The sequence below is a fragment of the Mytilus trossulus genome, chromosome 2 (assembly GCF_036588685.1).
Source record: "Mytilus trossulus isolate FHL-02 chromosome 2, PNRI_Mtr1.1.1.hap1, whole genome shotgun sequence".
Classification (NCBI taxonomy): domain Eukaryota; kingdom Metazoa; phylum Mollusca; class Bivalvia; order Mytilida; family Mytilidae; genus Mytilus; species Mytilus trossulus.
Window position 1 is genome coordinate 48242508 of NC_086374.1, and position 144179 is coordinate 48386686.

Consider the following 144179-nt stretch of genomic DNA (forward strand, 5'->3'; position numbering starts at 1 on the left):
TTTTACCCTTTAAACCAAGAAAAATTTAATACATTTGGATGGATAAAACCTGAGAAAATCGAAAATATGACAAGAATTCAAAAACATGACCAGCAGACATCCTTAATTGCTATATGGGATGTTATCTGAATAAGGAGATAGGCTCAAGATTAGTGGCTAGAATAAATGGAAACAAAACATGAACAATGAAACATAAGTTTAGACAAAGAAATCCGAAAATTGATAGAAATGATTTAAAAAAGTGTAAAATCAAAGTAATATTAATTTCATCAAAGAATGGTAGCATATATCATGTGGATTCTTTTTCATTGATATGAATGGCACCCATTTGTCATTTACATAGTTAACAAGTACATAAATCAGAGATAAACTTCATAATGTTTTTTTTTTTTATCAAATGAACTGAAATATGTTTATAAAGCAAACAAATATAGACAAAAACCTTTCAACATAAACCTTTCTCTACACCACCTTGAATGTCACTCGACAGAAAAAAAAGCACGTTTGCGGACTGCGAGTCGGCTAAATGACTTACGATATCATAGGAATACATCATTACTCGAAAAATAAAATTGATATTATACATTTATTGTGATTCACAGGAATATAAATTTGCATTGTTGTTACACATTAAATCAGCACCCAACACTAATATAAAAAAATTACTAATATCTATTTCTTGTTTAGAACCACGGTTTAGAACTTAATTGCAACAGACAGTTCCTTAGGCGGCAGAAAATAAGAATGATGACTCGGTACAAAGGAAAATACATACCGGAAATAAACTCCTCATAGACACCAGGATTGAAATTTGATATTTGCGCCTTATATTTACGCCAGACACGCGTTTCGTCTACGAAAAATTCATCAGTGATGCTCAAAAAATGTTTAAAAGGCCAAAAACAAAGTTGAAAAGTATTGAGGAAATACAACTAATACCGGCGTCACACATCAGCGTATAGCTCCGGTGTGTTAAAAATCATTTACGCTGCCAATATGCTCTAAGCGTGTGTTGGGTGTACTACTAGAAGCGTACCTAAGGCTAAGCGTTTATCCGGCGTTCAAGAAACGTATGTTGGCGTAACGTTGTATGCTTTTTATGCTGCATAAAAAAAAATTCCTCGGGTTGTAGCGTTCATCAAGCGCATTTACTTTCCTTCAGAGGCTAGAGGTATAGGGGGAGGGTTGATATCTCATAAACATGTTTATCCCCTTCGCAATTTTGCGCCTGTCCCAAGTCAGGAGCCTCTGGCCTTTGTTAGTCTTATATGATTTTTAATTTTATCTTGTGTATAATTCGGAGCTTATTATGACGTCCATTATCACTGTATTAGTATACATATTTTTTAAGGGTCCAGCTTAAGGACGCCTACGGGTGCGGGAGTTTTTCTCAATATTGAAGACCATCGTTGGCCTTTGTCTGTTGTCTGTTCTATGGTCGGGTTGTTGTCGCTTTGACACATTCATCATTTCCTTTCTTAATTTTACCTTTGTATTTCGACGTTCTTCAAACTTATGCAACGCGGTTTGAACGATTGCTTTAGCGTTCTTATGGCGTGCAACTAACGAATACCGACTTTGTCAGTTTTCTCTGTAAGTTTGGTGCACGCCGGTCTATCCACCAATGTGTGACGCCGGCATAAGGTAATCTATTCCTGAGGTAGAACAGCCTTAGTATTCCAAAGAAAACGCATGGAATTTAACCAGCTGCATTGCAACACATGACAGATTCATAGATGTTACAGATTTTGAACAGACAAAAAAATAAGGCTGATTGATAACTTGGCGTAAATAATAAATTCATGCGAATTCGAGCGGCCAATCAGTCCATATAACGCTAATTTGAAGTGACACACCCTTTTAATGAAATGCAGGGAAAAAAGTGCTCTTTCTATAAGGATACTGTTGCACCGTATTGTAATTTTTTCGTCACAAGTACAGCTAATTTTTTTCAATGTGAAAATATAAACTCAAGGTAGGAAGACTATTGTCGTGGCTAAATATCTCTTAACTGACACGATTTAAATTGTCCAACCCATTAACAGACTGTATTCCTCTAATATTCATTAATATGTGGTATAACTCAACTTATATAACAATTATGAAATATTTATCAACGACAATTGATTTTTAAGAACCAAAGTACTACTGTGTGTCCTTTAAATCATATCTAAAAATGGTTTTTGGCCTTTTATCTAAAATATTGCTATGCGTACAAGCATATAAACCACATACTTGCTCGACGCCTTTTCGTTTTACTTAAAATTGCGCAGGCTATGCATTTTTTTTAATGGTGGAAAATGTTCTATGATAGATATCATTTTGTCAGACACTTTTCTTTTTTTGATGTGATTCTCATAATATGCCAAAAAATGTGGATATTTAACAGATTTTGACATTAAATTGTGAGTTTTACTTTAACAGACGCATAGCCAACCCGATTAACAGACCCACCGCCGATATAGCCGCATACTCAATATGGATTAACCGACCTATCTCTCGGTTAGCCGAGTGTCGGCCGTGGGTTAACGTATATATTAATAACTTTAAATATTTCATTAGGAAGTAAAAAGGTCAAGTTCGAATATTTAAGAAATACACGACAATAAGAAAACTAGGTAAATTCGAGGAATAAGATGAATGCAGTGTTGCTATAATTCCATTTCAGGTAATGAAACAGTAATGAGAAGAAATGTTCCATAGAAGTCACGTGCATGTTGTAACCAGACACACTGACAGGAACACGTTAACTATTATCATTTCTCTGCCATTGACGGCAATGTGAGAATAATACCGGTATCGTTTTTCTTCATAAAATGTCATTACATATGATTTTTCAAGATTGATCGTTCATTTATTTAAAATGCATCTGTTTGGGGAAAACTGATTTCTCATATATGTGATTTACCTGAGCATCTTCTACGAGGCGCCGAATGGGACTCTTGTGGTTTTGTACTCGAAATTAAATTTTATAATCCACCATTTTCTACATTTGAAAATGTCTGTACCAAGTCAGGAATATGACAGTTCTTGTCCATTCGTTTTTGATGCGTTTTGTTTTTGGATTTTGCCATGTGCTTATGGACTTTCCAAATTGATTTTCCTCTGAGTTCAGTATTTTTGTGATTTTACTTTTTATACGGACAAAAGTGACTTTTGTTCAACAAAAATGAGTTCAGTTTAACAAAAATGAGTTCAGTTAAACAAAATTGGTAGCATACTACAAATTTAAAATTTTATCATACAAAATTATCTTTCAGTGGACAAAAGTCACTTTTGACATGACAAAATTCATTTTTGTTACACAGACTTGACTTTTACTAATTTGAAAATTGGGCGACAAAAGTCAATTTTGTACGCAAATTAGTTCACAGAATCCAAACTAAACTAATTTGCATACAAAATCGACTTTTGAGACCCAAAATTGACTGTTGTGAAACGAAATTGACTTTTGTGAGACAAAATTGAGACAAAATTCTTGTCTCCCAAAATTCAATTTTGTCAATTTTGTTTCACAAAAGTCAATTTTGTTTCAAAAAGTAAATTTTGTTTCAAAAAGTAAATTTGTCTCACAAAAGTAAATTTTTTCTCACAAAATTGAATCCTGTCTCACACAATTGACTTTTGTGTTTTAACTTCCATATCAGGTAACACAAGTCAATTTTGTATGCAAATAAGTTTATATTTGCATACCTTTTTTTGACAAAATTGACTTTTGTCATGACAAAGATGAATTTTGTCTACAAAAATGAGTTTTGTCATCACAAAATCGAAGTTCTCATAAAACAAGTTTGTATCACATAGTTTTGTAAGACAAAAATGATTTTGTTATGACAGAATTGAATTTTGTACAAAACCACAAGAGTCCCATTCGGAGCCCCGTATCTTCTGCTCTTAATTCAAAGTGTTTATGTTGGTAATTTACCCAGAGGCCCCATGACCACAGCTTAGTTGTCAACTTTCATTGTTAGAATAGTTGTTGTTTACTTTAAGAGGAATATGCTAGAAGATCAGTCTTACACGATAGGGAAGGTTGCAATAAGATTATTATAACCCCACTATTAATAATCTTCTTAGCCAGATAAGTTAGAAATTTATGTGAAATGGATTATTTTGCTGTACTTATATGTATATGAACACTAATGATGTATAGTTTTTTTGTGATACATAATTGATCCTATATTTATATTTCAGATTGAATGGCATCCAATATTTTTGTTTGTATTCCATGTGCTATTGATCATATAGATATCCAAGCAAGTGTGTGGTGTAGAGAATGTCAAGAAACACTATGTGACAGTTGTAACAAACAACACAAACGAGTAAATGTTTGTAAAAACCATTATACCATTGCTGTAGATCTCCTTCCTTCCAACGAGGTTTTGAAGTCGCTATCTAGCAATCAGTGCCCTGAGCACACGAATTCCAGTGCAGTTTTGTACTGCCTTGACCATGACGAACCTTGTTGCTCCAAATGCTTGGTTCAAAATGCAAAGCATATAATTTTTAAAATGAATCTATCCAAGAAGCCTCGAAAAATGTAAAACATTCAACTATTCTATCATGTTTATCAAATGACATTGAGGATATGCATACTACATTATCACAATTAAATTCTTCAACTGAATTGAATTTACAAAACATCGACTTAACTTTCTAAATTTACAAGTATGAAGGAAAATATAATAACAAAGCTAGACGAATGCGAAAACAAACTTGTCAAAGAATTAAAGCTGCAACAAAAAGAAGTCGTGGCTAAAGTTATGCATCAAAACGAGAGGGCAAATAAAGTTATGAATGCTATTGAAAATTTTTCCATTGAATTAGAATTTGCAGAGAGTCACGGGTCAAACGAACAGATTCTTTTACATGCATTTAAAGTACAGAAAACTATAAAGTCATGTTCTTACGATTTAGAACAAGTTGCATTAACGTCAAATGTGTATAATCTCGAGATTAAAGGATTTCAAAATGATCTAGCCGAATTGGTCGAACCACCCGTTTGCATTAGTATTTCACAAGTATCCTCCACAACCGTCCACAAGGCTAGAAATCTTCTGCAGGCAAAGTTCGTTTCCGTGGCGTCCGTGCAACCAATTTTGAGCAAGTTTACCTTAATCGAGTCCTTGTAGTTGAACAAAGTTCATCAAAGAGATATCGGAGTAGTTCTCTCTGAAGATGAACACATCATTTTGTACAGCGATTCATCAACCAGCATTCTTAAATGCAGTGCCACTTTGGAACGAATTGCAAGCTGTAGAATGAAAAGGTTTTGTAAATATAGTTTCTATACTTCCAGGTACATATACTGCGATTGTCAGTCTATCAGGCAGAAAGAGAATTTATTTCGTAAATTTGAGAACGATGCACAAACAAGAAAAATCCATATCTCTTCCAGACGTAATTGGTGGGATGCATGCAATTGCAGATAATATTCTTACAGGGAGTACAAGTCAGTTGTGTCTACTAAACCATAATGGTCAGATTCTCTTTACATTTGATGCAACAAACGCAACTAAATGGAATGCAATTAGATATGTTAGACTTTGTGAAAATGACACTATTCTGTATTCAGATTCTAAGGCAGTGTATATATATTCTTTAGATCAGCAGAACAAATGTCTATACACTTGCACAGATACGTTAGATAGTGGAATAGAAGACATTGAAATTGACACAGAAGGAAACATATACCTACTTTTACCAGGAAAGTCCGAAGTAATAACAATGTCTTCTACTGAACCAGAACAAACATTACTTGGAAAAAAGAACGGCCTGTCATACCCGAAAGCAATGTGTTTCAACAAAACATATAATACGTTGCTTGTGGTAAACAGTTCAGGACTCCACCGTTCATTCTTTAAAACAGAATTCATCTAAAATGCTATAAGTATGTGGTTCTCTGAACAATTTTACTCGTTGTAGAGGGTTCTTTTAAAATACAGCACAAACAACACTTTCCAAAAGACCAAAAAGTGAAAAATTATTATTCAACAAAACGCATTTGACCAACAGGTCGAACAACTTATGTTCTTAAACCCTGCTAACTGATATTGGCGATTGCCAAATAAATTTACCACAAGATGTAACAAAGTGGATCTTTATGTTAATTTAAGACGAAATAGATAACAATATACTTGCGGCAAGAAATAGGGGATTTGTTAACATGTTAAAAACACATCGATTTTGGCAAAAACAGTTAACACCAAATGCAAATTGCTGATTACAGTCAACAGTTTAAATTTATCTCAGATAACAGTTTACAACACCTTACAAAGGGCCAAAACAGGTTAACAAAAATGTATTGCCGCTCTTTAATATTAAAATATGTTATTTGAATAAAAACGCATCAAATAATAAATTTGAAAATATGAAAACTTTATAGAAATGTGTTTTTAAAAAAATTGTGAGACTGTTAACAAAAGCAATTTATTCATCCAATACAAAAATTTGAAATGATGCGAGCAAAATAGCATATCTTAATTTTGTCTAATTTTGACCAGCTGAAATCAGCTCGACTTAATTTTCAAATAAATATTTTAAATATTTTATAGAATCTCCCCCTTTTTGAATACAATAACTTTTTTTAAATCTTAAAAAAGTTTTTAATATTTTGTTATACCACAAAAACATGAAAAAAGTATGAGTTAATTCTGTTTTAACCATTTTAATTGCTTAACTTACCAATCTTGTTAAAATAAGTTCTCATCACTTGCTAATCGATTTTTTATATGTCGCTCACATGGCGACATATAAAAAATCGAGGAGCAAGTGATGACAACTTTATTTAATAAGATTGTTAAATTACTAAACTTAATCTTACAAAACATGCTAAATTTGAAGATCTGTCAAATGGATTTATATTTACACATGTAATATTAGAATTATTATTGGGAAACAACTTTATATCAAGAATAAATCACCTAATATGCCTAAAATCCAGAGTTCACTTATTGCCTAAAATTATGTTCGGCAATAGGATGAATAATCATCATCAGATTTCAGGAAATAAGCTTAATGCCTGAAAATTTCAGGCAATAACTTAATGCCTAGGCGTTAGCTTATTGCCTAGGATTTAAGCTTAATGCCTTATTTCACTTATTGCCGCTAACATCTTCATCTCATTTAGATCTTGTATTGTCATATATCATTTATACCACGGTGGGTATGGTTGTCCTGCGAGAGAACGTACTGTGCTGGTGATTCGGTCCTGACGGGTGCTGGTGATCAATGAAAAAATGTAAACAAAGACGAAAATGATGATTTTTGACGTTTTCACTCATAAAAAATGGAAGAAAACAGTTGAGATTTTTCAATTTCGTTTCTTATGGGTTCATATGTAAACCATTAAAAAAATGACCCTCTAAACTGTTTCAGTAAGCGTAACACAAAAATGCTCATTTTCAGAAAATCTCGAACTGAAAAAATAAAACAAAAATGATCATAGAGTCCGCTTTCTATACCGCAATCCACACGACAAAACAATTTTGTAAAAAAACATTGCAATTTATTAAAATTTAGCATTTTCTCAATTTATTCATGTCCTGATACTGTGCTGGTGGGTCCTGTCATTGTGCTGGTGGGTCCTGATATGGTGCTGGTGATTTTGGATAAGAAGTTGGTCATATTTGAAACAAATGTTACAAAATCAATAAAATTAGCCAGATAATTGTTGCCAACAGGATCTATGACTCCTATTTTAGCTCTTGTGCATCCATTTGGCTGTTTAATGTGTTTTCAAATGATCTGAACTTGTATTTAAGAATTGAATGCTTCTTTTTGTAAATTTATTGGGTGGTAAAAGCGTTGACCGAAGTACATTTTGTATGAAGCGCGGAACCAGTTTCGTTATCTGATCTGAATTTTCTGAAATCTGCAAGGTAGATAGACATTTTGATTTTTGTTTACTCGGTAATGAACCATTGTGTTGATCCCATGCTAAACATAACAAAAATCTCTGTACAAAGGTCTGTGAATTTTCTACAAAAATAGTGATTTTATTTTCACTAAATTCTCTTTTTCTACTAAATACAATAATGAACTATAAATAATAATGCTTTGCAAGAAGATTCCCCTTGATATATGTACAAAATTATATCTCTATTATTCATTGTCTGTGCTGTTTTGATACTATTGCAGTTTGCGTATTTCGGAATTGACAGGACACAGGAGGGGTCATAAACCGTACACGAAAAGATAAAATATTGATATAAGTACTTAATTTGCATCTTTGAACCCCTAGAGCCTGGAGTGTCTAAAAATTGTCGATTACAGACAACCGAGTACGCATTTTACATTTCAGGCGTGTTATCGTTGATTGTTAAAGTCCTGAAAACGGATAGATGGAAACAAAAATGTTTGATATAAATGGCTTTAGATTCAGTTTTTTTTTAAATATAAATTAAGGCTACATTTTAATATAATAATTCTATTATTCACAATACAAAAAAATGCAGAAAAAAAATGAATGAAGTGAAATATCTAAGTAAGGAGTCATTACTACAGAGATGGTGTGTTTGACACACATAACTTAAAAGCTTAGTGTTATTACCAATATTAAAATAAAAGTGTAATTTAGTTGGGTATTTTTTCCATTTACTCATTTTCAATTACAATCAAGGCACATTTTATTTTTATTCATGAAAAATATTTATATATAGAAAAGAAGGACACATTGTTCACTTCCTTCCCGGTAATTCTTTATCAAAAATATTTATTTTGAAATGAAAAAAGCTAAGAAATCTTAATTTTATTAGTGTTCTCTAGGTTATCTCGTCTTCATTCTCTGACATATTCTAGCCTGCCCTTTCATAAAATAGTGATTTTTTTTAGTGTTCTATCGAACTTTCGAAAAAAAAAATCACCTGATAACCGTTTAGACAAAAACAAATTGTTGGAAAAATCTTACAGCAAGTGATTCTTAATAGCTATAAGATACATTATTCTTTTACAATACAACTTTTAAATCTTACGGGAAACTATTCCAAGCTTTCACTGTAACCTCGTTCAAACTTATCCCCATCCCTCCCCCCACCCCAAAAAAAAAAAAAAAACCCCACCAAACAAACAAACCCGCAATACTATTGTCATTCTTATAGTCAGCACTCAATTGTTCACCAACAAATGTGTTTTAAGCTGCTAAAGACATGATTCAAACGCTCAGAAAGTCCTTTGTTCTATTTTTTTGCTCTCGATTTTTATGCAAAACCTTTTACATTTTTATTTTATGGGTTATTGTTGAAGGTCGTACGATGACGTATGGTTGTTAACACTATTTCTTTTGGTTTCTTATGGAAATTTGTCCATTGACAACAAACATACCACACCATCTACTTTATATAAGTATTGTATAAATTACAACGTATTTTGGTGATCTTGCAAAATGATCGTAATCCCGAAAATCGTAAACATATTTTCTTATCTTAAAAGGGGGCAAGAAGGGTTCCATTTACAGCCCAATAAATAAGATAACAGTTAGTTTAATTTTTTTTTTTTAAATTTTATTTTTTCTCTCATAATAACAGTAAACAGATTCACAACAATGTCAATTTCAAGAAAGCAGACAACAGCTAATAAGTCAATAACAGTACAGGTTCAATGATCTTGAATATATGCCACTTTTAACTAAAATATAAAAGCACAGAACCAGGACATAGGAGCACAGAACCAGGACCGTTTTTCTTATCACCTGCACAGCGTCAGGACAATTCCGTTTAACGAACTTGCACGACGTTTGCAATATAACATTGTTGTAATATACTTTGCATGGTACTTGTGACACATCAGAGAAAAATTAAGCAACAAAACAGTCGTTTTATTGCCGTTCTGATACAATGTAAACAAACCCACCAGCACAGAATCAGGACCCACCAGCACCCGCCAGGACCAAATCACCAGCACAGTACGTTCTCTCGCAGGACAACCATACCCACCGTGTATACAGTACTTCTTTACCATGGAAGGATGAACATTTATTTATGTCAATGTTGTAGATATTGTTTGTTTTGAAGGTGAACATCGCCATTGCCACATTTAATAGTATGTGTGTACCTCAGATTGTAAGCACGTATTTATTATATTTTATTATATATCTGATTAAAATTGAAAATATATAAAAGCTAATGAAAAACACTAAGAATATCTTAATTGCAAGAAGCTTGAATCTCTGTCAGTGCGATTGAACAGATGAGCTGGAACAAACGATACACTCGCACCCGCAAAGTGGAAAGGGATAAATATAAGTTGCAAAACTTGTTTCCCAATCCACTATAAATAAATATGTTTAAACTAAACTAATGTACTCGTTTGCGGCTCATCAAAATCGTCAAACGCAATAAACAAGAGGCAAACCTGATGAATAAAATCGCCAGTTTGCGGATTTATACTTTGATAATATAAAAACATAGGATATGAGTATCCTTCCATGACACAACATTACATGCACAGAAAAAACACATAAAAAAACAAAGGAACAGCACTTGCAATGCTGTTCTTTATCTCGCAAAGTCACAGGTAGATCATTAATACAACCAAATAAAAAACATAAAACTCCTCTCACTACAAGATGAAAACGACCCCTATTACTTGAAGCCTTTTCTGAAGATAATCTTTGTGTTGCTGATATTTTTTCCATACGTTTAACCTAGTTCCTACAGGTTTCTAAAAAATACAAAGATGCAAAAAATCAAATTTAAGGGGAAATCATTTTAATAATGGCTTGTACATAAAGCAGGGTGGATAGGTCACTTCGTTTTTTTGCAGTTTACACAATATCAGCAAAAATTGCAAAGAGTTACAAAAAGGTTTATTTCATCAAAGTGATGACTCATTAAGTTTTGATATTTGCAGGGTTTACAGACCTGGTTCTGCTGGTAATTTTTGCATTACGTTTTTTAACCAAGATCCTAGTTTTCATGAAAACACGAACTATTAAAATGTAAAACTGGAAAATATTTCAGAGGTTAGAACTCCAATACAAGTTTTTTCAATTTTCAAAGAGGCTGCATCTAGTCCTGCTGATAATTTTTATATTTACAGTTTTAACTTGGCCCCTAAAGTTTTTTAAGCAACGACAAAGATTGACAGAAAGTTTAACATCTCATACTATTTTCTATTTTTAGACCTGAGACCTGAATGAAAATCTCAACCTTATATATAGTTGACCAACTTCGCTAGCCAAGGGTTATGATCCACTTCCCTTCCTGTGGATAGGAGGTATGTGGATTGTAACCCTTGGCTAGCAAATGATAGTTGACATACTACTACAAATAAAGCAGACAACTTTTAGTTTCAATTTATCAGTGAGCAATTTCAGAGAAGATTTTTAAGAACAGTCTTAATTTAGTCCTGGTATCTTTGATGAGTTAATTTACAGACAACTGACAATGGTGCTAAAAGCTCACAGGGCTCTTGTGTCAGGTGAGCTAAAAATTGGGGAAAAATATCATTATAACACAATAACTTTTATGAGCAGTTGACTGACATTTGGGCAAATATATTTTGTTTTTTGTATATCTGGTATTGCTATCATTTTTGCTATTAAAGTTTCTATATTATCTTTTTAAGCTTTCAATTAAGGGGGCTCGCGGGTCTAACTCAACTTTTTTTTTTTAATATAGGATTTTGCTTCTTTTTTTTTTCTATGATTAAATCTTATTCCTTAAAATTTGGGGTCACTGTTCATTTAAGCTCACAATCTGCCTCCGAAAGAAGCATCCATTTTTGTTAATGTCCGTTTTTTTCTGTTGAACTAATATTGAATAAAATAATAATGAGAAATATTGGTAATATCGAAATAAAAAAAAGAACTAAATAACAGAAATCGCTTAAATTTTACAATTATTTAGTTTATGTACAGCTTGTTTGAAAACAATAATAAAAAATATAGGTCACCAATGACTTAAAAAAAGATATTTCAATTTAAACGTCAAAAAATGAAATCCAAAGGGATTCATCTGCCAGTACTCCATCATCGAGGCTAGCGGGCTGCCAAGCTGACCAAACTGGCCCTGAAAGCAGCCGTTGTGAAGAAGTAAAATCCAAAATAGTCAACAAACCAAAAACAACTCACCAAAACCAAGATGGCGGCCTCCATTCGGCGTCCTTTGCTACCCGTTCCTGACCCACGGCACAAAATATTTAAATGCTCACCAATCGTCTTCGGGCACCGAGCCGACCGTGCGAGGGCTGAAAAGCCAGTCAAGGTCGTTAAACACTTCCATATATATATAATACATTGATTTCCGACCGTGCGAGGGCTGAAAAGCCAGTCAAGGTCGTTAAACACTTCCATATATATAATACATTGGGAAAGAAGGAAACATTGTTTTTTTAATATTCAACCATGGAAGACTTACTTTTTGTGAAATATAGGGATTACTATCCATAGTTTTGTAATGTCACTTTTGTATTTAATTCTTTTTTAAATATTGTATCTCACTTTCTTATGAACCAAGAAATTGTGTGATTGGAATAGGCAGTCATCTTCCAATGATTAATCAAAAGTGCTGGATAGCACCTCGGGGAAGTTTGCATCTGAAGATGTGTATTATTTCAAATGTGTTATGGAGGTCACATTTATTATTTCAAATGTGTTATGGAGGTCACATGTATTATTTCAAATGTGTTATGGAGGTCACATGTTTATTTCAAATATCCCAGCTTTGATGTCTTTAAACTAAACCATTGTCTCTTCAGCAATTTTCAAAAATTACTTTTTTCATAAGTTTAATTGACATCAAGAATTTTGATATTTTCCATCGCTACATTGTTCCTTAAAAGAGGAACGAAAGATACCAGAGGGACAGTCAAACTAATAAATCGACTAGAAAATAAACTGACAATGCCTGGCTAAAAATGAAAACTGAGACAAACAGACAAACAATAGAACACATGACACAACATAGAAAACTAAAGAATAAGCAACATGAACCCCTTAAACTGTAGATCTGAAAAAAATCAAATACACAGAAAGCGCTGTCAATTTCTTTATGTTCCCATGCCATGTGAAGGACCTGTGATTTTAGTTAAAAAATATTAATTTAGGTCCTTCATAATTGTTTTTAGTACCGGTTAATTGTTTAACCTGTTCTTTTTCTTGATTGTTAAATTTGTTTCATATCAGGATCTTTTTATAGCTTACTTTATGGTTTGAGTTTTCCAATTGTTCCCCATACACTGACCTAATCACAAACTAATACATGTAAAGTAAGTCAATAGACCATGACTGAGGAGGCAGGGCCATATAATCTCCATGGAAAGGAGATGTGCCAATGCTTATACAACTGCATACCAAATATGATTGACCTACCACTTGTGGTTCACCATATAAAACTGGATATAATCACAAACTAATACATTGTTGACGCCATGCCCAGAAACAGCATACCTTGGTATTGCTTTTTCACTCTGTCAAGGCGAGACTAAAATTGTAAAGGAGAATGGAAAAAGTGACACTAACAAATTTAAATTCAAACTAGACCTGTGTTTTGTGGTAATAGCATTGTGAATAAGTTACATACAGTTTGGTTCAGGCAAACTTAGCCTGAACCAAATTGTATGAATTGAAACTAAAGTAAGATCATAACCGAAATCAATTTAGGATCTACTAACACACGTACAAGTAAGGGACGTATATACTTACAGAAAAACAAGGGTTAAATGTAATACGGTTGGGGCATACAAATAGCAGGGTAATCTGATTATCACTTGTCAAATATCTGACGGCTAATGGTAGAAACATAATTATGTTGCATACCTAATTCTTTCAATAAGCTCAGGCTTTTACTTGTTTTATAATAAACATTTGTAAATATTGTACTTAGTAAATAAAAGCGTGGTAAAATGTTCATTCATGAAATATTTATGAATGGCCTTCTCTCATAGATTTCTTTTGATTTTCTTTTCAGCGCATGATAGATCCAAAAAGTAGATTTTGTATTACTCATTTCAAAACGAAGTTAAATTCATCTGAATTGTCGTTGAGCATTAATTTCTTTTCTATTCAGTCTGTAATCAACTGAAAGTAACTCAAAATTTCAAAAGCATCTTACTAGAATTAGTATTCAAACACTAGTACTATATTATCCCGGAGCAAATTTAATTTGCGATAGTCTGTCTCACCGGAAATTGAGGCAAACGCCTAAGGAAAGTATAGCAATAGCAAGCTATAGCAATCTTCCCCAAATAACTCTAGCCAACAAAAGTTATTGGCTTTCAAACAATAATCAACTCAATTCCCACTACTGAAAACTATGTCCAGTAAAAAAAACTATTTTACTTCACCACTCCATCTCAACAAAAGTTCATGTGCTTATAAAAGGTGGTCACATTGGATTCACTCTATATGGAAATAAACAGGTCAAAATATTTTTGAACAATATTAAAATATCTTTTATTTGAAATATCTATTTCTGAAGTTTTTTTCGTTTAATTTTTTTGCTGACTCTAAACTCATCAATCTTCCTCTTTTTAGCTTCTCTTTTGCCTAAATTTTTCTTGAGTTTTCTTCTAGCAGCAACCTCTGGGTGTGTGACAGCCTGGAAAACAAGATTTATATATTAAGCATGTTAAGTTAAGTATATACTTTATTTTTTTTAATTTTTGTATATATAACAGATAAAAAAAATTCTAGTTTTCGATGAGACTTCAGCTTACTCACATTTAAAATTTAAAATAAGAGGAATACAGTTGTTTTTTGTGCTTTGAGACAATCTTGAGTCGAGCCTTTATCAACTGATTTTTACATTTTGTTCTTTTATTGCGCTCTTTCACCACTTTCCCAGATTAAGGGAAAGATTGAGTGTTCCCAAACATAATAAACAAGTCACAGTCTGTATGTGCTTCAGCTTGTCAGGGGTCTGCAATATAGTGGTTATCAATGGGTGTTGTCTAGTACATTTATGTTCTGGATATTGTTTTGTAGATAAATCAGGCTGCTTGTTCTTTTGTTTGAATCATTTTACATTTGGTCATTTTCAAAAGTATTTGATACTTTACTATTGGGTATGGTTTTATATATACCCCAATCCTTATTGCCTTAAAATCCAAATTACTGTGAATTAATCATTATTTGTTGGATACCAATTTTCATTAATTTCATGGGTATAGGTGAACCACAGTATGGCTTGATTAGGGTTCCAACCCAAAACTCATGCACTCATGTTTACATATCATATATATGTTTATTTTCAATTAAAATACATAAACAATACTGTAAATAAACTTATTATAGATATCAGGATTGAAATTTTGTATTTATGCCAGAAGCATGCTTCCTCTACAAATGACTCATCAGTGATGCTAGAATGAAAAACAAATCTTGTTTGATTGATTGATTGTCGCTGTGTTATTACACCACTTTTAAAAGCACATTTGGGATATTTCGTGGTGACTAGTTATTATTGGTGGAGGAAGCCAAAATGTCAGAAGAAAACCACAGACCTTCGATAGGAAAACTAACAATCCTAGTCAAGTGCACCCACACAAGCAGGGTTCCAACTCACAACCTCAGTGTTGACTGACTAGTGATTACAGTATTGAGTAGTAACTTCTAAAACCACTTGGCCATTGAGGCTCCTGTTTGCCAAATGAACCCAACACCGTCACTTAAATTAATTTGGCTTGTTTAATTTACAGAAAATTTTGAAAAAATATTTACTTTGACCCTTTGACAAAAATACGAAAATTTCAAAAAATTTGAACCACACACTTTGTGTTAAAAATGCCATTGGATATATAGCAGTTTGACTTACAACAATTTTCATCATTGAGAAGCTTAATATTTTCTTAAAAATATATTGTAATTACAACTTTCGTCTGATTTTTCAGAGTTATCTCCCTGTAGTTTTACGTACCACCTTAAGTTTGGGATATACAATACTTACTGTAACAGCTTGTTTCCTCTTTCTTGTTTCCTTGATTATAGATCTTTTCTTCATTACTTCAGCGTATACTGTTGTAAATTTATCTATGCCAACTATTTGTTTTATAATATCCATCACTTCTATGGCAAGTTTCTTTAGTTCTGGGTCTATAAATACACAAGAATTGACAGTCATATTTATCACTTGGACAGAACTGTAAAGTTTTCTACTCTAATCCATATTGTCGCATGTACAAATAATTGTTTTTTTTAAGTTTGTATAACAAGTAAGTAGGAACAACACACAGATTTCTTCAAAATAAAATATAATAAGTATAAAACTCAGATAATAAAACAAATTTACATGCAAAAAACTCCTTAAATCTAACAGGGATTATCTGAGTTGGATCACCCTACATTGAGTTTTTTGTTCTGTAACATTTTGGAAGAGATGTCAAACAAACAATAAAACTTAGAAATATAATGTGGAATAACGACAAACTTTCAAAATTTATGTAAAAAATATCCACAAAATGTCCATGGATCTGGTATGGTTGATCTATGCTCAGACTCGAACCTTAAGTGTATGAAGTCACAATTTGTTCCCTTACACTAGGATGACTTTTCATTTATAAAAACAAGGCAATTTTGTGAGTTAACAATACCTTCTTATAAACTTATATAAACAAATTGTTGCCACAGATGCCTTAGAAACAGAACATATAAATCTTGCCTCTGCATTTATTTGAACTAAAATGTGAATTTTGATAGATAATTTCTTGCAGCAATTTTTTAATTTTGCAATACATGTACTTTTTTTAATTAAACATTTTTGTCATTTGTTAAATGATGGCATAACAAAAATTCAGGCATATTTCCTCAATTTGCTATATAACATTATGACTTCAGAATTAACCCTCACTAGCTCAGTTATGCTTTTGAAAAGTCATCAAGTCATCTTAGAAGATAAAAACTTCACGTACCAGTGTTAGGCGAGCTATCCACAGTCTCTCTCTGTATGGAAGGTAGAAATATATGAAGAACAGAACCAAGCATATCAGCGCCCATGTCTATACTTATTGCTGCTAGCCATTTAAATACACTATTTCTCTGAAATCATATGATTAATAATGTTGATTAATTTTACTAAGTTAATCTGATAATATCCAAGAAAATATGCACCTCTCTAAAAATTCAAATGTTTTTATATGTGTCAGATGGTAAGAAAATATTTCATCTATATACTTTTGGATTCATTTAATTTCATGGGTATCGATTTTTGTGGATTGAGGAAAACTTGCATATTTGTGGATATTTGATTTTGTGGTTTTGTAAATCTGTGCACACAAAGCCATAGAAAATTAGTAATTTGTTGAACATTCAAATTTGTGGTTCACTTGTACCCACGAAAATTGGTATTCAACGAATAATAATGAATCCACAGTAACATAATTAAGCCTCATGACATAGAGTTATCTAAAAATACATTTAAAAAACTCAGTTAAAAACAAGGATAAGTCTAGCATGTCTAACCTTATTACAAACTTTCAGAGAATTTACAGGACCGATTTAAAAAAAAAGAAACCATTTTGAAAAAAAACAAGGAGGCAAAATATAAACACATGTACTGATCAAATATTGAAAAAATCTGTTTAATATCTTTCAAATACACAAAATTCAAAGTTTTATTTATAAAGGGAGATAATTTACCTTGAAAGTTGTTGTTGTGTTACTGACTACTTCATGATTAGCTTCTCTAACCATTTTCCTTACAAGCCATGGTATTGACAATCTTTGTTCATTATCTTCTGGTAAATGTTTTGTCACTTTTGTAATAAACACCATGTTTTTGATAACTTGATCTGAAAGTTCTGGATTCAAATAATGAGACTGAAGCTGTGAAACAAAATCTCCACTCAAATACTCCAGCTATATAAAATAAAGTGAATTTATATAAGTTAGATGGCCTGTCTGTATGACTGCGATATCCTTTCTTCAAGAAACTAGAGGCTCCTGTGAATCTTGCAATAGTACCCCTTCTCTCAAGAAGGAGGCTTACAAGAAACTTGAAAAAGTGTACTTCTTTCTTTAAGACAAGAGGCTTTCAGGAATCTTGCAAAAGTTCCCCTTCTTTCAAGATGGAGGCTTCCAAGAAACTGGCAAAAGTCTTTATGACTAGAGGCTTCCAGGAACCTTGCAAAAATTCCCCATCTTTCAAGATGAAGGCTTCGAAGAAACTGGCAAGGTCTTTAAGACTAGAGACTTCCAGGAACCTTGCAAAAGTTCTGCTTCTTTCAAGATTGAGGCTTCAAGAAACTGGCATGCAAAAGTGCCCCTTTCTTTAAGAAACAAGAGGCTTTTGGGAACCTTGCAAAAGTTCTGCTTCTTTCAAGATTGAGGCTTCAAGAAACTGGCATGCAAAAGTGCCCCTTTCTTTAAGAAACAAGAGGCTTTTGGGAACCTTGCAAAATTACCCGCTCCTTCAAGAAACAAGAGGCTTCCAGGAAAATTGCAAAAAAATGTACACCCCCCCCCTTCCTTCAAGAAATTAGAGGCTTCCAGCAACTTTGCAAAAGTACCCTTTCCTTTAAGACTATAAGCTTCCAAGAAACTTGCAAAAGTATCCCTCCAATTAAGACTAGCTGCTTCCAGAAACTTTGCAAACACATCCATCACTTAGAAAAATGGAGGTTTTCAGGAACCTTTTGAAAATATTCTTTCCTTCAAGAAACTCAAGGTTTTCTGGAACCTAGCAATTATATTCCCTCATTGCTAAGGGCTATTCCAGAAAAAAATGTATGGGGGGGTTGGAAGGCAGTTTTTGTCAGCACCCGCCACCCAGACAATTGTAATTGAGAATTATAGTGCATTATGGTGTGAAAAGTTGCTCTGATCCCATCACCCATGTATTATTAATATAATGTGCCTTCCAACCCCCCCATACATTTTTTTCTGGAATAGCCCTAAAGAAATTACAAAAGTATTTTTTCAGATAAAATCAAAATTACTGTTATATCATTTAATGATACTTGTTCATAATGCAAACGTTGAAATATCTCCTGTTCAAGATTTAAAAATGGAACAATTTTGCTTAGGAGTTTAGAAGGAGATGGAATCACATTAATTTATTAAATAAGGAAATGTGGTATGATTGCCACCAAGACAACTTTTTAATATCACATATTTTTTTTTCTCTGAACAAACAAGGTTTCTTTTAATTCTTAAGACATGTAACATTAATGATTTGAATCTAGACGTTGCCTCTTCAAGAAATGTTCTATATTACCTTTTTCATTGTGTCAATTTGTAAATACTCTGGTTTCTTTGTATTTTTCTTAAGAATATCTTCAGGATTCCATGCAGCAAAGAGAAGTCCAAACAGTTGTGCTGATGTAGTTCTAATCCAGTTGTGTGGATATGTTAACAAAGCTTTAACATTACCTGTAAAATAACAGATAAAGTTAAACTCTATCTAAGACTTGATTACATTTTTGGTGTTTTAACGCCACTTTTAAGCACTGCACGTAGGCTATTTCATGGCAGCCAGTTTTTATTGGTGGAGGAAGCTGGAGTTCCTGGAGAAAACCACTGACAATCCTAGTCAATTAAGACAAAAGTCAAGGGACTCACACAAGCAGGGTTCCAACTAACAACCTCAGTGTTGACTGGCTAGTAATTACAGTAGTGACTACTTAGACCATTCAGGGACCCTGGCCCCCTCTATCTAAGACAATTCAATTCTAAACAAGAATGTGTCCAAAGTGCACGGATGTCCCACTTGCACTATCATTTTCCATGTTCAATGGACCATGAAATTAGATAAAAAATATAATTAGGCATTAAAATTAGAAAGATAATATCATAGGGAACATGTGTACTAAGTTTCAAGTTGATTGGACTTCAACTTCATCAAAAACTACCTTGACCAAAAACTTTAACCTGAAACATGCACTTTCATTTTCTATGTTCAGTGGACCGTGAAATTGGGGTCAGAAGTTTAATTTGGCTTAAAAATTAGAACGATCATATCATAAGGAACATGTGTACTGAGTTTCAAGTTGATTGGACTTCAACTTCATCAAAAACTACCTTGACCAAAAACTTTAACCTGAATCGGGACAGACAGACGAACTAACAGACGGACGGATGGAAGGACGGACGGACGAACGAACAGACAGACGAACGGACGCACAGACCAGAAAACATAATGCCCCTCTACTATCGTAGGTGGGGCATAATAACCTTATTCCAATGATGTACCACTGTCTCTTAAGACAGCCTTGATAACTAAAAGTATAGTCTGTTTCATACTTTTCCCAGGCCAACAATGTCTGGTAAATTTTTAAATGTCTGATATATAATAATGACTGTTTTGGAAGCCATGGTCACAACACAGAATGTAATCAAAGGTCATATATAATTAGGTTGTGCATCATGTTAATCTCTTTATTTTTAGCACTTTGTTAGTAGAAAAAAAATGATGGATTTTAAATAGAAAACTTGAATTTTGTTTGTAAAATTTGGACGTAAAATTTGGACTAAAGGAAAATGACTGAAATGGAAAGTATATTTCTATCATTTGAAGCATTCTTTGTATCATGTAATCTTATCCATATATAGAAAAGGGATTGGCAAAACAGCATTTTTACATAGTTTAGAGTCATTTTCCTAATGCTTGTAGATTAAAGGTTTGGTTAGCTTGCTTTGTTTGTTTGTATACAAGTTTCCTCAATAATTGTAGCATTTGAACAAGCTGTCAGTAACTGAGTATTCTCACATCTGAATTAATTTCTTGTTGTTGTGAGGGATGTATAAATTTACTATTAAATCCAGTCTGTTTTTGTTAGATATTTTTTCTGCTTTGTTTTGATCTGATGAGTTTAGCCATTTTCAACTATTTTTTTTATAGTTTGTTTCTTGGGTTAAGGGGAGGGTTTGGTCCAAACAAACATGTTTAACACCACCAAATTCAGTCAGGAGCCTGTGGTAGTCGTTGATTCATGTCTGTCACAGGGGTAGATCCAGCCATTTTAAAAAGGGGGGTTTACTACCCAGGACAAGGGAGGGGAGGAGTTCCAATTTATACATGTCCCCATTCAAATGCATTGATCGTTTAAAAAAAGGGGGGTTCCAAACCCCCCCTCTAGATCCGCACCTGTGTCATATTTATTTTGGGTAAATTGTTATGTTATAAATTAGGTGGTGAGTTTTCCCAATTGGATTGTTTCATATTTCTCTCATGTTGAGGCCTTATATCCCGTTTGTTTTTTCTCATTGTTGAAAGCCGTACAGTTTCCTATAATTGCTTACATCTACTTTCTTTTAACTTTTGCGGATAGGTGTCTTATTAGCAATCATACTACATCTCCTTGTTTTTACAAAATTCAAATTCATAACTACTTTAAAACAAAAACAAAAAAAATGTATTTATCACAAAATGAGTTTAACATTTATAATTTCTCTAGTTCAAATGCTGACAACTGATATTTTGTAAAATGACATATTATTTCATTAATCCTGATGATTAATATAATACAACTATTCAAAGCCATTTTTGTTTAACAAGAATATTCAATACTGTCCTTGGCCTTTGGCCTCCATCAATATTGAACATTTTATCTGTTGAACTCATACTGATGTTCTTATAGAAGTTCCAACCTACAATTTAATCATAGGTGAATATTAGATTTCCTGCAAACCGTTTTATTATCAAGGTTCTAAAATTTATAAAATAACAATCATACCCCATATAATATTCATCTGTCCAGTAAACTGCTGATCTCTAATCACATTACATTCCTGGCATATTTTAGTCAGAAGATTGAGAAGACTAAATATTAAGTGGTCCAATTCTTCACTTTCCTAAAACAAAATAACAGTAAAACACTTCTTATTAAAGGAGGCTCTACTATTTTCATTTTGGAATGAAAAGTGTAATCAAAAGTGAAAGCTGGCTAGACATTAAAATAGGTAACAAACTCAAGAACTGTATTACAAAAATTACTGCGATTTTGAAGAATGGATAAAAATGTGAGTTGAATTATTGCGATTTCGAAAAAAAAAAAAAATTTTATGTTTGGTTTCATTCCATTTAGTGGTTCTCTAAAAGAAGACAATTGTATGTATTTCCCTTAGGGTCCTATGTTAAACTATATCCCCCCTAACTGGTAGCCATCTTGCATGTCACAATGGTACTGGTCACCATGGTAATACTCACTTCAAAAGAATCTTCGTCACCATATTTCTCTAACTCTTTCTGAATAAGTGGGAAAACAGTAGACAATCTGCTGGTAAATTTAGTAGTCTCTACTTCTACAAATAATCCACAAGTCTGAGCTCCTAGTGTTTGTAAGGTTACCTATATAAAATAAAACATAGGAAAATATATGCTGTTGCACCTTACAAGACCTCCAAGTTTCAGTACAACTCTCACTATATTAGACCTTAACATTACAGTACACCACTGACTAAATTAAACCTTCAAATTTCAGAACACCTCTCAAAACATTTGACCTTCAAATATCAGTACACCTCTCAATACATTTGACCTCCAAATACCAGTACACCTCTCAATACATTTGACCTCCAAATACCAGTACACCTCTCAATACATTTGACCTTCAAATATCAGTACACCTCTCAATACATTTGACCTCCAAATACCAGTACACCTCTCAATACATTTGACCTCCAAATACCAGTACACCTCTCAAAACATTTGACCTTCAAATATCAGTACACCTCTCAATACATTTGACCTCCAAATACCAGTACACCTCTCAATACATTTGACCTCCAAATACCAGTACACCTCTCAATACATTTGACCTCCAAATACCAGTACACCTCTCAATACATTTGACCTCCAAATATCAGTACACCTCTCACTTTATTTTATTCTCTTACCTGTATAAAATAATAATCCACAAAAAAAAACCCAACTGAAAAACAATTTAAATAATGGTACATTGTTAGCACACAAAACAAAAATAAGCATAATCGAGGTACAGTATATTTGCAGTGAACAGTAGTTTGTTGATTCTTCTGGTAAAGGCTACTACATTTTTGTACTTTTTAAACACCAAGAAACAGATTTCAATTTTGCTGTTGAAATGTTTTGATCCCTAGGTTAATGGTTAATATAAAAATAGATCTGTGAACAACTAAATCAGGATTTTTCTGAAGATGGCATATCTAAATATCTCTTAAATTTATGTTTGACTCATAAATACAAACATACCTTTTCCTCAGACAGCCATTTTGCACAAATAAGAAACAAATCATTTCTTGTTGTGTCATCAACCTGAAATAGCAATAAAATAAAATACAATTATCTACATCTTTGTATGAAATACATAGTAGTGGATGGTACCTTCATGACAAAAAAGTGTAAAAAAAAATATTGCCAAATGACGTTAACATTAATTTTTAATGCATGACGAGAAAATGTGCACTTTCCATAGACGATAAAAAAAAAGAAGATTTTGACGAATCACGTTAAATTATTTCCAAAAATAACGGTAACGCTAATTATAAAGACATCTGACCAATCACTATAAGGATATTTTGATGATCGCTGTAAAGTTTTAATTAATTTGAAGCTAATGGAAGCTGACAATGACCGTTTGACGCCTGACAATAAAGGGCATTACTACCTTCCTAGAGAACATATGACCTCAAGTTGTTTGACAAGCATATGATTTGTCAAATGTTAATAGTGGTTTCTCAATGTTTTATCCCAAAAGTCATTGAATTGGAACCATTAAAAGAAGCTATAACTTAAAAACTAGTTTTTATAGTAATTTTAGAATAGGTTGAAATTTATGTATTAAAGAGGAGACAACTCTAACACTAAGACTGGACACAAAAGAGCTCATAAATAAGCTATTGTGAATCACAAAATCTCTTAAAAGTTTACTTATTTAACCAAATAAACAAGAGAACTATTCCTTATATAACTAGTCTAAAATAAAACTAAATGAAAGAAAGTTAGACATCACACAAAAAACATCAATAGTTTTAAAAATTAAATCCAAACACTCTGGAAGGACAACAATTTTTTTCTAATAATAGAAGTGGACATGTTTTCATGGGGCTATACTGGTCAGCAACAAGCTTCTGTCAATAACCAATTCCAATCACCTAGAATTTCATATTATAACAAATGCAAAAATCACACATACTGCTGTTGTTTTCAGACAATTTTTTTTTTCAATTTGAAACTGATGAATATTTATTAATAGAAGTTAAAGATTAAGAATAATAAATTCTTTATTGACACAGGTATAAATAACGGTTTTATGTTTTGAATAAGATAATAAAACATAAAGTATATCCCTACCTTTTGCAGTAATGACTTGATGGCCAGAGCTGTCAATTTCTTACATTTTGGTGAGTTATCATTTACCAAAGCAGCTGCCATAGGTATGAAAAACAATCCAGAATATCTTACCAACATAACCTGAAAAGGAAATACTGGTCTTACACTTAAAAGTACATAGAGGTTTTACTATGAGCAATTTTTTTTAATTGTATGGTTACGCCAAGGATTCAATACTATACTGAGTAAATAAAGTTTAGCAATAAATGATTTTGAATTTAAAAACTTTCAAAAATTTGAATCTTAATAATCAGTTTTTGCTGAGTGATAATTGCACCTTGGTTTATTTCCTTTGTACAATGATTTCTTTTTGGTTATGTTTAGAAGAATAGTGTTTTTTTTTCAATATAAAAGATAAACCTAAACTATTTTACTCAGAATAATATTTATGTTATGTTAAGGTTTAAGTCATACCCGTAGCCAGGGGGGTTCATGACGAACCCCCGTTGAAAAAAAATAAGTACTGTTAAAGTCAATGTTCTGTTCCACCCCCCCCCCCCTGGAAATTCCTGGCTACAGGCCTGTAGGTGAACCACAAATTTAAGTGTTCAATAGAATACAAATGGTTGAGGAATCAACAAATATTTCCTTAATCCATGAAAATTTCTACCCGCACATTTAAAGTAACAGTTATCATGGTTATTACAGAAAACAAGAGAAATTTTTTATAATGACAATTGATTGTTTCATATGGTAATTTCAAAATATTTGTTTTTAGCTTTTAAAGATTGGTTTGTGACTATGTTTTCTTGTTTTTTGCACAAAATTGCAATCTTTTACGATTGAATCTACAAATAGTGCAGTAAAGTACCTGTGGAAATGTAGTAAATATAGTAGCCAACATTTCTAAAGCTGATTCCCTGCCCGTGTCTATACTGTATGACAGCTGTGTCACAAAGTATTCTAAATGACTAGTTATGGCTGCTCCTTGAGGGTAGTCCATAAGATACTGAGATACTATCTGAAATTTTATAGATGGTATTTATTAAAACATTTGTGTCTTCATTTCTTTACAAATATATCTGCAGCTCATAAATAACATCTATGCCTTTATTATGTAGCTTCAAGACTATTTTTTTTCCATTCTGATACACAAACTGTAATACTTATAACCATTAAATGTATGTTATAGTTCTAGTAGTATTTTTTTCAAAAAAATTTAATGAAGCTTATTTCATAGTTTGAAAGCTGAAGACAAAGAATTCATCCACACTTTTATATTATAACTTTGAGACTATTATTTTTGTTCTGTTGCACAAATTTTACAGCTAAATATCTTATTTAGCATATCAGTCTATTCTAAGAAAAAATAAAAAGTATAATGAATCATAGCATGAAAATACAAGACAAAGAGTTCACAGAATATTATGAGGAAAATTGTATCAACCAAAACTTTTTTTTTTTTAAATAAACATAACACATACTTGACGACATTCTCTTCTTATATGTGCTGAGTCAGCAGTTATAGACATCTCTCTAATTTTCTGCACAATCAATTCTATTTGTTCTGTATGCAGTTTTCTAGACAAAATAGCCTGAAACAGGTAAAGAATTTGAATGATAATCATGTTAAATTGTTAAATGTCAATATTTTACATAGATATTACATCCATGGTTTTGTTGCTAAATTACATAAAACATATAGTCTGGAAACACTTGTTTTAATTAATACTTAAATATCTGAAAATGTCCATACTATTACTTTGGTTTCTATAATACTACCAACAATTTTCATCTACAATCATCTTTATAAATACTGGTTGATAAGATTGTTCTTAATTTCAACTAAATTACTTGCAAAAATGGATATTGTTTAAAAAGACACTAAAAGAATTGTCAAAAGTTCTTCAATCAAGTACTACATGTACATGACTATCTCATAATTTCTGATAAAAAGTGATGTTGAAATCTCACATGGACTTTAAGGCGTTGAGTTAGAAAATATGTAAAATTTCACAAAAAAAACTTGTTTACCTTAAATAAACTAAATGCTGTACTTTGTCTATTGTGATCATACAAGTCTTCTTCACAGAAAGTCAGTAAAATTTGTAGTTGGTTTTGATCAATGTCGTAGTACTGGACATCTCTGACCAAAACTGTCACGGTCTGGAATATAAAATTTATTTTTATATAACTAAATGATACTTACATTAAAGCAAACAATCAGATAACGTCAAATGCTTATGAAAAGGAATTCTTATCTCTAAAACTCCTTTTTTTCAATAAGTTTTTGTGATGATCCATTCTGAATTTGTAACTCCCCAAATATGTCAACTAGTATCTATGACCATAAACACATCAAAATTGTGACATAATGCATTTCTGAGCAAACATTTATCTAAAATAAATTTTTCCTTTCAATTGAGAATTTTAAAAAGAACTTCATATAATTCAGTACCTTAAACAGTAGAAAAACAAGTTCAAGATTATCTCCCTTTGCAGCTCCAACGGATGCATAATTTTGCAACAAAACAAACATTCCCTGTGCAATCTTCTTGACGCTTGTCTTCATTGATGGCAGTGGGAATTTGAGTAACCATCCCAAGCACCTTAAACATAAAATGTTAACCTGGAATAGAAGAATAACAAAGTTATAAACTAACTATTAAAGTTCCTTTAGAAACCACATAGCAAAATACGTACATTTGTTTTTCTTCCTCAATCCTCTTGAAATATGTGAATTACTGAACTACACTTAAATAACAAATATTTGAAACAGTGTAGTAAAAGGTGGGGGTAATTCTGTTTGTCACATATGTTTATTAAGGCCGTTTTTATTAAATAAGTTGGTTTACGGATCCGCCGACCCGAATTTTCGCTAATTCAAATAAAAATAAACACATATTTGTCCTTAAAAATTATTTCCGCCGACCTCATATTTATCGATTTACTAAGAAAATTTTAAACGGAATTTTTGTGTTTACGTTTCGTATTCTGTTTCCTATTACTGCACTAAAAAATCGTAAACCAGTGCACCGGAAACGTGACTGGTTAGCTTTCCCTGACACCCAAAAGCGAAAACAAGTCGCCTTGTTCTTGACGATACCAGTCGCATCCGTCATCGGACATTTTCAATTTTTAACAAGTTGATGAAACATCATTTTTTATTGATAATTTAAGAAATTAAGACATAAACGGTTCATTATCTTAAGAAAAGAGGCTGAAGCATTGTATTTGCAGTGTGTAGCAGTTTATTTGATAAAAAATACAACTCATCACCTCGAACATTTTTGCAAGTTCCGGTGCTTGTCACTCGAAAACATACATCAACCTAAATTTCGACGGCAAAATAAGTTTGTTACTTCATTTAAACGTGATAAAAGTTGCCTCTAGTAAATGTTTAATCCATTTATTGCATTAAAAACGTCATGTTCCTTTCCAAATAACTTGTCAAACATCGTTTATTTTTGTAAATTTTCTTGCATTCGTCCGCCATTTACCGATTTCTAAACTACGGATCTGAACCGGACCAGCTAACACCGAAATCCGTACTTTCACAATAATTATTATGGACGCACGGACGAAACAGCTGACAGACGAATATTGACCACAAAGGGAAAAATTATGTATGTCACATGCATTAAGAGACTTTTAGTTACATCTAATTGATTGGTGTCTATAATTCCCTATATTTTTTTATGGATTGAATTTGTTTCAAACTTGATTAAAGTTGCTTAACTCTGAGACTATCACACTAGCTAATATCAATATATTATGGACCAGGTTAATAACTTATATATTTTTTGATGAGAAACACTGAATTTCATACTTAAGATAGTTTTGAATTAAATTGTAATTGATATATTATAATTTCTTTACATTTTTCAAAATAAAAAAAAAACCCAATTTAGTGCTAGATATTAAATATTTAGTTGGAAGTTTCTCACAAGAATCTAAGTAAACTTTTAATTTGAAATGTTACTTTAATTGCATACTCAGATATGAATTGAACAATATAAAAAGAACATTATTTACATATGACCCTTTATACTATAGTAAAATCCAAACATTGTAGGGCACCACACGAATGAGCACTTCTCTTTCAAATCTCACCACTTCTCCCTATCAGTTTCAAAAAGAGAAGTCACTTCTCCCTATAATTCTGAAGAAGTGTGAGCCCTACAGATATCCGTAAACCAATTAAAAAAAACAACTGGAAAGATCTAGTTTAACTTTATTTTTTTTCCCTCCTCCTACCCTAAGTTTTTTGGGCTGATGTCCGTAAACCAACTTATTAAATAAAAACGGCCTAATTTAAGATCATTTACCGTTATGTCAACATAGTACAACAACAATATTTGACAAGCGAACTTACTAGACTTGACTATTTATGTGATGTACATCATAAATAGGAGTAATTATGAAAACTTGTTACAGCTAATTTCCTAAAGCTTGTAGAGTAAAACTTTGGTAGGCTCGCTTGCTTGCTCTGTTTGTATCAATGTTAATTCAAGCTTTGTAATTAAGATTGATATCTTCAAACTATATATATAGGCATATTTTAACCTGTATATGTTTTATTTAAATTTGATGGGATGTTATCCCTATTACAATTGTACAATATACAATTAAAGCAAGCAAGCGCACCAAAGTCTTGTTTCACATGCATTAGGAAATCAGCTGTAAACATTGTTTTTTTAACTGAGAGTCAATACCTTGAAATGTATTTACCAAAATGTTACCATTTTTCAATGAGTTTTTTAAATCTGACTGCTCATGTTAAATACGAGATAATCTTACCCTGATGTGTTTAGACTGTAAATTATTTTTAATAATGCCAATAAATGGATCAATAAGCTTTAAATGATCAGGATTCTGATGGGTCAGTTTGGATCTCTTAAGCAGCAGGTATAATATCTGAAACAAAACAAATATTGAAACTTTATTTAAAGTCTGCATAATTTTTTCTTTTATTTGAACATACATTAATTGAAAGTATTAGACACCTGCAATTTACTTAAATTAATGGTGTTTTACATGCACCAACTATAAATAAACCATGAAAAGGGAGCAGAATACATGATCACAACTGTTTGCATCTATTTTCTTTTATTCACACATGCGTGTAGTTACATTTCTAAATTTTAAGATAAACGATTTTGAAATTACAACTTACTTTACCTTACAACTTCTGAATATCTAGTCTCATTATATAACAGCAAACTGAACTATTACTTAACAATTTCTTGAATTTAAACATATGCAGTCTAAGATTTCTGTATTATTCAGCATAGGCTAAATCATTACATAGATATACAGATGTGGTATGAGTGCCAACAAGACAACTCTCCATCCAAGTGAGGTCACAATTTGTTGAAGTAAACCATTATAGTTCAAAGGAAGGCCTTTAACATAGAGCTTTGGCTTACACCAAACAGCAGACTAAAAGGGCATAAAAGAAGGCTAGTGTAAAATTATTAAAACAGGAAAACAAACATTCTACTTTTAAAAAAAAATGAGAAACAAGAAACACTTATGAACCACATCAACAAACAACAAGTGAACAATAGAATTCATAGGCTGAAGAGTATTGAAAATATGTAATCATTCAATAGGTTTTTTTTTATTTAATGTTTAATAAAGAATTTACCAGCAGTGTTACAAAAATGAACATTGCCTCAATATAGTATTGAAAATATGTAATCACTCAATAGTTTTTTTTAATTTAATGTTTAATAAAGAATTTACCAGCAGTGTTACAAAAATGAACATTGCCTAAATATAGCATTTTGTGCTGATGTGGCCTTAAGCAATCACCAATCAATCAAAAGTTTAAAAAACAAGAATGTGTCCTAAGTACACAAATGCACTTGCACTATCATTTTCTATGTTCAGTGGACCGTGACATTGGGATAAAAACTCTAATTTGGCATTGAAATTAGAAAGATCATATCATAGGGAACATGTGTACTAAGTTTGAAGTTGATTGGACTTCAACTTCATCAAAAACTACCTTGACCAAAAACTTTAACCTGAAGCGGGATAGACAGACGAACGAACAGACAGACGAACGAACAGACGCACAGACCAGAAAACATAATGCCCCTCTACTATCGTAGGTGGGGCATAAAAATTACTCCAGTTAATCATATAATAGTTAACTCACCTCTAAACCAAACTCCACCAGGACGTGGATATTAGTTTTCTTGTTAGCTTTTGGTTTACCTCCACCATATGCTGGTTTTGGCGGCAGCAGAAGACAACTTGGTGGTCGTAAACTTTTCTTTCCTTCAGGTTTTTTCTCTATTCTAAAAATAAAATTTAAACTATTGTTAGATTAAAAAATAAATAAAACGAAAACTGCAATATCTTATTTTATAGACTATTAGGCTATTTGAAACAATTTTTATAAAACAGGAAACAAATAAAAGAAAAAAAATACTCTCGATAAAAGTATTAGCTCACAGAAACAAAGCAGTACATACTATAATGCATTTAATAAAGTAATAAATACAAGTAAAAAATAGTGTCTTAATCAAATGATAAAAAACCAGATGCTCCGCAGGGCGTAGCTTTATACGACCGCAGAGGTTGAACCCTGAACGGTTGGGGCAAGTATGGACACAACATTCAAGCTGGATTCAGCTCTAAATTTGGATTGTGATTAAATAGTTGACACAGCATAGGTTTCTGACACAGAATGAATGTGTTCTAATGAACTTAAAATTTTTGTTTTCTCTTAGAGCAATTCACTATGCTGTTGAATATTAATCCTCTCAAAAAAATGTTTGAAGAAATTTTCTTTTTATTTATGAAATTTCAAATGAGAAAATTGAACCCATTTTTTTTAATCACATCCCCTTTCCCTTATTCCAAAACTAATCTCAATTAAAATTTCTAATGGAGTTTGCAACAATAACTACTCATTTAAATACATCATAAAATATTAAGATGTAAAAAAAACTGCTTGTTATCACTGAATGGTAAAGATTATTTTAATTTATCAGTTGGTAGTAAAAAGTGAATATACATTGTATATTGTAGATAACAAAGATTTAAGTTGATTCTGGACAAAGAAAGATAACTCCAATTAAAAAAATTTCTTGCAATTGCAATTAGATATTTCTTGCTTACTATTCTGGACAAAGAAAGATAACTATAATTAAAAAAAAAATTGCTATTTCACAATATTGTGCAATTAGATATTTCTTGCCATTGCGCAATACTGTGAAATTGAAAAGACTTGCTATTGCACAATACTTAATATAATAATTTTAGATCCTGATTTGGACCAACTTGAAAACTGTGCCCATAATCAAAAATCTAAGTACATGTTTGGATTCAGCATATCAAAGAACCCCAAGATTTCAATTTTTGTTAAAATCAAAATAAGTTTAATTTTGGACCCTTTGGACTTTAATGTAGACCAATTTGAAAACAGGACAAAAAAAGAAGAATCTACATACACAGTTAGATTTGGCATATCAAAGAACCCCATTTATTCAATTTTGATGAAATCAAACAAAGTTTAATTTTGGACCCCGATTTGGACCAACTTGAAAACTGGGCCAATAATCAAGAATCTAAGTACATTTTTAGATTCGGCATATCAAAGAACCCCAATTATTCAATTTTGATGAAATCAAACAAAGTTAAATTTTGGACCCTTTTGGCCCCTATTCCTAAACTGTTGGGACCAAAACTCCCAAAATCAATACCAACCTTCCTTTTATGGTCATAAACCTTGTGTTGAAATTTCATAGATTTCTATATACTTTTACTAACGTTATGGTGCAAAAACCAAGAAAAATGCTTATTTGGGTCCCTTTTTGGTCCCTTATTCCTAAACTGTTGGGACCTTAACTCCCAAAATCAATACCAACCTTCCTTTAGTGGTCATAAACATTGTGTTTAAATTTCATTGATTTCTATTTACTTAAACTAAAGTTATTGTGCGAAAACCAAGAATAATGCTTATTTGGGCCCTTTTTTGGCCCCTAATTCCTAAACTATTGAAACTAAAACTCCCAAAAACAATCCCAACCTTTCTTTTTTGGTCATAAACCTTGTGTCAAAATTTCATAGATTTCTATTAACTTAAACTAAAGTTATAGTGCGAAAACCAAGAAAATGCTTATTTGGGCCCTTTTTGGACCCTAATTCCTAAAATGATGGGACCAAAACTCATAAATTCAATACCAACCTTCCTTTTGTGATCATAAATCTTGTGTTAAAATTTCATAGATTTCTATTCACTTTTATTAAAGATAGAGTGCGAAAACTAAAAGTATTCGGACGACGACGCCGCCCCAGACGACGACGCCAACGTGATAGCAATATACGACGAAATTTTTTTCAAATTTTGCGGTCGTATACAAATGTGTTAAGCCTCATGGCTTTTTGTGAGCCTAAATGTATTTAAAATCAATTCCATATCTAATTTGTAGCATATATAATATATACTGTGTATGCTTTATGTACAAACTCTTATTCTCTCATGATGTTTACTTTTGGAGTACATGTATCAAAAACTGAACAATTTTTTTTTTAAATATGAAATATCAGCCAATATTGTACTGACAGTACTGTAAAAACAATATTTTTGAATACCTTGGTTTTTCTTCCTGTGATGTAATCAAGGAATGAACAAATATCATTGTTTTCTCTACATCCATGCCTGCATTGTCTATCAAACCTAAAGAAATCTTTCTTAATGCTTCTTGTATTTTCTTGGTACATTTCAGACTTTGTGTACTGTCAAGGACCTGTCAACATAAACATACCATATATTTAGAAACTATGTTTAAACAAACCATTTATTTAGAGACTATGTTTAAACAAACCATTTATTTAGAGACTATGTTTAAACAAACCATATATTTAGAGACTATGTTCAAATAAACAATATTTTTAAAGATTATGTTTTTCAAACTCAATATTTTATGATTTGAAAGTTGCAATGATTTCAAATAATTTTAATTATACAACCTTTTAAACCAATAACATTTTTCGTCAAAACTTAGAATTGAAGATTTCAAAATTTTTATATCATCCAAAATATATAAAGGTACATGTATGTGCAACATTCTTACCTGTTTTAACGGTTGGAGTAATCCAGACAATGAACTCATTCCAATAAACTTGCCCAAGATTTCAACATTCTTACCTGTTTTAACGGTTGGAGTAAGCCAGACAATGAACTCATTCCAATAAACTTGCCCAAGATTTCAACATTCTTACCTGTTTTAACGGTTGGAGTAAGCCAGACAATGAACTCATTCCAATAAACTTGCCCAAGATTTCAACATTCTTACCTGTTTTAACGGTTGGAGTAAGCCAGACAATGAACTCATTCCAATAAACTTGCCCAAGATTTCAACATTCTTACCTGTTTTAACGGTTGGAGTAAGCCAGACAATGAACTCATTCCAATAAACTTGCCCAAGATTTCAACATTCTTACCTGTTTTAACGGTTGGAGTAAGCCAGACAATGAACTCATTCTTACCTGTTTTAACGGTTGGAGTAAGCCAGACAATGAACTCATTCCAATAAACTTGCCCAAGATTTGATAAGAGTCATAACTCTTCATTGTCTTGGCTTCAAATACTTTTCCCTTGATAGCATCCACATTTTTCTCCTCAGCAACCATTCCAAACAACTCTTCATGGAAAACCTAATTTGAATAAAAAATGGTTATATTTTTAGAATACAGTGTTATCTCAAGACCTTTTGCATCATTGTAATTGGATGGTATATAACTTGTATCTGAGGCTATTAGAAATGATTTTTTTTTATAAATTTTGTATAAATGTGATATTCTAGTTTTTCCACAAAAGGTGTTATTTCAAAATTCCAGGTTTACCCAGATATTACATGCATTTTTTTCTTTTGGACACTGTTAAACATACCTGTTGTAAGCTTGCTCTGCAGAAATCTAGTTCTCCTGGTTTTATCACAGTTGACATGTTCCTAAGAAGGGCATGTAACGTAAATCCTAATACATGGAGCTGAAAGTACAACAATACCATGATGAAAGAGTGATACATATTAAGAAAACAAGAAATAATTCCTTAAATATTTTTTAAAAGAAATTATTTATAATAACTGTTTTACCAATAAGCAATTTAGAAATACCAGAGCATCAACATAATCAATTAAAGGTAATACTGTACAAAAAAAAAATTACAAAATAAATATGTTAGACTCAAATCAACACCTGGCCTCTAATTGACGTTTGTTCCTCAAATCAACGGCCGTTTATCAAATCTACATCCAAATCTGACGTCACTTTCTCAAATCGACGTCCAATTGAGTGTAGTCGTCTTAAGTAGATGTCCAATATAAAAAAATAATAAATTACATGACTTTATTGTTTACACTTAATAACTGTAGATATAGGAAAATGTGGTATGAGTGTCAATGAGACAACTATCCATCCTAGTAACAATTTATAAAAGTAAACCATTATAGGTCAAAGTACGGCCTTAAACGACGAGTATTGGCTCACACATAACAGCAAGCTATAAAGGGCCCTAAAAATTACTAGAGTAAAACCATTCACACGGGAAATCCAACGGTCTAATCTATATAAAAAACGAGAAACGCGAAACACTGATGAACCACATGAACTGACGACAACCACTGAACATCAGATTCCTGACCATGTTTTGTAGGGTTGAAACATTCATACATACTTTCCATATAGATTTTTTTTTAACCCGAAATAGGTATCATGCATATTAAAGTTTATCTTTATAAAAAGTTAATCGAATCGATCTACATAGAAGTGTGTCATTCCTATTCATAGACAACATGCATGTAGGTGTATGTCAAGGAGAAAGCAGCATAACCACAAAGAAAACCAAACGACATCTAGAGGGCATTATTCAATCTTTAACAGTAGACAAAAGAAAGAAGTACAGCCAATTGACTTTTCAGTATTACATGTATAATAATTCGGACAGTTTTCAACAATTTTTTAGTTTTACACATGGAATGAAACATCTACGCAAGAACTTGGCATTATTTTTTTATATTGTGCTGTTAAACAACTGCTATACCATTTTTTTTAAATAGAGCCTTTTTGTCACACATAATATGTTCAAAGGTCTCAAGCTTTCAGTTGATGTTGGTTCTTGTCAATTTTGTAATCTGTGTCTTAAACAAACGTTGATTAGAGAAGCTAAAGTTGGACGTCGTTTAGAGAAGCCTAAAAATGGCCGTTGATTAGAAAGGCATAAAATTGGCCCTTGATTTTGGAGGATATTTTATTGTGACGTCAGATTTGGACGTTGATTTGAGGAACGGACGTCGATTAGAGACCGGACGTCGATCTGAGTCTTACAAATATACAAGTGTTCATATGAATAGTTGTACTAAGTACTGGTAGTTTTATCAAGAGCTTATGTATCTGTTATTAAAGAGATTAATTTGGCCTAGTGTTCTAATAATTAATAAAGTCTTTTTCACCTTAAAAGGTATTGTAATGGGGGGTCTTGTTTCTTGCCAATTGGCCTTTCCTAAACTAAGTTATTTAAAGTTGCTCATATGGTTCAAAACAAGTCATCAGGAAACTAAATTTTTGTCCTAATGTCAGTCTACCAATGGCTGTTAAAACCTTGACTTGTGTTTTTGTCAGAAAGACCAATGGAAAGAGCAATAGACAGAGGAAAGGAGCCCCTTACCATATGAGAAGGGACAATGCAAAAGATATATATATAAAAGATATCTCTAGTCCTGACCATATTAATTGATACAATTTATATACAAATTTTTTGTAAATCATTAATACAGTAGTGCAGGATGTACTTAGCTATGTCCTGTCAGAATAGGGACTTTAAATTTGATGTCACATGCAAAGAAAGTGTAACTCTTAAATCCCTAGCAACATTTTTTTAAGGGATTTGTAGGAGGCCTGTTGCAAAGCTAAATTTCAGTCTCTACCCAATATACCCTCATTTTACACTAATAATTTGTTCTTATCCTGAACATGCATGAAATATTTGCCACTGAATATTAAGCAACCAAGAATCAATCAATTAATAAATCAATCATTCAATCAGTCAGTCATGTGTATGAAATCAACTTGATAATTTATAAGTTTTGTCACTTTATTTATCATTACCTGATATCCTCTACGTAATGCACCTCTAAGTTCTGACAGAATGTATGGGAAGTATCTAGGACCCAGCGACAAAGATATCTTAACCAGAGTGTCTCTTGCCGTAACTCTTATATCTTTAGCTCGAGACTTCAGAAAATTACAAACTTTCAACAGAATTCTGAAAAAATAACAAATGTATAAGTAAGATTTTTGGTGTTCTCACCAAGCCTGTAAGAGAAGTTTGAATAGATACTAAAAATTTTCTTTAAAACTGCTGCAATGGCATCTACATTTAATAATACTGAGACTGATAAATCCACATGTTAAAAATATCACTAAAAACATATGTAACAGGAACATAAATGCACTAAAAGCTATGTTTTGCTTGTTGTTGTATGTCTTATTTTGTACTTGAGTATTTTCTAGGAATCAGTTGTTGATTGTTTAGGTGGTTTGTTTTACTATCCAGTGTTCTTAGAGATTCTTTGAATTAGAGTCAATTTCCTCATGCAAGTAGAGTAAGAGTTTGGTTAGCTTGCTTGCCTAGCTTGCTTCTTTTGTATAAATGTTTGCTCAAAAGTTTGTTCTAAGACAAATTCTGTAACAGGTTGATTCTGCTCAACCTACCGTGTAGCTAGAGTCTTTCTTTGGCTAATAAAACAATTACCAGCAGTAACTAGTGTAAAATTATACCACGTCTGACAGTATTATTAAAAATTCAAGGGATTTAGCAATTCATAAAGCTATGACATTTCAAGGGACATACAAAATCTTTCTATATTGGTGAATTTTAAACCTCCTTCGTCATAATAATTTATTGAGAGGTATAAAAGGGGGTATCTGCATGGAAGAACGCAAAATAAAATTGCCATTTCAAAATGAACGAACAATTAAAAATTTCTTGCACATTGATCTTTTTACCGATTTCACGAAACATGGTGAATAACAAACCTTTTTCAAGGCTGCATGTGAAATAAAAATGGCTAAAAAACATTGCACAAAAATAACCCTTCACCACCCTCTTTATTACAACCTTCCTCTATATTTTGTCTGGCTTTCTATCCCATACAAATTTGATGAAAATACCATGTATTTCTTGCATAACCTGAACTGGTGGATTACCATGTCGGTATTATTCCTTTCAATATCTCAGTTATAACCTACCCTGGTAAACTCTGTTCTAATGTTTTCTGTGGTAAATTCTGTAATAATTTGACCATAGCTAGAGCTAGTGGCACTCTAAGAATCTCAGTATCTTCAGGGTAGAGAGATTGGCCAGCCATTTTATGTTCTTCATCAGACTTTATCTGAAACGTTTACAATTACAGATACAAATTATTTACTTTTTACACAAAAAGTGAAATCAATATTTAGAAATATCAAAAATTAATAGAAATACAAAATTTCATAAATGTATTCCTCCCACACAATAAAATAAAAAACCAATTTTCCCATATAATTTTTCATTTAACGAAAGTGACATAAACTTGTGTATCCTATTTCCCATTGGTCATTGACAACTGGCAATTTATTCTCTTTGGAATTCTATTGTTTCTTGGCTTGAATTTTAGGAATACATTTCCTTACTGTAGGACAGTGACAACAGGGTTCTGAATGCAACCTTTACCCCCTAAAATAAACAAAGAAATAAAACAAAACAAATCATATATCAATGACCCACATGAAATTTATTTTCTGTTTATCTATTACCTTTTCTGTCAGAATCCTCTGCAGTTTGGGAATAAATGCTTTACTTATAGCTAAATGAATCCTGGTCGCCATTGCAACAGAACAAACAACTCTGTCAGGAGAAACAGTATCATCATTCTCACTAAAATCTGGAGGTATGTCTTCCACTTTGTAATCATCTTCTGGACTTCCTTCAGTATTAGTGTCTAATGAAAATAAACAATCTTACAATAAGGGTGAAATTTATGGGTTGAAGCATCCTACCTTCATACACATCTGCACATTTTTACAATTTACAAAGTTTTGTACTGGACAGGGTAAAGTTACAAGGGGTATAACTAAATAAGATTGAAGAATGGGAAGATCTGTTGGGAATTTAGCGTATATACTTAAGAATTAAATGCTTCTTTTTTAAAATTTATTGGGGTGTATAAAAAGCGTTGACCGAAGTACATTTTGAAAATGTGTACACAGTCAACGCTTTTACAACCCTATAAAGTTACAAAAAGAAGCATTCAATACTTATAATTACATTTCTTAGCTATGATCATGAAAACACGAATTTTATAATTTTTGTATTTTATTCAACTGTGAACTTTATTGTGGGACCACGTGTTATCATGAATGAAAAGTTTTATTGAGTGATGCAATTGCTTACGGAATAACACGTGATGTGCAGTTAGCCAATCTAAATAAAGTATTATAATGAAACATACATCTAATGTAATTATATGCTAATGTTGCTTCCTGACACTTATGTTATTATGATGTTACTTATATAGAAATGGCTATACATTAAATAAACATGACCTATACAAAACCCATTTACACAAAAAAAAAAGATCATTCTATTCTATGCACATCTACATATAAGGATCTAGCAGTGTTTGGAATTTTATATAGATATGATAAACCACAATAGAGGAGTTGCAACAACAAGATTAGTACTGGAAAGGGAAAAACTCATCAAGATAGCAGGCTTATAATTTTTTTATGCCAGATGCGCATTTCATCTACAAAAGACTCAACAGTGACATTTTTAATAAAATAAAAGTTTAAAAGGCTAGATAAAGCATGAATTGAGGCATTGGGGACCCAAATTCCAAACGGTTTTGCCAAATTCAGATAATTAGTGATGATATGTTTTTAAAGTTGGGAAAACACTATAACCACAGAACTAACCTTTTTTTATCTATATATAGTACTTACCTACAGGTTGTGGGACTCCTTTCTCTGCATACTCTGAATTCCTTAGGTCAAAATGAAAGGCATCTAATATAACTACAATTATCCTGAAAATACAGATAAAAGTCATAATATAATTAAAGTTTTGTTAAGATGCCATAAAAAAAAAAAAAAAAATTTTAGGGACTGAATTTTCAGCTCTTCTTTGGCATCATTTGCAAGAAGGTTCTTGAGGAAACAATGATAGTGGTTTGAAAGGGAGCAATAAATGGCTGACCCGTGTTAAGAGAGAGCCATATCTCTTGCATATAAAAGACACCCTTGTAGATTTCGAAAAAGAGCAGGCTAATGCTGCTTCAAGACAGCACTGGCAAGCGCGTAGTGGATAGGGATTATAACTTTTTCCCAATCCACTATAAATAAATATGTTTAAAATAATCTATATTACGATAATTGTAAAAGTGAATAAATTTTGAATAAAAAATGTGTTGAAAATCAATTTAATTATATGTACTAAGCATTAAAGATGTATTTCAATCTACATTAATTTCTTTGTTTATATAAAATTTATAAAATTAAGAAAATGTGATATGATTGGCAGTGAGTAAACTCTCTGCCAGAGACAAAATGACGTTAAATTAACTCTATTTGACCCCTTACCACTTGAATTGCCTTCAATCATCTAAAATTATAAACTCACTTCACAAAATATTTATTTTTATCAAGTCTCTTGTACATCATTGCCAAGTAAAATTTCAAATGGCCTGAATACTGTTGCCATGGTAACAGGCTGCAAAGAGCACCAAGGGCTTCAACAGCAACATCCAAAACACTCATAACTTTGGCATATTTCTCATCTAATAAAAATGCCTCAGTGATTGGTAGTAAGTATGATACGATTGTCTCTTTCTTCACAGGGGTCTTCTGGATTAGTTTGACCATCTTGCGTAGAGCTCGTGACTTTCTGTGAGTCTAAAATTATGTCAATATTAAACATCAAATATTGGAATTAATTCCTCAAACAGTCTTTTGATAATATAAAAAACATCTGCATTTTAAGATGCCAAACATTACCAATGAATTTCTCTAACTAAGGAGACATATGTCATTCAGAATTTCAGATGCATAAGTTTGAATCCCAGCCAGGGAAGAACAAACATTTGCTTACCCTAAAATTACAGATCTAACATTGTTGGACTGTTATATAGACGAACTACAATAATACAGAATGAGTTATCAGCCTCATATCACTATCACTGGTAATCCAATGGATAAAATCTGTCATAGAGTTGTCACTGGTTCAGACGTACTTATACAATGTTGTATATTTATTTATACACACAGCAACAGTTTAGATTACTAATTGGTCACAGAGATATATGAAGATTCCACATGATATTTGTAACAATTGCTTTTCTGCTGGAATTGTCTATACATCAAGTTTGATGCATAATAAAACACTCAGCACTTATGTCCCTTTCAAACAAAATTATATTGAATATAGAAAAAATTGAAAAATCAACATTTTTTTATAATTCATTAAATTGGTCACTGGATGATATTAGACAAAAAGCTGTAATGATAATTTGAAATTTATATGATTAAAAGAAATAAATTTCAGTACAATTTGAAATTTTATACATTTATATAACTTTATACTTTTATTATTTCCTTATTTTGTTACCTGAATATGCCTAATATTTTCAAAGAAGTCTGCTTCAATGTCCTTTTCTTTCAGCAATCCCAGGTCTGTAAACATTGGATTGGTAGGAAATGCATCTACTAATTTGGACAACAGAAGGATAAACTCATGTCTTATATTCTGAAATGTATAAAGCATGCACAAATTAGTGGTAAATTTTAATTTAAACAGTTTCCTTTGACTAAAATATATTTTCTTTTGCTGTCGTACTTTTGGTGAATTACAAAATTCTTGCCAAGTTTATTAATTTTTTTAAAATTTTCTTTTTAACCCTTTAACAAAAAAATATTGTTTAGAAATTAAAAAGCAAAGTCCATATAAAATGAACATTATAGAAATGAGAAACTCCCATCAAATCTTCCAATGTCTATATTCTGAGTTTACAATTATTAGTCAGTAAGGGCTATTCCATTTAACTGTATGTGGGAGGGTAGGAAGGAAAGTTTAATAATTGGATGTAAGTCATGGGTCTTTTACCAGTATTTGTCTATTTCCATTCTGCAAAACTATCTAAAAAATGGTTCTTGGTTGTAGGGATATTTTCAAAGTCCCTTTCTACCCTCCAACATGTATTTTAATGGAATAGTCCTAAACAGATGAAACATAACTTGCACAATAAAAATCAAATACTTTTAGTATCTTACTTCAATCAATAATTTTCATAAATGCATAAATTAAGCCTGAGCAAACAAACAGCACACTAGTAACAGTAATATATATATGGTACCTCATCTTTATTCTTCACTCCTTTTTTTATCTCTGGTACCAAACTTTGAGCAATAATATCCCTGTAAACATCCTGGTCATACTCGACGCTGCTGAACTGTTTTACCATAACAACCAAGCAATTTGAAGCATTATCTCTTAAAGAGAGATCATCAACCTAAATGCAGAAAATCCCTAATCAAACACTCAAACGAATAGATAACAACTGTATAATCACTGACTTGGTACAGACATTTCCTAATGTAAAAAATGATGGATTAAACCAGGTTTTAAAGCTAGCTAAACATCTCACTTGTATAACAATTGCATATAAATTCCAAATGTTTGTAATGGGGAAAAAGATCCATGTGGATCTAGTTTGATATCAGATAAGTTTGATGTGTTTTTTTTTACTGACTAATTGTGTATCAGTTGACCTTGTGACATAAGGCACTTAATCACGTTTGATATGCATTTCAAATTTTTTCTCTTGCCACAGAAATTTATTGCGGGAAAATGTAATATTTCCATAAAAAATGTCTGAATTGACTTATTTGTTGTCAGAAATAAAGAAAAAAATATATGCATCTTTCTATCCCATTGAAAAAGATTTTGTTGTTAAATTGTTTGCAGCCTTAACATACAGCAGCAAATTTAAAAAAAAAGAAGTATTGAGGTCATATACTTGATAGAATAGAGAAAACGTATATTCAAAATGGCTTTGCAAAGCAACAATCATCTATGTGTTTATCCAAATCTATTGAGAACACCAACTACTCTTAGTGTTAAGCTGAATGTCACTGGCTTATCAGGACAAATTCTCAATACCATAAATGGTCAAATATACAGTTCTTGGTTAATTTTATAGGGTCACTGCATGAATGTTTGTCAATATTGTACACAAAAGATTTTTTATATTGTATGAACATAAATTTCAATTATCTTACCATCTTAATAAAGAAACAGCAATTGACTAACACAGCATGTAAGAACCTTGTATCTAGCGTTGTCATCGATTTAATGGTAGAGTTGATCTCTCTGAACCCAGCAAGGCGTCGTAAATAGTCTGGTTCTTCAAGTCGCTTTGGATCCCAAGAATTTAGCTAAACATAACAATATAAACCAATAAAAATTTTGAAACTTCATAAATGTACTGTGGCTTCATTTATTTTCCTGTGTGCTAATTTTTGTGGATTGAGGTAAACTAGCATTTTTTGTGGATATTTAATTTTGCTGTTTTGGCAAAGTCTGCATGTATTCCTTTAGAAAACTTAAATTCCTGGTTCCACTGTACCCACGGAAATTGGTATCCAAAAAATATCAATGAATCTGCAGTATTTCTCAAATTGATATTAATATGCTTAAATAAGCGTGAAATGTGTGGGTGTTAACAAAATAAATAACCATGAATTGAGTCATAGAATAGATCTGCAATATCTTTTTATCATTTGAGATCTTATATAATATTAACCACACATGAACCCATATCATTACAAACCTTACATTTGAGATCTTATAAGTATTTTAATCTTAATTTTATCTTAAAAGTACTGAAAGCTATATTAAACATGTGTCCTATCTAACTTTTATTTGTAATATCAAATGACAAAGCTTCTACACAATACATGTTATAACATGATCAGGTAAGGTATGTCATTTACACCAGGCCTTGAAGGCATGAAACGTTGCTCAGTGCTTGGAGCACAAAAATCATGCTCGAAACACAAAATCCTATATTTTGATAGGTTAATTCTCGAGTCTGAGTACAAAAATCTTGCTTGAAAATTTTATAACCGTCATAAAACTTTCGAGTCAGTTTATTGTACTTGTACTCGAAAATCAACAAATTAAAATGCTGGATTTCATGTTTTGTGCACTATTTTTGAGCTTCGAGCACTGAGCAAAGTTTTTTTACTTTAACCCCAGGACTAAATAAATTCACATTTTTAATGGAATAATAGGATTTTGCTTAATTCTTTTTCTGTTCAGTGAGGATTAACACCGTTTAAAAATCTATGACTTACTCTCCGAACCTCTATTTCTGTTCAGTGAGGATTACCACCAGTTAAAATCTATGACTCACTCTCCTAACCTCTATTTATGTTCAGTGAGGATTACCACCAGTTAAAATCTATGACTTACTCTCCTAACCTCTATTTCTGTTCAGTGAGGATTACCACCAGTTAAAATCTATGACTCACTCTCCTAACCTCTATTTATGTTCAGTGAGGATTACCACCAGTTAAAATCTATGACTTACTCTCCTAACCTCTATTTCTGTTCAGTGAGGATTACCACCAGTTAAAATCTATGACTCACTCTCCTAACCTCTATTTATGTTCAGTGAGGATTACCACTATTTAAAATCTATGCCTCACTCTCCTAACCTCTATTTATGTTCAGTGAGGATTACCACCAGTTAAAATCTATGACTTACTCTCCTAACCTCTATTTATGTTCAGTGAGGATTACCACCAGTTAAAATCTATGACTTACTCTCCTAACCTCTATTTATGTTCAGTGAGGATTACCACCAGTTAAAATCTATGACTCACTCTCCTAACCTCTATTTCTGTTCAGTGAGGATTACCCCAGTTAAAATCTATGACTCACTCTCCTAACCTCTATTTCTGTTCAGTGAGGATTACCACCAGTTAAAATCTATTACTCACTCTCCTAACCTCTATTTATGTTCAGTGAGGATTACCACCAGTTAAAATCTATGACTCACTCTCCTAACCTCTATTTATGTTCAGTGAGGATTACCACCAGTTAAAATCTATGACTTACTCTCCTAACCTCTATTTATGTTCAGTGAGGATTACCTCCAGTTAAAATCTATGACTCACTCTCCTAACCTCTATTTATGTTCAGTGAGGATTACCACCAGTTAAAATCTATGACTCACTCTCCTAACCTCTATTTATGTTCAGTGAGGATTACCACCAGTTAAAATCTATGACTTACTCTCCTAACCTCTATTTATGTTCAGTGAGGATTACCTCCAGTTAAAATCTATGACTCACTCTCCTAACCTCTATTTCTGTTCAGTGAGGATTACCACCAGTTAAAATCTATGACTTACTCTCCTAACCTCTATTTATGTTCAGTGAGGATTACCACCAGTTAAAATCTATGACTCACTCTCCTAACCTCTATTTATGTTCAGTGAGGATTACCACTATTCAAAATCTATGACTCACTCTCCTAACCTCTATTTATGTTCAGTGAGGATTACCTCCAGTTAAAATCTATGACTCACTCTCCTAACCTCTATTTATGTTCAGTGAGGATTACCACCAGTTAAAATCTATGACTCACTCTCCTAACCTCTATTTATGTTCAGTGAGGATTACCACCAGTTAAAATCTATGACTTACTCTCCTAACCTCTATTTATGTTCAGTGAGGATTACCTCCAGTTAAAATCTATGACTCACTCTCCTAACCTCTATTTATGTTCAGTGAGGATTACCACCAGTTAAAATCTATGACTTACTCTCCTAACCTCTATTTATGAATACAAACCTCAGTTACCACTGATGCAATCTTTTCCAAGTTTTCATCACCAGAGCTTATCACCTGAAATACAGTTTATAATGTTATGGAATTTTTTTTAGTATTGAATTTGCTATTCTGGTCGACAGTAATTGAGAGATTTTGAAGTATTTGCAAACAGGATGTAGGTGTCTGATAGAAATGAAAAAGTGCTGTAGACCAAGTATGAAGTCATTCAGTTCAGTACATAATACTAGAAAAATATGTTCATTGAGCATGGTATTAAAGAATCCAAACTATCGGTAAATATTCAGGAAACAGGAAGGAGTTGTCTGACAGATCAGAAAACAGCTTACATGTTACAACTTATAACTATCAAAGTGCTAACCATTCTTTAGCAGTACCTGAGAAGAAATGAAATATTTCAGATTCACAAAAAATACTTACCCTAAGATTGATAGTATGTCATGAACAATTCAGTATACTTACCATCACTCTTAGTCGTAAGTTTTTTTTGTGAAACCAAATCTTGATGAGTAGACTTATAAACAAAGAAGAAGTGTTGTGTTCAATATATATACTGATCAAATATGAAGTCATTCTGTTCACAAGAACTTGTGAAAAGTGTGACAGAAATATTTGTTCAACAAACAGACGGAGGAACAGAATGAATGCAATCTTATTCTGTAAATATCTACAGTATAGGTGAAAATTGTGGAGCAGTTACAAATTGACACCTTCAATGTTTACCTCTAATATGCTACAAACTAATGTTCTTCCATGACGACTCTGTATGTGTCCACACAGCTTACATATAGATCTGAAAAAAAAACACCCAACAATTGACCATCTATATTTGCTTTACTGGCTTAAAACACATTTATATCACATTTTAAACTATATAATTGACTTTTTTTAAAAATTAAACACTTATATAAAATTTCAAACCATAAAAAAAAATTGCTAATTCCTTCATTGTCATGATAGTAGTAGGACTCAATATTTAAATTCAGAAAACAGATAAAACATTCTTTGAAGACCCATTGGTGGCCTTCTGCTGTTGTCTGCTCTATGATTGGGTTGTTTTCTCTTTGAAATACTTCCCATTTCCTTTCCCAACATTCTTTAAATGTCTATTCCAAGTCATTGGTTTATGTGTCATATTTGGTTTTGTTATAAATTAGGCATTTAGTTTTCTCACTTGAATTGTTTCACATTTTTAATGGGTGGACCTTTTATAGCAGATCACAAAGTTTTTCTCATTATTGAAGGATGTATTTGGTGTCTATACATGCTTACTATGATATCACTTCATTCTTATTGGCGCAACCATACCTCATCACATCATATCTATATTGTGTGTATAATTACCTGAAAAAATCCTGTTTATTATCAACTATTTTCAGCAGATTTCTAACACTCTTCAAAATATCATTTTCTATCTTCTGAAATATTATGAAAATGTTTTCAATTAATAAATGTATTTTATTTCGTTTGAAATAGGGATTTTCCCGTTTGCTATTTGTAGTTAATATTTACAGATGGGAACTAGTATAACTAGTTCGGAAACTGGTTTTGTAACAGTATGTACTATTTATAAGTTTGATGTTAGGTGCAGGAGGCACGAGGAAAGTTTTGGCGGTTTTTATGGGTGGGGTTTAAAGGTACTATATAAAGTTTGGGATTTAAATGTATTAGTATCGAAGGTGCTCGCAGTTATGTCGGATTGAAGTTGGTCACATAGGTATATGTGCAGTTGCTGCTATGTTTATTGTATGTACAGGCGTTGGAGGCATTAGCCGGGGGAAAAGAAACGATGCGAAAGAGGAACAATGTTATATGTCATGTGTTTATATAATGTTTCGATTGAAGAAATATGTACAATTAAGTAAAATAAAATATTGTATCGCAAGAGAAAATAAGATGTTACTGCGAGCAACTAATCCTATATCAGTGTTTGTCTTGTTTATAGCCTATTGAATTAGAGATTAAATGTTTTAAATTCGGACGAGCAGGGTGAGGGAGAATTTAAAGTCACATAATACATTTTTTCAATTAATAAAGAGAGGAAATCACATGTATCATATTTTCCCAACACCTTTATGAGTCTGAAGAACAAATCTCAACTCAGAAACACAACAAAAGTATTGTACTTACATCATTTCATTATATACTCATTTACATTTGTACATAAGACATTTCAATTTGGTATCTCATTCTTTCCAAAATATTGCCAAGAGACAAAATTGCTAAAAAAAATTATTCATTTCCTCCATGGAGAAATAAATCAATGGAGTTTATGCTCGATACAACAACTTGGTTAACAAATAGTTGAACCATTTTTCATTTGGGAATTTTTGAAACAAAAAATAAAAACATACAGTACAATTAAAATTATCTCCATTTAGATACTACTTTGGCCAGCTATAATAATGAATTTGGCAATACCTTATAAACCAAACAAACTGAAAGCTAAGCATAACCTAATTGATGAAGTTAATTGGTTAATACAAGGGTGATAATTTACTTTATCGCTATTATCTGTATTTTTCCTTTGATGTTTTTTTGTGATAATTTTCATATCACTCGTGTAGAGTGAGAATGAAAATTTTCGCTTGTTTCTAAGGTCCTTAGCAACAGCGTATTAATGTAATTCATGCGCTAGAGTGTTGGCCAATCAGAAAAGATTAGCCGGAACTATACAAAAAATGTAATGTGATGACTGCGCGCTGAAATGTCAACAACACAAGATGATTTCCCTTTTTAATATTTTACCGTGAATTTCGCCGTTAAATAATTTATTGGAAGGTAATAAAAGTAATCAAATCATGTTTTTAACAAATAAAAAATGTCCTTTTTTACATATGTCTACTTCAATTAGACAAATCATCGTAGGTCTGTCTGCATGTACATTTCTTCATGCATGTATATTTCTTCGTCTGCTTTGAAAATACATTATATATTCAACCGTTCGCTTCATTTTGATACGTAGAAACATCAAATTACAGCTTATCAACAGTGAAAATGGTCTTTGCCATATTTGAACACGCGGGATGGTCAGATGAGATATCTTTTTCTCAAATGAATGAACTACCTGAGCGACTACATATTTATATCAAATAAGCCTCCGCCAAAAAAAATAGTACCACAAAAGAAAATGCATTATTATCGTTTTTTTTTTACTGAAATTTAAATTAAGTGATATTCGAAAATACAAATAATAGCGATAAATAGATTATTTTTGGTTTTTTAACCTCGATGCATTTTCTCATTCTAATCTCATCTCAGGGCTCCGCCCTTCGATGAGATGAGAATGAGAAAATGCATCTCGTTTAAAAAAACATAAATAATCTATAACTATTACATGGCTAAGAGGGTGATAATTTTTTAAGAAGTCTTCTCTTCTGCAGACCAATAAAGAATCAACAGTTTAAAGGAAAATGAAATTAAGTACAGTAAATAAAATAACACATAGCTGAGAGGGTGATAAAGCAGATTGTTATCACTTGACAACATTAACAATGTTTTCATGGGTTAACAACCTGCTATATTACCCTCTCAGCTATGCATTATTTATATAATAGTAATCTTGATAAATAATAAAATATGATTTTCCAAAATCGAGAAAACATACTATAATTGGACAAAACATATCATATAAAATACTAACCTGTGATCTGAATAGTCCTTCACTCAGGAAAGGTAATAACAATGTTACTAGTGTCGAACACTGTGATTGGTCAGTTACAAACTCACTTAACCTATAACAATAAAAATCATTGTAATCTTATTTCTGATAAAACACTTTGCCATGACATCATAAAGATAAGAACAAAAATTCTGAAAATGGCAAAAATCAGAAAGAAGAGTTGATTGTAGAATTCTTACATAAGTCAATCGAGTGAAAAAAAATTGGAATTCAGAAAAAGTACATATAAAGTTGACCTATACAGGTACATAATGTTTTTTTGCATTTCAGCATTTCATATAGACATGTGACAAAAAAATTTGCATTTCAGGTTTGTTATTGTGTTATTCATTTTGATTTTTAAGTTGAGAATAACAAAAAAGAAAACACGACACTAGAACATGAGTTAATGTTTATCTTTTCATCCCCCTCTTAATTTGTTTCTTTTGTCTATTTTCAGACTTTCATAGTTTAGCCAACTAAGGTTTTGATAAAAGTAAAGTTTAGTTATAATTGCAAAGGATCCAGATGTCAGACATACGAGCAAGTCAAAAACATTACCCTCTGCAACCTTGTAGCATAACATAGATTCAGGTGTACATCTAGCATAACATATTCAGGTGTACATCCAGCATAACATAGATTCAGGTGTACATCCAGCATAACATAGATTCAGGTGTACATCCAGCATAACATAGATTCAGGTGTACATCCAGCATAACATAGATTTAGGTGTACATCTAGTTTAACATAGATTCAGGTGTACATCTAGCATAACATAGATTCAGGTGTACATCTGTCTAATCTGTCTATAGTTACAATATATAACCTTTAAACTGACCTTGACAATATCTCCAGTTCTTTAGTTAAATGCTTATCTTTAAGTTTCACTCCTACCACTGTGCTCTGTATGTGTGACAGAATTGCTGGAACATGTGGAACCAGTAACTTCATTCCTAAATGTACTTCATCTAAAAGATGAATGAAATAAAAGAGTCATAGAATTATCTATGGTTCAAGGTATATCTAAATTCCTCTCTTTCCTTAAGATTATACTATAAATTACATTTTTGATGATACATTATTATTTTGAAGTTTGTCTAAAAATAAAACACAACAAAATATTTTATAAACGATTTTGTATCATTACCTTGAGTATCTTGCTTTAGGTTGCCATAGAAACAAGATCCTACATCCAATGGTGGTGTATCCTCCTCGGAAACTAGAAGATTATACACAATCTGTACAATATATTGTTTTATATCAAAGCTGGCTTCCTGTTCATTCAGTAATTTGAAAATATTAACCAGAGGAAAGTTTGTGTTGTCATCTCCCTTTAGTTTCACCAACAGTAAATAATATCTAAAATATCAAATGGAAACTTTTATTATACATGTATTGTAACAAATAAAAGCAGATAAAAAACTATTGTATTGACAGATCTACATTTTCTGATTTAGTATACTGTAAATTCCAGAAATTATTGCAAGCATTTGTTATTGTGATAATTGAAAAATGGACAATTACAACACAGAAATAATTTTTAATAAGAAATTTAAACTATGTAACCATTTTAATGTTCATTAAAATGCAATGTACAAGGCCATGAAATAATCTAATACTTGATGAAGTTAATTTTTATTTGCCCCCCATCTTAAACACAAATTGTTAACAACAAAAAACACAGAAAAATAACAAAACAACATTGTACAAAATTGGGATTCCCTCCCCCCCCCCCCCCCACACATTTATATAGATAGATCTCTATGACAACTTTTTGTTAGTTTATATGCAGAAATCAATCATATCATGAATACACTGCCCTGAATACTCATTGCAATTTTCTATTCAACATAAAGCAAACAACAAATACCAATCCTAATAATACTATGCCAGTACATAAAAGAACCTCTAAAAATGAATACGTTAAATTCAGAAATTATTGCAATGTTTTTATTATTGCGAAAATTGCGACAGAGTTGTAAATGCAATAATCTAAACTCACATTTTAAAATATTTTATATTATTTGATCAGGATTTCCCCCAAAATCGTAAAAATTAAAATTGCAATAATAAATGCACCCAATAATTTCTGAATTTACAGTAGTTAAGAGTTTACAGTTTGTTCTTGTATTGTGCTGTTACACCACTGTCCCAGTGAGGGAAGAATAGAGTGCTCACAAACTAAGTTAAACCATCAAATTCTGTGTATGACTCGCCCAAGGCAGGAGCACATAATTCAGTGGTTGTTGTTTGTTACTGTCCATCATCTTTGTTTTAGTATATAGGTTTATACATAATTCAGTGGTTGTTGTTTGTTACTGTCCATCATCTTTGTTTTAGTATATAGGTTTATACATAAATCAGTGGTTGTTGTTTGTTACTGTCCATCATCTTTGTTTTAGTATATAGGTTTATACATAATTCAGTGGTTGTTGTTTGTTACTGTCCATCATCTTTGTTTTAGTATATAGGTTTATACATAATTCAGTGGTTGTTGTTTGTTACTGTCCATCATCTTTGTTTTAGTATATAGGTTTATACATAATTCAGTGGTTGTTGTTTGTTACTGTCCATCATCTTTGTTTTAGTATATAGGTTTATACATAATTCAGTGGTTGTTGTTTGTTACTGTCCATCATCTTTGTTTTAGTATATAGGTTTATACATAATTCAGTGGTTGTTGTTTGTTACTGTCCATCATCTTTGTTTTAGTATATAGGTTTATACATAATTCAGTGGTTGTTGTTTGTTACTGTCCATCATCTTTGTTTTAGTATATAGGTTTATACATAATTCAGTGGTTGTTGTTTGTTACTGTCCATCATCTTTGTTTTAGTATATAGGTTTATACATAATTCAGTGGTTGTTGTTTGTTACTGTCCATCATCTTTGTTTTAGTATATAGGTTTATACATAATTCAGTGGTTGTTGTTTGTTACTGTCCATCATCTTTGTTTTAGTATATAGGTTTATACATAAATCAGTGGTTGTTGTTTGTTACTGTCCATCATCTTTGTTTTAGTATATAGGTTTATACATAATTCAGTGGTTGTTGTTTGTTACTGTCCATCATCTTTGTTTTAGTATATAGGTTTATACATAAATCAGGTGGTTTGTTGTCTCTTACATTTGTCATAGGACTATCATAGCTATCTATGCTCATAGTTTAATGCCATACAGAGACTTTTAGATGTTAGATCTTAGCTGTATTTGGCAAAACTTTTCTGAATTTTGGTTCTCAATGCTCTTCAACTTCGTACTTTTTTTGGCCTTTTTAACTTTTTGGGGTTGGTGCGTCACTGTTGAGTCTTTTGTAGATGAAACAAGCATCTGGCGTATATATAAAATCTAATCCTGGTATCCATGATGAGTTTATTTACATCTATGTCATTTGGTCTCTGGTGGATAGTGTAAGGAAAATGCGAACTTAATTGACAATTATATTTACCTGCTATGCTGGGACCATAGATTAAACAGCTTCATCAATGGAGTAGGTTGATGTATTCCTTCATAAGTTAACTTAGATAACTGAAATCATATAGTGATTATGGATATATGGGATTACAGATATGTCTATAACAGTGGTAAATTGGGATGGGATTAAAGATATGGCAAAAAACAGTGGTAAATTGTGATTGGAACAAAGATATGGCCAAAAACAGCGGTAAATTGTGATTGGAACAAAGATATGGCCAAAAACAGCGGTAAATTGTGATTGGAACAAAGATATGGCCACAAACAGTGGTAAATTGTGATTGGAACAAAGATATGGCCAAAACAGTGGTAAATTGTAAAAGGTTAAATCCATCAATGTTTTCAATATTATAATCAATAATTTGTTTATGCTTACATATATCATTCGAATCAGCTGACTTTTTTAAAAAGCAAAAGTGATAAGAATATATCTTGAAGAGAAAAACCTTCCTCTTTTCAAGGCCTTTGAATTGTTATATTGCAGTTGAATAGATGTTGACCTTGACCTTTAAATGTCTATTTTGGTACACTTATGTTTTAAGGTTGTAGTATTACCTTCACCTGCATGTCCTTTCATTCTCACATTAAGATAATTCCCGAAATTATATGTGAAATGAAAACATTCTATAAAAGGGTACAACTTACTTGTGGCCATACAGCAACTGTGAAGACTGCCTCTATTTCTCTTTCTGTAAACTTGTAATTAATAAATTCCTCAAAGAACTGTAAGTAAAAGATAGAATTGTTTGTTCTATTCATGTCAATAAACATTATATTGGTTCCTAACTCAATATATTTTTTACCTGTTAAAAAAACAACAAATAAATAATCCAGAAGTAACAGCAAAAATATAATGATACATCTTAACATCTATAAGTATTGGCTCTGAAAAAACAAAGAAGTTTTAAGAAATAAAAAAAGATTTAAAATTACACTACATGTAATACAATCTACATTTCCAATTTGACTTGGATGGAGAGTTGTCTCATTGGCACTCATACCACATCTTCTTATATCTTTTTACTCTAGAAATTGATATTAACCCATTATGTAAAAAAATAAAATAAATTGATGCAGAAAAAAAAATCATAATTGGATAAAAGATAATGCAAAAGATTTATAACAGTCAAAAGTCATCCAGCTATGCCTTTCAGATTTCTCCCAACTTTTTTTAGCTTATTAGTCAACACTTGCTTTATCAATATATACACTCCGCCATAAGTTAAGCACCACCCAATTTAATTTCGAAATAATTATTTTCTTAATTATTTTTTTTTATAAAAGAAATACTATATATTAAACCTGTAAACAAAAGGTAACTTTTGGATACAGATAAAATGTCAATCGATTACATTTTGATTGTTCAAAACCAGTTTTAACAACCGGTCTTGTGTGTTTTTCGCGTTACTGTTTTTGACTAAACACAAATGATTTTAGCAGGTGCATTTCGCACTTGAATTAGCCATTAATATCAAACTTTAAAGATGGCAAGACGAAAACTGAGTTTTGCGAAACGCTGGCAAGTTGTAGGTATGGCAAATACAGGTCTAAGTTGCCGTACAATAGCGGTCCATTTTGGTGTTAACCACACTGTGATTATCAGGCTTGTGCAGAGATACCGACAGACAGGGTCAGCTGAAGACCGCCCTAGAGCAGGCAGACCACGTAAAACTACTCCCAGAGAAGACAGAAATCTTTCCCGGCAAGCAAGATTGAAACCTTTCTCGTCTGCTGATCAGCTTCGTAGACTTTGGCCTATTGGGGGTAGAGTAAGTGTGCGGACTGTGATACGTAGGTTGCATAGTTTCCGTCTAAGGACTCGGAGGCCAATAAAGCGCCCGAAATTAACTTTAAAACACCGTAGAGCAAGACAACAGCGGGCTAAGAACCATCCCCGATGGACTTTACGAGGCTGGAGAAGAATTCACTGGTCCGATGAAAGTCTTTTTTTGCTGAAGCCCGTCGACGGCAAAACACTTGTTTGGAGGGAAAGATACACCGCATATCGGGCCAATAACATTCTTGGTACAACAGCTTTCGGTGGGGGCGGTGTAACAGTATGGGGATGTTTTTCCCATGACTGTAAGCTTGATATGCATGTTCTTCACGGTACCCTGAATGGACAAAGGTACTGGAATGACATCCTGAACACCATGGTATCGCCTCATTTTGACAATCACGCGTTAGCTGATATACCGGTCTTTCAAGATGACAATGCGAGACCTCATCGCGCACGACTTGTCAACGCATACCTGACGTCGGAATCAATTGACACTTTACCTTGGCCGGTCATGTCACCTGACATGAACCCAATTATACATGTATGGAACTTTATCGGCCGTAAACCTAACCAGAGACAACCAAAATGTGCAATAATACCAGAATTGAGGGTCGCTTTGGTACAGGAATGGCTGAGATTTCCACAGTATAGGCTACGACGACTTGTGCAAGGAATGAGGAGACGTGTATTGAATCTCTACCGGAAGCGCGGAAGCTATACACGATATTGACTATATGAACCAATATTGACAGTAAATGTATACTTGATTGTCTTCCAAAAAGTTCAAAACTGTATCATTATTTGAAATTAATGAAAATGATCAACAAATTAAAACATTTTATAGGGATTTTAACTTGTTGTTTTAACGTAAAATTGAAAGATCCCTTCATACATCAGAAAGCATAAAAAAACCTAACTTTTATTTTGTTTATACTGCACAATATTTACATTTTATTTAACCAATGTCAACACGATTAACTCTTATTCAAAAATATTGAATTTTTGGATTTGAAAATTTCTTATTGATAAAAATATGGGTGGTGCTTAACTTATGGCGGAGTGTATAAATTTCTCAAAAATTTCGATTTTGACCCAAAAATCTATGAATTACAAAAAGGTACCTACTTACCTGTGTTATTGTGCTAATGCCCATATTTCTTATGTTCTTTAGAAGTGACACAACCGTTGGTGACATGTCATCTCTACGTTCAAGACAGGTCATTGATGTTGACAGGACACCTAACAAAATCTTCAGCAAGGAGTCAAGGTAGTCTTCCATCCTATGACTTAATTTACTGATCACCAGTTCAACTGAATGAAGACATCTGAAATTAAGTTTAAAAAAAATCAATATAAGCTTCTTCTTGTAAGAATGCAGTCAGATATATATATATATATATATACTTATAGATTATCGTTGATTGTCTCAACGAGATTGATTTTCTCACTTGAGCTGGTACAGCAAAAGTGAGAAAAGCAATTGAGTTGAGATGACCAATGATAATCTGTTTATCGCTATTTTACCTATGACAACTTTGTCAATTTCAATGTCAATTTCGTTAGCAAGGCCACGTGGCCTCCTTAGTTTCTAGCGATAATTTTTCCATCTCAAGCGAGAAGCATGATATGAAAATTATCACAAAAAAGGGTCAAAGGAAAAATGCACAAAATAGCGATAAACATATATATTGCTAATTTTGGTATATTATGGCGAAATAGCCTTTTTGTGCTGATACAGCATAAAGCAACCACCAATCAGTCAATCAATAATTTTGGTGTTGAAAGTGTTTTGCCTTGACCTACATGATGAAAGTTATTCCAAAGTTTTGTCCCCAGGGCCTTTTACCTGCATGGTAATGTGATTCTATATTTCTCAAAAATGCTTTCTTAAATATCCTGATTAATCAGGTTGCAATATGAAATTTGAAAGCAAAACACAGTTCCAGGTGCTTTGAAACACCCAAGATATATGTATATGACCAAACGCTTTTTTAGTGTGATGAAATGTAGGATTAATTTCCTACAACTGTCAAATTCAACCCCTTTTAGTATGCAATCAGATGTGAAGTATTATGATTTGGTGATATTGCTACTGAAACACATACAATTTATTACAAAGAACTACATTCTACACTCACCCTGACATTTTCCTCATTGGTGTCACCGATGAAAGATCTAAATCTGCTATAATATTCTGCACAAGATTCAAAGGATCCTCTGAAATTATATCAATATTTGTTTCTGATTACTTCGACAGAAAAAAGACATACACCTATCTCACAAAACAGAAAAATTGTCAGATTGAATCTTGAGTTTTGGACCAAGTACATCTCTTCCAGCTTGAGCCTCACATTATTTTTACCAATAATATTTTGATTTTACCATTTACGAGTGGTGAAATGTATAATTGTGAACTGCATAGCCTTATAGATATGACATGCTTAAAACATGACATGCTTAAAAACATCAATTCTTTGAAAAGTAAATAATGCCATGAAGTTATCTTTGTTGATAACACAAGAGAGAGAGAGAAAGAAAAGAAACAGTTATGAACTTACATTCTTTCCTGTGCCTCATCTCTTTTTTAGCCCAAACATAAGGTGAAATGTTGATTTTTAAATTTGAACAAGAAAAGATTGCAAATAACACAAAATGCTCATATAGGTTAACTTTGTTGTATATAAATTAGACAATACTATTAGTCCATCAGGTGGTAGGGCAAAATTTCAATTCTGTGTTACACCCCAGGGTACCGCAATTTTTTTATATTAATTTAAAGAGTAATATATGATGAATATTTTAAGAGGTGTTAGACTTTTGAAAAAGTGTCCAAAAGGGGTTAAAAGAGGTCTTATTTAAAGGGGCACTAGCTGTCAAATTCATGGTCACCAATTTGACTCAAATTCTCAAATTTGATTAATAACAATGTAAAACATTTATCCAATCTATCAAACGTTTAAAATAAACAGTTTACAGAGCATGGGGTAGATGATATGTAGGTTCGTTTCGTGTGTATTTAAATCCAGACGCCATCTAATTAACTATCGATTTGACCTCAGATGACCATATAAGCGATGTAAACACAAATAAAGATACGAATAGGTTAAACCAGCACGTGCAATTGGATTTTTATAGGTCTGTTTGATTTGAATTTATAGATTAAAAATATAAGTTACTCATTGTTTTTAACCGTATAAGAAATGATTTATGTGGATCGAATTAGTAATCAAATGATTTACCGTAGTTTCACTTTCATTGTTGACATTTTTTTTCTTTAAATAACCAGTTCACGTACAATGCATGCGTTGTCAGTCTCTAGCTAGGGGGTTAAGTTAAGTTCACATGAATACCGGTTCGAATGATGATGACGTTTTAACTTGCAAGTGAATCAGTCAAAAACTATGTATAATCGCTTATTTCAACAAAATTAAAGCAAATTGATTGCTAAAAGCAAATTATTATTTCATTATTCCAATTTAATTAATGATTAATCTAAAAAAATATATACTTTATTTTTTTATATATATCGTAGCTAGTGCTCCTTTAAGGGTATATCAAAAAATTTGTTTTGCACATATTTACAGAAAAATGTAAAAATAACCAATAATTCAGTACTATTCTTTTTATTAAATAGAACAAATCATATCTTATTAAAACGCAGGCTGATTTTCAATTAATTTAAATCGTAAAGGACCAAGAAAAAAGGGGGAGGGCAATTTCCAAAATTCATTATTTTGAATGAAAAGAAGCAACAGTATTAACTTTCTTAATAAAATGGTATATTTTTTATATTGAAACATAAATCATAATGTAACTACAATGTAAAGGCTGTTGAAAAAAACCCAGTTAAAGGTAAGAAACAAAAACATAGAATCAACGACAGACACAAACATAGACAACCAGAAATGCACGATTCTGTCACAAATTTATACATCACATTCTTGAGATAACTAACATATTAAAACACACAAAACTGTCAGAGTTTCTAGATATCTATATTTTTATTTTTTTTTAACAACCGAATCACTACATTTTAAGGTTACGCAGAAGGTCAATCCATAGAATCATCATCAGTTTGGTCACCTGCATCTACCGAATTATAATTATCATCATTTCCATCATATTCGTCATCATCGTTAGTGATATCAACGTTTTGATAATCCTTATATCTACAAGCTTTCGAGCATTTACATACATGTATCTGTTCAGGATAAACCTTGTTGAACACATGAACATCTGTTGTTGGCACAACCAGCTTTACATGAACAGCACTTCAGAATTATTAAAGCATCTAACGCTGGTGGTTGGTCTAGCCAATTGATACTGATCAAATCGTTCTAAACAATCCAACTATAGTTGTTTAGCAACAGACCAGTGATGTGTTTAAGAGCAGATTTCCAAATCTTCGTCTGAAAGTTGGATGGTTTAATGTGCTTTAACATTGCATCTTTTGTTAGGGGCAGTAGATGACAATAAATCTTTTTTTGGTTGCATTTCAAAACGTTCTGATCTTTATTGGTCGATATTTCTAATTTCGTAGCCATATATAGAACACGAAAACCTCTCGAGTGTTTTGCCAACTCTTGGTCAACCTCTTCAAAGGTTTCAACACGATGGAATAGACCTTCCGAAAACAGATAACGTGTCAAAAAGCCAAATACTTTGCTTTTTTTCCTTAACCAGACAAAACATTTATTGAATCACAACCTGTACTGCCGTGAAATCCTGGCAGTTTTCTACAAACATTCTCACCAATCTAACAATGTTAGAATTGATATGCAACTGTGAAAATAGTAAGCCAATACTTCCAGATAAATGTCAGAAGGTTGTATAACAATGGAGTCGTAACTTTTGTCAGCTGCATATTTTTGCATTAAGTAACATTTTGTAATCGGCTGCTTCCTGTTTGATTATAAGATAAAACAACTCTACGCTATTTCATTTCCAACATTTATTTTGTGGCACATACTTCAATGTGATACAAAAAAAACCAATACATTCAAGTGTAAATCTATAGGATTATTTACTCTTTTCCGAACCAAAGAATTCAACAAGAGTAAATGTGTTTTCCCTAACTAACAAAAAATTCTTCCATTCCCAAGAGCACGATTGTGATGGTCTAGAACTTATCGTCATGATTTGCCCTCCCAAAGACCTGCTGTTTTAATTTTTTTATGGATATTGTGGGATTCTAATCAGTGACAAAATCAATGCGGGACCTCTTTTCGAAACTAAAAGGATGGTTTTTAAAATAACAATTGCCAAATAAAAAAAGTGCTTGGTATCCTAGTAATGGGTTGAATAACTGCCATGTCATCAAATATCCACATGCTTTCCTAAGGAATGACCATTTTCTAAAAGACCACTTAGGACAGATTTTAATTTCCCATTACATGTGTACCATCAAAGTTTGCAAGATACATTGGAAGAGGATCTAATTCAAACTGGAGAACCTATCGCATAACCAACTATCTTGTCTGGGCTATATCAAGCAGGCGACATTTTTTTTCTTCATCTGCTCTCAATATTTTGTTGTTCTTGTCACCCATTAACTGCTTGTCTTTTATTTCATTTTAAACCATACCAATAGTAAGCAAATACATATGAAAAAGATGTGGTATGCTTTCCAATGAGACAGTTCTCCACAAGAGACCAAATGACACAGAAGTTAACAACTATAGGTCACTGTACGGACATTAACAATAATCAAAGCCAATACCGCATATTCAGCTATAAAAGGCACCGAAATGACAATATGAAACAATTCAAACGAGAAAACTAATGGCCTTATTTATGTTAAAAAAAAATAAACAAAAAACTTATATGAAACACATAAATAAACGACAATCACCGAGTTACAGGCTCCTTATATCATGTTCTCAAATCTAGATATCATCTCCCATATAGAAAAAAAACGCGTGAAAAAATTAATCTATTATGTGTTGCTCTCCTAGATACAAAATGTATCCAAAATCAAAGATGTAGAACATATTCTATCATAATCATTCGGTAATTAGTGTTATTACTGTCTCCTCCATGCCTGTCTTGAACATAAAAAAAATTAAATAAATAACAGTTCTAATGCTCAGGTTGGTTGTCACCGTGCAACACAGTTAATAATGTAAAAAAGAAGATGTGGTATGATTGCCAATGAGACAACTATCCACAAAAGACCAAAATGACACAAACATTAACAATTATAGGTCACCGTACGGCCTTCAACAATGAACAAAGCCCATACCGCATATATAGTCACCTATAAAAGGCCCTGATAAGACAATGTAAAACAATTCAAGCGAGAAAACTAATGGCCTCATTTATGTAAAAAAAATGAACGAAAAACAAATATGTAACACATAAACAAACGACAACCACTGAATTACAGGCTCCTGACTTGGGTCAGGCACATACAAAAATAATGTGGCGGGGTTAAACATGTTAGTGGGATCCCAAGCCTCCCCCTAACCTGGGACAGTGGTATAACAGTACAACATAAGAACGAACTATAAAAATCAGTTAAAAAAGGCTTAACTCATCAGATAGACAAAAAAATAACACCATAAAGGAAAAACATAGAACTCCTTTTGTCATAAGACACTGTCAAACATCCAAACATACTATCCACACTCATCTGTGTCCACACTTGCTTTTAAAAAATGTAAGCAATGATAATCTTTTAATTGTTTGAAGATATCGGTTGACTTTTGTATAACATGTATAAGCCGTTCATTAATGAAATTTTTTGAAGCAAACTTTACCTTTTTATACGCGTTTAGAAGGTTGTACATTAATTAACAGGCCATATAACTGCTCAGATGTTTCAAATGGATTTGGCCAGCTTTGCAGTGTCTGAAACAATTTAATAACATCAGTTTTGTCTCGCTTCATTCGAGTTTTTTAAAGTTCTTTTTGTGCGGATGTTTCATTGTTACTCAATCCTACCAAATCTCGAATTTTAAGGATATTGAAGCTCTTTCCACTGCTGGTGGAAGTTTCGGCCACGAGGGTATCACCATCCCAGAAGTCAACAATCTGTGTTGACATGAATATCAATAATGTGGTTATTTACATAAATTTCCTGTTTATAAAACTTTGATTTGTTAAAAAAAACTAAGGATGTTCTTATCCCAGACAAAGACTACCTTAGCCGTATTTGGCACAACATTTTGGAATTTTGGATTCTCAATGCTCTTCAACTTTGTACTTGTTTTGCTTTTCAAATATTTTGATATGAGCGTCACTAATGAGTCTTATGTAGACGAAACGCGCGTCTGGCATACTAAATTATAATTTTGGTACCTTTCATAACAATTTCATGTACATTTACCAACCAACGCTTAACATAATCTTTATTTAAACAGAAAACAACAAAGCCATTTTTTTTGTATCTCTTTGAAACCTAAGAACGTAAAAAGTATGGCCAATTCTCATAACTAACTATTTGACGTTCATTCAAAGCGATGTTTGTCGATTGAATGACTTAATAATCTTAAGTCAATCACTACATAGCTAAAACACAAAATGTAATCGAGCACACTTTTATTGAGTTCGATAGAGTGCACCTTTTCTGAACGCAAAAAACACCTTAATTTGTACCTTCTTAGTAATATTTTGTTACACATTCACTTTATGAAATAATTTGTCTCACCAAAACATCATAAATCGACATTTAAATGTGTGTTTTCAGTTGCAAATTGATAATGCTTATGTGTGAATGCATTGTACATGTTGTATACTGAATCAAAGACGGTAATTTGATGATTTCCGTAATTTAACGAGTATTTGCACGTACATATATTTTATCAAATATTTCATATTTTAGACGATATATAAATACTGCAAATTATTGAAACATGGTATAATGATTAATTTTAAAGTTTAATTAACTAAAACGGGTAAATGTATGACGAATTTATTTATGAAAGGAAAAAATATGCCTTAATCTTAACCCAAAAAATTGGATTGTTTGTAATGTAAAACAAACCTTTTTTAAAAACAAAAAATCTTCAGAGTAACATTAAATATGTCAGTTTTGTATCTGTTTTAGCGGTTTACACCTATACTTTATTTTTTTAAGTCGCTTTATATCAAAAAATTTAATTAAAAATTACTTAGTCGTGATTGCTAAATGAGGGGACCATTGACAGGGACGTTTTTAAACTTCTTTTGGACACTTTTTTTTTAGTCTAACACCTTGTATTTTATCAATAAGATAATGAATTTGAATTCTATCCAAAAAAATCGCGGTACCCTGGGGTGTAACACAAACTCCTTAACTAGAGCGCTTTTGAGAACTAGCTGATGGACTATATAAAGTTTATTAATTTTCTGCAGGAAAAAGTGGTATAAATATTTTACTCACCCGAAACATAACTTTGAAATGAAGAGAAGACCATATCTAGGAAAACACAAATTTCCTTTGATTGACATCCCATAATAAATCTAAATACAATAGTTCTACGGAAATTACTCTTTGATTTTCCAGACGAATCTTTTCCAGTTTTACTCAACATTTTACCATATAGGATTCTGAAATGAAATTTGAATGATATTTCTAATTAACTGAATAATACTAGTGAGTTTTAAATATCTTTATTTATAAGCATAATTTTGGGTAATATTTCAAAGAATTGAATGCTTCTATTGGTAAATTTATTGGGTGCAAAAGCATTTTGAAAGAATCTCAGATGCTCTTCATTCTGAAAACCTGTGCACAGTCAACTCTTTTACAAACTTATAAAATTACTTAAAGAATCATTCAATACTTATTTAATTACATTTAACATTTTAATGCTAGGATCATAAAAACATGATTTCCATCCAGTTTTTCTTTTTTTAACCTATGCATTTTTTTAAATTGTGGAAGTTTGTGTCATTAGGAATGTTACATTTCGAAATTTTAAAATGAAGATTAATTTCAGAATGATGAAAGATTGCTGTTAGCCAATCAAAATAACGTATTAGAATGAAACATACATGTCATGCAAATGTGAATGGGTAAAGTCAATCCTGACCTTTAATTTGATTGGCTTCAAGCTTCTGTGCAGTTGAATGTACAGAAACATCTGAAGATTTTATATAAGGTTTAGACTTTCAAATAGAGGTACAAAAGATAACAAGGGCATAAGTTCTTGTCTACTAACACTCACCTCATAAGAACAGGCATAAGTTCCTCCCTATGTTCCTCCTTTACCACGCTACTTTCTGCATCCAAACTGAAGGCTACAATCTCATTTTTAAATGATTTGTCATCCAACAATCTCTCAAAATTTTCTCTGCAAATATTTATGTATTAATCAAAGTTGTACAAATTTGAAATGAACATATAAAATGTTGTTTGTTTATAGTTAACACGTGTTTGGTTAATTATAGCAAGGTCGGTTAAATTTGGATATTTAGTTAATGCATGAGTGAACTCAGGTGGTTTAAAATCAATCGAGCCATTGCAGTCAAAGTCTACAGTAGCATTTTGCCAAATAAATAATACTATTAATCATATTATTAATTTTCAGATTTGTGGACCACATGTATGGGGAAACTAGTAAGAAGCTACTTAATCACTGTGTATCTATATGAACTTTCAACAATATGATACTCATATTTGTAATAAAATGTGCGCTTGTATCTGCAAGTGGCGTCTCCCATGTAAGAGTTTGTGGTTATTTGAAAAATATTTCATGTTTGTTCCAGTTTTCGAATTAGAATTTAAATATAATTTTTTTTTCATGCATATTGCAAATCATAAGCTAGTGTTCTTTAAGTGTGTAGAGTCACAATATCCATTTCTTAATACACATCATCAGGTATTGTTGTACAGCTGTGGAAAACTTCATTATTATTTATCTAGCTGTTTAGAAGGAGTTGTTGCTTAACACACACTATTACTGTGTATTCTTTTATTTTTTTGTTAGAACAATTTTCATGGATGTTTGATTTCATGGTTTTGTCAAAGTCTGCATATATTCATATGGAAAATTTGTAATTTGCTTAACATACAAATACATGGTTCGTTTGTACCCATGAAATCCATATATATCAGTATCCAACAAATATTAATAAATCCTTTCTTCCTTCCTTCATTCATTTCAACTATTCTAAATGACAAACAACAATTGAAAATCACAAAACATAGAATACTTTCAAGTTTAAATATATTATTCACACTTACCTATAAGGTACCAGATATTGTGGTTTATATGTCATTATACACTTATACACAACTCGCTGTATTTCCCCATTTTTATGTTGTAAAAGCTGAAATAAAAAAATTATGAATAGAACATCATAGAAGTTATAGATTGCAGTTTACTCAAAGGTAAAACAAGTTAATCTGTGAGCTAATGCTCACTTATGATAACCCCCATCCATTAGAAGTATAACATAAACAGGAAGTTGTTGAGTGTTAATCTAAAAACTCATCACATGGTAAAGCAAAACAGAAATTCTATTTTCTTGGGTTTCATGGGTACAAGTGAAACACAAATTGAAATATATAACGTATTATAAATGTTTCAAAGGCTTTGTATGCAGAGATTGGTTAAACCTTGAAATCAAATATCACAATGAAAGTTTTCCTCAATCCACAAAAATTAGTACCCACAAAAAGTAATGAATCCACAGTTAAAGCAATATCAATAAAATTAAGAAAGGAAATTAATGTCTATCACAACTACACGTTTTTTAAATGGTACAAATCATCAAAATTTAAAGATGATGATATGCCACCATCTTGAGAGCTGACAACAAACTTATGTCTTGTCTACTTTGGAGTTAATTGCAGGTCAGACAAGTCCCACCAGTCTAATATAAAATTTAACTTATGTCTGTTATATTGAATTACCAAGAAAGCAATCTTTGCAAACTAATAAAGTCATCTGTAATATTGACTTAAATTAGGTGCTAAAATATAAGTAATCTGCCAAAATACAAACCTCCATATAAGTAATCTGTTAAAATACAAACCTCCATATAAATATTCCTAAGTTCTGCCTCCTTGTACAGTGACTTTGGATTAGTAAACAGTGACAATAACTGTAGCTGTGACAACAGAGTACTGAAATAGAAAACACAAAATAAATATAATGTGGTTTGGGGGGGGAAAAAATAATAGTGATTCTAAAACTTGTAATTATTCTTATAATTTTTTATAATACCTTTTAGCTTCAATTTTTTACAGCAACCAAGCCATATCTTACACCTTCAGAAGTCTTCCAATCATAGCTGGTGGTATCTTGAAAGTGTTTAATAAGAGGGCTCTAATAAGGGAATTTTTTGCAATAAAATTATTTTAAGTTGTATTAATCACAGCTATTATTATATAATTATTTCTTGAATGAAGACTGGCAAAAACATTAAGTAAAATATCCACGGAAATACAATTGTTCCTTGCTCCATGAAAACTGGCATCTACAAAAATGAATGAAACAACAGTATGTTCTTTTCACATCAATTTGATAGTATTCACTGATTTCAATTCATTTTGGAGGGTGAACAAATTAAGTCATATGTGTCCTTCTCATTACAAGGTACTGATAAGTAAGAGTGACCCTGAAATCTTTTATTTTTACAATTCAATCTCAGTTTTTTTTATATCAGAAAACTTTGAACAAACACTTCATATTTTACAGCCAATGATAAATGTGCAAAGTTTTAGTGTTATTCTACGTAATGGTCACAAATAAAAATAATAAAAATCTTGAAATCCAAGAACCTTGTGACATGCTTTCTTGACTTTTTCTTTTCTCCTTTCAGTTCTTTATCTGTTTTTTCCTCTGCGTCATCATCTTCCATCTTGTCATCATCTACAGGTTTATCTTTTAGAAGATTTTGTGAACGTGCAAATATGTCATCCACTGCATAATATTCTTCTCTAAACAAAGAAAAATGACAAAGACATTTCAAAACATAGCTTCATTGATTCGAAATATAAAAAAATGGTACCAAATTGTCCTTCCCCAATATATCTTTTCCTCTGTTTTTCTCCCTTCAATATTATGAATTGTTATATGAGCTGCTACAGATAGAAATCAAATGTATGCAAATGTATGCAAATGTATGCAAATGTATGCAAATGTATGCAAATGAATATCAATATTAGAGATGCATCATTAGTCTATTTTGGGTTGAAAAAATCTCTATGAAAAGTTTGTACTTGTTTAAAAATTGAGCTGTTATAAAAAATATCTACAGAACTAACCATAATTCATCTTTTATTTCATCTTTGGATGTTCCAAGATCAATCCACATCTCATACATGTGCATGTATACATGCACTTCATGCACTTGCATATGGTCTATTTTTATTCAAAGCAGCTCATATGGTTTATGCCACCTTTTTTTCAAAATGGTGAGTTCATCTTGACAGTGTATACCGGTAGTCTATTTGGATAGGAAAGGTCCTGATCCCGAAATCCGGGGCTTAAAAACACTAAATCTTGAGGTCCAGAAATTAAATAAAGTAAATCCTGGCATCCCGAAATCTGAAAAAAAGAATTCCCAGATCCCGAAATCCCCAGCTTAAAAACAGCCGATCCCAAAGTCCCAATAAAGGTCCTATCACCCTCATTTATATGGGTATGTAACAAAAATGTTTGAAAAGAATTGAATTTTCAGAGAAGTAAATTGTGTGAGAACAAGTACTTTTGACTTGCTGAAGCAGCACCAAACGGTGCCTTTTAGGTTTTCTGAATTTGTAAAATATCTTATCTCACAATTTACCCAAAAAACTTAACCACATATTAAAAAATAAGTCAGCCTAGAAAGAAGCCACCATACATGTCCAAGTAAGCAATATGGAAAGAGGAATAGAAAAAAAAAAGGCTTCAATTGTCACCTAGCTGAATGAATTGGGCATCTTGAGCCATACAACTTACATCTCCTTATTCATTTCAAAACAATTATCTCAAGAATTTGCTTAAGGATGTACTTATGTAAGCTAAGGTAAAATTAAATAAATCAAGAATTCAAAATTGATAATACAAGCTGGAAGAGTATTAGTTAAGGATCAAAATTAGTTAAAAATATTGATAGGAGCTCCTTTTCGAGATATTTGATGTTTAAAATATGGTGGGAAAAGGCTGACTTGGACTTTTACATTATATTTGCATTGGTATTATTTTGGTCTCAAATCAAAAGAAAGAAAATCAAGAATCTGCTTAAATTTTGTCAAATGACCTTTAATGAGCTAGCGAGTCTTATGTTAAAAGATAAATAGGTGTTATGGGTCAATACTTAACCTTAACACCAAGGAGACCAAACATTTGACACTTATTCCAAACCCTCATTTAAGTACAACCTTAAGTAGGGATATTGGCAAAACATGACAAATTCAATGCTAAACATGTCTGTAATCTACATTTAAGATGTGTGTAAATATAGTGATAACTTACTGTAGAAACTGTAGAAATAAAGGTACAACATCTCTAGATTTGCTCTCACATAGCTGTGCAAATGATTGCATAGTTTTCCACATCTGAATTCTAAAGTTATTATAATCTACATCTTCGTGGACACAAAGTGTTGACTTATGACTACTAAATATATCTTCAATATCATCCTGCTCTAAAGAACTGTCTGTATCTTTAGAAATATTTTCTGAAATTAAAAATAAGAAATTTGGGATGTTTCCATGAAAGTAAATATTTACTTTCTTTTATCCCACAGTGCCACATTTTACCCACAATGTAACTACACTAAAATGTGCCCAATGAAACGCTCTGTAGTTGACTATGTATAAATGGCAGATGAATACAAAAGACAATATTATTATATAAAATGATACAGCATTTTTTTCCTTATTTAATATCATTACTTTGAAAAACATTCTGGATGTGAAGGAAGGAAATCACTTTGTGTCTTGCAAAAGTGTCCTTTTGAGGTTTTTTTCTAAAACTTAATGACATTTTGTTACATAATCATAAAATATAAATCGTCAGTAAATGGAGAAAGTATAAATTCCAATATTATGATTATCATACCTGGCCTAGAGTAAGTCTTCAAATGATTTAAATATAAGTTCCAAAAATCTTCTTTATTAAGTCCTTGGGCATGGGTAGCTATCAACTTCTGTACTGGTTCCCATAAGTATTTAAAGTTTAGGAAGAGGCAACCTAGAAGATATCTAAGAGGAACCTGAAAGCAGTAAACAAGATAAAATTACTGGCGTATACATTATATTTTAATGACTACATTAAGTTATAAAAAATTTTAACAGTTTTTATGGCTTAAATAACTATCCAATAGTTCACTTTATCGACTCAATGCAGTTACAAAAAGGCTGAAAATTAACATCAGTGATAATGAACACAATGTAATTGGCCGATTCAAATCCAAAGAATTGTGGGTAATTTCCTTGTTCCCTCCCCCAAAAAATGAAATATTCATCATGTCATTAGTACATGAATTCTCATTGTTCAGGAGGTTATAGGCAATCACAACGTTTTGGTGTACACTTTTTATGAAAATATTATCATGAATTCTTAGATTCTGAAGAAGCAAATTGTGTTTCCATTTCAAATATTTTAAAAGAAAGAACGATTATAAATAATAACTTACTGAACAGAAAAAAATGTGTAAGACACATCATTTAAATATATATTACATAATATACCTGTGTAAAGGGTCCTATAGGTATCTGATATTGCACTGTTGTAAACTCTAACTTCTGAAGAAACATTTGCCTTTCTCTGTATGTTTGAACAGACAAAGATGTCTCCTCTGCTTCTAAACATATCCTGAACACTCCCATTTGGTCACTCTGTGGAAGTCAAATTATTCAATATACTTTTATAATTATGATACACAAATAGAAAACACTTTTGCTCTACATCTTGTATAAGCTATGATGGCAGACAATTCTTAAATAAATGAAAGAAAAGTTTTAAATGGTCTTCATCATGACTTACCATAAAAATCAAAGTTTGTTATCTAAATAAATAGGGACAAAATAACCATGAAAATGAACCAACAAAAAAACTCAAAAATTGTTGTGTCCTGTTAATTAAAAAAATATGTATATAAAAAATCTTTTAAACACACAGTTTAAATTTTAGGCATCTTTATTTTTCAGGGAAAATATCTTCATAAGCTTCAACTTTGTGAAACTCTAGCACGTGAGATTAACCTGGTTTTTGAAGTAGTTCATTTTACTGATCAGTTATTAGTTTCTATGTTGTTTTTTGAGTGCTGTTGTTTTGTCTTTTTTTTTTTTGCACTGTTTGTATTTCTAATGGTTTTTTTTTGTTCTTTGTCATGGTATTATCAGTTTGTTTTTCAACTTATGATTTTGAATATCCCTATGGTATTTTTCACCTCTAACTATTTTGCTATTATGTTGCAAAAAAGATGTTACTAGTATGGAACTATTTTTATGTGTATAAATTTACTCACGCTGTTTCCTACAGAAGGAAGTCTCATGTCAAAATGTGTCAGAATTCGAAGTGACAACTGTCTAATCTGAAAAAAATAAGTCATAAAATGATTTTTTTAATTGAAACTATCTACTAACTACTATGATATGAATTTTTATTACTTTACATGAAGGTAATCTGTACCAATACAGGCTCCAAATGTCCTCCTTTATACACCATAACTCATAAAGGAGGATCATAGGGAGACAAGAAGAAGGTAATCTCATGTAATCAATTACATTTGAATTTATGTGTATTTTAATGTTATGGATAACATTAAATTAGCAAAGTAATTGTAATTTGATCATTAACTTTTTAAAGTAATTAGTCCATCCTTAATATAAATGAGATTTCTAAGCTTTCAAAACTAAGTATCATCTCTTTTTGAAATCATTAGTTTGAAAATAAATTTAATCTGTCTACAACCTAACTTTTTTTAAAACTTAATAATAACATATTTTCTTAATCTACATGACATATAACAGACTAAAATATTTTGCAACTATCCCTGGCTTGATGTTGATTGATTTTCTAAATTACAAAGTCCTTTATATAATTTCCCCATTATCAATTTGTTTAATACCATCTCTGACAGAAAAAATAGTTGTCCTCCTGTTCCAAATAGTGACTACTTAAAATTTATTATCTCTTACAGTCTCAATAACATTGCATAAGTATAGGAATAACAATGCAACATTATATGGGTATCAAGAAATGTCTTATTTTAGAAATAGAAAATTAGAAATGAGTTTGCAAAAGATTATAACAGCCAATAAAAGAGGTTGAAATAGCAAAGAGTACAAAAACTGTTGTATTTGTAATATTATTTATATACTAATATACATTTGTTGTGTTTATTATTTAAATCCTCCGGGAAACTACCTTAACTTTTTGTGAAGTGCTGTGCATGTAACAATATTTATTGATATTTGATGATCATATCAACGAGATTGATTTTCTTGCTTGAGTTAGTATGGTGAAAGTGAAAAGCAAGTTGAGATTACCAATGATAATTGGTTTCTCGCTATTTTTCCAGTGGCGACAATGTTTAAATCATTAACAACATGCATGTGCATCATTAGTTTCTAGCCATAATTTTTCATATCACTCTACTGTGCTGAGAAAGGAAATTATCAGTTAGTAAGATCAAAGGAAATTTTCGTAAAATAGCAATAAATATATATATACCTGTGAGAATGGAGAGGAAATATTACTCTGTAAGAAAGAATATATCTGTAATAGTCTGTCTTCTGTCAAAACATCTTCCTTGTTATCTATCACTGCTTGTGTAAAGTATAAATCGGCTGCTCGTAGTATGTGCACATTATTACTGTACAAACTAAAAAATAAAACACATTTCATAAATCGGTAATCATATGATTAAAATATGACCTTTCTTTCATCTCAATATTGTATTGATATTTAGGTACAAGAGTTGAATCAGTTAAATGGTGTGGTAGGGAAAATGTGCTATTTTGATAAGATTCCCAGAACTATAAAAAGACAAATATTATGAAGATAAGATGCAAGTTTGCTTGTAGCACACTAAAAAAACAATAAAGTTTCTTAAAATCAGTTAGACCGTATTATTGTTGTGTTATATTATAGTATGTGTTTTCACAGGCACATACAAATTCCCATTCATTTTCTACATTGGAATGGATTGGGAAATATATTTGAATTCTATTGATAATGATAATTATCACTCTACCTAATTTGAGCTTTAATTCTTTCCACTGGTATCCAGTCAAATATTTCTCCATCTAGTTGAAGCTTTAATAAACACGAAACTATCTGACAAATAAAGTACAACTGGTCATCTGCAATGAAAACATAAATAATTGAACAATCACTCTATTCCAGAAATAATCTATCAAAACAAAAGCTATAATGGGGTTATATAAGATAGGAAAATATCTTTTTAGAAGTTTATAACAACAATAATATAATAATAATAATAAATACTTTATTTATAGAGGGTAAAATCAGTTAGAACAATACTAATCTCCCCTGATGGCCTCTTAATAATTCAAAATATACAATTATATAATATATACATTTACATACATACTTTTATGCAAAAACAAAAGGCGAAAAACATACAGAATAGGTTCATGAACATATTTTGTTAATGTTGTATGTACAAGATAAATATATGGACTTTTAAATAAAACGTAAATTTCATCTGATAATTACATTTTTAGTTTAGAAACAAGAAATTATAAAAACTTATTTGAACTGGTCTGTCGTTTCTATCTTTTTGATTTGAACAGGAATACTGTTTTAAAGAACTGTACTGGAATATTGAAATGTTTATTTCATAAAAGTTGTTCTCGGACGTGTTATGAAAAGACAATTATTGTCCAATGAACGCAAAGGATATCTTGCATTAATATTTTGATTATTATTTAATAATTGACAAAGATAATCAGGTGCAAGACTATTTACACACTTATACATTAATACTCCTTTGTGATATGTGATTCTGGTTTGAAAAGTTAACCATTCTAATTGTTTAAATAAAGTTTTTGATGCTGTGTCATATGATTTGTTAAAAAGAATGATTCTGGCTGTCCGTTTTTGCAGTTTTAACATTTTTTCCATTTAAGATTACATGTTTCAGTCCATATTGTACAACAATAATCAAATAGAGGAAGTACATTTCCATTATAAAATAAACATAAACCTTATCATTCTTATCTGGCATACACAGACTCATTTTAGAATCAAATAATGAGCAATAAGAAACAACTTTCTTCCAAGTGAGAAGGAACAAAACATGGCAAAAATGATCATCAGTGAAAGGACAACCAACAGTCTACAAAACTCTACATTAATAAAAAATACACAGAGCAATACCTACACTTAACTAAGAATTTTTAACAACTCTGGGAGATCATTAGGAAGATATTGGTAATCAGAATTAGCTTGGAACTCTTGTATCCTGTTTATATTAAAAATAAAAAAATCACCCTCGTCCCCTTCTTAAAAAAAGATAGTTTGTTTCATGTACCTGTTGAATTGTTGGTAGCACAACATAACTGATCTAGTTTTTTCAGTATGACTTTTATCAACTGGTCTTTGTTAACTAGAGGCCTACAAGTAATCAGAATATAGAACTATTAAGCAAGCTAAAAATATTGATTGTATCAGGCTAAGAAAAAAAATTGCAACATGTATATAACTTAAAGGATTTTTAAAATTTGCTGCAAAGATTCTGAAATGTAAAAATGCTGAGGTTAATAGCTTTTATTAAAATTCCCAAAAGAAGATGAATAAAAATATAGATTAATTACATATGCTAAAACCTTGGGTTAATATCCATGAACAAGTAAGGATTATATTTGATCTTTTTGAAAAGATTTATTTTTGCAATAGATGTTTTGTACACTTTTTAAAATTTTCTAAATTGTGATGCATCCTTTTTCAGGAACTTGTGTATGATTTCAAGTTTTAAATGGCACAGAAATTTGCATACTTGTGTGATTTTAAGTATGGACGCAGAAGTTTGCATACTTGTGTGATTTTAAGTAATGGCGCAGAAAATTGCATACTTGTGTGATTTAAAGTAATGGCACACAAATTTGCATACTTGTGTGATTTTAAGTGATAGCGCACAAATTTGCATACTTGTGTGATTTTAAGTAATGGCGCACAAATTTGCATACTTGTGTTATTTTAAGTAATGGCACACAAATTTGCATACTTGTGTGATTTTAAGTAATGGCGCACAAATTTGCATACTTGTTTGATTTTAAGTAATGGCGCACAAATTTGCATACAAATGTAAACACATCTATTGTTTTCTAACCTGACATGAGGAAGACACACAAGAATACTCCATAATCTTGGTAGTTCCGTATTACTGTCCATCAACATATCACTCAGATATTTTACAACAGAAGTCCTGAAAACAAAGAGCAAAGTTCAAAGTTCATATACAAGTATGATTTTGTTTGTTCATTTTATTACAACTTTGAAAGAAACATTAGCAAGGAAAAAAATATTATTTTCAAGAAATAATGCATTAATTAGGTCACTTGTTTAAGCTGTGATTTTTTAATCTGTTGACTTTTTTTCAAATCATATACATGTATATAAATATTATGTGAAAAATGTTCATTTTTTAAAACACATTAAGAAAGAACAATTTTTTATCAATTGGATCGGTCTTATTACAGCCAATTGCATTGAGTGTGTAGGTAAAGGACATATGTTTGGTTAGCTTTCTTGCTAGCTGAACCATGAAGTCATTATTAGGTTAGGAAAACTACACTCTTTTAAGAGTAGCCTAGTTAAAATTGAGAATGGAAAATGTGTCAAAGAGACAACAACCCAACCAAATAAAAAAACAACAGCAGAAGGTCACCAACAGGTCTCCAATGTAGCGAGAAATTCCCGCACCGGGAGGCGTCCTTCAGCTGGCCCCTAAACAAATATATACAAGTTCAGTAATAATGAACGCCATACTAATTTCCAAATTGTACACAAGAAACTAAAATTAAAATAATACAAGACTAACAAAGGCCAGAGGCTCCTGACTTGGGACAGGCGCAAAAATGTGGCAGGGTTAAACATGTTTGTGAGATCTCAACCCTCCCCCTATACCTCTTACCAATGTAGAAAAGTAAACGCATAACAATACGCACATAAAAATTCAGTTCAAGAGAAATCCGAGTCAGATGTCAGAAGATGTAACCAATGAAAATAAACAAAAAATGACAATAATACATAAATAACAACAGACTACTAGTAGTTAACTGACATGCCAGCTCCAGACTTCAATTGAACTGACTGAAAGATTATGATTTCATCATATGAACATCAGGCACAATTCTTCCCGTTAGGGGTTTTGTATCATACCATCATAACATATATGAGAAGAACATAACCTGTGTCATGCCAACAACTGTTTTTAGAATAAATGTGTTTAGTTCCGACGCAAAGACCTTATCAGTGACTCAATATTAACGCCAAAATATGCAATCTTTAATGACTTGACAACAGTATCATAATTATATTCCTTTTTAATAAGTCTATTCAAAGGTTTTGTAAGTTTCTGAGGTGAATACTGACACTTTTGTGCTTTATAAAGAATATTTCCATAAAAAATTGGATGTGAAATACCTGGAAGTATAAGAAGTCTGCATGTTGAGCTATATTTACGAATGATGTCTTTATACCGATGATAAAACTTAGTAAATGTTTTGACTAGTTTGTGATATCGAAAACCCTGGTGTAAAAACCCTAGTTAGTCTGATAACCAATCTATTTGTCTGTAGGATTAGACTAGTTTGAAAAGAGTGTAGTATACCTGACTTAATTATAATGACCTCACAGTGCAGCTAGCAAGCAAGCCAACCAAACATAGTACTTTTACCTCCACACTAAATGCAGTCTGCTGTTATCCAATTTTCAAATAACCAAAATGTTTGAAAAATGTCTAGATCATAACTTTTTTTTATTTATAAAGCACAGCATGTAATTCATGCCCAGAAAATAAAATCTTACCTGTCTTTACCATAGTCTATTATATACCCAGAATAATAAGATCTTACCTGTCTTTACCATAGTCTATTATATACCCAGAATAATAAAATCTTACCTGTCTTTACCATAGTCTATTATATACCCAGAATAATAAGATCTTACCTGTCTTTACCATAGTCTATTATATACCCAGAACATAAAATCTTACCTGTCTTTACCATAGTCTATTATATACCCAGAACATAAAATCTTACCTGTCTTTACCATAGTCTATTATATACCCAGAAAATAAAATCTTACCTGTCTTTACCATAGTCTATTATATACCCAGAAAATAAAATCTTACCTGTCTTTACCATAGTCTATTATATACCCAGAAAATAAAATCTTACCTGTCTTTACCATAGTCTATTATATACCCAGAAAATAAAATCTTACCTGTCTTTACCATAGTCTATTATATACCCAGAAAATAAAATCTTACCTGTCTTTACCATAGTCTATTATATACCCAGAAAACTGTCTTTACCATAGTCTATTATATACCCAGAAAATAAAATCTTACCTGTCTTTACCATAGTCTATTATATACCCAGAACATAAAATCTTACCTGTCTTTACCATAGTCTATTATATACCCAGAACATAAGATCTTACCTGTCTTTACCATAGTCTATTATATACCCAGAAAATAAGATCTTACCTGTCTTTACCATAGTCTATTATATACCCAGAACATAAAATCTTACCTGTCTTTACCATAGTCTATTATATACCCAGAAAATAAAATCTTACCTGTCTTTACCATAGTCTATTATATACCCAGAAAATAAAATCTTACCTGTCTTTACCATAGTCTATTATATACCCAGAAAATAAAATCTTACCTGTCTTTACCATAGTCTATTATATACCCAGAAAATAAAATCTTACCTGTCTTTACCATAGTCTATTATATACCCAGAAAATAAAATCTTACCTGTCTTTACCATAGTCTATTATATACCCAGAAAATAAAATCTTACCTGTCTTTACCATAGTCTATTATATACCCAGGAAATAAAATCTTACCTGTCTTTACCATAGTCTATTATATACCCAGAAAATAAAATCTTACCTGTCTTTACCATAGTCTATTATATACCCAGAACATAAGATCTTACCTGTCTTTACCATAGTCTATTATATACCCAGAAAATAAAATCTTACCTGTCTTTACCATAGTCTATTATATACCCAGAACATAAAATCTTACCTGTCTTTACCATAGTCTATTATATACCCAGAACATAAAATCTTACCTGTCTTTACCATAGTTTATTATATACCCAGAACATAAAATCTTACCTGTCTTTACCATAGTCTATTATATACCCAGAAAATAAAATCTTACCTGTCTTTACCATAGTCTATTATATACCCAGAAAATAAAATCTTACCTGTCTTTACCATAGTCTATTATATACCCAGAAAATAAGATCTTACCTGTCTTTACCATAGTCTATTATATACCCAGAATATAAAATCTTACCTGTCTTTACCATAGTCTATTATATACCCAGAAAATAAAATCTTACCTGTCTTTACCATAGTCTATTATATACCCAGAACATAAAATCTTACCTGTCTTTACCATAGTCTATTATATACCCAGAAAATAAAATCTTACCTGTCTTTACCATAGTCTATTATATACCCAGAAAATAAAATCTTACCTGTCTTTACCATAGTCTATTATATACCCAGAAAATAAGATCTTACCTGTCTTTACCATAGTCTATTATATACCCAGAACATAAAATCTTACCTGTCTTTACCATAGTCTATTATATACCCAGAACATAAAATCTTACCTGTCTTTACCATAGTCTATTATATACCCAGAATAATAACATCTTACCTGTCTTTACCATAGTCTATTATATACCAAGAATATAACATCTTACCTGTCTTTACCATAGTCTATTATATACCCAGAAAATAAAATCTTACCTGTCTTTACCATAGTCTATTATATACCCAGAAAATAAAATCTTACCTGTCTTTACCATAGTCTATTATATACCCAGAAAATAAAATCTTACCTGTCTTTACCATAGTCTATTATATACCCAGAACATAAAATCTTACCTGTCTTTACCATATTCTATTATATACCAAGAATATAACATCTTACCTGTCTTTACCATAGTCTATTATATACCCAGAAAATAAAATCTTACCTGTCTTTACCATAGTCTATTATATACCCAGAATAATAAGATCTTACCTGTCTTTACCATAGTCTATTATATACCCAGAATAATAAAATCTTACCTGTCTTTACCATAGTCTATTATATACCCAGAAAATAAAATCTTACCTGTCTTTACCATAGTCTATTATATACCCAGAATAATAAAATCTTACCTGTCTTTACCATAGTCTATTATATACCAAGAATATAACATCTTACCTGTCTTTACCATAGTCTATTATATACCCAGAAAATAAAATCTTACCTGTCTTTACCATAGTCTATTATATACCCAGAATAATAAAATCTTACCTGTCTTTACCATAGTCTATTATATACCCAGAATAATAAAATCTTACCTGTCTTTACCATAGTCTATTATATACCAAGAATATAACATCTTACCTGTCTTTACCATAGTCTATTATATACCCAGAAAATAAAATCTTACCTGTCTTTACCATAGTCTATTATATACCCAGAACATAAAATCTTACCTGTCTTTACCATAGTCTATTATATACCAAGAATATAACATCTTACCTGTCTTTACCATAGTCTATTATATACCCAGAATAATGTTCTAATTCAGCACCATTCTGTAACAATGGCACTTTATGCAGAACAATATGTGTCAGGAGATGGAGAGTTTTCTCCCTTTCTTTTCCTTCCTTAACTACAGACTCAGTATAAGCAATCAGAGCTGGTAACACATTCTGAAAACAAAATAACATATCAGCCATTAAGATAATTACATTGCATGTATGTTTAATTATAATACGTTATTTTGATCAGCTAACATCAATTTAAAGTCATTCTGAAATTAACCTTCATTTCGCAATGAAATGTAACATTTATGACGACATGAGTATCCACAATAAAGTGAACAGGTCAATAAAAGAAAAAAACTTGAATGAAATCATGTTTTCTTGATCCTATCAAAACAATGTAATTATAAGTATTGATTGCTTCTTTTAGTAATTCTATAGGGTTGTTAAAGAATTGACTTGGTGCATATCTTTAGAATGAAGCACTTTAACGCTTCATACAAAAAGAATTTCAGTCCATGTTTTTATATGCTAATAAATTTATAAAGAGAAGCATTCCATTCTTAAATGAAAATATGGTCTACATGTCTCTAGCTTACTGCATTCTATCAACCTGTAGTAGAATATATACATACTTATTATGCAGTATGCATTTTTTTTTATTTTATTGAAGGCAGTACAGTGACCTATAGTTTTAAACTTCTAAATCATTTGTCACAGATGGAGAGTTGGTCTTACTGGCAATCTATCTACATCTTCTTATTGATATAGTATAATGGATTTAACATTTGTCACTATATCAGTGACTGTGGCATAATAAAATCATGTTGTGATAAAGGGGCCAAACAAACTCATTTTTGTACCATAGTACCCTAATACACTCATATTGTTATGTAGTGGCCTCATTAACTCATATTGTCATAAACTCATATTGTTATGTAGTGGCTTCATAAACTCATATTGTTATGTAGTGGCCTCATAAACTCATATTGTTATGTAGTGGCCTCATAAACTCATATTGTTATGTAGTGGCCTCATAAACTCATATGGTTATATGTTGTATTGTTATAATTGTTTTCTTATAAAGATATTTACAACTTGAACAGAACAAACATACAATTTTCACAAAAATTGAACAAAATGTCTGGATTTTAACCACATTTCAGTTTAGGAAACATAGAATGTAAATTGCAGCACACTAAAAGATCTAGTAAGATATGTAAATTATTCTATTAATCAGTTATGTAAAAAGTTTTTGAAATGAAATGATTATATTGGCTGTTTTCTTATGGTTTATCAAATGTACAAACCTTTTCAAAGAGAGGCAGATCCAATAATGCCTTGAAAAATGTATAAACAATATCACATGGTACCTTCTTCTTCATCACCTGAAAACACATAACAAGTTATCACTATTTGACAGAAACATAGAGTCAGTATAGCCAATGATTTACTGCCAACCATGAAAAAAATCTTTGAAACATATTGAGAGAATGAGAGGTTGGTTTTACTCCAATCCACTCAAAAATAAGGTGTTTTATTATGCAGGATATGGTACCCTATTAAAGTGTTACCTAGATTTCAAATTTCAATCAATGGAGAAATGTGAATTTCGTGAGATACATTGGTTGAATCTGTTACCCAAATTGATTTTTTGGAAATTTAAAGCCAAACAAATTTTACATAATTTACATTTTATTTATTGATTTGCAAATTACTCCTGTTATTTCTGTGTGGCTTCATCAGAGGAAAGAGAGATCAAGTAAACTTAGATTATATAAAATGATAGATTTTCTGGGAAAAGTTTAAAACACTTAACAAATATAGGAAGTAAATTATACACCTCCCTTTAAATCTGAAACAAATTCATAGCAGAACAGTATACTAACTGTTCATTCACAACAATTCTAAATGAAATGAAACCAATAATTATAAATAGGTTATACTATTTCATTACAAATAATGAATCCTCTTACACATAACTTAAATCAAGACTAAATCATCTATCTTTCTTTATACCATATTTAAAGACTGAATTGACTCAAACTGTATTATGATATTTATTTGTTCATCTTATATTTCCTGTCTATCTTTCTTACAAAAATTGCAAGGTTAAAAAGCAAACCATAAAATTGCTATGATCAGACCTGCCAACTTTTGAAAATCTCCGTGGGGGATTTAGCGCTCGACAAGATTTTTAAGGGTTACAATTTTAGCGACTTTTCTGTAAGCATTGTTTTCTACTCCTAAAATAGTCTAAGTTCTCTTCTTTTTTCTTTAGGTATACTAATGATGAGCTTGTATGCCTTTATTTCTTTTATTTGCATGATTCTTGTACTATTAAATTATAAAATTGACAAAACAACTGAAGAATAGAGAAAATGGCATTAAAAATAAAGGATTCAAAGTAGAGACCCCCTTTTCCCCCTCCAAAGACCTTCTCATCTATGAACCTTGACACAAAACACCTTAAACTACATGTCCTAAAGTAAGAAGGATGAAGACAGATTTTGATTTAGTCTTACTCATGGTCTTATCAGTATCAATGAGAAAATGGATAAAATTTGAGTTATCTTTCTTTGTATTCAGAGGTGCTCTAACCAGCGGAGGCTTATACAGTAACACAGTAGAAGTGTATACAAAATGGCGTCGATTTTAAGGTTCATCATAACCTTTTGGCTAAAATGGCCGTATTTACACCCCAAATTTTACTCTGAGTACAGACTAACCTATACACCTGCAACAGTTTTAAGGGATGGCAGGAACTAGATACATAAATTTTAAATGCATTTTATGTTTCAGAAAATTATAAACTTTTCTAGATTTTGCTATCCATTTTTTTTTCGTTCCTGCAGAAGGTGCAAAAATTAACTAAGTAGTGAAAACGATTGAGAAGCTCCCCTCATATAATCAATGTTGTGAGTAGTATTGATTTAAATGGACAATAGATGGACAATAGACACCTGTAAACAATAGGTGATTTAACAGGTTTAAACTGTGTAACTGAGTGGACCGTATCAAATGAAACTCGGGTGTTTGTTTATTTTGCTATCTTCTGCAGACTGGAAAAAAATGCACATCAAAATGCAGGTAAGTTTTTAATTTTCTGAAACGTAGACTTCATATAACTTTTATATATCTAGTTCCTGCCATGCCTTAAAACTTTCCTGGATGTGCCAGTTTGTCTGTACTCATAGTAATTTTTGAGGTGTAAACACGGCCATATTTTTCAATTCCTTATGATGAACCTTAATCAACAGACACACGATGTCTGGTTTCAAAAATTAAACAGATTTCATGATAAACGATGTTTTTTTGAGAGTTCATTACAGTTCCCATCTTTCAATTAATTATGATTTTGCTGTGGAACTACGGCAAATGTTGCAAATTGTGCTTGTATGATAAATTGATTAAAATTGAAAGGCTGTTTGACCAAATCTGTGACTGTGTATACAAATTAATTTGGAGGACTGTTACAACCCATTAGGTAATCTGATTACATACAACCACTAATTATGACACCTGTTGTTACTGTTGATTAGTGAGGGTCATTAACTTGTCATAATGTGTCCCCCGGTAAAATGATTGATATTTAAAAATTGATCAGAAAAACTTCAAAATCAGTATCCAATAATTTTTTCGGGTATTTGTTGAAAATCAGGATTTTGACTAATTTTACGATCCTGATATCGGGATTCGGGTTGAGGGGTAAAAATCGGGATGATACAGCGAAAATCGGGATAGTTGGCAGGTCTGTATGATTAATATAATATCCTCAGATCACTTTTTGATTCTAGTTAAATGAATGCATGAAAGTAATATAATCGCATATCTATCCACTCACCTGAGATATTAATTTTACAGAGTTCTCTACTAAAAGTGTAGTATGTGACACCAGTAACAAGGATGCGACTAGATGAATTGTGGTTTCATCAATTTCTTCACCCAGTGAAGGCTCATTCAAAATTTCTATCAATGTCTGAAATGTAAAATGTCTTTTAGTGTCTACCATCAAACCAAAGAATGACCAGAATATATCTCAGCTTTTGAAATGTTATCTGGTCTCATAGGTTAATGCCTTTATTTACAAGAATGTGTCCATAGTTCATGGATGCCCCATTCACACAATCATTTTCTATGTTCAGTGGACTGTGCTATAAGGGTCAAACTCTAATATATCATATCATAGGGAAAATATGTACTAAGTTTCAATTGATTGAACTTCATCAAAGTTTACCATGACCAAAAACTTCAAGCTGAAGCGAAACAAACGGACAGACAAATGAAAGCACAGACTGAAAACTAATCTTCAATAAAAGTTTTTTTCAACTGTTACTGTGCACACATTTGAGAGCATACATTTTCCACTGCTCTGTAAGAAATACATTTAAGTTAATCGTGTCAACTGGCAACACAGCATATAACCAAGGGAGGCTATTCATACTAACAAAATCATTTTAAACCACCATATGTGCATGATCCATTCGTTTTTTTATGTGTTTTGGAATTTGATTTTACCATGTGATTATAAACTTTCCGATTAGATTTGCCTCTAAGTTCAGTATTTTTGTGATTTTACTTTTTCCAAGTCCAGAAATTAGTCTATTCTATTATATTGTTCAGTTCAGGAATTTGGTGTCATTTGCTGTTTCTCAGTTGCCAATGTTGAATATATTTAAAAATTTTCTCTTCTCTGGGTGTTTCAGATCTTAGTATACAGAATGGAGAAAATTTAAGTTTTTGATATAATTAATTATTGTTATCAAGTTTCTGTGTATTCATGTTTATATTTCATTCATCAATTACTAATTGATGCCATTATTTTTAATTATATTTTTTTTTTATAAATACTGTAAACCAACTAATTTTCACCAGCGGTTTCATCAAATGAATTAGAAATCATGAAATTAAATCAAGGCTTAGTGGACTAGAAAGGGCTTAACAAGAAATGAAGTATCAGTGAAATTAAGTTGGTTTAAAGTAAACGTATCTTTCTTTTTATATACGAATCTATGGCCCACTCTCTCTTACCTTTGCAATTTTATCTGGGTCAGTAACCAAGATACCAGATTTATAATTAACAACTTGATCAGCTAGTTTAAGAATCTTTGTGAGGTAAGAGGTCAGCAGGATCTGTTTCTTTTGAGCAACATGGCTGCAAGATGTGGAAGTTGATGCTGCACATGACTGAAAATACAAGGTAGAAGAAAATAACACATTTTTCTAAAAGAGCAAAGAAAAGCAATCTAATATTTCAGTAAAAGATATAAAGATATCCAAACTAATTTTTTTTTTTATATTTATAAAAAAATTCTAACGAGAAGATTTCAACTGAAAATTAATCTTCTGGATGAGGATAAATTGCTATTAAATCCTCTACAGAAATCAAGAAGATTAATAAGAGCCATAATCTGGTTTGTAAATTGGCAAAAACAATTAAATTCTACAGTTCTTTGAAAATTATGCTAATTTTATAGATAAATAAATATGATTATTTAGTCTTCAAACTTTAACTTTAAATTGTCCCAATGATGAACATTTTTCTCCCTGACTGAACCTTGGACTGTTTGCTTTGATGTAATTAACCTTTCAACAAAATGTGAAATGTGATATTTATCACAGCACCTGTACTTTTTATAAAGACTTGCTGTATTCTAAATATAGGTTACGTAATGTGTTTTGCCTTCATGTGTACATGTCTTTGTAATTAACTGTGCATTGTGTTTTGTTGTTTGAGTTACTTTGATATTTCGTTTGCTTCTTTTTATTTTCAATTTTTTTTTTTTTTTCCGTCACACATCTTCAATCTCCAAGGCTGAATCAGAATGATCACTTACCAGAACTATATTCCAGACAGTGACAGCATGTTCTTTACTGATATACTGACAAACACATGTAAACATGTATGACACTGATCTTGTCACTAAATCCAATGGTAACTCAGATTTCTTTATGTTCTTCCCTACTGGTCCTAACTTAGATAGCATCAGGGGTAACACCTGCAATACAATATGACAGAACATTCATACATTTGTTAACTATTTGTAAAATACATGGCTAGCCACAAAGAAGTATCAAAATATCAATGAACATTTACCAGTAGTAAGAATATTTAAATTCTAAAGAAGCAATTTATTTGTAAAAACATTCAACTTTTTTAAACATAAATATTCAAAAACCAATTAAATGATTCCCTGTTCTCTCTACAATATATTTTTCATCCTCTTGTAGCATTATGTCCGGTGTATTTCTTATATTTTGATCTTGAAACTGAGTTATGTTTCTGAAGCAAAGAAGAATAAAGTTTGGATTCAAATAAATAAAGTTGATTTGAATAAGAAAAATATCACTTTTAAAATATGTAAAAAAAAACATAATTTGAAAGCCCAACTACAACAGTTTAGCTATCTAATATTTTTTACTTACAGTTTCTATACAGCTGTGCATTTGACCTTTCACCCCTTTTATCATCTCAAACATCAGTCTACCTGTGCCTTCAGCCCTCTGTAATATACACAAGTAAATTGCATAAGCACCGTTATATACAACAGCATAACATACAAACAAATGAAAATCAGAAACTATGTCTTTCACTAAATATCTACAGCAAACACCAAAACTGGTCACTGTGGGTTACACTAAATATCTACAGCAAACACCAATACTGGTCACTGTGGGTTACACTAAATATCTACAGCAAACACCAATACTGGTCACTGTGGGTTACACTAAATATCTACAGCAAACACCAATACTGGTCACTATGGGTTACACTAAATATCTACAGCAAACACCAAAACTGGTCACTGTGGGTTACACTAAATATCTACAGCAAACACCAAAACTGGTCACTGTGGGTTACACTAAATATCTACAGCAAACACCAAAACTGGTCACTGTGGGTTACACTAAATATCTACAGTAAACACCAATACTGGTCACTGAGGGTTACACTAAATATCTACAGCAAACACCAAAACTGGTCACTGTGGGTTACACTAAATATCTACAGCAAACACCAATACTGGTCACTGTGGGTTACACTAAATATCTACAGCAAACACCAAAACTGGTCACTGTGGGCTTTGCTAATTTCAACACTCTTCATTTCACTAACTGATATTTTTGTCCGTTTTTTCAAAATGACTATTAATTCTTGTTTGTTAATATGTGGTGCAATAATATTAATACCTGATGCAATACATGAATCTCGTGTTTGTTATTTCAATTAATGAGGTACACCAGTTGACCAATGGTCAGTCATTGTAATAGACTGCATTGAACATTTGGTCTTAATGTGACATAACATAACTTTTGTGTCAAAGGAAATTAACAGGAAAGTGCATGAATTCAAAAGCTGACTATATCTTTATCAAACCTTTTGACATATTTCATTGAAATGTGGCAGTATATTTGTGAAGAATTAATCTAATCACTGCAGTTGAAAAAATAATAATAACAAAAATACAATACTCAGAGGAAAATTCTAAATGAAAAAAAAAGAACTGTTTGTAACTTAAGAAAATAGGTAAAATGGAAATTCTAAACAACAAATTGTAAAAGTTTGACCTATCATTTCCAATGTAAGGGTGTGTACTTACATCACTATGCTCCTCCAGTGTTTGGAACATGAAATCAAACAACTCCGACGGATTCTTGGCCTGTAATGATAAAGATAATCACTGTCACATTCTGTCATTACATAAATTTTGATTGGCTAACAACAGTTAATAGGCACTCCAATATCATGTTTTATTTCCATATAAAATACAGTAGTTATGACTTTGTGTTCTATCTGTGACAATTAAACTCCATACGGTGAACCAACGCCTGTGTGAATCATTTGGATAGAGTCCCTCAAGTGGATACCTAGGTTTGCAGGGTTGTAAAATTATGCAAATGAATGCAACATTAAAATAATACTCCAAATTGACAACAACACTTCAAATGGTCTGCAATTTTATTTGCTATATGGTCTTCATGTTTTGCCTGCAAGGCAGGCTTCATAAGGACAATTTTATACAGAAATTAATCCCTGAAGTACTCAAAGTGGTACATTGATTTTGACATCGTCATGGTAAGAGAAACAATGAAAAGTGAAAGCAGCAATACAGAGTTATACATAGATAAGATATATAGAAAATAAAAGGCGTTGTATCGAATTGGACGAACTCCCCATGGTTCCTACCACTTTGCAAGGCTTTCTGTTGGAGGTTACTACTTCCTGGCACTTCAGCAACAATAGGAAGATTATGATTGCCGCTATGGAAAAGGAAATTGTCAAAAAATGTTCCCTTCTTAATTGTTTGGTGACTCTATATAATTTTTGGATCGTCTGCAGTAGTTGATCTGTTTAATGGCATGGTTGTGAATTCCTAGTTCATTTAAGATCGGCACCCGTTGTACATTTCTTCCGCTATCATTTATAGATGTTAAGGGACTGAAATATTAATGACTTAGCATTATTGGTTTCATACAATTTCCTTGTGGAAAAAAAAGGAAAAAAAAAAGCATGCTTCAAATAATTCTGGAGACGGAGTCAGATTCATGATTTGAAAAATTGCTTTTGTAATATCCATACATAAACTGTACATTGTAAAACAAAAGATAAACATACCTTTCTCATCAGGAAAGCAAAACTCTCAGCTGCAAAGTTTCTGATATATTCCCTGTGGGTTCCACTTAGCAGCTCTGAAAAGTACCTGTCAACACAAAGAGGAGTCATATTTGCATTTTAGCTCCTGTCCCAAGTCAGGAGCCTCTGGCCTTTGTTAGTCTTGCATGATTTTTAATTCTAGCTTTATTATATATTTTAGAGTTAAGTATAACGTCCATTATCACAGAACTAGTACACATTTTTGTTTAGGGGCAGATGAAGCACACCTCCAGGTGCAGGTTTTCCTCTCTGTATTGAAGACCCATTGTTGGTCTTTGGCTGTTTTCTGGGATTTGTCTCTTTGACACATTCCCCTTGTCCATTCTTAATTTCATATTTTTTGTGCTTTCTTTATAAATAACAGCAGATCAAAATTCAGCTCGTTTCATTCAACATATTTTTTTCATCATTTTATATAACTATTTTCTCTCTATTCAATACAACATCTAAATTGACTATTCAATACAACATCTAAATTGACTATTCAATACAACATCTAAATTGACTATTCAATAGAACACCTTAATTGACTATTCAACAGAACACCTTAATTGACTATTTAATAGAACCCCTTAATTGACTATTCAATAGAACACCTTAATTGACTATTCAATAGAACACCTTAATTGACTATTCAATACAACACTTATAATCCTGGTACCTTTGATAACTATTTACACCACTGGGTCGATGCCTCTGCTGGTGGACGTTTCGTCCCCGAGGGTATCACCAGCCCAGTAGTCAGCACTTCCGTGTTGACATGAATATCAATTATGTGGTCATTTTTATAATTTTCCTGTTAACAAAACTTTGAATTTTTCAAAAAACTAAGGATTTTCTTAACCCAGGCATAGATTACCTTAGCCGTATTTGGCACAACTTTTGGGAATTTTGGATCCTCAATGCTCTTCAACTTTGTATTTGTTTGTTTCATAACTATTTCGATATGAGCGTCACTGATGAGTCTTATGTAGACGAAACACGCGTCTGGCGTACTAAATTATAATCCTGGTACCTTTGATAACTAATTAAATTGACTGTGCAAAACAACACCTACCCATACACCTGGTGAATATCCTTGACAAGGTACCTCCACAGATATTTAAACAGGTAGGCCAGCGCTGTAAACACTTGCTCCAGTAAGTCAACATCTTGTCCAACCAAAAGACCTACCAACAACTTGAAAAACTGGGGAAAATAGACTATAAAATCTCTCTGTAGGTCTCTAGATAACTGAACAGTCAGACTGAAATCAGAAAATATTTTTAAATCAAAATAAATTTTGTTTTTAGTAATATCATGTAGGTAAGAGAATAGTGCAATATATCATAACTTATCATTAACTGAATATATATAGTGATTATTAATAATCATTTTATGTAAGTTAACAAACTTTCTGTTATGGATGTGGCCTGTTCTATCTTTCTTGCATGAATAGATATTTCTCCTAGCAGTGTGATACCAAAATCTGCTTTAGTTTGATTGTTTTTTTCCAGCAATTTATTATTAAGAAATTCGAGCAGCCTATACAACTTTATAGTAAACTTTAAACCAATATATATACCACTATTTCTATATTCAAACCATCCTTAAACACCTGTGGTTAGTAATAAATTTTTCTATAAAATAGTTGAAATCTTCTTATTTCATAAACTAAAGAAATTTCAGCCTTCTTCACATTTTTAAAGTTGTAGGTACAACAAACTAACTATTTGAGTTCTTCCCTTTGATCTCACTAAAACTAAGACTACTTGATTCTCTGGAAATTATATCCTTCTTAGAAATGTGAAAAATTGAAAGAATGAGATAGAGTTTAAGGAATTTTAAAAGTTTTTACTTACTCTAAAAGAGCGTCTAACGCCAAACTGTTTGGAACCTGCAGATGTTTGGTAAGTCCAGCAACAATATCATCCTGTTATAACAAAGTATTAGCAAAATTAATCAAAATACAGTCCAAGCAAACATACAGACAGTAAAACGGTTTACATGATAGGAAACTGGGTATTTGCAAACTTTAAGGACATTTTTGATGAAAGAAAAACATCTTCTAAACACTTCAGAGGAAATGAAAGCATTCTTTTCATTACCAAATATATCTTTTTTGAAAGTAGTTTCAGAGGAAAAGGGTTAAAACTAGAGGCTCTAAAGAGCCTGTGTCGCTCACCTTGGTCTATGTGCATATTAAACAAATGACACAGATGGATTCATGACAAAAATGTGTTGTGGTCTTTGTAGGTCTTACTTTACTGACCATTCTTGCTGCTTACAATTATCTCTGTCTATAATGAACTTGGCCCAGAAGTGACAGTGGAAAAAATTTTGTAAAAATTTACAAATTTTTTGAAGTTTGTTAAAAATTGACTATTAAGAGCAATAACAGTCAATTGACCATTTTGGTCATGTTGACATATTTGTAGTTCTTACTTTGCTGTACATTATTGATGTTTACAGTCTATCTCTATCTATAATAATATTCAAGATAAAAACCAAAAGTTGCAAAATTTTCTTAAAATTACAAATTCAGTGGCAGCAACCCAACAACAAGTTGCCTGATTGGTCTGAAAATTTCAGGGCAGATAGATCTTGACCTAATAAACAATTTTTACCCCACCATATTTGCTCTTAATGCTTAAGTTTCAGAGATATGAGCCAATAAGGCATTTTACCCTATGTTCTCTTTTTAGCCATGTCGACAATTTTGGTTCATGGGCAGGGTCATCGGACACATTTTTTAAACTAGATACTCTAATAATGATTGTGACCAAGTATGGTTACATTTGGCCCAGTAGTTTCTGTGGAGAAGATTTTTGTAAAAGTTAACAGATGACGACGGACGCCAAGTAATGAGAAAAGCTCACTGAGCTATAAAGGTTAATGGACAAACAACAGAAACCAAATGTTTAAAATTTTCTTTCAACTTACAAACTTTGCATTTCACATAAAAGCAATACCTAACCCCTAAAACCTCTGTTATATGTATACTGTACCTTATGATGGACAAGCTGTGCAAATGTCTGTACTTGATTAGATATCTCCTTCCTAAAGTCAGCTGTAAAAAATAATAAAAGATTGAGATAATTGTAAAACAATACAAAAGAAGTTGTTTGTATAATATGTAACTAGAACACACCTGCGAAATCGCGGGCATTCAGAGCGTATTTGAAAGGATGTAAAGTGTTGTATGCAGAATTTTGTAAAAGATTTAATGTCTTGAGAATTTCAGGGAAAGTATCAAAAGTCATAGGTACTTGGGAACAGGAAAATGTTTTTTTTAACCCTCCTCCTTTATTTCCCAAATTCCCATTTTTTGTTTTCTATTAATTTCATTATGAACATACAGTTAGTGTACATGTATTATGAACATTCCAGTCAGGAGCCTGTAATTCAGTGGTTCAGTGATATTTGTTTTTCGTTCATTTTTTGAACATAAATAAGTATGTAAGTTTTCTCATTTGAATTGTTTTACATTGTCATTTCGGGGCCTTTTTGTCGAGCCTTCGACTTTAGTCGAAAAAGCGAGACTAAGCGATCCTACATTCCGTCGTCGGCGTCGTCGTCGGCGGCGTCCACAAATATTCACTCTGTGGTTAAAGTTTTTGAAATTTTAATAACTTTCTTAAACTTCACTGGATTTCTACCAAACTTGGACAGAAGCTTGTTTATAATCATAAGATAGTATCCAGAAGTACATTTTGTGAAAATAAAATTCATTTTTTTCCGTATTTTACTTATAAATGGACTTAGTTTTTCTGCGGAAAAACATAACATTCACTCTGTGGTTAAAGTTTTTAAAATTTTAATAACTTTCTTAAACAATCCTTGGTTTGTAACAAACTTGGACAGAAGCTTGTTTATGATCATTAGATAGTATCCAGAAGTTAATTTTGTAAAACAATAAATCCATTTTTTCCGTATTTTACTTTAAATGGATTTAGATTTTCTGCCAGGTAACAACACATTCACTCTGTGATTAAATTTTTTAAAATTTTGATAACTTTCTTAAAAACTTGGGACAGAAGCTTCTTACAATCAAAAGATAGTATCAAGCGGAATATTTTTATTGATTTTTTCCCTCATTTTTGTTGAGCCTGCAATTTACAGCAAAAGTAGGCGAGACACTGGGTTCCGCGGAACCCTTACAAATTTTATATCAGACTATGCATTATCGTCTTTTGCTTATTGTTGAAGGCCGTAAGGTGATCTTTAAATGTTAATTTCGGTGTCATTTTGGTCTCTTGTGGAGAGCTGTCTCATTGGCATTCATACCACATCTTCTTTTTTTTGTAAAACATTTAGTGACTTGAGAATTTCAGAAAAGGTATCAAAAGTCATGGGTAATTTGGAACAGGATAATTGTTTTTCTAGCCGGCTCCTCCTTTTTCCACAAAAAAAATCCTTTTTTTTTTGTTTGTTCCCTATTAATTTTAATGACACATGAATAATTTTAGCGCTTAGCTGTATATTATGAACATTCATGAAAAGGGGGGGGTTGGGGGTCGGGGCAGAGGCGGATTTAGGGGGCCCGCCCCCTTTTTTTTGGGTTGCTCATATAGGTAATCACTGAATGATAACCGGAGCGGCACCCTCTTAGGCAGTCAACGGGTCCCTGCGTATGAAAATTTCTTGATCCGCCACTGTGGAGGGGCCCTGATCCCAATATCCCGGGCTTAAAAACATAAAATCTCGAGGTTCTGAATTTATTATACAAATTTAATATCTCGACATCCCTAAATTCGAAAAAAAAGAAATCCCGGATCCCGAAATGGTCATCCTGAAATTTCGATCTTAAAAACACCCGTTCCAGACGTCCCGAAAGTGTATTTTCTTTTTACAGTCAATTCTCAGTTTTATAATTGATCCACAGTGGTTATTGATATATTATCCAGACCCTCTCTATTAAATAAACCCTGTGACTGCTGTAGATAGTAAACTTGAAAATGATACCAGACAGAAAATACACTTTATTCGTAGTATGTGACTCACTGTATTTGTTTTAAAGTAAAAAGAAAAACGTAAACCGGAGGTCTAATCTGACATAAAAAAAAAATCTGACTTATATTTCGTCCAATGACGGATATAAGACAGAAAATTCACTGTATTTGTAGTATTAATGTATGTTCAAAGTATAGAGAAAACGCAAACCGGAAGTCTAATCTGACTTAAAATTTCGCCCAATGACGGAAACATATCCGGACGTCTTTTTTCTCGTTTTTCACCCAAAATAACCCAATCTGAATAATCATTTGAATGGATGACAAATGCGATTATGCACAGTACCCATAGGACACAGAGGCATGATGATAAATTTATTGTGGAAAGAAGAGAAGCGACACCAAAAATGAGGTCTTCTCGTTTAATAGTATAGATAAGCTTAAAGTATCAAAACCTCGATACATAATACAAAAATATTAAATCTATATATGCTTTTACAGCTAACTAGGGTAAAAAAAAATACATTTTTTTTTTAACTAATATAAGCCCTGAATAAAGCCAATTATGATTTTGACAACATTATTGTATATAAAATTTTATAAATGTTATAATTACCATAGTGTTTAGTACAATTCAGTTCTGTCCATTTTTCAATGGCTTCTCCAAAATATGTTAAATTCTCCTGTAGATATAAAAATTACAATTATTAAATACTTAAATACTATTAGTATTCTCCCCAGGACCTTTTAACATCATGGTATACATAGTGATAGTAAGTAAGTAATTTTTATTGGTTTGAAATTCAAAATTACAGGATTGATACCAAGACAATACACATTGGTTATACACAAACATGACAAACATACAGACATATATATCATACCAAATTCATAAACATTTATGTATATATGAGGAGGTGGTACCACAAAGTTATTTAGTACTTTTAAAATAAAGCATTTCTAGAAATGCACATGTCGCTAATAAATTTAACAACAATTCTAATTATATTTATACATCACACGTATACAAAAATTTTAATCTTGCTTCATTAGTCATATAAAAAGAGGGAACTATTTCACTAATTTTGGAAAACAATTGGTCTCTAATTATATTTAGTTTTGTACATTTTAAAGTGAAATGGAATTCATCTTCTACTTCTGAGAGACACAAAGGACAAATTCTTTCTTCTACAAGGGTTTTAGTGTGATGCCCTTGTTCAATTCTAAGAACACTAATACTTTATGTGAATTTTAGCAAATTGCCCTATTACTTTTCTGTCTATTTTGATTTTATCTGATTTGTTAAATTATAAATGTTTGAGGGTAAAAATGTAGCTGTCTCATCAATGTTTTAAGATAGTGGTCTTATCAATGTTTTAGAGTAGTTAGTTTAAACATATTTATTCATAGTGGATTGGGAAACAAGTTATTACAATATTAATCACTTTCCACTAAGCTGTTGTGAGTGCTGCCTTGTACATGTAGCAACATTAGCCTGCTCTTTTTCGAAATCTTAACACGGGCCAGCCATTTATGGTTCCCTTCCAACAGACAATCATGGTTTCTCAAGATCATACTTGTGAATGGTGTCCAGGTGAATTGCCTTTAAAGTGTATGATTCATAGGTGGAGTGATACATGTACATAATTGAGAAGATTTTAACTTTTATTTTACATAAATGATGATAACAAACCTCTGGTGTATCATCATGATGAACAACTCTGTGGATAACATCTATGTCAACTTTGGCTATCCTCTCAGAAAATGTCTGAAACTATATAAAAAATAAAAAAGATTAACACTTTTAATAAGAATAGATTTCGCCATTGCAAAATATCACGGATCTTGATGAATAAAATCGAAACGTGGAGGAAACTTTAATCCGAAACAAAATACGCCATGAGATGCAATGGATCATTCATCAATTGTGTTGTAATGAATAGAGAATAGAAGTGTTTCAAATCTGCTTCACAGTTGAATAGTTTAATATCGCTATTTGTCCGCCATTACTAGATAACACATATTCCCGTGAAATGTTTATATCATAGAACAAAATATCTGACACCACAATAGAAAAGTGATTGTTGTATCCGTCAAAAGTTCAAACAGCCTGGTCAGACTATATTAGCAATAAGGTGTATAAATTATCTGAGAATAGAAAGTTGGTTGTAGTTAATATGGGGACGAAGTCCCCAATAACAGTAGAAAATTCAATAAAAAAAAAAATCGGAAAAATTTCCCGAATTTTTCATTGTACTAATCAGAGCTCCAGATAAGAATTCATAAATTGGGGTTTTTACCCACCATTTTCTTATATAATTGGGCGATAAAGTATTTTAATTGCATTATCAATTCCAATTCACCCCTAAGGTTAATATCGAATTGGGTTTTTCACCATAATTCCTTAATGTATTGGGTTTTTTCATCGACACAATATTGAATATTTAGGCAATATCAACCCCATTTTTTTTCCATCTTAAATTAATATGTTTCTGTCTTTGTTTAGCTGTTTTATTTGGTTGAGGGGTTATGGTTAGGTTTATTTTTGCTAGCTGTTTTATTTGGTTTATTCACTGAGGAGCAATTGTAGGTTAAATTTGTGTCCCGTTTCAAACCTTTTGCCAGTCTTGTATTTTTTCACAAAAACAGGATATATGTGTATTCACAGGCACTCGTCTTATACATGTACCTTTATATAATAAATTCTGAGACCAGTGCCTGATCAGTGGCTGTGTGCATGATGTGTGTATTCATAATAATTAACGGTTAAATGAATAAAAGATAGTATATAAACTAATTATACTTGAATGATTTTCCTTTATTCAATTTAAATAAATCTGGGTTTAGTTGTCTTTTTTTAGAACTTTTGATTTCTGATGCTTTATCATTTCATAATTGATTGGGCCTTTCACTTTTTCCAACAGAATTCGTTTTTGATGAAACCCTGTGTTTAATAGCAATGTTTTCGTTATGATACGCACACACGCCCGTGCGTTCGATGGACGCTTCCTGAGTCTTGTTATCATAACTTTCCCTCAATTTTCCAAAATAAGCCGAAAACATGCTTCTATTCAATATTTTAACCAGACATTCACTTTCGTTTTAATTCGATGTATGTTGAGAAAAATCCCGAGCAATGCGAAAAAAATATGACTACATGACACACGCTAATTGGATAAACACCGAGAAGATCGAAATATTAACAAAACACGTGTACCTATCGAGCAACGGGAAACTCAACAGGGACCCTTTTCAGCTACTTGATGCAGGGATCTATTTTTAGAACGACGGGAAATTTCCAATTATATATATTATAAAAATAGATTACGCGACGACTGTAAACAGATAAGGGTAAATAACACAAACGGTAGCCAATAAAAGGGTTGAGAACTCATGGTTTTGGCATATTATTGGGTTTTCCGTTGAATTAATTGGATTGTTGAACCCTTCAATGGACAATTGCATTGGGTTTTCTATTATTTGTATTGCGTAATCACGCAAATACGCAGCTTATCTGGAGCTCTGACTAATGAACTCAAAATCGTTCAAATTTTTTTGTCGCCGTTTTGAAATCCCGGACCTGCGCAGAAATCTACAATGTACCTTTTTCCGGTTTTTTTTGTATGAATCTTTGAGTAAAATATATATTTATCAGTCTAGTATAAATAGGAAGGAACGCAATACCAATTTCATTTATAATAATTCCTTGATATGAAAAAACTTTCTTTGTTTACATTGCATATGACGTCATAACTTAAATAACGTCACAACTAAAATCCCTAACAACAGAACCAAAATCGGAACAGAACCAAAATCGGAAACGTTACGGTATATCCGTTTCTTTTTTTTTAACAAATATTTAAGTTACAAACAAATAATTCATACAGACTTCGTCCCCATTTACAGGTAATCAATAAATGCCTGCCTCATATTAAAAAATCCATACTGATTCATGACTTAATGTAACTAAATAATTTGAACCTATAAAGTGAATAACATATTTTCCAGCTACGCATGTTGTTTGTGTGTATAAATAAGTTATTATTTTCGTGGTGAAAACATAGCCATTTTTTATGAATTAGGTAAAATGTTTCAGCAAATTTGTCAAAAATATCTCGACGGTTACCTTAAATTTATTTTCTGTTTGATGGTGGGCTGATTTCCCCATCTCAACCTGCTTTTTTAGCAAATATTTATGACAAATATTTTAAGCGTGTAAACTCATGGAGGCAGCCATTTTTTTGGCGTCAATAAAAGTTTGATCAGTTCGGAAAAGTAACGATTTAAAAACCGGAAAATAGGAGATTATACTAATTTCAAAACGACAGCAACAATGTGGGGGGAAAAGGGGGTAGGACCTTTATTGGGACTTCGGGATCAGGTGTTTTTTAATCTCGGGATTGACCCTTTCGGGTTCCGGGAATTCTTTTTTCGAATTTCGGGATGTCGGGATTTAAATTTATTTAAAGTCGGGACCTCGGGATTTCAGTCGTGTTTTTAAGCCCGGGATTTCACTTTCGTACCCTACACGTTCGCGCCCAATTTTTATTGTTTTTGTGTTTAATAACTTTGTAATCAAGTTTTGGCAAGTGTCTTCCTCTAAGCGTATTTGTTGTCATTGTTCTAAATTAATAATAATGCACTACATGCCTTTAGAGCACACACTCAGTCAAATCAGGAACTGAACACAACCAATCAATCTACACACCAGACATCATGAGAGGTTTAGCGCTATAAAACAAGGTTCAATCCACCATTTTCTACATTTGAAAATGGCTGTACCAAGTCTGAAATATGACAGTTGTTGTCTATTCGTTTCATGTGTTTTATCATTTGATTTTGCCATGTGATTAGCGACTTTCCGTTTTGAATTATCCTCGGAGTTCAGAATATGTGTTATTTTACTTTCTGCTATATAACGGTTAAAATCCGCGATAACACGTCGCTTATGATTTTAGACACGGAAATATCTAATGGGTTGATCCCTGTTTATGAAGTTTGTTTGTTGTTAACGTGAACGAGCGTAAAAAAATAGTTCAGATATGAATATACTAAACGATGGGACAGAGGGTATGTTGTTGATAGTCGGAAAGAAACAATGAGTTCCACTAAGATACCGACTATGTTTTTGATAGTCGAAAAGAATCAATGAGTTCCACGAAGATACCGACTGTTTTTTGAAAATCAAAGTTATCATCATACGTATAATAGATCGATTTAAAGAACTGTGCACTGGAACCTGAGTTTGAATTAGATTACGATGATGGTATGTATTATTTTAAAAGGTGGATATCTTTTTTTATAAACAATTGATTGAGGAGATGGTTTCTATTGAATGTCCACCAGCACATTTGAAAATTATCTTACTATCAGCACCCATTTTCATCCCTCTTAGCAATGAAATAGCAATGAAATAGCAATGAAATTTCCAGAGAAGTATATTCCCATACTTCAAGTATATACTGAATATGAAGGGTATTGTGAATCTACCGTCTTCAAGGATGGTATAAATAAGATGTGGAGGTTAAATGACTGCAAGAGTACGAAAATATATGACCCTTCCTCGTACAGTAGTAGATATAAACAGTTTTCACGATTTACACAATAGTTCCGCCAAATTTAAAGACAGGCTTGATTTTGTCATCGAAATATTTTTTTTATAAAGGAAATGGTAAGGCGTACACAATAAACTTCAAACAGTTATTGAACAAAAATTTCTCTTAAACTTGCAAACTCTAGAAGCTTGACAGCAAAGTTTGGTGGATAGGACTTCCCTAAGAAATAATGCCCTCTTATTGATCCAAATCAGTTTCGTGAATGCTGATCTCATCTAATCTATTGAAATTAAATTGAGGATACCACAAACACAGTTACAGCTGCTTTATATCTAGACCTATACAGCGATATTGACGATGATGATCGACAAGGATCGACGAAGGAGACTTTTTTTGTTTTGTTTTTAATTTTAATTTTTTATTGAAATCTGTACATTTGTTAGTAATGAAACATATAATACCGGTACCTCAGGCCGGCCTCGTTAATGTTAGCAATAGATCATGTGAATATATATATGTGTTAGTATTTGTTAGTTCATTTTACAAAATATTATATTAGCTAAAGCTACTAAAATATAATACCAGATTTTTCATTTGCATTTAGAAAATAACATAATAAATGTTAGAAAAAAAAGGACCACAAATAAGTGTATGATAATATTGTGAAATTTACAAAATTATCATCATACATATAATAGATCGGTTTAAAGAAATGTGCACTGGAACCAGAGTTTGAATTAGATTACGATGATGGTATGTATTATTTTAAAAGGTGTATATATATTTTTTTTATCAACAATCACTTGAGGAGATGGTTTTTATTGAATTATTTTATCAAACATACAGATATTCTTAGTTTTAAAGTTTGTTTTAAGAATGGAAATATTGAGGAAAAATAAGTGAAATTAACAAAATTTACAATAATAGAAAAAAATGAAAAAAATCAATAGATTAAAAAAAAAATATGAATATAATGTTCTGATGAATATTTTTTACGTTAGTTCACAAATTAACATTCTATTATGTTTTTGACATATACATTAATAGGACTAATTAATTTTGAAAATTTAACTGTCTCGAGTGGATAAATATCGTATTACACTAGATACAGTGGTAGAATCTATATATATATCTATTTCTTCTAATAAAATCTAGACATTTTCATAATTCCATAATACATGTTCTATAGCTATTTTTTCCTTACAAAAATTACATAATTGACTATTAATGACATTAATTTTACACGAAAATTTGTTTGTAGCTAATATTTTATGATTTACTCTAAATTGTAACCATTGTAATTTTGTGTTATTAGTAACTGCAAAAGGAAGTTTGAAAATTTCTCTCCAATCTAATTCATTAAGTTCAAAAATTTCATTCCACTTTTTTGGCCCATTAGGAACCACTTAAGGTATTAACACCCAATAAATATCTTTAGTTCCCTTTTTCTTTTTAAAATGGTTTGAACAAAAGAGGGAACAAAAGGTTCTGCGAGCTTATTATCTCCCCTTGAATAAAGCTTCTTTGTCTGAGTTAATGCTGAAATGATACTTTTATACATCATTATATTCCCAGAAATCAAATTTGTCTTTTATTTCCCTATAGGAGAAAAACTTTCCACTATAACTAATCACATCATTTACCAAAACAATACCTTTATTATACCAATTTCTATAAAATACATGTTTGTTGTTGATATTTATATTCTTTTTCATCCATAATGGACTTGCAAGAAAATATCCCCATGTATAATTCATATCTTTATCTACAAAATATTGCCATGCTTCAAATACATCAATCCAAAATTTGTTTTTAACATTTGAAATAGTGTTTGCTGTGTAACTATTTCCTCGTTTGAACAATTTTTCTTTATCTATATTTGTAAATAAAATATTTAACCATTTACAGTTAGAACTAAACAATTTTCATATCAATGTACATTTCAAAGCTATCATAAATACATTTATATTTATCATCTTTAAACCACCTTTCTTATAATCCATATGTAACACTTCTTTTTTTAACTATATGAACTGGTCAGTTCCACAGAAAATAATAAATAGCATCATCAATTTTCTTAATCATCTCAGCATTTGGGTTTGTAATGTTAAAAAGAGATGATTAAGTATAGGAAGAATAAGAGTTTTAACCACAGATATTTTACCGATACTAGTAACTGTTAAGTTTCTTTTAGACTATGCACTAATCAAAGTTTGTATCTGAAGATACCTATCGGTATAATTTAAGTTTAAGATTTTATCAAGATCAATATCAAAGTTTATCCCTAACAGCCTTAAAGAAGTTGATTCCCATGATTGAGAAGACTTTATAAGTATGTTTTACTTGTCTGTCGGATTCTTTTTGATTTGAGCAAATAAAATATGTATAAACTAAAAATTAAGAATTAAACATCACGACTAAAAGACGACTTAAATTTCCCCATCGTGAACTTTCAGTTCTTGTATACTAGTATCAGCTTTCGCTTAGAATAGGGTTTATATCTTTAATTTGTTACGATACAATAAAACTATTATAATGTGTTGTGTACAAGATGTATGTTTGTAGAGATTAAAGGAGTTGGTTCAGTAAGACCCCTTTTTGGCCCCAAAATATAGCAGTTTTACAAAATTGTTAAAATATATACTTTTAGTTATAGATTGGACAGTAGAATGCTTCTGCTACATAAATATGGGCTGTTTTTGACAATACGATGTACATGTATTGAGTATTAGCACCATTAAGTCATGCTAAATTACTGAAATCTTCAAAATTCTAGCATTTTGGTTAAATTTTAGACGGTTTCCGTGTAAAACGAAAGTGGACGCATTCGTGTTCATCCAAAATATTTAAATGTAAGTTGTATTTGATGATAATACATAACATATATAAAGGTTGAGGATGAACACGGATGCGGCCACTTTCATTTTTGACAAAAACCATCTTAAAAGTGACATTTTTCAGCATATTTGGTAGATTTTTCATATTTGAGCTTAAATCGGAGCGTTTTTGATGACTAAATTTGTAAAAATCTTTCACATAAGTTCATTGAATCAAATAAAATAGACACTTAAGTGTTTAAAAAGTGGTCAACATCTTTCGTCAGATGAACCTGAAATTTGAGGCCAAAATCGGTCCTTACCGGACCTACTCCTTTGTACAGGTTATACGTTTTTTTTACACATACCTTCTTGCACCAGGTGATAAAGTTTTGTCTTCTAAAATGTATCAGTTTATATAGATATAACCTATATGTGGTGCTCTAGGGATGATTTTAGCCACCCGATTGTGAACAAGCCATTTCTACGGATAACGACATTCTGGCAGAGCCACAATATACAGTTTATATATCTCCCAATTGATTCAATAATACAGAGGAAATGGCAAGGCGTACACATTAAAATTCAAACTGATTCGAACGAAAAAAATTCTGAAACTAGAATACTCTAGAAGCTGGACAACAAAGTTTGGTGGAAATAACTTCTCTAACAAATAATGCCCTCTCATTGACTTAACCAGTTTCATAAATGCTGATCGCATCTATCCTATTAAAACTGAATTGAGGATACCAGAAACACAGCTACAGCTGCTATATATCTAGACCTATACAGCGATATTGACTATGATGATCAACATGATTAGGATCGATGGAGGTGACTTTATAAGTGTGTCTTACTTGTCCGTCTGATTGTTTTTGCTTTGAATTAAGAAGTAAGAATTCAACATTACGACTAAAAGATAACTTAAATTTTCCCATCGTAAACTATGTGTCCTTTGTATACTTGTATCAAATTTCGCTTAGAATTTGGTTTATATTTTTATTTTGATACGATACGGTAAAACCATTATATATGTATATATATAAACTAAAACTATGTGTGGTACTAGGGTGTGTGTTGGGGTTAATGGTGATCACTACGTTACGTTAAAAGGGATATTTTCAGCCATTCAATTGTGAAAATTCCATTTCTATGGGTGAAGACATTATGGCAGAGCCACCATATGCAGTTTATATCTCCTAATTGATACAATATTACAAAGGTTGCGTTTCTTGTCACGATTTTCTAGATTATGTGTCCCTACTTACAAGGCTATTTTAGAACTAAGGGTTCCTAATGGTAAAGTTGAAGTCATCATTTTGAATGGTTTACGGATGCAATTACGATTTTGTTGACCGTTATGGAATAACTGTCCGATAGCAGGGTCTGCTTATTTTACCAGAACACCTTCAGTTTTAATTTGAATTCATGATGATCAGCCTTTAACTTTCTGGTAAGTGGTTAGTAATCTTGTTTTGTCTTTTCGTTGACTCCCGTGTTTGTTTTGTTTTGCCATTATGTTGTCAGTTTCGTAGATTTTTTTTTAATGTCCCCTTGGTATCTTTGAATACTGACCAATCCGGATGACCTGATTTGACTTAAGATTAATGGTTGCATTCGTGTTTTGTGGACATCTTTTGTTTCTTCTTGGTGTCTTCTTACCTTATTGTAACAGCTTTTGGCAAACAGTTTAAGTTTTATCATACTTGATTTTCACTAGTTTGATGTACTTTCTTTTTTTTTCTTCAGCATAGGTAATTCACAAATGTTCAATTTCAAAATTATTGTACAATAGTGTAAAAAATCTACTTTTCTTGATAAATGTTCAACATCTCAAACAAAGAAAAATTACAAGAATTGATCTTGAATGACCAAGATAGATTCAAATATCGAGTGAAAAGGAGGGATACATTGGTTTTTTTTGTTGTTTTTTTTTAAATCAGTCTGATTCAAACATTAAATCTGTAAAACTGACATTGTCAAGATGTTTGATTTCTTGATTAAAAACATATTTGTAACGTTTGAAAGACATTTTTTTTCAACAATCGTTATTCCCAATGGAACCAACTGTACTCCTCTTCTTATCGAATTGGTCCTTTATAAGATGATGACTTCAAACAAAAGCCTATTGCACAAAACAAAAGGAAACTACCATTATCCTTTAACCCCATTTCTGCTATCAGATGATGTCCACTCACTAAGTAATTCAAGATTAGTATATATCCCATCGAATTTGAAATCAAGGATACAACAGATACGGTTAAGTTAGCCTCATATCTAGAAATCTAAATGAGAATCGGTCGAGAAATCCGACCAAGCGAATTATACATATCAACGGTTGTGTACTTACACGAGACACACGACGGGTGGCATATGTGGAGCAGCATTTGCTTCCCCTTCTATAGCACCCCCAGTGTTTAGTACGGTTTGTGTTGCTTAGTCTTAAGTTTTCTATGTTGTGTTTTGTGTACTGTAGTTGTCGTTTAGTCTTTTTTCTTCTTTTTTTTTATCAATGACTTTGTCAGTTTGTTTTTGACTTATAAGTATGCATTTCCGTTAGTCATCTGTTGCCCTCCTTTTCAGATACCATGTCTAACGAAAGAAAACTACACTATTCGAATTTTTATTTTCAACAAAAGACAATCTACTTTACTTACAACTTTGCTAGAGCAATTGTTCAATCAATAAAATGTATTTGTAAATTATTTTGCCAGTTTTGCGACAGTGATAAATGCAAATTCAGCACCTAAAAAAGAGATCAAACTAAAGCACTAAAAAAATGTTAAATTGATGTGGCTTGACATCAACTTTGCACCATATTATTTAAAAGCGCACCATTGATATGTGTTGTGTAAAGATACAGATACAGCTATAGAATCTTCTAATTTTGTAGTAAAAGAGAGAAAAGGGAAAATTGAATAAATGAAATTATTTAACATTTTCATTGCAAGAAGGTAATATTCTAATGTGTACCTAATATAACTAAATATAGTCACAAAACATATGATATGAAAAAAATGAAAATCGTATCTCTATTGCACAATAATATATAAAGGTAAATGTATGATGAAAATAAGTTTTAAACATGATATTGACATATTTGTTGTACTTATGTTTTAAGATTTAGTTATCAATATTATAGCAAACTGGCATATTTTTGTTTGAAATAGATTTGAAATAGATGCAATCATAGATGGCAATGCATGCTGTTGTCTTCTCTATGGTCGGGTTATTGTCGCTTTGACACATTCCACATTTCCATTCTCAATTTTATGTGTACTATAATTCACCATAATTTTGAAAATTTGAAATTTTCAGCGACAAAAGACACGTGCATTAAACAGATATTTTCAAGTTTCAAGTTTTAGCAAATTTTCGAAATCTAAATCATAAAAGGGTTATTGCTTCAACATTTGAAAAAAGTTAGTATTTATAATTTGAAAATAAATCAAAAGTCGTTAGCTAGTTTAACTTTCATTCTATAATTTAACCTCTCATACGATGGGACAACTTGATCCTATATACATTTAAGACGTTTTTGCCCCTCCAAACAAGAAAACGGTCATGCAATATGCACTTAGTTTTAGATATCGTACGTACACAAAAAAAAGTTGAAAGATGAAGCTAAGGAATAAATTCCTCTTGTAAATATTAAGTAATACCAACAAGAGTTACTTTTCTTCGAACTTTTTTTTGCTGAAAGTTATATTTATAATGGAATGTGTTTCATAAATTTATAAAAAAAAAAAAGGTTAAAAGAATTATCATAAATAATAATAAAAAAAAAACACACAATAATTAAGGGAAAAAAATATGGAAAAAATTATGATAAAAAAAAAAAAAAGTATAAATGTTAATTCACTGGAATGACTGAAGTCATCACATTTTCATAAAGTAGACATGTTCTTTGCACCATACTGCCAACTGGTGCAAAAAAAAACATAAATGGCGGAATTAATAAATTCAGCCATTTGTAGTACACCCTTTCATCGATATCATATAAGCTATAACAAAATAAGAATGAACAAATATTTACAATGTTAAACAAATACTATACGACATATCACAAAACTTAACAATGCAATATTTTATATACTACAAACGGGCCATTTTCAGCAACTAGGAAAAGACCGTGTATGAACAATTATATTTTTTTTTATTCTGATTTACTTTTGCACCATTGACCTTTTTCTGGTCTGTTCAATTTCTACATAAACATCAAATAAATTTTTTTTATGACCTTTTTTTTAACGAGAAAATAAACAATCAATGTTATTGTAAAATTTAAGTATATAATCCGGCTATCTAAAATCTAGCGTCCGATTTTTAGTTCGATAAAAAGCATGCTATGTTCAAACCTACCTTTATTATGTTTAATTTTAATAATTAATGGAAAACATGAAATTTTGAAAGAAAAAAAAAACTTAGACTAATAAATTTGACCGTGTACACTTTTTTTTAGTACACATCAGAATTCTACTTCTTCCATATGACTTTTTTACTTTCTCACTTTCATGGTACCCTATAATATCTTCAATTTGAAAGAATGAGATTCTGATGCCCACGGATATGTATTTAACTAAACTTAGTTATATCGGGCATGTTGCATCAAATTACCCGTTTTAAGCATACAATCGTAACAGCACATTAAATATTGGACAGGCACCTTGAAGCAATAAATAAATTCAAAATGAACTTGTCTTTGTACAAATAACACTTTGTTCTTGGTATGAACAATAATTTAAAAATAAATTATCACAAAATATTTCCAAATGTTTACATTGGTTTTTTTTCATACTCTATACAGGACACTTTTATCAAAAAAATGTGTTCCAATATTATATAACGCATCGGCATACCAGTGGACTCCCTCAGAATCAATGTCTATTGCGTATGGATATGATATGTATTGCAGTATCCAGTGTACCGCTCTAACGGGGGCAAAAGCCGCATGCGCTATAACTTCATTATTCATGACACCATAACAGGAAGTGAGTACACCGTCTACAACAATATTACCCTCTATCGTCAGTGGGGCGTACACTCCACTTGATGTCTTTTTTGTTAATGCAACAACTTTTGACGGTATAAAATTGTTTGAAATGTTCGAAACTAACACAAATTGGCCCACTTGGACCTCTTCGGCATATGCCGAGGAAAAGTCATCCGAATAGTTTGTTTTTGATACGTATATTAAATGCTTGTCTGTGATTTCAAGTGAAAAATGATCCTCTGTTTCAATATGAATAAATGTGGCCTGCTTCTGACTGTTTTTATCCAGAAACAAGATGACTTCACTAAAAACTGGAACCCCATCAACTGCTTTACTTAACACCTTTTCTCCCGTATGTAGATCTTTCATTTGAACATATCCTCTTGTTTCTGATTGGATAGAAGATTCACCACTGAAACATCCTCCAATGTTATTTGCAGCAGACGATTCTGTAAATAGAATAAAAAATACACCAGATGTCTCCAAATGTAAAAAATTGTTTTGGCTACCGAAATATCAAAAGCAAACATTTTTATTTCTAAGTTAAATTTCTATATTAGAAGTTATAATAATCAACACCAGAAATTCAAAACTTTCAACGACTTTATTATTTGTATGTAAAGGTGATGATTCTAAGCCTTTTACACAACCAAACATTTCCATCGTATATAAAATTGCTTTTTCATTGTAATACTTGGCCAGGGAGATAAAGTATCACTCATACGTTGGAGTGGGTGCTTTAACCGCTGGACTTTATCGCTATGTTATGTCACTGTTATTTCAAAGTTTGTATAAATTTGGTCCGTACTTGATTTATTTTTTAAGTGGCCAAACTATGTACAAAATTCTTAAAGTCTGAAGTGTTTTAAAATGATTGTTTGCATTGTCATGTTGACTCTGCATAAAAAAATTCCGTATCCTAATTATAGTAAAACTATGTTTATTCTGACTAAAACGGCATACCCTAGTGCTCTTTTAATATTTATATATTACTAAATGACAAAGTAAAGAATTTAGCAAACAACATTTATTACACATTTATTATAATTATATCGTTTTATTATGGTCCATGTCTGAAAAGGTTGATTTAGCCGGTATGGTACCGTTGAAAATCATCTTCACGCTCTTGCAACCTAAATGAATTTTCAGTAGATTAAATCTGATAAAAAATAAGTTAACTGCACTGAAAATACTCTCAAAGATACAGTTCCATTTGTCAATGAATTTTATTATGTCGCTATAATAACCATTCAATTATAATACAATTAGATTTTCAATGTTTGATTCAGACAGGTCGAGACTATATAGAAATGGCAAAGAATATGATTTTGCACTGAATTCAATGCAAACTTGTTATGTGAGGAAAAACACAAAAGTTCTTCCACGGTTAAATTAAGGTGGAGTTCGTTTCAAATCTTTAATTTTAAGTGTAGAATGTTTTGGTACTATTGTTTGTCTTTTGACCATGTTGTTGTCTGTCTTTTCAACATGGATTTTGATAACCTCATTGGTATCTCCCTTTTATTAAACGCAGAATTATTGCTACGGTGTGATAAATCCGATGAGTAAGAAATAAAAACAATTATCTTCATAAGGTACTTAAAAGCATGGAATTGATCTAGTTTGGAAGTATTTGACAATATTAGACTTGAACTAAGGTCATAGGCAAAGTTAATGTTGTCCGTTTTCATCGCCATGGATTTTGACTGCTCTTAATAACTTTTCGCGTTTGGAATGCAGCATCATCCTATCATATGGTTAAACTGATAAGTTACAATATCTGCCTAAGGCTCTAATAGTAATTGAATTAATAAAGTTTGGAAATATTGGACTCTACATTACTTGAAATATCGACATGGGAAAGGTTAACCTTACACGGTTTTGACACTCTCAATGTCACTTTTGCACAGCCATTAACTGTACTAAAACACTTGTAATCAGAAAAGATCTATCAGTATAGTTTCCTACGTATGCTAAAATCAATTGAAAGTAATATAATTGTTATGTAATAATCTGGCTCAAACAAAAAGAACAAAGGTTGATAAAGCCCTTTTACAACCTGTGCTGTAATACAACCAAGGCAATGCAACGAATCGTGTAGACTATAATTATAAGTATGTTTGTATGAATGCATACTACAGAAAAAAATAATCTGAATATTATGACCATTAGTGCCTCCTTACTCTTGTTTAGGAAACCAACACGTATCGAACTAATACAAAAAATCTGTTGTGACAACTTGAGTCTACAACTATACTACTTTCCCCATTGCAGACTCGTTAATCAACAGACTATTACATGCATGTAATTTTCTGGGCGATTACATTTAATCCTTTACTAATCCAAAAAAGTTGGTTGGTAGAAAAGGTCGATTGGTGCGATAAAAGTCTGCGTTATGCAATTTTAATCAAATATATTCAGGGAAAAACTAGTCTCCGAACTTGCAAAAAACAACAGCATAGAACAACAATTTCTTGTTTATTGGGAATAAGAAGCTGTAATAGGTTAAAGATAAGATAAATTATAAAGTTAATTGAACAATGCTTGTATCAACTACAAAGAATAACTTAAGTAAGGCAGATGCATCAAATGTCAGATAGCTATGCAGTTGTAGCGCATATCTCATTATAGGAATACTCCCGGGACTAAAAATATGTTTGGATAATAAACATCACAATTGAAAGTACACAAACAATGTCAATGCACTGACTGCAGAGAAAAAGTGTAGTACCAAGACGGCTAGGGTTAATTTTACTTGGCTATTTCTTGTGTACTAATTTACTGTACCAGATGCGCATTTCGACAAATAATTCCTTCAGTGATGCTAGAGGTAGAAATATTTGAAAATCTAAAACCTATCTAATAATTGAAAAGCTGATAAAACAAAAAAGGTAAAAATTAAAGCCAAACCCATTAATACATGAACCAAGAGCATACAAACTAATTTAAAAATATATATTAAAAAAAACCCAACAAACTACAAAAGTGTAAAACAAACCATTTTCAAACTACAAAAGTATAAAACAAACATTTTCGTGTAAGCTATGAATTTTTACCAACGCCTTCGACGCGAGATCGTAAACAGAAAATTAAGCGTCCCTGTTAATTATTTAAATTATGCACGAACCATTAAGTTCTTCGATATTCGTGCTTTGCCTATAGTGAAAGTCATAGATTTGTTGCAATAAATGTCGAATTATCTTTTTCTTGAAATCGGCAAAATAATGCAGAAATTTGACATTCGCCCAACAGTTGCTACATAAACATTTATAATTACTTCCTCTTGCATTTGTCGATTTATATTATAATCGGTCATTTTGACTTTGGGTTACATTCTAATTTCAAAATGCAGTTGTATATGTCAGTTATACAGGGAAATTGTTTCAAGGTTAAACCAGCAACAAGATGAAAATGAAAAAAAACAAACTAAAAAGTACTTTAAGAGAAAATAGAGCGAATAAAGAAACTAAATCACGGCTAGGTTTCAAATACAAACAAGATAAACTAGCATGGACACTTTGTTATAGATACCGACATTAAGTAAATAACAATCACTTCATCGATATAGTTACTCTAGACTATTGGAAGGACGTATGCACTTCTGGCAAGGTCATAAGTTGTTTGAAATAGCATGCGTACACATTTGGTAGCTTTATTCAAAATATATAAAGCTCAGCAAAATTTACTAAGGTTATTAGAAATTGGAAGTATCAACAAATCAAATCAAGTATGTCCGAATATACAACATCATAATTTGATGCAATTTTCTGTACATGCTATAACAAATGAAATACAGCAATACATTTGCTGTATCAAAAAGAAAATGTGGTATGGTTGCCAATGAAACAACTCTCCAGAAGAGACCAAATGACACAGAAATTACCAGTTATAGGTCAACACACGGCCTTCAACAATGAGCAAAGCCCAAACCCCATAATCAGCTATAAAAGGCCCCGAAATGACAATGTAAAACAATTCAAACAAGAAAACTAACGGCTTTTTTTTATTAAAAAAAAATGAACGAAAAACAAATATGTAATACATTAACAAACGACAATTAACCACCGAATTACAGGCTTCCGACTTTGAACAGGCATATACATACATAATGTGGCGGGGTTAAACATGTAAGCGGGGTCTTAACCCTCCCCTAACCTGGGACAGTGGTATAACAGTACAACATAAGAACGAACTATAAAAATCAGTTGAACGAGACTTAACTCACCAGATGGACAAAAATACACGTAGACGTGGCCGGGTACTTGTACATCCCAACAACAAAAAGACACTGAACAGATCTGAGAGTACTAGAACAGATCTGAGATGTGTTTTTTCTATTGGTAATATCAATTATGTGCAGTGATTTGGCGTCACTATCCCTTTCTTTTTACACTATAGTTAACTTCAGGAGTTGCACCAGATATGCAATGAATTCATATGTTCGGAAATCAAATAAAACGGCACTAGGAGAGAAGTTAAAACCTGCCAGAAGAAGGAGAACATACATGTATGACACAAAACAGACCCCTTTTTCACAGAAAACATCCGAGACGACAAAATATATTATAGACCAGCAAATAATACGCAGATACTACAGATGTAGTGTTTTCCTAATATATTGTTCTTTACATGAATCACAACTAAAACTACAAATTTACTTGCTTTATTTTTGGAATACAATTTCCGTTATTAATAAGGAATAAAATACTATCTTTATTTAATATTTATGGTCCTCAGACGTCAATGGCGATTTTATCAGGACAATAGGATGTGAACTACTTAAATGTTGTGGGTGTTTCAGGTCCATAAAATTGAAGGCAAGTATCAAAATAAAAATTGTCTGACCTCAATCTAGAAAACGGTAAATTCATTCATATATATATATATAGTATTCGGAAATCGAGCTGCTTTTGCATTATACATTTTAGATTAAATGTGGTATGTTACAATTTGTTAGAAGAATGTTATTTGGAAAAGGATGATTTTCCACTATGTTTCATGCCTTTTTTTTCAATTTGCAATAAGTGCAAACAAAGAGAATTTGTATACCTGCCAATGAGACAATTATACACTAAAGACAATGGCACTCATCTCAGAGTTTTCCCCTATATACCTTTATGTAAAGGTATATTGAGGGAAAAAAATCTGAGTCGAGCCTGTGACTAAAGATCAGAAATTGTAGATGGAAACAGCTGGTGGACATGTTAAATATAGATATGGTTCCTCAATTTTGTTTTGTGTTAAGGATATACTAAAACATGGTCCAAGCTTTGGATTTTATAAACTTATACAGAAAACAGAGGCTTGCTTGAGATTTTAGTATAAATTTCATGTTTTAAATGGTAACCCTTTTAGCGTTTCTTTCCTAACTTGTGTTGAGCTCCTTATTTACAACAGAGCTTCTTTTTTACTCACTAGTTTTAGTACGCGAATAGATGGACCTACGTAATAGTAAGTTTGTATTTATAAGTGTAACATTACTTCAAATGGCTGACTAATAATATTGAAATCGTTTTCTTCAACAATTGAGTTTTTCATGAAAAATGATCATGTTCAGTGTAAACAAAATTCATCTTCATCTGCATTAATTTACGTTTCAAACGAATATCAAAATATTGTTAGATATACGACGTAGAATATATGCTTACATACACTGAACTAAAACAGAACAACGAAGACGTAGAAACATTGTTTGATTCCTATAAATGTTACCCGAATGCTTTTTATATTGCCCATAAATTCGGTTTTTATAGTTTTGCTAACTAACACCTTTTTACTCAGACAATCTTCGAATGACAAAGCCTGTTATTAAAACATCAAAGACTATCCTTGTCTGAGCACTATAAATGGAAACAGGCAGTTATTAACAGGTGATTAATTTTTATCGCGTCTGAACATCTAAATAATTATTCTAATTAATACTTATTAGGTTATTTTACCTGAAAATAAGTTTCTGAATGACAAAAAGTGTGAAAATTATTACTATTTAATGACAATGCACCTGCTCAATAAGCGTGCGAAATACAGCATCGTTAGATGAGGTATGGTGAAAAAAATAGATTCATATTTCATATCAGCGATAATTTGAACAAACGTTTCTATTTTACTCTTTTTTAAAAAGCGTTATCAGCCCAATAAAAGGGATGCAAAATGCATAATCAGATAACGAGAGTAAATTTTGTGTCAAATTGATGATATTACACAATAATTGAACAAAAGAGAGAAAGCGTTTTTTTCTTGATCTTCTAAAAGGAAGCATATGTTCAATTCAAGCTAAAATTATATGGGTCAATCTTTCTTTATTATCATGACGTCGGTACGTTAAGTTTGGAAGCCATTAAACTTTAAGTGTGTTGTCCTCACTAACAGAGTACATAGATAAATGGATATTTATGTAATTATTGAAATTCATCAAATCAACAAATTAAATTGAGTTTCTTTGAAAAATTTGTTGTTTATTTCCTACACGTGGAAATAGTTACTCTCCTTACACGAATATCGGAGTTGACGTCTTCGGTAAGTCCGTACATTGCTGTATCCTTTTCTAAACGGCATGTTAAGTCAAACGGACTATAGTCTTGAACATGGGTTTTAATAACAGGCGGGATATTGACAAATGGCACTCAATATAATTTGCATGAGCAATTTCTAAAATCATTTAGTTCCATTGAATTAAAAGAGGAGAAAGATTGGCAAGTTGGATAGGGAAGGTAGTGTTACCTTTGCACCTCTTTACCCTCACTGACTTCCTGCATACAAAGGTTTCTAAACGCCTTTCTGATCATGCCTGAAGTATGTACTAGTATGCTTCAAACTTACCTGATTTGACAGAACAATGGATATGACCACGTGATTCATAAAACACCCAATCAAAACCTGCTTCCACAGCTAAACGTGCCAACATTCCATATTTTGACCGGTCTCTGTCGCTGGTTGTTATGTCTACAGCTCTACCTTCATAATGGAGAGAGTCTTTACAATGATGGTTATCTTCATCCCACGCTTCCGTTACTCTCAGTTTAACACCAGGCCATGTATTCATCACTGAGACAGCAAGCGCTTGTAGTTTGTCTTTGGTTCTCTGAAATGACGGAGTACATGATTTAAACAAAAATTAAACATATCAAAATAGTGCAATTAATAAAAAATGTTTTCTTTACAACTTTTATCTGATGGCATTAACTTATGTCATGTACATAGAATTTGACAACAACTTATTGACACAATACCCAATCTAAAATTGGCACTATATTAATTTATTAACTGATATGTTTCAGAATACATGTAATATATACTATGTAACACGACTTATAACGTCACAACTTAGTTATATTTGGATAAAGAGCAGACATGTCACTTTATTCAAACTAAAAATTGTTGAATTGTCCTTTTACAATGTAAAGAGAACACCTCAGGGGGTCACTGGTGTTGGTTAATGACTCAACAAAAGACAAAGTGCAGATCCTAGAGTACTCACAGTTACTGTGAGTTTGTTAAAAGCCAATAACAAATAATGAACATAATGCATCTAAGACTAAGATATCAATCAGTACACATACAACGTCCAATGATTTCGTGTGCATATGTCATTTACAAAGCACAACTTTGAGAAGTGCCAATTGTTTTCTGAATAAATGATTACTGCAGAACATGTTTTGCTTATTTCATTGGAATAAAGGTAACTAACATATTTTTTTGTGAATCTAGTTGTCCTGTATTTTATGTAAAGAATCATTTGAAGAAAAACATAAAATAACCCTAAAAAATAATTGAATTAGATATGAATACTGCCTACCATAAAAATCATATATATGTATTCACTCATTTACCTAATATTCAATTATTTCCATTGAAGTGTGTTTCAAGCTATACAAATTAAAAACATTAACTTACAAGTGTTAAGATATAACACTAATCGAATTGATCGTTGTTGTTTGCTACTTTGTTGTGTAGCCACTGATATTAGTTTGTAGAACAACATTATTTCGTATTAACGACTTTTATAAAAAGACTTCACCTTGCTTTCAGAAACTGCCATCATTTTCTGATATGGTATTGGTTTCTTATTAGTAACAACTCCTGGTTTGTGGTTGTCCTTGGTAATGTCTAGTGTAAACTGTATCCCTGTTGTGTTTTTTTTTTTTATCGCTACACGAGATGGAATGGCGGACCAGCCTTAGTGTAAGATCTAGAGTCGTGTTGATAGCAGATCCGGCTAGTTTCTGTTTAATCTATTCATATATTGTTTTAGACTCGGGGCAATCTCTATTGTTGAAGAATGTATATTGATCCCTAGATGTCTTTTGATTGATTTTTTATGGCCTTAGGCTATTATCTATAGCCGTATACCCCACATCTATGTTCATTCGTATAAATAAACCACCGACTCTAATACTTGTTTACAAGTATATTTACAACCCATATTTCAAAAAGGGATATGGAATCAAAACTGCTATTGTATCAAGCTTAAATTATGTAATGTTACATAGTTTATTATCAAATAAATATAACCTTAACCTGATAATATAGACAGTAAATTATAATTCAATGTTACAATAAATAAAAGATATACCATGATAGAGAATGTCAATTTTCTTTAAAGTTTTAAATATTTGTTTTGATACAATTAGGTATTTACTAAATGCTTGTTTCATGATTATTCAAAGATTATTTCTTTGCAAAAACAAAACATTCTTTCCACAAAATTCAACTGATAAAATACCTATTCTTTTTTTAAAGAAATTGCATAGATTGTTTTATGATAAGTTCTTTACCTAAAATGGAATGACATTAAAAGTAGAGGATCATGCTAAAAAAATGTAAAAACTAAATTCTATAGAAATTGCAAAGCTTATGTTATAAATTTAAATCCACTTTAGTAGAGCGGTTTCTTTTGGCAATACATAATAAAAAATCAGTTTATCTACAACTTTAAAAGTTTTGTCAGAAAGATACTAGTAAATAAATAAATCTAAGAAGAATTTAGTTGAGATTTTTTCACACAATTCACTATCATTATTTGTTCAAGAAGAACATCTTATGAGAAGATTATATACGGATTAATCTGTCCTCCTGTATGAACAAATACCATTCACCCAGAGAAACAAAGTAATGTTGACCAGCTTAAAGATCCCTAATGAGAAAAATACTACGTAGAATCAAGGCCTATGTTCTTTAATAATAAATTTAATTACATGATTATATTAAAAGAGGGTTACATTGATACAGAACGGTATGATATATATCCAGGTTTATCGTAAGAAAAAATCGGACCTATGGTATGTTTCACGTTATGTTACAACAATCACAGATCTTATTAGTATATACTCCCAAGGTCTCAATAGAAAGGTATAAAACCACAATTATATCTTTACAACTATATTTATACCTTTTTAATCTTATTGCATAATTAAATTAAAAGAAATTGATTCTTTAAATTAAATATCAAATACATTAGTTTTGATTTGTCTTGTGGGTATTAGGTTAAACCTAACTAGAGCCTATTTATGAGATAATGCTTTTAAAAATATGGGACGTTTCTTATATTTTTATCGTTTAAATCTTGACAAGTTATAAAAAAAATGTATTTCAAGGAACATCAGGCGCTTTGGAAAACATGAATGTATTTTAAATTTAGCAACAGACCTTCAAAAGACCTGCTTTGAATTTTTTATGATACAGTATTATTTAACAACATATCAATGTATTTGATTATTCATCTTGCACACAATTGCTAACTGAAAAGTGAGCCATATATTAATACGACGTAACTTGAGTGGCCACATAAATGAATATTTTACCTCAAAATGAGGACAAGTATGCTTAAAATTGTTATTTACAAGGATAAGGGTTCTTCAGCTGAATAACACCGTCTTTAGAGCGTTTTACAGTTTCGGCATAGGTACAAACAATTTTAAGTTCAATAGTGATAAAGATCAATCTTTTGTTCTGAAGATTAACGGCTAGATGGACCATATTATATATTCACTTCAGATAAACAAGAATAGTATTTTATTGTAAGTCAAATCATACATTTTTGTCTTTCATATTCGACACTTCAGACTAAAGGTAAACAAATATAAAAGTTAGTACATACAACAGAGGAGTGAACGGTTTTAAAGTTAAATATTTATTTTAGTTCGTTAAACTATAAATTTAGATATTTGTAAATAATTTAATTTTATAAAACAAACTTTCCTTGAATATTAATTTCAGTTTAAATTGCTCATTTAAAATTTTTGTATAAGGCTTGTCATTCTTTTAAGTTTACTCCGTACAATAGATATTTTAAATATTTTAGAAAGAGAAAGAACAAAAAATAAACTAAGGAAATATAGCAAAAGAAAAAAAACCCACATTAAACGAGTTATGCATTTATGAAACACAAAAAAAAATTATTTTTAAAGCATAAATAAAAAATCATCAAGCTAGGGGAAAAAACCGTTCATAAATGTAAGTCTTGTGGTACATTGTCCCTTCAAAATAATGAGATATTCAAATAACAATAGTTATTGAACATTTGTTTCCACATTTTCAATGCTTATCTTAAATGTTCGTCTTTTTAGCCGTAACAAATGCGTTCACTCACAAAAAGTAGCCAACTTTTGTATTTCACTTGATAACAGTTACATGTAAGTTGTTCAAAAATTCAAAATGTTGTTATTTTTTTTTCTTTTTCGGAAAGTCCTGTTACCAAAATAACCGTCTTCCAACAATTGATATGTTTATCCATTTTGTGAGTAAAAATATCTGTTCATGACTACAATAGTACCTTTGGTTCATTTTTCGAGGCCATGTGACGATGCAGATTCTTCTTTAAGAAGGCACGATTGTACAAACGGACAAAGTTATTTCAGCCTGAACTAACAAGTTTTTACGGTCGTCATTACAGTTTGATCTAACTATATCATACTATTGTCGGTGACATATTAACGAAGATAATTCACATTCGACAGTAATCGATTTCAACTGCATCTTCAAATCACTATGAAATCTGGCGGCAATTGCATGCCAATCAGAATAAACTTTCCGACCAACGTTGATATTGCTCGTAATTGTTGTTTCTTGTTGAGTTTTGTGGACCTGTTCGTCTTTTTGTAACCTTTCGTCTTTTTGAAATGGCGTTGTTATTTTTCTTTAGATGTATGAGTTTAGATATATTGATAGTTGATATTTTAAACGCCATTACAAACTGTGCTTCGTTTTTATTCCTGTAGTTACATAGAGACTTGAAATTTAACACAATGCAGTTAAGTCATAAGTCCTAAGTGAAAACAGCACATAACACATCCAAAGTGAAAGAGGGATGAATATCAACTAATATTTAGATGTTTTGGGAGTAGTTTGTTTCATGACTACCCCAGCTTTTCAGAAAACAATTTGTTTTTAAAAAAATTGTGTATTGACTTTGAAATAATCACTCATTTCTGGCAAATGTTTTTCTTTCTTTCTTGACTTATGAGAATATATTCTTTGCTCGTAACACAACTCATATGATTAAAACATTGAAATCATCTGAAATATGTAACATGAAATAATTATAGTGTTTTTTTGTTTTTTTTAAAACTTATCGGAATTTGCTGTAACAAAAAGGGAGTACATGAATATTTTAACTACATATTTAACAAAACAGTTTTTTTTTCTATTTATCCTAAAATTTATTAATAATATATTATGCCTCCATATCAGATAACAAATTAAACACTTATCTTCATTCTGTTAGACGAATAAAAGATGAAAGTAAAAGAGGTATTATGACTTCCACGTTGTGTCAACTTGACATCCTGACACCTTATGGGTAAAAAGAATTTCTAATGTGGTTGTAAAATTTCTAAGTTTGAGATATTTGTTAATATCACGTTCGTTTTGCGAGGATCCATATGAGAGAATTTTATATGCATTTAACATTTATCTGTGTAGTTTTGACAAAATGAAATATTTCAATATCATAAATTAAGATAAAATTGAGAATGGAAATAAGGGAATGTGTCAAAGAGACAACAACCCGAAGAGCAGGCAACAGTCGCAGGCCACCAATGGGCCTTTAATGTAGCGAGAAACTTCCACACCCGGAGGCGTTCTTCAGCTGACCCCTAATAAAAAATATACACTAGTTTAATGATAATGAACGTCATACTATACTCCGAAACATAAATAAGAAACTAAAATAAAAAATTATACAAGACTAACCAAGGACAGAGGCTCCTGGTTCGGACAGGCGCAAAGTTGCGGCTGGGTTAAAAACTACGTGTACATAGCGATCAATAATCCCTCTTTTGGCCTCATTTCTTCAAAGACTGTATATGAAATGATTCAGTCTTTTCCTCTTACAGTGGTCGTTAAAGATTCTTTAAGTGTTAATTGATTTAAGTCTTTATGTCCATTCATGTCATATTTCCACCATGTTAGGCTTCGTTTAACATTTTAATCAGACTACATTGAACCTTTTTCCGAATCAACAAGATTATACATCCTTTATCATTGTCATTGTCATAGATAAACTGCTAGATTTCATTCAATTGATAGTTTGATAGAATAAAAGACAAGTTTACAAATAGAACTAATTAGACCTTGATTAAAACTGCATTAAATTATACAATAGTAAACATTAAAAACATAAACAAACGGGGGGTACTATAGGTATATCAGACTTAAACATAGTATTACCAAACTTTTTTCATGCCAAAGTGTAAATGACTATAATGGAAAGCTGTACGAGTTTATTTATACTTCATTCCAAGTAATCATTAGTAAATAAAATAAGATCCAATGTAAGGACCATTTACCCCTGAAACGCGAATAGGAAGAGCAAAAAAGTTCTGAAATGGACAAATCCTAATTTCATTAGATTTGTTTTCTTGACTATTTTTGAATGAGTATTATAATACTCAAAATTGTTGGGTCGATCAATTGATAAATTGACAACACAGAATTACCAAACATGTTACGAAATAATTTCCACTGGACGTAAAGCAAACATAAACAGCCAATTTATGAAACCTGAAGTTATTTGATCAAAGCCTGATTTTGCGTCTCATTACTCCATTAGACGAATCTCATTACAAACCGATTAACAGTTTCACTAGCACTAAATTATCTGAAAGACTCAGTAACTTCTGTTAAGTTAACATTTTAATTTTTTTTTAATGATTTGTGCATGTTTTTTTTTTAAATTTCGCATTTTATATAAGATATGAAGATGTGGTATAATTGCCGAAAGACCATTTAGGTAAAAATGAAATTATCTGTGTGTGGAAACATATAATTGAGAATAGAAAACAGTACGCAGATACGTTTCTGGTAAATTTAAGATTTGGGTTTCAATACAAAAAGATAAGAGTGCCAATGAGACAACTTTCAACCAGTTCGAATGACGTAGATATCAGCAAGACATCCAACATTGAGCAAATCCCATGTTGTATAGGAAGCTACAAAGGTCAGACGGCTGAAAATAAGTTGAAACAATTCAAACCACAATACCAACGACCTGATTTATGAAAAAAACAATGAACAAAAAACAACATGACAGACAAAAACCAAGCATATATAATGTAAGAACATTTTCAACACAAGAGTTAAAAAGCACGAACAAAATTGTTTTAATCAAATTTAAGGTTGAAGATATGGATAAAGATTCAAATTGAAAATAACCGGCACTTCATGTATAATTTAGCTACGTCCGAAGAGCTTTACTGTGTGCACCTTCAACAGAAACGCTAAAAGCAGAAAAAAAAAGAAAAAAAAAATAACCGCGAAAAAAAACCAAATGAAAAGTCGACTAGGTTATATTTGGTTTAATTCATGATTTGAAAATAACCATGTTTGCAAAATGCATAAGAGAAATATATCTTGTTCAAAAGTTTCGTTATTTGCCGAATGGAAATATAATACAATTTTTTTCTTAAACCATATAAAAGATTCTAAGCGCTCAAATTTATTCAATATCGATTGTTCATCAAATATCAGTTAACATCAGTAATGAGCCATGATTGACTCTGAACGAGAAAGTTTTTATGTATGAGTTTTCAGAGAGTTTTCTTGCAAGGTTCCTGACAGTATGTTTAGACAAAAAAAAAAACTATAATCAGAAACCCGAATCTTAATTAAAATGTAAATTTAATTAACTGATTGATACAGGATGATTAAAATATTTCAATTTTCTTTTCAATTGGGAAGAAATATAATGAAAAACAATACTGAACCCCGAGGAAAATTCAAAACTGAAAGTCCCTTATCAAATGGCAAAATCAAAAGTTTAAACACATCAAGCGAATGGGTGGCATATTCACTGTTAATTAGATGAAATTTCAAAATTATAGATTTATAAACAAAATTAATGATAAGATACAAATGGAAAGTTAACAAATACATGGTCCATACCATCTAGATACCACTTATCATAACATTCTTCTATCATTTATATTCTTTTTTCCCGGTTTACTTTGTTACCATGGAAAATAACTTCCATATAATAGTAACCCTTCTCTAACTATACAATGAATTAATTTAAAATGGTTCATAGACGAAAATAGATATCTATCTTTTCTTTGATATAAGACTTTTATCCTTTTAACAAAAATGACAACTTATTTTCGTTATGATCCTTCATCTTTTCATTGTCTTTATACAATTTCAATGAATCATTATTCCTTTTGATACTTCAATTAGAGGTAGAACATTTTATACAAGGCACAGGTTTTAAACTTTTACAAACACTTTTTGGCATAGTTTAAATCTATCTTTAACTAGTTTTTTTTTATAGGATTCAAATGATATATTTGTGCGTATATTTTCATTTTATTGTAAAATAATGTAATTCCAAAGAAACAAATTTAACTTCTTTTGGTAATGATGACTTATGCCCACTTTGTCTGTTTATTTGGTTTCGTTTTTTAATAATTTTATGCTTACCAATCATTTCGGTAACAGGCCTACCCGATAACAGTTCAATCCTAACCACTGAATTTTCTCACGGTATTATTCTGTTTTGTTTTCGACAGAGATCAATTACTTTCAATTGAATTATCATTATCATACTTTTTACACACTTTTTTTATCACCTTGAAGAAACATTTCCAAAGGCTAGTTGTGAATTATTAACTAAAAATAAAAATCTACTCAATAGGGAAAGAAACGATAAAGTCTTTGTCAATTTTTCTTGTGTATATAAAAAATAATGTCACGCCTATTATGATAGAGCCACAATCAACGCCTGCATACCTGACCATACACTTCGTTACTGGGACACCTTTGGATTATAACAGAAACCAAGTTCAAGTGTTGACATTTGATGTTTTTAAGATTTTCTCTTTCTAACAAAATAGTTGCTAAAATATGTGGTGACTTCAACAGATATACACAAACACTGATACAGTCAAAGTTTACATACTTATATTAAAAAACTCTTGAAACAGATTTAACATAGCAAAATAAGCGGCTTATTTAAACAAACTAGAATATAAACTAATTGCCACAACGGATGTATGGTAGACATCAATTGGAAGTATTAGCTTTTCGTCATGATACTTTTGTACATTTTTATATGTAATTTTACAGATTTTATCTGTAAATGTTTAAAACTTTGATATTATAGTAATATGAAGATGTTAAAATTAAAAAAATCCAATCGCTGATTTCTTCACATAAACGCAATACGGACGTAGAATATACGAGTACCAGGCTTATAATTTAATACACCAGACAAATGATCCTACGTAGAAAAAAGGGCGAACGACAAATTTATCAATAATGACGGCGAAAAGCACTGGAAATCACCATCATACTAATCATACTAATATAAAGCTGAATCTGATTGAATTTGTTTTCATGATTTTTGTGAACGTTTCATTACAAGTAAAATCACAGAAAACGAACCTTTCAATTAAATTTCACGACAGGACATAATCACCGACAACTGGGCTTGTGAATCATCCAAAGACGTACATCCATGGCAGTGGCATCTACACAGTAGTTGCATAAACTCATCAAAGATACCAGGCTTATACATGAATATCAATATACATTTTCTTCTACAACACACGTTTGTGTGTTGTTTCAAAACGAAATTAGAAGATATCGGTGCTAATTTCGATTTTAGAAAGAAATATTTGCATGAACAAAAAGAAAGTGTCTTCTCTAAAAACCTATTATGTTTGAAATTAAGATTATTTTTTTTAAAGCAATACAAGTTTTAGACATAACCAAATAATTATTTGTACACTTTGACACTAATTGAAAATGTGTGGCTAGTCGTTTTATAGAGGAAAAATACGAATATTTTCTAGTTAATGAATAAAAGTTAGACAAACAGGATAGTTTTAACAATTTTAGTCAAGCTTTTAGCAGTCCATAAGTGAGATTATCATTAAATAATTTTCGCATTTATATATCCTCTTCACTTTTATCAATCATTTAATAAAGAAGACAAAGAGCTAATTTCAAAGTGCATAATAGTTATGCCAGCATATATGTTAGTAACATTGTATTTCCAAATAATTTCTCTTCAATGAACCAACCGTTCTATTTTTCTCGAATCAGAATTACTCCAATTTTATCTTTGAGGAAAAATTGGCTGCAAATATATATATGAAAACAACTTAAGACTACCTAGTGTGTCTTAATGTTTATGATGTACGTTAAAACAAATTGCCAATGAAATTGCTAAATTATGCTCTAAACCAATATAGGTAACGATAAATAGTGTAATACTCTTTTTTTTATGATAGACGCCTCTGTTAGGTTCAAATCACCATTTTCTACATTTGAGAATGTTTGTACCATGTCAGGAATATGACAGTTGTCCATTCGTTTGATGTGTTTATCATTTTATTTTGCCACTTGATTAGGGACTTTCCGTTTTGAATTTTCCTCGGAGTGCAGTATTTTTGTTATTTTACTTTTTAGAATGATGAATATATTTTAAACTTTGTTCAATGGTGAGGGTTTCATGAATTGATATCAGTAAGATAGTGTTATGAAAATTAAAGCCTTATTTGAGACAACAGTAGTTACCCGCTGTTCAAATATGGTAAATCTATTTGGAAGCTGTATTAAGAGGTAAACAACAAAAATTGTACGAATCGCAAAATGAGGCAGCAGATTACGACGCAAATAACAAATACACATCCAAGTTTATTTTTTTAAGCGGTTGATAGTGCAAATGATGTTCAAATTAGGTTGACAGCAGTTATGATAATTTCTAGATAAAACTGCGCCAAATGCAACATACCAATTTGTGGTTCCTATTGACTCAGATATGAATCTTCATGAAAGTATGTTATATTACACAATCTCCTTTCATATCTGCTGAAACAGGTACTCGTTCATAATTTGAAGAAGAAGAAATTATGTAAAAGATTGGTCAAATCAATTCAAATTTCATATAGGTTATCGAATGGAACTCAAGGCGTCTAGCTGACTGAAATCAGCATACAGCCTTGTTTGATTCTTTGCAAAAATGCAAAATAAAAAAAAATGAAGAAAAAGAGAACCAAAAGTATAATGGAATTATAATGATACAGTATGGTCAGTGTCTAAATAAATTTTTGAAGTATTGATGTCTGATGTTAGAAAAATTACTTTTAACTTCATATCAGCAATACGACTAATGTGTTAGTTTTATTTTCTTCTGAAAATAACAAAACGTAGACGTGCGTTTTGTCACTTGGCTTCATAGTAAAATCGAGAATGGAAATGTGGAATGTATCAAGGAGACAGCATAGTGTTCATATTCAAAACAACTAAAAAGACTCAGGTAAATAGACATTCAATTTTCAGCTAAGACAACAAGGTTATTAAGTTGTATCATTTTGTTTTTAATACAGCATAGAATACACTAATAATTCCATTTTTATGAATCATAGTTGATTGAAATATTTTGATTAAAACAACATATGCTTTACTTTTTATTGTTTACTCATAATTCTGTTCCATTAATTCCAATGATTAAGAAATAGAGGCTGTCAAGTGTTGAATATTGTCTTACACACACCGCAACAAATATGGCAAAATAACGTGTAAAATACATGATAATTAAGATATGGTATGTAGTGATTATTAAAATTTTTGTTTGCTCTAGATTTATATAAAAACCCAAAATCAATAAGAAAATTTTCAGTGAAGTGTTCAATGTTCTACAAATAAACTTATCACTTCAACAACTCATTAAAGATTAAATGGCATTTAACTTGTGTTAGTTTATGCTCTTTTAACGAACCATGGTTGCACAATTTTTAACAGTGTTAGATAGCATATTTTCGTTCGAATATCCTTGAAAAACCTCTTTCAATTTTTCAATTTTTGGAATCTATTTGATAAGAATTAAACTAAAAAAAGTAATGAATTCAATATTTCACGGGTTGTAAAACCTAGCAATGTTTTGGATTTTGTCATGATATAACTATATGATCTAGAGAATCCAGTCAAAATATAGAATGAAAACTAGCAATTTAGAAGTCGAAAAGAAAAAAGAAATCACAATAAGTCGTGTAGCAAACTCAAGATAAGCAAACAAAATCTGAACTTCAAAGACCTTTTATTATATATTCCTTTGCAAAAAGTATAAAGTCAGTATATTAAAATATCCCCTAATTCTATGCTGTTACGTGTCAGGATAAAAAAAGAAAACTTGGCTTACTTATCAACACGTGTAGACAGATAAAACACTCTTATTTAACATCCAAATTATAATGTTTGTCTAGGTCTAAATAACAAAATAGCAATTGATATTTTTTTTTTTAAATGATAATAATACATACCTGTGTCATTAATCTGTCAGAACCGGTTCCTTCTTCGTCTTTGAATATGATGTTGGGATTTTCATTTTTCACAAGATCTTTAAATCTGGGATCATTTCGTGAAATTTTTCCTTCTGGAACTCCACTTGCACCAATTGTGTTTTCTGAGACATTCGGAACATGTTGCTTATAAACAAGAACTGTCATTTTACCCGGCCTCCGCCGCCTTCCAGGTCCTCGGGTAGGGCCACATTGTAATGATGAACCAATTAGTAAGAACAAGACAAAATATCCAGTTAGAGTATTGTTAATTATCCTATTTGAAAGCATTCCGTGTACTTATGATTTGGCGTTTACAGACTTTGACAGTGTCTACTTGTACGCCAGGTTACTATAATTTTCTACATTACAATTTAATAACTTTATATATTTTAATAAATAACTTAAATCATACTTTAAGACTTATTTCCACTGTTTAAAATTGTAATCTCTAAGATTTTTCGGCATGTTTCTGATAAATTGTAAATATGTCGTTTGACCTCCGATGTCAACTCTCGTTCACAGTTATGTAACATGATGAAAAGTGATGTATTCCTGATACTTTTGTAGTTCCTGACTTTCCGGCAAAATGATGAACCATCATGTGACACCAGTTGAAGCATATTCCTTACTCAAACATAATTCTCGTCTCTGATTGGAGAGTTTGTCTGAACATGACGTCAAATTTATACCTACCACTTTAATGACAGTTCGGCCCACTAACGAAAAGCATATAAAACTATAGAGTACTGATAATATCTTCAGTTTAGACAATCGGAAAGATCAACAGATAGCTAAAAACCACACTGCTTGAGTTTAAATGTTGGCCTGACGGAACACCTGGAAAAGAAGTGAATTGTGATAGACAAGTAACAGTTTACTTATTGTGAAGAAATCCGATTAAACCCTATTATTTGTGTATATGCATGTTAGATTTTACGGTCTTTACCGAAGGATTGATTGACATTGATTTTTCCCTTTTCGTAAATTTGTACACCATCTAATTCATACGGTATAGTAAAAAATCCTTTAAGTGGTATAAGTAGGAACGGCAAATTTTATTGGTCACTGAGGACAAAAATTAAGTTCAAACAAGTGTTTAAGATTGATTTTATTTTAGCATATTGCGGCGAAAATGCAATAAAATCGCGTTATTTACCAAATTGTTAGAATAATTATCGCTATTTTCATGTAAAATTTGATGCGTAATTATATCCCCATAAACTGGTAATATATGATCAATATAGAATTAATAAAACGTAAAATTTCTCTTTCTACGACACTGTATTAAACTAAATATGAATACAGTACAAAAATTTATGTATATGTGTTAAAAGGTTCAACCATTCGTTATTAAATATTATTATGATTTTTCATATATTTACTTATGATTTGACTGTGTTTTTCTTTTTTTTCTTTTTTCATGAGAAATAAATCATAAAATAATTGCACCGCAACAATGAATCACACATTTTAAAATTTTTGAATTATAAATTCCCCCTCCTAATTAAGTAATAAAAAAATGAAAAAGTGCAATTTTTCAATGTATTTATCTAAAACTTAGATACATATCTTAATTTTTAATAAAAATGCAATGCACCTGTTTGGTTATATTAAGTGCCAAAAATTGACAGGAACTCTACTACGAAGAACAAAATAGGAATATGGCAGTCGCAATCCAATAGATCGTTTCTATGTATGCTGGCTTTTGTTTTTGTTTCCCCTCGGTGTTCCTGTTGTTCCTTTGTTTGTCGCTTATAATTTTCCCTTGGTTTTGATTTTTTTTCTCAATCTCAATTTATGACTTTTGAACACCGTACTACACTTGCCTTTATTTGAAACATAACATAATATCAACAAGTTACTCACGAGGAACTCAAGTTTTATACAGTTTAATAACATTTGAAGGACACAAATTTGACAATTTCGATGGGAGCAGTCGAATTCAAGCAATTTTAATGATTCCAGTTAAGAAATACTCCATTGTAATCATAAATCTTTAAGTCATCAAAAGCTTGGTATTGAGATTTTTTTTAGGAAGAATATTCGAGAAAAGTGCATCAATAACAGTAAAATTTTATATGTTTCACAAAAAGCTTCATTCACAAAAAAATGTTTTTTAAAATTATTAACTAGTTATTTTTTTTTTACCGTAAAATACCCAAAATTTAGGTTCATAAGGTCAACGGCAATTCATTGCCTTGGATGTGAATTTCAAGTGTTGGGTATGATAAGGCCCATTGCATGACCACTTAAATAGGAAAAAAATAACATTCTTGCATTCATAAATATAAAACATGATCTTATTATTTTGAAAAAAATTAAATAATGATAAAGTGTAGTAACTTTAAGTAAAGACATTTCAATAATTAAGTCATCATGGCTTCACTAAAATGTTTAATATCATATCTATGACATATTCAATTGTAAATTTACCTAATTTTTGGGGGTCAAATAAAAAAGTTAACTTCAGCATTAAACACATAGATATTTAACTTATATACAAATTTTGAGGGTAAGCCTGTGGTCTCCTATGAGAAAAAATAGTAAGATGCAAATGAGAAATGTTTTTGTAGGTTTTGCAATAGTTTTTGTAGGTTTTGCAATAGTTTTTGCAGTAATTTCTTACATCAAAGAAATCTTAACAGCTAAATAGAATAAGTAAGACATCATTCAATCATATTATGACTGATGTCTTGCAGAGTGATATTTTGTGTAACATCTTAAGAAAGTTATATGATAGATTGTTGTATCTGTGATTTTGAAATTTAAGGATATTTAAAAGAAGCGTCTTAATAGATGTGCATTCTTTTGGTCTACGGATTATTATTTTTAGAAGTTAACTCAAAATCTGAAAAAGTCCACAATAAATTTCTTGTTAGTTTCAAATTTGATGTATGTATGACATCACTCTTCATAAATCATCTGAAGCTATTAGTAAATAGTTTTCTATGATTCCATTTTTACTATAAGATGAAGATCGAATATTTGGATACGCCATCAAAACTGGTGCAATATTTTCTTTTATTTCACAATGATGATGGAACAATCTTTTGCTCAGAATGTGAATATGATGTATAATTCTATGATTAATCTCCAAACAATCAGACTTAATTTCCGGATCCCATCTTTTGGAACTATTAGTAATTAGCAGAACACTGTACGTTGTTATCAAGTAATTATTAGATTGCTATATTGTCTAGTCATACTGTTACTTGATAGGAGGGTCTTGTTGGGAGCTAGTCATATATTTCTGTAACTGCGCTATTTTACTGACACATTCAATTATAAATAAGGCTTGTTTGGTTCAATAGAATGATATATTACGTTTTGGACTGTCAACAATTTTAGTTTATATTTCACACAGCTTTAGGACATCCCTTGATATCCTCATTTGCACAGTTACTACTTAGTTGTAACTGAAAAAAACAACCACAACAGTGTCTGCAATCCTTGGTAGGGAGGTTGACCTGACTACAATACGTTTGTTTGCATTGTAGATGCTAGCAGACTTAAAAAAATCTTTGTTTTTATGTAATTAAGGACATATTTGACGGCTAGACTATTCGTGAATTTATAGGTTTTATTTACCAATATCAGTTTTATTGAACATATAGTGATACGTTAATGGAAAACACATGAGTTCAATATCTGTCCCTAATATTCGGTCATTACAATATTAACATCATTTTATTTATAAAAAAAACGACACCCGAGTTAAATTTAAAAACGTTTGGTATTTCTGTCAAATTAATTGAATTTAGCTTTATATCTATTTAATCACATTTATTTAGATAGATTAAAATGCCAGAAGCCATATGTAACCACTTGACCGCGGTCAGTTCTAGTTAGACGTAGATTTTATGGATACATTGTTACTGTTTGATAAAAATCACAGTTTTTAACGAACAATAACACTCTTTTATTGATGATTATTATAACAACTCGTATCTTATATAGTGGAAAATTATCACGTCTACAGACCATTGAATTTCCATCCAATTATTTATTCGGGGACTTTAATGGTCATCTCTTTCACAAAGACTGGTCCACAAACACCTGTCCTGTGTATTGTTTGGCTAGTATAATTGTTGACAGTTTGTAAATGCTACAAAATAAAACTTACAATACAAATATCAACTGGAATATTGATAATGTAAATCTCGTGCTTTCTCAATATTTAACGTTTATTTTGATAACATAAGAATATAGTTGAATAGAATAGTTATTTTAATTTAAAAAATGGAAAAAAAGTCTTTAATCTTAATATCAATCTCTTATAACTTAATTTCTAAAATTACAAACATGCCTAGGGAGAGATTGTACTTTGATTGATATTAAGATTTCATAAAATTAGAATAGTAAAAAGAATCTTCGGGTTTTAAAATGTAACTGTGGTATCCCTGGACTAAAACAATTCAGATATTTTTATACGTGTAGTGTACTTCTCGTTAAATAGAAATCGTTAAGAAACACTATTATTTTTTTTAAAATAAATTAAAAAAATTAAAACGGAAAATGAAATCCACAAATACCTGTAAAAACAGTTTAAAAATGATATTATTTTCGTTTAAAACATGCCAATGTAGGAACTTTCTAAACTAACAGGCAGTTCATGAACCTTTTTGTTTTCATACACGATACCTTGTAGACGGGAGAATCAACTAGTACACTAACCTCCCCCTGAAAACAATTAGTTGTAATTTATTGAAAAGAAAATATTTCAGACAACAGTAGCTTTCCGATGTTCTAAAATCCTAAATGTATTGGGATAATATCAAAACATCAACTTGCCTCGAATGGAAATATATACCTATATATAGGTGTGTTTTGAAAATTGTAAAAACTTTTTCTCGAAAATGACAAACATGTAACGAAAATATATGTTTCTTTTTAATTTCAATAAAAAGGTAAAAAGATAAAGTAAGAAAGTAAAATCAAATAAAAAAAATCTGAAACTTATTTTATGTTGGACTGTTAGATTTGTTATCCTTGTGTGTAACCATGACGTAACGTCAGATTTAATCTTTCAAGCATCCTATTTCTGATGATAGCATTGAACGTCAAAATTTTAGTTTTTTTGTCCTTAACGTTATGACCACCAAAATAGAATATGATTTTCATTATTGTACGACTGAACGTTACTTTGTAAGTTATATTCAGGTGTCTTAAAAAAACACAACAATTACCCTTATATATACCCGACCTTGGTTTTGTGTCTTATACATCACGTACAAATTGATGCAGATCAAGTTGTACTGTAGTAAAAGGATTTGTATTCATTACATTATTTATGAGACATATCTATAACATAATCTGTCACCTTTTAAATAAAAAATAATAGAGCATTTTAAAGGTTTTAGGAGCGCATTGGGTCATCAACGGGCAATGATATTTTGTTCCGTTCGTGTTTTGTTCTGCTGGTAGATAACAATCAGATTGACAGCATGTCAAATCGACAAAGATTATTATATAAGTATCAATTATGTCATTCCACATCTAGTAAATGCACTTCAAATATGTAGCTAGTTTACTGAATTGAGTTGACAGATAGGTTAAATAAGCATAAAATATATCTGATTTATATATCTTCATGATGACGACCTCTGTTTTTCTGTATCTTTAGATATTTTGTTTTATCTAAGACAAGGTATAATATTTTGAATAGCAAACCACATTCCTACAAAACGTGTCCATTATCTCAATACTTGTCACACAAAAAAATTAATATCAAAGAAAAGGTTAGTTAGATATGATTGATTAATTGTCGGTGTTAAACGCCACTTTCATCACACTTGGCTATGTTTTGGAAACCCTGGGCTCTCGGTCATAAAACTTTACTCAGTACTCCGAGTACAAAAAAAGAACTCGAAACACAAAATCCAGTAATTTGATTGGTTGATTCTTGAGTCTGAGTACAAAAATCGCGCTCGAAAGTTTTATGACCGTAAGGCCTTGTCTGTTGAGATCAAAATCGAACAAACCTTGCCTAAACCTCTATGTTGATAGGCTAGTGATCACGTAATAGACGCTGTCTCATCGATATGGGTTGTCTCACTTCAATAAGATGTATATTGAAAATGGTTTTAGTGAACAACTTTCAGTTCTGATTGATGGTATAAACTATACTAGTAGTCGCATACAATGTATATATTTTTTTTATGAAGGACTTATCTTTTTACCTCTAATCGTTTTGTCAAATTTTAAGTCATACTTAATGCAACCATCCAACTCTTTGATACAAGTATTTGTAAGTTTGTTGGAATAATTGTTACAAGAATAATTTAAAACTTGACAATATGTAATTATATTCACTTGTTTGACGTGGCACATTACGCCTGATTAATTTTGCATCAAGTAATGATAACCTATATAATTAGGCTGATCATTATGGGTCATTCACAAATTTCCCCAAAAGTACACGATTTAAATGGCATAATTTATGAAGAAAATCATCAGTATATCAATATGTAAAAATGGTAATGAAATCTTTTTTAGAACCTGTGATAATCCCACACATATGTATAAATGATCACATGGATAATTTTTAATATAATCTGAACTGGTCTCTTGATACAAGAATGAGTGAAAATAATAAAAATTGATACACTCAATTAAATATTGATGTCAATTGTATTACATTTCTTCATTCATTGGAAACAGTCAGCACTAGTTTATGTCTAACTGAGTCCTGAGCTTAAGGAAATTTAAGATTTAAAAGCTAATCGGGAATGAACATCATAAACTTATCATCAATCTATCTTTACCATAATGATTCTTGAAATGATAAAATATATAATTGATAATATTGTTAACTTGTAAAAAAATAATCTAATCGACAAAATAAGACTCAATATTAAAAAGTAGCAACCACCGAATTTGTACTAATCATGCACAATACGACAGAGGACAGTATTGTGGCACGATCTATAGACTATAACAGAGCACATGTGACCACTCTCAATGCTTATTGTTAGGTTCATGTTTCACAGTCTTTAGCTAACTATGTTTTTTTTGTGTTTTGGGAACATATTTGTCTTTTCGTCGTCTTCAGTTTGTTGCCATGGAAATGTTTTCGAATTATGATTTAAATTCCACCAATTAAAAAAATGAAATACATTTTTTTTTACTCTTAAGACAAGTACTGTAAAGAACGACCTCTTAAGATTCTACCCACATATTTTTAACTATTCAGATACTTACAGATACGTTTAATTCAAGTTTAAACATGATTTATCAGAAAATTACTACAATTTGAAATCTGAGAAAAGTTGAACACGTTTGAATAGTTTACCGAGAGGACATACCGATTCTAAAAGAATAGTTTAAAAACTAGCATAACCTTCAATAGCTCGATGTCAAATATTTGTAAGGCTAAATGCTCATACCTTATTTTGAAAATGCATAAAGTAGCAAGCAAGGTTTAATAGACATGCGATCTGATTTATTGTTGGTTAATAGTTTAATCAAATTCAAAACTAACTTAATTTTCAATTACTATATTTTGGTAGTGATAAAAACAAAGACAGTCCAAAAATGTAAAAGCATTAAATAAAGGCAAGCGTATTTCTATTTACCGTTGATTTTCAAATATCATGTACCGATTGCAATAAACACTATTCCCATATAGTGCAACTCGATGAATGGGTGCTATGTTGCATGTATTTTGATTTTGATAGCAAATATTTAAAATGATTACTTCTATAAAGAGTAACAACCCCGACAGATTTTCCTATTAAATTAGGGAGGTCAATGCTAACTGAATATTGAAAAAAGAAAACAATGTACTTCAAAATAGGAATGTAAAGTAAAAAAAAAGAATCAAAGTTATTTTCAATTAAAACAAAAGAGGGAACGTGATAATGTTATATCTTTAAGAAAGATCAACTGACAAAAGCTCAGATCTTAACTCTCACCGTAATAAATTACAAAAGATATAATCGAAAACAAGTGATAATCTCCATATCTTACCTTAACAAGTTATAAATCCCTTGTTTAAAGTTAAAACTAAATTTTTTTCTCACGATCTACCCGTTACAACGGTAAATCCGCAAGTATTAGGAAAAATTTGATCAGGTTACGATAAGAGTGCAATATTTTACCCTGGGTTGGTAAACACAGAAGTTGACTTGTATACAGGCGGTCAGTTGATCAATTAATCGATTTAGTAGAGTGTTTAATCTGGGCAATTGATACCAAATTTTTGTCACCACGCCTTCTTCAAAACGTTGCGTACTTTTATTTTTCACACCGTATGATATTTCAAAATATGATATTTCGAATAAAGCTTAATTTATAATTTGTTAAATTTAACATTACAGTGAGAAAATTTAATTCAGTTTATAAAAGCTCTTGATAGAAAGAAAGATTCATAGCTGACATTAGTAGCTAGTCTCCTATGTATACATACGACAAAAATTTCGCGTGTTTAGTTTCACCTGTACACAAAGTCTATAAAACTGTTTAAATATGAGCACGAAAATAAAAAAAACCAACAATGTTAGTTAAACTTTAAGTAAACCAATACAATGTATATTTATATAAATATGTAAATTAACCTACAGGTTAACAATTGTGTAATAAAATAAGGATGTTCGTTCCAAATAATTCGAATTTTCAGAGGAGGGTCGAATACCAAAACAATGAATGCGGATGGACCTGATATCACCACCATTTTGCATTTGCATTTTCATTTAAAAATGTTTTTACATATTATTTGTCAAATGGTAAGTAATAGTTTTTGTAATAAATTTTCAGTCCTTTTTATTATTTAACGGATTTTCATTACAATGCTGAACAATCTCAATTTTTTTAATTCAGGTGATTGGATCGGTTAACCTATGGATCTATGGAGTTTAATACTATCAATAATTTATATAAGTTATAGATGAAGCATACAAAGAAAAGAAGCAAAGATTTCCGAGAATTAAATCCTAAAATTGAAACAGGAAGCAGCTAGTTAAGGATAATTTCATTTACATTAATCTAAAAAGAAATGTGAGTAAATACACAGATATTGAAATATTCTATAGTTTCACCATAACTTGATAGATCGTATTTTAAAAGGAGTAGGTCCAGTAAGACCCGTTTTTTTTGGCCCCAACATATAGTAGTTTTACAAATTGTTAAAATGTAAACTTTTAGTTATTTAATGGACAGCAGAAGCTTCTGCTTCATAAATATGGGCTTTTTTTCACAAGACAATGCAGATATATCGGGTACTAGCACCAATTAGTCATGCTAAATTACTGAAATCTTTATAATTCTAACAGTTTAGTTAAATTTTAGACAGTTTCCATGTAAATCGAAAGTGACGACATTCGTGTTAATCCTACATATTTGAATGTAAGTTGTATTTGATGATGATATATAACATATATAAAGGTTGAGGATGAACACGGATGCGGCCACTCCCATTTTGACAAAAACCATCTGAAAAGTGACATTTGTCGGCGTATTTGGTAGATTTTTCATATTTAAGCTTGAATCGGAACGTTTTTAATGACTAAATTAGTGAAAAACTTTCACAAAAATTAATTGAATCAAATGAAATAGACACTCAAGTGTTCAAAAACAGATCAAAATCTTTCGTCAGATGAATCTGAAATTTGAGGCCAAAATCGGTCCTTACCGGACCTACTCCTTTCTCATTTAAGTATTATAATACATAAAGAGCAAGACAATAACAATCAAAACCAAGGAGTAAACAAAGACTCGTAAAACCAAAAGACATTTACATCAACAGTTATAAGTTATAAATAAGAAATAACACAAACTCCACTAAAAAACGAGAATGAAATCAGGTGCTCCGGAAGGGTAGGCTTTTCCTGCACCGTATACGGCACCCATCTTGTTATTTCTTTGTTCAGTTCGGTAATGATTTTAAATGTAGAAATATATAAACCAATTATTTAGAAACAAAGTTTATACCAGGCGTTTTTTTTTAAATTAAAACTAGCATTGTTGGAATTTAATTTATACGCCTGCAAATGTCTATTGTTCAGAGATTTGAACTGAAGCTGTTCAGAAACCAAAGACACAACCGCCAATACTGAGAACTAGTCATGAGACCGCGCGGTCATCGATATTATAACGATAAATATTTCATAAGTAGAGTGTTGGCTTGCATCGTCGTTGAGTTAAAAATAGTAGCACTGTAATAATGCACACGGGCTTAGAGATGAATTTTACCGATTGAATCAATATGTTTTCACACACACATTCACACAACATACTGTGCTGAGTTAAACTTTATACAGATACTGTGTTCACTCCAAATCTAAGTGCAAGAAGCAGACAAATAGGAGTCAAAACCTTTACGCTAATACCAATATTCTTAAATGCATTAAAGTCCTATGGTTTGGAAATATTAACTAAACGAGATAATGTTTTATGTTTAATCCATTATGATAGACTTTCAAACGCAATTTTTGGGTGTTAATATAAGAATGCAAACACTAGCTACACGAAACATCATTTGACTTACATGATTTATCCTTTTATTGATTAAAACATGTTAATAGTTCTTTAAAAACGGGTCTCGAAAATTGGTCTTTCTTGCGGTCCACTTTATGAGGTTTTAAAAAACTAATCTGCAGCAATATCTAGTAAGGGCCAGATATATAGAAAAAAAATTGGTGTAAGTTTTTATTTATTCTCACATATATTAAGACACTCTGGATATTCATGACATTCATGAAAACAGCAATATCATTCATTTTTTAAAAGGCGATATAGCTTACAAACTACAAGGTCATAATCATAGACAAGATGCCATTTTACTAGCAAGTGCTTCTGTGTTTATTTGAAAATAATAGATTCGGTCATTATTTTACTAATTATTATATATATTTATTGTTGGCAAACTGTTGTATTATCTGACAAACTTTTCTACCCCTAAGCATACGTAGACATGAAATACTAAATCATTAATAAGGTCATAATCATTCACTTGGTCTGGTCTACTAAATTATAAAAAAACTGACATCTTTGATGAACTTATTTTGTCATTACAAATCTTCTGTAAAAAGTAAACTCTTTTAGAAAAAAAATTGCTCACATTTCCTAGTTGTATACCGTTCGTGGAAGTACAAGCATCATTAGGTCTACTCTCATTGATACCATTAATGACTATTTTTCTTAATCAATGGGAAAGCCCTGAATGAATACGTATAACAGTTAAAGTATTCGGTTTTTCTTACTTTCACTTTAAGAAGAACAAAATCAAATCTGTGTATAGACTTTCATTGTACTGGGAAGCTAAGTATCTTACGATTTCACATTTAGCTGAAATATCTAAGGGGTCTGATTACTCAGTTGCACAAATTTTGCCTCGTAGGTTGAATGGGTGGGTACCTCATAAAATTATAATCACATCTAACATCAACGATTTAATCTAACACACAAAAATAAAACAAATACTTTGATATTTTACTATGAGATTTAATTAAACCTAAATTTAGTCATTTATCTTAATCAGTACCTTCTGAACTGAATACAGTCATGCAAAATACTTATGGCGTTAGATTTTATTATGTTAAAATGAAAATTGACAAATGATAACATTTTAAATTGTTTCAGCTAAGGGTAATCACTTTAGTATCAAATACCCTTTAATCGTCTTGTAAACATGAAATCTAAATTTTACGAATATAAAGTCAGAAATGATGATACAGTTCAACCTCAACACTGCAGTGTCACATCCTTTATGTTAAGTATTACGTCACATTGAAGTTAAAATTATTACTTTTGAGCAACATTATTAACGGCACTTTACTTTTCAATGTAAAAGATTTAGCTGCTTGTTAATATAAGATAATATTATAAATAACCAAGATGAATTGAGATAAGCAATTTAGATATTTAGCTTTTAAAAGGAACAAAAGTTAACAAAGAGCAAAATCAAAGTCTCACACATATGAAACGAATGAAAAACTACTGTTATATTCATCACTTGAAAGGCAGCCAACATCAAACTAAAAGAAAAAGCCGAAAGATAAACGTGTAGTCGTCCACAAAACAATAAACTTAAGAATTAGCAGGAACAGTAGTTAAAACATGTGTTCTGAAAGGGTACACAATTTTCTCTTCACTATCGGTATCCGTCATGTTGCTCATATCAAGTGGATATGCTTATTATTAATATTTGCATAAAATAATGATAATTAACTAGAAAATGGTAGACGGGATTTCAGCTAAGAAAATTGTTCGTGTACGGTCTACACTAAGGCCGCCTTATACATAAATTAGAACAGCATACTGGATTATTGATGTTCAAATCCCTTAAATCTATTTATATAATATATAAATCATTGTTACACAAATCCTTAGGGAAATGTATATGCTATACCGGTTCTTAAGCCTTAAAATGTTTCAGAGGATCCCACAAGTAGGAAAACTAATTTGCTTTATGTGAGGGTATAGCAATCATATCCGAGTCAATTACACAATTTGTAACTAAATATATCCAGCCATGAGCCAAAAATATAGGTTAAGTATATAGATTTATATGTTTGTTTTGTTTGTTTTTTGTATACAAGTGAGAGGTTTAGTTAGATATAAAACCAGGTTAAATCCACTATTGTCTACATAAGAAATGCCTATACCAAATCAGAAATATGTTGTTCGTTTGATGTATATGAGCTTTTGATTTTGCCATTTGATTAGGGACCATTTTGAAATTTCCTAGAAGATTACTAGTAGTAGTTTTGTGATTTCACTTTTTAAAGTGAGCTGTTATAACTTTAAGCATTAATCTTTAACAAATAAATAAATCACCAATTAAGATAATTTTAACAGTGAGTGCATTTCAAAATAATCTTGACTTATAAATGACAACATGTAACTCCATATATATGCTTTCGAATTGCTTTAAACCACATTTCTTTTTGATATACTAAACAACAATTTCTCTATCTTTATCAGAGATGATAGATAATACTCCAACCCTATCATCAGATCAGGTGATATAATCCCAGGTTAAATTCAATTTAACATTACCAAAGCATGTTGGTACAGTTTCTCTGATGAGCGTCACTGATGAGTCTTATGTAGACGAAACGCGCGTCTGGCGTATAAAATTATAATCCTGGTACTTTTGATAACTATTCTCGCTTGTATATTCTATATAACCGCCTTAGGGATCATATGACAGCATGCTGCCTCGAGTGCGTGAGGTTTTGGGTTAAATCAAAAGCCCACAATTCTATGTACTTGTTATACGCTGAATACGCAGTTATAATGAATAAGAGTAAATGCCGGTTACCTCGAATTTAGAATGATATGTCTGTATAGGAGGGACATGTATTTTAGATAAGGTATTCCTCGGGAACGACTATGTTTAAATTCCGACTAAAACGTCCTCGTGTCGGTCAATTATAAAGCAGTGTTCATATGCATTTCACATTCAAATAATCTTCTAACATATTTAATACTTGCCACGTGACGTTAAACATTAATATATTACCAGCATCAACATCATCAACATCATATAGATATAGGAAGATGTGGTGTGAGTGCCAATGAGACAACTCTCCATCCAAATAACAATTTAAAAAGTAAACCATTATAGGTTAAAGTACGGCCTTCAACACGGAGCCTTGGCTCACACCGAACAACAAGCTATAAAGGGCCCCAAAATTACTAGTGTAAAACTATTCAAACGGGAAAACCAACGGTCTAATCTATGTAAACAAAACGAGAAACGAGAAACACGTATATATTACATAAACAAACGACAACTACTTTACATCAGATTCCTGACTTAGGACAGGTGCAAACATTTGCAGCGGGATTAAACGTTTTAATGGATCCAAACCTTCTCCCTTTTTCTGAAACAATATACATGTTTTTTTTATCAATAATCAAGAATTTTTATTTTCGTTTTCTAATTGTAGACACAATTATTTCGATCAGTATCAGTCTAAAGTTTTAACAGAAATATTCGTGTAAGATTTTCCTTTGTACAAATAATACTGAGAGTTATTATTTAATCATTACGTTTTTGTTTAACCTTACAGTTCACACGTTAACAGCACGCTAATTCATAATTTAAATATTTGAAGAAAATATATGGCTAAATTTACCATGAACAAAAATGTGCATGGTCACTTTCATTAGCAGATTTTATTGATAAACGTATAAAGACGATGTATATCTGAAATTAAAATAATTAAGTAGTGTATATTATTGTTTTATTTAATCAATAGTTGTTTGATCCCGGAGCAATTCACACCCTATGAACTATGAATTTAAAGTATATCAGCACGGGTGTTGGGTATGGATTGCAAAACTTAATAATGATGATTTTATTTTTGAGAAATCAGAATGCAATATTGTACAAATAAGACGAAAGTGACTATCTGTGTTCACCTTCATTAAATACGCTGAAGATATATAATCACTGAATCGACCCGACCAGAAAAAAACACAAGAAAGCAGTACATATTTTAAACAATATAGTTACTTTTCATAGCTGTCAATAAGTAAAATATTTGGAACGTTTTTGGTATCAAATGAAAGTTTACTGACTTTTGATCTCTGTAGAACCCTTTTTAAACGTTTCTTTTGAATTAATACAAAATACAAAAAATAGGATATTAGATAAGAGGGCACATTTTTCCCAGTTGCCAAGATTTGTAGTACCTGTTTTTGAAATACCCAACTTCCGGAAATAAACTAATCATAGGTACCAGGATTAAATTTTGAATTGACGTCCGACGCGCGTTTCGTGACTCTCGAATCCACAAAAGTTAAAGGCCTAATCAAATACGAGAACCAGTGTGCTCTAATATGCAACTAAAGATATGTTGATTTCTTTAGCACAACAAATTTGTCCGGATAATGTATGATTTTGACAGGAAATGTCTACTACTTTCTTTCAACTTGAGACAAAATAGATTTCAATGCTTGTTGAATCTGTAGAAAAAAAAAGAAAAAAAAATCAAATAGAGGACAAGCGGGCTATGAAAAACTCGTGTTATTCACAATACCCAAATAGTGTAGACAACAAGGAGGTTCAAACCGGACGAAATCGAATAAAAAAAAGAAAGAATAGCATAATCCATTAAAGGTAATCTCTGTATGAGGTAGTTCTACCCCTAGTTTCTTAATAATCTAATCTGTAAATATATTTACAGAAAACTTAAGACAGACATGTTATCAGTCAAAAAAACACAAAAAAAATCTGCCAATATTTTCCAATTTCAAACATAGAATAACGCTGCTTTTTTTACGAAAGGTAAAAAGTAAAATCACAAAAATACTGAACTTCGAGCAAAATTCAAAACGGAAGTCCCTAATCAAATGACAAAATCAAATAATAAAAACATCAAACGAATGGACAACAACTCATGACTCGGTACAGACATTTCCAAAAGTAGTAAAATAGATCCCTGTCTCACCTATCAATTTTGCTGTATAAAACAATAGAACGCCCGTAAACATTTCGTTTTAAAGTGTTTTCAACTTATTAAGGTAAACAAAATCAACTTTCTCCCTAACATTTGGAATGTTCTGTATGAAAAATACAAAAACAATCAATCTATATTTCCATAATCAAATCAGACAAATAATTGATAAACTATTATTATTATTCTTATTCATTCTTCATTAGGTAAATTAATAGTAGAAGGTGAAACGAACGAATAAATTGCGAATACATCAAAAAACTTTAAAGAATCATTAAACCCATCGTAGTCGAAAATTGTTGGAAAAAGGTTCTATGAAAGTTATTTTTGCTCATATAACACCATCACTGAAGCCTTTTTGCAACTTTACTCTATCATGTGAACGGCGAATGACTTTCATCGTCCAATAACAAATATGGTTATTTGTTTATTAAATTAACCGAATATACGATATTTGTTTCTCAATGACAAAATAGGTCACTCTTCAATGAAAATATGATAATAAAACGATGCGACTTTTATGATATAGATAATTATCAGGTAGACATCAATAAACATACATAACAAGGGTCTGACAGAGTGCATTATACAAACTTAACCACGTGTATACTTTCTTAAAAAAATGCTATAAACTTTTTTTGTGATTCATCTGTTATCTAAAGGCTAATATAAAAAAAAAATGAATATATATACTTATTCTAAACTTAACCCACTTAGTTAAATTTTATTTATACAGACTAGTATCCTCTGTGTATAGAATTGCAATTGGTATTTCATACAAATAATGCAAACATGGTGATGAAGTATGATGTTAAATGATAGGAGAAAACCCTAAAGTACTGGAATCTTTTGGTGCTGAAGATTAAAAAATCAAATATAGTCATTTCATGTCACGCTTAACACAAATTTCTTAAAACACTTGAGAAAAAACACACACATATCCAGTGCATGCATGTTGCTTTCTAGTGTGACAAGTAGATCACTTTTATGAACAGCAAACACTTAATGTGGACTACGTAGAAAAAATAAGGCAATATTTTGAGAGCCTAGACATTTGTTTTAAATAAAAACACAATAACCTAGCTACACTCTGAAGAAAATTATTTCAACTCTTTGATATTATGACGGTGAATTGAAACCGTTTCACAATAATTTCTTTATTAAGATAATGCAACCGTCATTACCCTAAATAAGTATTGTTTATTAACTAAATGTAATATTTACTGAGCTTTAAGGTTGTGACAGTGTAAATACGACTGCTTCACACGGATAAGTGTTGTCTGGGATAACTTGACGAAGTTTACACATGACATTTATGACCAAAATCGTTTAGGCTAAATGCGATATGTATCTGAAACGTCGAGACTTGTTAGCGACAAATTTTCCCTATTGAAAAGAAATCACTTGATGCCATCAATTTAACAACAAAAATTAATTTTATTACGAAAATCAAACAGAGATATTGGCCCACAGTTAATTATTGAATATCAGATAAACATGTACCCGCCGGAAGCTAAGTGACCTACCAATTGCTACTTACTTACACACATGGTAAAACATCATTCTATTTTAGGAACGAGTCGCTAATAATTTCGTACCAGACGGTTGCAACCCCTAGAGATTAAAACATTAGCGCTGCGTAATTCAAAAAAGTATAATCAGAACCACAAAGTTTTATTGTTTATTTATTATAAGAAGTCTCTACTAAGCCGCCATTCTACGTACACAATCTCCCTTTCTTCACACCTTTTGAGACAGTTTATAACAAAATGAAATATCATGTATACCGTCGTAAAAGGTATGTTCATATATTAATGGAAAATTCTATCAATAACAATTGTGAAGGATAAGTATGATATTAACGTAAAAGTGTTTGTAGACAATAATTTTAAGGAAATAGCTAAATAAAGCAAACCTGTACCCTTTGAATCCCAGTCTTTTTATTATCACCGACTCTGATCTTACAGTATCTTAATCATCTAGCATAGTGCCTGTAACGTGGTAATAGTCTGAAAGAAAAAATAAACAGTAAATATTTTGTCGGGTTATGATGTAAAACTATATTATAACTTAACACTGAGAAAAGTAATTGGTTATCGAATATATAGACAATAACTGTTTAGTGTCTTTAAATATCAGCTGTATTTGTACGAGGCTAGGAAACAAGGTGTATGCGAGCTTTTAGCGAGCTACTACACCTGTTTCGAGCCTAGTATAAATACAGCTGATATTTAAAGACACTAAACAGTTATTGTCTTTATCCTGCAATTAATTCTGTAAATTGTTTGTGTTTTGAAAAACACAAAAACTTACATATTTAGCATTTATTTTCGTTTGTAAGACCTTGAGGCCCACGTAGTAATATCAAAATCACACATTACGCTGAAGATGGATTCGCAAAAAAAGAATCTCGAATGGTCAATAATAATACATCGCTCAAGGTGAATAAATATATATTTTAACATAACAACTAATTTCAACAGTAAAAATTAAAAACAAAACATTGTCCAATTTGAAACAGAAGTGTACGAGTTGTCCTACGCTTCAGACTTGACTTTCACTAAACATGCATGCTGAAATTGACATGGCTGATTTTGTAACACAATCATACACATTCAAGTTTTGAAATCGACAATTGTCATCGTCATTGGAATGCAATTGGAATACACATTCTGAGGTCACACAGGTTCAAACAATACTCAGTCCGGTAGTGGGCGGAGCTTAGAAGCGATATATGTATAGTATACAGATACAGCATAGCGATATATGTAGGGCTGTATCTGTATAGTAGGACACCCAATTGCAGGATAAATTGTAATATAACAGATCTCTCAATATCTAATATGCCATTTGACTTGTTTGTAAATGGCTGCCGAGATGACTCTCCCTTTTTGGATGATGTTAACTCATTACGAAAGAAAGAAAAAACAACAAAAAAACCCATTCAAATATGGTTCGAGAAAATTCTAATGGAATATTATTCACATTTTTACCAAGTCAGGGAAATGGCCACTATAATATAACTCTGTTATATTATAGTTCGTTTCTGTGTGTGTTACATTTTAATGTTGTGTTTCTGTTGTGTCGTTGTTCTCCTATATTTGATGCGTTTCCCTCAGTTTTCGATTGTATCACGGATTTGGTTTTTTTTTCTCATCTCGAACAGCGGTATACTACTGTTGCCTTTATTTGGTAGTCTTTCTAAAGCTCAACCATAAAAATGTATACATATATATTAATATTCTTAGTGGAATATCTTTGATAGATAATGAACTACATGACCATTATAAAACACAGATGTAACGTTAGTTGTATGCGCACTTACTGACCAAACTCAGCCTTTGTGTCGCTTAACATTCATTTGTCACCCGTTGCACGATTATACATCCCGTTTTCATATACACCCGTGAAAATTTTTAGTAAACGTAAAGAGATATTATTTCAATGTAATGAAACTGCCACGTAATGTGTTAATCGAGACTATGAGAAGTTATTAAATTCAGACATTCTTAAAAGAACGTAAAACTTAATATACTGATTGTGTTGAACAATATTTTCGTAATATCATTCACGATGTTGTACTATAAAGTAAAATTAGTTAAAGCAATAGTAGTTTACCAAAGTTCACATCTCTTAAAAAAAATGAAAAAGAAGAGCCAAGTCAATGTACTGTGGAATAATTTATTTTCGTGGGTATCAATTTTCATGGATTGAGGAGACTTTGCATTTCGTTGATATTTCATTTCGTTGTTTTGCCTATCTCTACATACAAAGCCCATACAAAATTTGTAATTCGTTGAACATTTGAATGCATGGTTCAATTGTACTCACGAAACCCACGAAAATTGGAATCCAACGAATAAAAATGAACACACAAAAGATATTATCCAACTAAAAAATAATGAATCCACAGTTACAAATAGAAGTTAAGAAATTGCAAACTCCAAAACGCAAAGAGACTGTGTGTACCGACAGTGTATGCATCAACTGATACGTATCAACGCTCAATCAAAATTTCGCAACGAAAGACCGCGAAAAATGTCTAGAAGCTGAGACACTAGAAATTATTGAATATTTCCCTTTTTACATCCGTCCCAACTGATTTATAAATAGTATATGTCAACATAGATACCAGGATTGATATATTGTATTTACGCCAGACTTACGTTTCGTCTACAAAAGACTCGTCAGTGACGCTTGTCTAATAAAAAAGTAAAAAAGACCAAGTAAAGTACGAAGTTGAAGAGCAAAGAGGACCAAAAACTCGTAAAAGTTTTGCCCAATGTCCTTGATAACATAACAATTGTTATGTGTTAGAACTCCTTGGCAATAATAAGATTCACATAAGGTAATGTTGAGACCCAAAATTTGAAGAATTTTAAATCAAGTATGTATCGTAAGGCTTGTCTGAGAAATTCAATACCAACATGTTTTGGCATGTTTCTTTACATTGAAACCGCATATATAAATAATTTAAAATTGCAAACAATAGTTATGCCAAGCTTCCGATGTGGTACACCAGATGCACATTTAATGTACATGCATGGCGCTGGAATCATACACCAAGTCAATAACCATGTCAAAAAAAAGAAGGAAAATCACAAAAATACTGAACTCCGAGGAAAATTCAAAACGGGAAGTCCCTAATCAAAAGGCAAAATCAAAAACTCAATACATCAAACTAATGAATAACAACCGTCATATTCCTGACTTGGTACAGGCATTTACAATGCATTACAAACCAAAAATTCCAAGTATTGATCCAAAACTGACTCAGACCATCTGTGCTGTAAGGGGGGGGGGGACCATTAGTTTCACCAAATGATTTTAAAGTCATACTTATGAACAGTTTATTTACAGCAAATGACTATCAAGAAGTAAGAGCTGCCAATTGAATTTACTTTAATGAATTTGTAGGGGTAAGTTTGTAATATTTATTCAAGGGAAAGTTTTAGTTTTGCCTGGTTTCTGATTTAGCTCACACACAAACTTGATTTTGGTAAGGATCAAATGTGATACTTTAAAGAACATTTTTCAAAGAACAGGAAATATTATGGTAGTATTCTAATAGTCCCTGAATGCCATCATTAGATCAAATATAATCAGACATACGTCGGGATAAAGGCAATATAAATAGCATGATATACACATGGAGTGAGCATATTAAACGAGATGTATCTCATAGCAGATGAATATGATTAACATAAGTTCATATTTTTTATTCTACAATTGTTCATTTAAAACACTATCTTATACATTTCAGTTTGAGTTTAACTGTCTCAAATGTCTCAATGTGTTACATTGGCATTTGATTTCACATTTTGTAAACATACATGTATTTGGTTACACAAAACAAT

The 144179-nt window shown here is 31.3% G+C and overlaps 2 protein-coding genes across 4 annotated transcripts; both read right to left on the minus strand.

The window, feature by feature from the left end:
• Positions 1–14365: 14365 nt before the first annotated feature.
• LOC134707448 (small subunit processome component 20 homolog) lies at positions 14366–95521 on the minus strand. 2 transcript variants are annotated; one of them, XM_063567193.1, is made up of 63 exons: positions 95405–95521; positions 92972–93052; positions 91895–91961; positions 89335–89396; positions 88189–88259; positions 87405–87593; positions 86309–86393; positions 85293–85352; positions 84118–84195; positions 83529–83690; positions 82723–82878; positions 81536–81670; positions 79002–79079; positions 77687–77859; positions 73229–73324; positions 72431–72513; positions 71129–71237; positions 70606–70756; positions 69398–69463; positions 68619–68765; positions 67987–68140; positions 67399–67603; positions 65721–65879; positions 64973–65063; positions 64179–64264; positions 63160–63285; positions 62373–62539; positions 56149–56227; positions 55140–55335; positions 52876–52953; positions 52205–52284; positions 49904–50115; positions 49595–49724; positions 48736–48826; positions 46437–46510; positions 45816–45885; positions 45096–45149; positions 42516–42671; positions 41591–41746; positions 40846–40983; positions 39862–40133; positions 39186–39268; positions 37998–38182; positions 37452–37594; positions 36309–36465; positions 34093–34191; positions 33690–33857; positions 32793–32947; positions 30349–30490; positions 28983–29099; positions 26641–26811; positions 26217–26348; positions 25667–25777; positions 25054–25203; positions 24204–24323; positions 23103–23165; positions 22080–22220; positions 21607–21724; positions 19149–19303; positions 17573–17791; positions 16846–16972; positions 15885–16030; positions 14366–14537 (listed from the first exon to the last, which is right to left on the minus strand). In XM_063567193.1, exons 1-63 carry the CDS (start codon positions 95444–95446, stop codon positions 14406–14408), a joined length of 7899 nt encoding a protein of 2632 aa, XP_063423263.1. In that variant the 5' UTR covers positions 95447–95521; the 3' UTR covers positions 14366–14405. The 2 variants fall into 2 exon arrangements, with proteins under 2 accessions (XP_063423263.1, XP_063423264.1); XM_063567194.1 differs by lacking the exons at positions 77687–77859; positions 79002–79079; positions 81536–81670; ... (9 more) ...; positions 92972–93052; positions 95405–95521 and adding an exon at positions 74929–74948.
• Positions 95522–102271: 6750 nt separating this feature from the next.
• Positions 102272–140833, minus strand: LOC134707450 (sonic hedgehog protein-like). Of its 2 annotated transcripts, none has more exons than XM_063567196.1 (4): positions 140744–140833; positions 123398–124255; positions 111462–111723; positions 102272–105091 (listed from the first exon to the last, which is right to left on the minus strand). In XM_063567196.1, the coding sequence occupies exons 2-4, from the start codon at positions 123704–123706 to the stop codon at positions 104442–104444; spliced, it is 1221 nt and encodes a 406-aa protein (XP_063423266.1). In that variant the 5' UTR covers positions 123707–124255; positions 140744–140833; the 3' UTR covers positions 102272–104441. The 2 variants fall into 2 exon arrangements, with proteins under 2 accessions (XP_063423266.1, XP_063423265.1); XM_063567195.1 differs by lacking the exon at positions 140744–140833 and adding an exon at positions 131387–131544.
• Between the last annotated feature and the right edge of the window lie 3346 nt (positions 140834–144179).

What these genes read in the sequence shown, in the direction of transcription:
- LOC134707448 (XM_063567193.1), bottom strand. Translation starts at nt 95,446, where the DNA reads ATGGGGAAATCAGCCCACCATCAAACAGAAAATAAATTTAAG. An exon ending in TTATTTCTACAGTTTCTACA is followed by an intron (nt 65,880 to 67,398) that starts GTAAGTTATCAC and finishes TTCTTTGTTTAG; the next exon opens with AGAAGAATATTATGCAGTGG. An exon ending in CAGCATTTAGTTTATTTAAG is followed by an intron (nt 25,778 to 26,216) that starts GTAAACAAGTTT and finishes TACCTGTTTCAG; the next exon opens with GCTATTTTGTCTAGAAAACT.
- LOC134707450 (XM_063567196.1), bottom strand. Translation starts at nt 123,706, where the DNA reads ATGCTTTCAAATAGGATAATTAACAATACTCTAACTGGATATTTTGTC. An exon ending in CTGACAGATTAATGACACAG is followed by an intron (nt 111,724 to 123,397) that starts GTATGTATTATT and finishes CCGTCATTTCAG; the next exon opens with AGAACCAAAGACAAACTACA. An exon ending in CCATTGTTCTGTCAAATCAG is followed by an intron (nt 105,092 to 111,461) that starts GTAAGTTTGAAG and finishes TTCTATTTACAG; the next exon opens with AATCGTCTGCTGCAAATAAC.